The sequence below is a fragment of the Haliotis rufescens genome, unplaced genomic scaffold, assembly GCF_023055435.1.
Source record: "Haliotis rufescens isolate VD_foot unplaced genomic scaffold, xgHalRufe1.0.p SCAF_121, whole genome shotgun sequence".
NCBI lineage: Eukaryota > Metazoa > Mollusca > Gastropoda > Lepetellida > Haliotidae > Haliotis > Haliotis rufescens.
Genome location: NW_025963804.1, coordinates 38,337 through 154,955, shown reverse-complemented (window position 1 = coordinate 154,955; position 116,619 = coordinate 38,337). Strand labels below are relative to the sequence as shown.

Sequence of the window (116,619 nt, the reverse complement as noted above, 5' to 3'; positions counted from 1 at the left end):
CACAGGACAGATTTCTACGGCTACGTCACTTGCGTGAAAGACACCATGACCACCGCTACAACTACGGCAATACTTGCACAGAGCGATCTTAGCACTCAGATGATCGTAACGCCCATACTTTAACATAGGCTTACAATAGTCGCAGCGCTAAGGTCGTTTTGTGCAAGTGGGCCCACGACTGCGTATGATATCAGCCCAGATAGTGACGAACCGTTTAAGCGCTGTAGGTATTCGTGCTAGACGACCAGTTCGAGGTGTCATTTTGACGAGCCTGCATCGTCAAGGTCACAGAGTATGGCCACAGCTGTGATTGTGACAAGTTTGGTTTACTGACGAGTCACGTTTTATGCTTCGCCGTGTGGATGGTAGAAGTCGTGTTTACAGGCGTGGCAAGCAACGTTATGCACGAAACGGCTTACAGGGAGTGGACTATTTAGTGGTGGTAGTGTGATGTAGTAGGGGAACCCCGTCCTTGGTTACACAGGTTTCTCAGCGTCGCCGTCCTTACATTCATAGCCGCGTCCACAGCCTCATCAATAGTCCGCCTGCAACGAGAGGGTCGGCAAATACGTGTATGGCGTACCTCTTCCCCGTTTCAACACCACCGTCAGTGGCTCCACCTGCGCTCTGGAAAACGCCTAAGTCAAAGTGGTGGACTTAAACCATGGTACAAATTGGAACAACCTTAGCACCATACCTGCGCGTATGGTTATATAAAATGGTTCAACCACGCCATCAGACCTTTGTGGAAGGACCATGTGACGTCATGCTGCTTGCTACGACCTAGGCTACGACTATCTCGCGGGAAAAAAACATGCTTCGAGGCGGTAGGAGTCACTTTCAGTGGGTGTGAGGGGCAACCTTCATGGATACGCTATCTAACAGCGAGAGCCTGACTGATCTCACCGTCTCCTCCTCCCATCGTCCTGTGTTTATGTTGACGCCTCCATCGGGAGCAACCCACGTCGTTGTGACGTCACCTACACAAGGCAACTCCATCAGCATGGCCGTGTACGACAACCTGGAATCAATCACACGCCCTATTAACCATGGCAACAGGCGAGTTGAGATACCATGATGTATAACATTTTATAATGTATTTTTTTGGTACACTTCAACATCTTCCGGGGATTCTTATATCATAATAAAATTATATTCTTATTTTGAAATATCTGTCTTTTGTTAACGCTTAAACGTCAAAGAGTGTGATTGTGGTGTGTGTTCAGTTAATTCTATCAAACTGGATGGGGGGCTATCCTTATAAAATTCAGGTGTATGTCGATAATAAACGGTATTAGGGTTTAAGTTCGGGGTAGGTAATGAGTTTCTGTGCATGTGTTTGCGCGAGAGGTGGACGATATTTATTAGGGCCCCGTCTGTTTTTTTAACGCGACTTATGTGTATTAGTTAGAAGCAGCATGTGTGTACATCATACCATTACTTCACCGAGTAGGAGTCCTGTGGTCGTAAGTTTTAGTTGGGGTTTGGTTTGCCAACGTCATATCCCCGTGATCGAGTGTTTACTTATTTGTCAACATCTGAGACATGCATCACTTTGGTTTTCATCTCACATGAAACTGAGACACCATAAAATAACTTAAATATTGTTTCAAGCTGCGTTATACAAAACACATTTTTGTAAATTAACAAAAAAACTAGCGTACAGAATATTATGGAAATAATCGCTAGAATGTCAAAGGGAAACTAATTATCTTATAATAAATACTGTTCAAGGGAATACATCTGGGCTCTTAAGGAAACGTAATATAACGTATCAAGGTACATACCTTCGAAAATAAAAATAAGTTAGCAAAATTGTTTATACTAATGTAAAATATTGTACATTTCAATAACAGACTTGGTGTTAATTAGCTTCTCGTCATCAAAGTAAAATCTGTCTATGATTATTAAATGAATTTTCAATAGTCTTCCAGTCTGGTAATTTTAATGAAGGGACTTTTTTTAAGATCATCAATTGAAATATCTCTGTAAGTCACCCAGGAAAAAGGCAATAAAACGTATAAACAAATCATTTATTTCATCCATCTGATAACCCAAATCATATTCGTTCATACGGCCCAGATATAGCGTTTGCTATCAACGGACAATAAAGGTCAAGGTCAAAAGTCGTGCTAGACACTGCGACCCCCGCCCTACGCCCTTGCACACAAGTATCCTGCCTGACACTTCTGACAGAGATGTTTAAGATGTGGCTTCTGTGCATCAACATGGCGATCTCGGCCACTCCGGGATGTTCGTAAGTCTCCATCGTCGTCGGAGTCGTATGCATCATCCTCGTCGTCGTAGGAGTCACATTGGCACTGTTGTTCCCCACATTTGGAACAGATGAGGTAGTCTGTCTGGTATGGGAAAATGAAGGCGTCACATGCTTACATCCTTGACGATAAACAACCTGCAACAATGGAGAATGTCGGGATATATTTCATAACTTTAATATCATTTAAAAATAATCTACATCACTTGAAAGTGAGTGAGTTTGGTTTGACGCTGTGAACGGTATTTCAGTGATATCACGGGGTTACAGAGATTTTGTCTTGAGATTCAATATTTTTTTTCAGTTACAGCTGCAAAACCAAATATTTTTGTTATTAAAACTGTGAGTTGGAATATGTTTTAAAGAACAACAGCTTCCAACAATGTCATTTTTAACAAATGTTATATTTGGGATAACACTTTCTCAGTGAAGTACAAATTCGAGCTCTTTTTATTTAAGTCACATCCGGGAGTCGAACCCAGGGTGTGTGGGTGTATATAACATTTGTTCCATTTGACCACTTTCTGAAAGGCACTGTGTATTCATAGTGCCATCTTTGTGGCAGACATGTTCTTTTTTTCATCAGTCTGAAGTATAATTATTGTTTTCAAGAATTTTCTAGGACATGCTTAATACTAAATAACATTTCGAATTTAGACACGTCTATTGTTCAAAATTTACACATGTTTAGTCATTGTGTACATATCATTGTCTATTATCCTAATAATCTAAACACATTCCGAACTTAAACATGCATGTTACAATAAAGGTCATAACATTGAGCTTTAAGGAAAACAAGGATAACATATATATATATATATATATATATATATATGTGTGTGTGTGTGTGTGTGTGTGTGTGTGTGTGTGTGTGTGTGTAATATATATTTAAATTAGATGTGCAAATCAGATGAGGGCACTTTCGCACCGCATATACTACCAGAATTTTTAATACAATATTAATGTACAAATAGACCAAGCTTAGGTGACGGTGACTATGAAATTTGACATTTGTGAGGGCTACAGTCTCAGTGGCACAGGTGGTTGATTGAAGGATCAGAAGTCAAGATCCTCGAGGGTGGAGGTTGGTATTCCTCCGATACACTTTTTACTGTTACACTATTGCATCCCCTTTAACCGCTAAAAACCCATAGAAAGGGACCCTTTTTAAATAACCAAACAATGACTTTCAAGGGGGGTATAAGGGTCTTTCCCACATTCAGACCCCAAACACCTAATCCTAATCCTAATCATGTCAAAAGTATGGGTCAAGGAACGTGTTTAGGGTTGTCTTTAAGATGTAAACACTTTTACAGTGTTGACCAACGTCATGTGATGTATTTATGCAATGATTATTAATGCGACCAAACATGTCTTACTGCCGCATTTAGTTCGCATAACATGACACCGAAGACCTGTTATTCTGTTCTAAACAGAAATTGGGTATCCACTTTATTTTGCCAACACACACGGATACAATTTGAAAATTTTTAAAGTTAGCGACTGTTGCCAGATTTTGTCAGAGAATAGTTCCTGTCTGCTTGCATGTATCCATGATGGGGTTGGGACAGTCTTTGAATTCGTTGTGAAAGTTGTCATACGTATTCATGTGAATGAAAATTTGGCCATGTACCTTTCAGCGCTTCCATGTTTCTTACTTACAACAGAACAAAGTGTAACGTTTGTAAATTATAGACATTTTCAGAAGTTTTTTCTCTTATATTTGAACATGAGAGAGATTTAAGTAAAGCCATCTCAAGACAACTTGGCCATCAGTTTTTCCACCTGTTCTGGAACCCACAATCCTAGGTTTCTGGTGTGCCCATTGGCAACGAATTGCGGCGTCTAGACGACTGGGCCACCTGTTCTGGAACCCACAATCCTGGGTCACGTTCTCGTGTGCCCAGTGGCAACGAATTGCTGCGTCTTAGATGACTGGGCCACCTGTTCTGGAACCCACAATCCTAGATTTCGGGGGCGAAACCGCATTATCAGTGGTTCATATTGGGAAAGGGAGGTCACTCTAATTTCAAACGGGAGCTATCTCCGTTGTTTTCGTGTTTGCGAGAAATGGCGTCAGTCACGATGTACGTTGTTGGTCCAGCTTTTAAATGCCCAGCTTATCCCTAAGGTAAAACGTATTCTTAATTAAATGTTTGAATGCGTTAAATATCGAAACAATTGGGCCCACATTTGTATATCGCCTAGCTTCGTTAGGTTGTTTAATTAGTGACGATAATCGATTCCTAAATGTGGGCAGACGTTCTTCCGTCATAGTGATTGCAACAGGAGGGACAACATTTATAAATCGCTAAGCTTCATTAGCATGGCTTACATATAACCATTTTCTAAAATGTGGCCCACATTGTTCCCGTTTGATAGTGATCGAAACAGGTGGGCCTACATTTGTAAATCGCTGGGCTTCATTGGGTTGACTAAATCATTTAGGTTATTGGGCTCACATTTGTCATTACTTTGAATGGGTATATATTATTCTCATTTTGTAATATTGATGGGAAATGTCTTTATAAATTATTTAGTGTGACGTTAATTCCACGAAAGGCACACAAAGTCTTTGAAGTTTGAATAACGTCATCACAGCTGACTACTTGTAAAAACAGTTACAAAGCAAGAATCTTAATTAGATCTGCTTCAATTTAAATTTACAGAGGCAACATCACTCATTCTACTTTTTCCAGTATACGTTTTGGTGGCGATATAAGCCTGAAAATATGTCTACTCTTGACTTCATCTTGGACATGATACAAGCCTCAAACCTTTCCGAGAACTTGTTCCATAAAAGGAATAACTCATGAATATTAATGACCCCACGACCTAGTTTGGCGTGGTTCGTAGAAGTGAGTTCTGCTGTATCGTCATCACATTTGTACATTCTAATCCAATTATAAGTCATAATACTTGTTTTCAATAGACAAAATAGCAGTTCGTAATGCGGGTTTGTTTACGTAGTTCATATTCTCAACAACAAGTGCGTTTAGTTTCGATTAGGCAAACGGAGTTCTCTCCCTTCTCGAACCACAGATAATGCGGTTTCTCCGCTTCGGGCGTGCCCAGTGGCAGCGAATTGCGGCGTTTTAGGGGACGGGGACACCTGTCATATAAGCCTAGGTGTGACAGTAAATGTATTCCTACCCAGCCTGATTCTTGGCAGGTAGTTGTTGCACATCAACATTGGTATGCCGTGTTGGAGACAGATTCTAGTCAAGTTATTATGATAAATCTATTTTACTCTACACAGAGCGGGCCAGGGCAGTACTATAATGTCCTATTCCGGGATTTATTCTCCTATGTAGATTATTACAATAATTATTTTATAATTAAAAACACGAGAATGTACCTTTAATGGTGCATAGTGCGAATGCAGCCAGCTAATAACGAAGGTCACTGTGACACGCCCACCTCTCTATTAATAAGTGTCATTATCAAAAAGAGTGTGTTAACAAATAGCTTTAAATCTGCAAATCCCGTCAATAATAAGTTGTCAATAAATACATACACATGTCGGTAGATACATAGATCAACACGTACCTTCAAAGTCCCCTCTATACAGTATACATGAGAACTCTCCCAGCCTCGTCTGCACTTTTTACAATGAAACCACCCGTACACCCGTTCCAATTTCGGGCGTCGTCGCCCCCCTCGCCGTTTCGGCATCGCTAGCTTACTCTGTCACTGCACCCTCGTGATACCATGCAAACAAACTGTTGTTTCTGTTTTGCGTGTAGGTTTTCTGGGAAAGAGCTCAACTTTCCCGGAAGCGAGATAACAGATAATGATTCGTTGTCATTTGACTAGTGTAACCGTTTTATGTGCTGTCATGTGACCACATGTTGCTGCTCGTGCTGTTTCGAGCTTTGTCTTGTACAATGAGGAGCATTTTGACGTGTTATGTTTTGGTTGAATGCACAAGTCAAGATAAATTACTTGTAGCCTTCGTTTATTTGAATGAAGTGACTTAAAAGCTTGTGCCGTTAAAATGTATGATTGCCTCTTCTCTGTTGTTTTACACAGCAGTCTGCAATATTTACTTTACAACACTGCGGCCTGTAGTTATTCGAGTCTGGAACAGTCAAACTGGTGGTTGATATTAAGAGCAACGCCCCACTTCTTTGGAGTACGCTGATATTCAAAGAGCCATGGCTACTGGTGGCCAATTTTACCACGGAAAACAAGATAAATAAAGTTTTTTCCCATCAGTTTATTTTCAAAATGTACAAGACGTTTACATCAGTAAGCTGAAAACGATTTAAAACTCGTCACCAATAATTGCCTCAGCCATTAGGCAGGGAAAAACAACTCTTCCGTTAAAATCTTCACCATCTTGATATTCTTTGGATTTCAACTAAACAACTATACGACACAGGGTAAAAATTAATCAAAATTTGGGACAATTAATTTGGGAATGAGTGGGTGATGGTAACGAAAAAAGGTTAAGGGTCTATCCTAGAAGGCAGGGCGGGACAACTTAGGAATGGCCAGGAGTCCGAACTTGACCACACAGAAGGAAGCGAGCTACAAAAACATGTTTTATATCACTGGAAAGCTCCCGAGGAGACGAATCCAAATAATGTCTGTCCCAGTGTGTTCACATGTTCATAAGCTCAAAAATTGGCTCAGAAAATGCATTACTGCAGAAATTTCTGGCAGAATTTTTTTCTGCAGCAATATCCAGCATCAATCTTTGGAGAGTTTCAATTGAATTCAGCAACTGAAGATATTTATCTTATTTACCAAATTTATCATTACTTTATCATTACTTTATATAACTTTATCATTTATAAAAATTGGAACAATATGTTGGCCTCATACGTTTGTATACTAGACAGTACAAATCCTTGAACCCTGAGCTTACCTTTTTATAATCTTAATTATTATGAGAATTTCAGTGACCATCTTCAATAGGTTAACTTCAGACACAGAAAGAAAATATAGAACACAACCAATTTTTCGATACAACTGCATATATTGTTTCATAAATTTCATTGTGCACAATTCATCTTTTATATATACAATTCTAAATACACAGCTTTACTAAGATACAAAAACATACAAAGTACAAAACTCCTCCAATGCAATCCGCAGCAATATCTCAGCCACATAGCTTAGACAAAACATGTAGATTTCAGCGATACTTGCTGCTCCTTCTTTATTGTTCGGATACTGACGCTTGTCTTCGGTGCTTTGTCAGAGTGATCTGAAAGTAATGAAAATAATTTTTTGTAAAGAATATGAGAACATAATTAAAATGACAGGCAAATCACTGTGCATCTATACAAGTATAAAAGTAACCTCATGGAAGTTGGGATGTCAGTAATGCTGACTAACCCTAATATAACACATCACAATACATATTTCAAAAGAAATGCAATATTTATTGAAATTACCTTCGATTGTTTTTGCAGTCTATCATTGTTCTTCTCTATTGCCTCTTGAACTTTAGTTGGGAGGGTTGTTGCTTCCCTTGGGGCAGGCATGAAGGGCTTGAAGTCTGATAGCTTGATGGTGGGTGTCCGGATGTCCCCCATCTTTCTAAGGTAGGACATCCACCACAAGCTATCCTCTGCAGACAACCTGGTAGAAGACACCCATTTGGCCAAGTCTTTCTCCATGGCCTTACAGGTGTCGTCTACCTTTTGCCTGTCCAGTCTGACTGGTGTCAGTGTAGATGGGTCAACATTGACATCCAATGTTAACATCCTATACTGTTCACTTTTCACTGGCCAATCTTTGTAATACATGCAGACCTCGGATCCATACATCCGAAACACAAACACATGTGTCTCCTTGTGGCCTTTTGGGGAATCCGAGTCCATAAACAATTGCCTAACGTCCCAAACCCCTTCCAGTGCAGTCGTTGTTGGTCTTGGATCATTTGTACTGGCAAGGACTTGAAGGAGGGCATCGCGTGTTCTTGCAGGCTTCTGTCTTAGCTCTCTTGCAAATACACTAAACAGTTGGTCCACATCTTCATGCGTGTGTCCCACCATGAGAAAAGAAAGTTTCACCTGAAAATAGAATTTAAAATAGTATTATCACTATGAAAACAAATCAAAACTTGTTTATTTACAGAATACAGACTTGAGAATATTGAATATGTTGAGTATATTGAGAGAAAAATCAATCTTGTGCATTTTTCAAGTTTCAACATTGCAGATTCGTTTCCACTTGATGAGCAATTGGACATGAAATACCTTTGCTTCAAAACAATTCTAATGTGGTTTAAAACAATTTACATAAATTGTAAAAATATTAACCACATGTGATTTCAGCATTTACTTTGAATTGTCTAGTATAGCCTCTAGGAATAAATACATCCTTTTTTCAAAGGCTTTTACATTTATATATTTTGAATGTCCATTAATGTAGTCATTCATATATAAGACTTAGAAATTAATTGATATAAGTTCACATAAATGATCTGCTGCAGAGTTGCCATGTACCTAATGGTAAAACACAAAGAAATGGTACTGGTCCTTCCTGATTTTACTAGTCACCGATTAGAAAATGAATGTAAATTTGAAACCCTGTATGTCAGTGGCTCATTTCCAATCATTGGTCTGATCTTTGATTACTGCCAATTTGCACGTTTGTATAAATAGTGAGTTGCAGTCTTTCCTATGACAGAACATTCAATTTTGCATATTATAGGGTCAGTTTTATGTATAAAATCTCGAAAAAAAATTGGGTGTAAATGTGTTACCTGTGACACTGTCACATTTGTCACATTGAAAAATCCACTGTTGAAAATCAATAGCATTTGTATATGAAAAAAAATATATCTAAAAAGCACATACCTTTTTGAAGATTTTTAACTTGACCAACAATGCCAAAAAATACAAGACCGTCTTGTTTTTATTGTCTTTTGGAGAATTGTCCGCTTGCAAGTATAAAGTTTCTGGCAGTTGTCCATGGTTCATCTGAAATTAATATTTATCTAAATAAATACTATTTTTATATTACCTGTAAAGTAAATAAACAAAACTAGGAATTATTATCAGAGGCATACAAGAACCATTACATTGTAAAATATTATAACCACAATTGTCTAAATGACACGAGAGATATTGAAAATATTTATTAGTATTACCTGTGCAATCCTATGGAGGACATCTAATAGCACTGTGCAGGTGACATTTGCATCACCTGGAATACAGGAATTCCAGATGACAGCATGGGTTTCCTGGTTTCCATGATCTACGACACCTGTCACATGGTGCTTGACATGCGCTAAGCTGACATCAGTCTGAAATGTCACAAACATTGACTGTTAATTAATACCTGTAAGAACAGACTTAGTATGTGCAGGAACCATATCAACATTTATTTTACACTTAATTTTAATTTCATTCATGATATTTAGTTTCAGAAATGTGAATTTCAATGTGGTTAAAGGAGCCTTAGGTTAAATAAGTTCTTTTTACATGTACCTTTGATTGATCCGGAAAGACAGGAAGGTTTGTTTTGTTCTGGTCCATGTTGTCAATATTGAGGGAGACATATTTTGATGGTGACCTCTTTGCTTTGTCCCGTGTTTGTAGTACTTTTCTCGAAGTAATCTGTGAACATAAATTAATTGTAATAAAAACATGTGAATTATTGATATAAATGTATTTTGACATTGAAATAAACAGTACCTAGTCAGGTAGTGGTGATACCTAACATTGAAGCTATTAACAATCACAATGTAGTTAGTGGTCCCTTCATGTAGGAAGAGTTGCCCACATTTAGTCATGTGTTTATTCTTTGGAATCTTCTCATGATCCCAAATCAGATTCCTAATCCCCATTACATATAACCTCTACACATCTATTACAGAAAGAAAGCAAACCTTTGCAAAGCTAAGTGTCCCTGTTTTGATTCTTTTAAGGACTCAACCTCTTCCTTTGCCAAGTTTCGTCTTTGTAGGGCATCTCTGTATAAGATGCACAGTGAGCACTGTGTAAAGTCCTTGGACTGGAATGACAAGAACACAAATTACACTCATACAGTTTTATATCATACATTCATAGTTTTTAACAATTTGTACACAAGACATTTGACAGATACAATATCTTTCAAACAGTCATAATAATGTACTTTAATGTTCTGGAAAACTCCAGATGCAGCTTTGCTCACGGTATCATGAAGCAAAATGTTGACACTATTCCAAATTGGTACTTGGTATGCCTCTGACAGTAAAACCATACCTTCAGTATTTTCACTGAGTGGAAGAATTCCCTCCAGAGCTCCTTGAAACGGCTATATCCTATAGTTGGCTTGCCTATACTGCTAAAATCTTCAACATATATCTCAAAGATCTGCCCCTTTGTAAGGCATGATGGCAGCTGAATCTCAGTCTTGTGTGGCATGTGGTCACCATGTCTGCAAACAAACTTTTGTATTTATCTACTGCAAAGTTGATCTCATGAATATAGAAACTCAGCACCCATAGCAATCCAATTTTCAAGAAAATGTATACCATGTTTGAGATGGTATGGAAATGTACACTCACAAAAACACATAAGTGTGCCATCAAGAAGAATTCTTTTAAAGTAGGTGGAAATGGTCAGGTAGCCAAGGGGTTAAAAAGCTTTTGCTCATAACACCAATGATGGGTACAATGTATGAAGCTCAATGCTGATGTCCCTGCCGCAATATTGGTGTAATGTTGCTAAAAGTGGCGTAAAACTAGGTGTTTGCCCAAACAAAAAGCAAAAGGCCAAAAAGGGAGATGAAAATTATATCATTGAATATCAGTGAATGGATCACTGAAAAAAATGACACCAGGCATCCACAAAAAGGGTAGTGCTATCTACTAATACATTCTCTTATTGGTTTACATGTTTGAATGAAACATTTATCCCTGACACATGTATAGCATTCAATGATGAGAATTACATCATGTGTGTTATCTCAAACCACTACAGCCCCACTACAGCATTGTTTTATTTGGGCTAATTTTTATGTCCTTTGATGATGGTAATGATTGATCATGATCGTATCCTATCCTGGAATACTGTATCGTTACATCCCCAACAGCTGGGATCCATTCCACCCAAAAACACCAAAAATGTATAACAGCAGCCGCATTGTGACAAAAAAACATGTTTGTTTGTTTGCACTCAGCAATATTCCAGCTACGTGATGGTGGTCTGTAAATAATCAAGTCTGGACCAGACATTCCAATGATCAACATCATGAGCATCATCCACATTGGAATATGATGACAAGTCGATCCCAAGCAAATACACATATTACAGCATCATAAACATGAACTTAAAGGGCAAGTTCACACGGAAATGAACCTATTTTTCTTGTACTTTTTCCACATTAAAAGTGTTAACATAGAAGTGTCATAGACAAAAATATAAAAACATCATATTTAATTAACATATTTTTTGCATTAAAACGATTTATATTTTTCACATTAACCAAGTGTTATATTTCCATAACAAAAACACCATGGCTTATGCCCCTTGCAATATGACGTCATTGGTGCCAATTGATAAACATTATGACGTCATCATGCTTTGTTAGAGCCGCTTCACGTGGTGTAGGTACAGTTTTGTGATTCTAGCGTCTCAGATGCCAGCCATAATTGTGTTATGCTGACTCATCACAGCGCCGGAGTGTGTCGTAGACCATGTTGTTTTACCGCAAACTGGTACTTGATATCTTTTGCGTTGAGAATAGACAGGGACCCAGTTGAATTGGCACCAATTACGTCATAATCTAAGGGGGATAACTCAGGCCTGTTTAGCTCGAAAAACGAAGGCCTCATAACGGCATATCATTTTCACACTATTGTGAGCTTCCTACGTTCACTGTGAAAAAAATGAGTGTCTATTTTCAAACACAGATACTAATTAATTCTAAAATTGCTTTTTGTTTAGAAAAAGAAAGAAAGTGATTTTTGCGTGTACACTTCCCCTTTAAGGGTATACTTAGTAGTGTCGTGTACAATAGCAACATGAATGAGTCGCATAACCTAGATTTGTCTACATTGTTTCAAAGCTTTTTGAAAGAAAATTGGAAACCAACCTTTTGAAATACTGATCCAGCCACACTTTTGCCTCCAGGTACTTCTTGGAATCATAGTGCTGTTCTGATCTTCGATCTCCCTTGTGTGGAAGAGAGTCCTTCACAGCTCTCCCATGATGGAAAAATCTAAACAGAAATTTAAAAAAAACCCATTGTACTTGACACAATCCCCACATAGACAAATCACAAGAAAAAGATCACTTCAAAATCTTCAAGAAAATGTAGTAACTGATTTCATCTTTACACTTGACACTTGTCTACTGAATGTCACTCATTATGGTTTTTCAAGAACAGGAATGTCTAACTTACCTGGATTTGCTGATCTTAAATACGGCACACCAACACACACTGCAAACTTCATGCCCCTCGAGGGTAAAGCAAACATCTGACAGTCTTTCTTCCTGATATCTGAAGACTGCTCTCAAATGGCTGTTGATGAAGTGGCTTTGTTTCGTTTGGGTCTTCCTCCAAAATGACCTCCTGAGTTGAGTTATGTCTTCAAGAGACAGTGTCTTCATGCAGTCTTTGACACAGCACTTGGTCATCCAAGTTTCTTTTATAACTTGTGACGTTGTTGCCTTCTCCTCTCGTTGTCCACATCTCTTAGACCTCTCCCCTGCAATACATCATTTTAAACCATAACTATTTCTGAAGCAGCATTACCGCTGGACTCACCACCATAGCATATATACACATATACAATAAACCACAATAACAGAATAACCAAAGGAGAGGATAAATTGTGCACTCACTTGGACCAAGTCTCAAGGGCCGTCTGTCAGAATAAGGTTCCTCCTTTGAAAATGGTGCCACTGAAATACAACAATAAATAAAATGTATAGCATAACTAACTTGTAACCTATAAACTATAGACTTGTTTAAACAATGAAGATCAAAGCGTACTTCTTCTATCATGACGTCCTTTCGAAAATGAGCTCGCAACTTGATGACGTCATATATATGACAACTATATTTTTGAGAGGGGAGTATCTAGTGATTTGTTCTCCATAAATGTAGCTGGACAGCGCAGAAATACGCAATACATGATATTGTATGTGGAATCATATACCAATAAATTTCATTGATTACTATCTTCATGATAGCACTAAAAGTGATACCTTGGATTGCAGCATCCACTTCTGACAGGCCAACAAAATCTTGCAGCTTTACTGGTCCTGGAAATGTCAAATAAATATTTGAAAAATACATAAATCGCAACCTTAATGTAATTGGATAGTCATACAAATATAACAATTGCCAATTTCCATTCTCAGAAATCCCCAATGCCTCCAAAATTAGACAAGCCTACCAGACGAACATTGAATTTATTCAACAGGCCTGTACCAAGCATTTAGCTAGACACATTGAAAAAAGGTAAAATCAATTTCTCCATTGATGTTTAATAAACGTACCTGGGGAAATCAATTCTGTCACGCTTATCAAGTCTTCAAATTTGACCAGTCTTCTCTTCACAGTTGTTTGGTCACCTTTGCAAAGACAAAATAAACATTTATCTCACAATGTAAACTACTCACTTACAACCATTGTATCAATAGACAAAATCACATTGAAACACTACAGTCCAAATGAGATTAAAGAGTGGGTGAGTGATGATGTTTTTACACCACTTTAGCAATATTCCTGCTATATCATGACAGGGAACACCAGAAATAGTTTGGTTAAAAGTAAACAATTCAGATTAATAGAAAAGGTAGATTTTATGAAAGATTGGTATAGAAAAGGTATGTGTTATGTAGATGACTTACAAGAAGACAAACTTGTGTTACAAAATATAATGTACAAAGAAATGTCTTGACATACATGGCATGATCCCATTACATCCTTTACTAATAATACTGGACAAACTACAATAACGTAACCTATATATGTGCATTGTGGATACTAAGCTCCAATGGTTTCTAAATAAGAATCTACATAACTCCCTACCAGTAGGATATGTAGACAGTAATATATGTTTTGGTTTGGTTTGTTGTTTAGTGCCCCACTCAGCAATATTTCACCTATATGACAGCGGTCTGTAAATAATCGAGTCTGGACCATATATTCCAGAGATTGATATCATGAGCATCAATGCAAGTCAGTGAGTCTGACCACCCGATCCCGTTAGTCGCCTCTTAAGACAAGCAAAGTCGCCTTTTATGGCAAGCATGGGTTTTGTGAAACTGACACTTGTTTTGGGATTGCAGAAAAATAAGAATGATATCTCAAAATGAACAGCATTTATGAGTGGGAATAAGACAGATTCTATAATTTTTTGTCTTCATGGCATACATTATTTTCATAACATGGCAGTCGTTGTTTTCTGTTTGACATGAAATGCAACAAATAAAAAGGGCTTCACACACTGTGCCCATGTGGGGAATCGAAACCGGGTCTTTGGCGAGATGTGTGAACGCTTTCACCACTTGGCTACCAAACTACTCAGGGTTTAAGAAGAAAGCAATGAGGGTTTCTACACAACAACCATATTGGCTTTAATGCAGTAATACATGGACAAACTAAACATGCAACCACATGCATGCACATAAAAAAAACAATTATACGGACAGAAATGCCTGTGAGTTTTGCCAAAATTCATCTATTCAATCAATTAGGCTTATTAATGAGCAGTTTCCAAAAACACTGTTGCTGGGATGCAGCAGTGAACTTATTGTTTAGTCGCCTCTTACCACAAGTATAGACACAACACAACATGTTTTTAATGTGGAGCACGGTTATCTGTTCACATTTTCTTTTCCAAATTCAATTTAGTGCAGTTTACAGGTTACGAAGTGAAACATTGAAACACAGTATTTTGATCTCCTGATTAAATACTGGATAAATTTGGTTGCATATATATAGGTATTAATAGACAGAGTTAGACAGAGTGACAGTAAGATGAGAATGACATGTATTTAAAGTCTAAAGACACTAGTGTAGTCAAAACATTAATACTGAAAATGTCAAGTCAATGAAAACTTGATTTTTTAAATTTTGATGAATAATGCAATACAAAAAACCATTCATAAACAAACATCTTAATTCACAAAACTGTGATGCAATAAGATCAGTGTCATGTATTTTCAAAATGATAATCTATCATTAAGTATTGTGACAATGTCTTTCCCACTTAACATAAACTGTATGTTTTGGGCCATATTGTCAGTGCCACAGATGTAGTGTTCGGAACTGGTTGAAATTCACAACAAGAATGATGAATAAGTCATACAATATTTGTCAAGATTAATCAAGTTCTCTCAGATACATGTAGCCATAGATCCTATAGATTACATGATTGCATCAATGTTACCGTCGAGCTCGCATGTTGCTGTATAAAAAAAAATGAAACCTTTAAGATATTAAAACAGTATTATCTCATGTAATTATTCCAAGCTGACGTAATTATTCCAACTTTTATTTCCAAGTGTATATTTTTAAATGATATTGAACAATTGACATAGGAATCACAAGTGTGTGTTGTTTTTGATTGAATGGGCAATTAAAATAATAATGTAAAAAGTATCCAGTTGGCTATTAAATTACATTCATTTTCCCCAAACCAATGTCAACAGTTATTGCTTTTCTATGACATAAGTAGAAATAAGTATTAATGTGTATTTTTATATAAAACATGAATTACCAATGTAAGCACAATATATTATATTGAAGTAAACAAGTTATGTAAAGTATGTTTTGAAACTTGTGGCTATTTCACTTACTTAATATTTGTCACCTCTAAGTACATATCAAAATGGATATAAAACTGAACTAAAACACAACAGCAAAATGTGAACCTTTATAAAAACAGACAGACAAGTGTGGATTTGAATGTCTCATCGTTGCTCATAGTGCTTAATCCTATCTGTATTACAACTACAATTTTTGCAACGCAATTCTGTTATCGATGTGCTTTGTAATGACATTCACGATTTTATGAATGAATGATTCTGTCAAAGTACCTTAATCCTTATCCACATTCTGACTGGTGATGAATGATTCTTGTCAATGTTTTTGATAATCTTGTTACCTCAGGGAGCAGTAACATCTTATTACTTTCACAAGATTATTCCTGTTTCACAAAATTTTGTTTGAAAAGGTATGTACCAAGGATGATAATTTGTGAGATTTGAGAATAGATGCATTGAATATGAATAAATCCTAAATTATGTTTTAGACACTTTGTCCCCAAAACAGTTACCAGGTACTTATGATCTGACACTCCCAACCTGTCGTAATCACAACATTCAACTTTTGGCTTGTGCATAGAATCTATATTAATAATTGCTGTTTCCAACTGGATACATATACCAACAATGCCTGGTAGTGTATGTATATGGTTGGTATCGATACGTTATTCAAGGTCTTATCCATAATACTCCTTGCCAAACCCTTACTTTTATCAATATTGTTTTCATGCTAAATTCGGTTCCATTTTGAAGATCACCTTTATATGTATCCAGTTGGAAACAGCAATTATTAATATAGATTTTGCAATATTCCTGGGCTTTCAGAATTTCACGAAGAAAATTCAACAATGCAGTTTACCGGGCGCAGCCCGAGCTCTACCATCCGCTCAATTACCGCGCTATAGCGCCACCGCTGTCTCGTTATACCGTTACCGTGTCTCACGCTCTGGTGACTCTCGCTTCACGAACCAACACCCGTTTTCGGACTTAGGGAAACTTACACATCTTTACAATCAAACACCCGTTTTCGGTCTTAGGGAAACTTACACATCTTTACGATCAAACACCCGTTCTAGGTCTTAGGGAAACTTACACAACTTTACGATCCAACACCCGTTTTTCGGTCTTAGGGAAACTTACACGTCTTTATGATCCAAAACCCCTTTTCGGTCATTAAGGTCAGCTGGCTTTGGGCAAGGGTTAGCCATAAATTCTTACCTTTTCAAGCGTTGATCCAGTTAATCCCATTGGTCGGTCATGTTGACATAAACAATTGCGGGTGTGGTTTCAAGAAAAGATGAATGGGAGAGCGGGCAGTGACGTCACACGCATGCGCAATATCTCGTAAACTTGCCTAGTAGTCTATAGCCCTACGCCTACTGTTAGCACCACAGAGTACACCGAGCCACCCACCAACTCGAACCCTAGCAATTAACACCAAAATAATGCCACGCGAAGCCATATATATAAAGGCTACACAATCTGCGTACGTTCGCAGAGCCCTGACTCTTCCGAACTTCCTTTCCTAGCTCATGTTGAAATTTTGATAAAAAAAACATGCACCGTGCTTAGATTCCGAAACGAAATTTAAATTGGCAACACAGTCGGTGGTGGTAAAAAAACCCAGCGCAACGCAAGACCTCACCCCTACATTCGCCTTACCAGTTTATTTTCGCGTTCGTAGCTCAACCTAATAGTGCCGATGCAATAAATGAACTATATTTAACGACATTGCACATAAACATTACTTACCAATTTCAGTGTTTTTCCTTTTGGGCAGATTTCTTGAAGAAAGATGTCTGCCTTGACTGTTGATGACGTTGGTAAGATCTGTAAAAGTGTTTGGTGTACAAAAATAGAATAAAATGCTTCTTACCCATGTCAACGTTGTTGAAGCAGAGCTGGTGAACCCTCCTGAAGGCATCCAGAGCTTCTCACTGCGACCAGAACTTGGGTTTTCGATGTGATTTACCGACTTGTTAAATAGTTATCGTTTACTCGTCTGACAGAACGTTCTCGAAGATTTAACGATATCAAACGATACCTGATTAGGGTTAAATCTATATATACCATTTTTATGGTCGGTCGGGCGTAATTGGTATACCAAATCAAACACAAGGGTGTATATCACATCACGCCCCCTTGAGTGTTCACCCCTCACTGGGTGGTCACGTAATAAGGTGTGGCACCAGCATCTCGGGTTACAATTTGATATTAATTCAAGTACTCCACTAATAATGTACATAGGTAGTTAACTTAATTACATTCAGTTTGGTCCGACAAGGAGCGAGTTTACTCTTTTTTAGACACAGACTTTGTAACAGGCTTTTCCCCTGGAAACACATATATAGTAAATAAATATTTTGCCGTTTCAAGGTGATTTTGTATAACTGTTAAAAAACTATCCATAGTGTAAGTCAGCTGGCTCGAGGAATTTTCATATAGTATTATCATTAAACAACATACCCTATGCAACAGTTATGTTGCTACCCAGACAAAACTATTTTTATATTCTATGTTAAATGTAAACGATCGGTTTTTATTATAAATACAAAACCACCTTTTAAGCGGTAATACCTATCACGCATTAAATAACATATATGAACAACCATGTGATTATAAAGTCTCACGTTGGTTCCTCCGTGCAACTTCATGCCTGACTTACATTCATATTGTTTCATTCACCACACTTACGCTTCTCCAAATTTAGAAAGAAGCTGTGTACACAGTGTTCTTGCGAGTTACAATTACGCGTTCGGTTTGGCGGCAACTTAAAAGAGTGGACATATGGTTGCTCCTTCAGGTAGCTATAATTACCCTCTCTATAATGCAATATCGTATTATCCATTTGTAATGAATGATAGTAACACGTAATCGGATTGGATTCAGTTAAATCTACATTTCTCAAGGTATCTAACATCGAGATTTGAAATACCTTTCATGTAAAAACCTTTCTTTGTCATGTGACTTGTATATATTCGTGTATATGTACCTTCGCATTCTTGCACAATGGCACAAGCAACGTGGTCTCTTTCTGTAAAAAATAGCACTCTTTATTTCAGCCACAGCAAAGATCCCGAACCACGTGCAGTCAGCAAAGTTACAGCGTCTGGTTACCGTCTTGCAGTTACGATACAGGTAAGACGTCAAAATATTTATTGTTTTATTTCTGGAAACGCCGTCCCTAGAACGTGGAAATAAACCATTTTGGTAACAAGGTTATTTTATATAACAACAACCAAATAACAAACTGTACTCCAAACAGTGATTGTGTGGCTTTGCTGCCATGCGAAACGCGTTTTGTAAGAATCTAATTTTAGTGTATTTAGTTCTACAACTTTTGATAAAAAAATACGCGAACAAACTAATCCGAAAAGGAGATATCTCCATCCCCTGTGGTGTTATTGCGACTTGTATACTTTCTACATGTACATTAGGCAACTTATTGTAGCTGTATGGCGACACTTGTAGGGTAGCTATGTGACCATGAATTTGCCTGTGGTGATCAGTGAAAACACGAAAAATTACAAAATAATACATGCAGTATTTTGATAATTTACATGCGAGTTTTCTATTATTTTTAACGTTAGAAATATTTAGATAAAAATAACTTTTTGGACCCAATGTTTATGAATATAACAAATTGTTGTATTAATGTTTTCCCACGGACGTATATACTATATACGTCTTTGGTTTTCCTAAAAAAAACATATATGTCATCTTCTCTTATTGCCCCATCAAAGCTGGTGCTGGGACAATTTAGAATACCCAAACGACGCATATTGTACGTGACGTGCCGCCAGACTTCCTGCCAACTTGGCAATTAAATTTCCTCGGGTATTGTCACTTCATACGGTGATACATTGTCTCGCGCTTACTTACTTACTTACTTACTTACTTTGGAGATTTAACGTGCGCTTTCCGACTGATGCGTATTTCGCACACGGGCCCGGCCAGGCCATTTAATGTGTTTCCGAAAGGGGCGAAGGTGGTCTGTGCAACCCAAGAGGGGGGTTTTAGGGGTTGCTTATATAGAATTTGGGAATTTTGAGATTTGGAATAGATGCCGATGGGATTGGGGAGGAGAACTAAGGGAGCTGGGTATGGTGGATGTTTGTTTGTTTATGTGATTTTGATTTGGTAGGTTATTGTGTTTTTAGATGCGTTTTATTAGTTCCGTTTTTATTAAGAATACGCCTAAGGCCTTGAAGTTTTCTAGTTTATTTTGTGGGTTTAGTATTGCTTCTAGAGTTAGAGCCTTGTTTAGATTGAGGGTGGTTTGTAATGCGGTTCGATGTGTTAGGTAGTGTGTGCAGTGGATGAGTGCGTGTTCTGGGGTTTCTGGTTGTTTGCAGTGTGGGCAGTTACCTGTAGTGTGTTTTTAAAAAAAATTTAGGTGGTTATTTAGGTTGGTGTGTCCTGTTTGGAGTTTAGTGATTACTCTGTCGATTTTTTTCGATGGATGGAGAATTTTGGGTTTGGTTAGTGGTTTGCTGAGCACTTTTTTGATTTGGCTATTTGAGTTTAGATATAGGTTATGCCATTTTTTTGTGAGTTTTTGCTTGATTACACTTTTAATTTCTGATTTTGAGATGGGTAAGTTTAAGCTTATTTCTGGGATTTTGAGGGATAGTTTAGCTGCTTTATCGGCGTTTTCGTTACCGTATATTCCTACGTGGGCGGGTATCCACAAGAAGGTTATTTGTTTGCCTGCCTTAGTTAGGTCGTTGGAGCTTTTAAGTATTTGATTTATTAATTTAGGTCGGTTTTTGGTATTTTTGTTTTGGAGGGCTTGCAGTCCACTTAGGGAGTCGTAAGTATTAGGATATTTTTGTGTTTTTTTATTCTTGATTATGGAGGACTGAGGCCATGCCCATTAGTTCTGCCGTGAATATTGATTGGTTGTTTGGGAGTCGGAAGGATCGTGTGGTTTTAGTTGGTTGTGTGGTATGGACTCCGAAACCTGTGTGTTTGGAGGTCGGATCTGAGGATCCGTCCGTGTAAATGTGACACCAATTTGGCCAATTTTCGTGTATGTATGCTAGTGTGGTAGTTTTAGCTATGTTTGGGTCGGTTTGTTTATTTATTTGGCTAGCTAGTGTTGTGTCTATTTTGGGTATTTTAAGTTTAGGGGTGAAGATATTTGATTGTTTGCAGTTTTGTTTAAGTTTTTTAATTTGGTGTTCATTTAGGTAGTTTGTTATTCTTTGGGATATTGGGGTAAGTAAGGGGTGTTTACGAGCTAGAGCTTGGTTTTTGGGGCTGATGTTTTGGTTTATTAAGTTTTGGATGAGAGGGTTTGATTGGGACGCGGCCCAGAAATTTAAGCTTAGCTGTTCCCTGCGTAGACTTAGTGGCATTTCTCCTGTTAAGGCCTGAAGTGAGGTGTAGGAGGTGCCATGTTGGGTGCGTGTAATTAGTTTGAGAGCCTGATATTGTATTGAGTCAAGTTTTTTAGATAGAGAGTTGTTTAGGGTGTTGTATATGGCGCAGCCGTAGTCTAGTTTTGATCTAATTAGTGATATGGAGAGAGAGAGGAGGGTATCTTTGGATGCTCCCCAGTTAGAGCCAGTTAGGCATCTTAGGGTGTTTAGGTCTTTACTGCATTTAGTTGTTAGGTTTTGGATGTGAGCATCCCAGGTGAGATGTTCATCGAAAATAAGTCCTAAGAATTTGGTTTGTTTTTGAAATTTGATTGTTTGATTGTTTAGCTGGAGGATTGGGGAGGCGGGTTTCATGTTTTTATGTTTGAATACTATTCCTGTTGTTTTTTCTGAGTTAAGGGAGAAGCCCCATTTGTCAGCCCATTGTTGTATTTTATTAAGAGATTTTTGGAGTAGATTTTGGACCATGTTCATGCTTTTAGTGCGGATCCAGATGGCTCCATCATCCGCGAATTTTGATGTGTTTACCTTAGGGGCTAGGCCCTCGAATAGATCGTTTATCATTATATTGAAGAGGGTGGGGCTGAGGATACTGCCCTGTGGAGTACCATTTTCTAGGGGACATTGGTCCGATAGAGTTTGGTCTATACCCACGGTTATTTTACGATTGTTTAGGAAGTCCTGGATGTAGTTTATTATCTGACCTTTGAGTCCTATTGTTTTAAGTTTTTGTATTAGCCCATCGTGCCATACCATGTCGAAAGCTTTAGAGAAGTCTAAGAAGATGCCTGTGGTATATTGTTTATTTAGTTGTCCTGTCTTAATATCTTGTTCTAGTCGGGCGAGGTTATCTAGGGTTGAGCGGCCAGGAGTGAAACCGCTTTGATCTGGGTTTATGATGTTATTTTGGGTTAAGTAATGTTGTAATCTATTTTTAGCCATTGATTCCATTACTTTACATAAGTTTGAAGTTAGGGATATTGGCCTATATGAGTTAGCTTGATTAGCTGGTTTATTAGGTTTAGGGATTGGTATGACTAGGGCCTGTTTCCATTGTCTCGCGCACGTGGTCGGTGGGTATTGTCTATCAGCGCCACGATCACGTGATCGTTTTGTTAATTACTCTGTGTTACGGTCTCGCCGATCCTAAACTTTCAAAGCCTTCAATAAAATTTATGAGATCATTATCTTATCTTTATTCCGACTTGAATCCACCTATATTCCAGACGCCCCCTCACACACACACACACTCCCAATGCAAATTCACTGAGGCTTGACCGTTACCAATTAACAGCTGTCAGTTAAACAGTTCACATCTAAGTAGTATGTTATCGAATATATTGAAAACCGGCAAGGGGGGTAAGGAGGGTGCTGGTTGTTCACGGGGTCACTCGACAATCAGAATGTATACGGGTATTTCAATAATTGTATGAATGATTTATTTAGTCCTCGGGCAGCCCCAGTGTTTCATATCATTTTTCCACCAAACTAAAAAAGAATAACCCCCAAATGGATATGTCAAGCGAACTAATTTTCTTTTCGTCTGTCGATTCATATTTTGGAAATTCAAGGAGAACCACTCCAGCTTATGCAGCACACACATTTGGGAAGGTTGCTTCATTAATAATAATACTTCTTACCATGGTTTCACAGTCGTTCGGAAGTTTTTAAAGATCTGACACCAAATTATGCTGTCCGAAAATTTATCTATTTTTTTTAGTGGAGACAGGCCTGTCGGAAATTCGAACTTGAACAGCAACGCCCAAACCACATTATCCCGCAGTGACCAGCTGCTGATGACATAGACTATGCTAGCTTTACCAGACTGGCCCCTCTGGGTAGTAGGTCTGGTCTCTCCTTTGTCCTTGGACCCCCCTTCCGATCATAAGGGTTGAGTACCCCTTGCCAATGATTTACGTGTTTACCATCCTTTTAGCTTAGAGCACCAATTTACGACACGTGGGGCTAGTTTGAGTTCGGTTATGGTTTAGAAGTCTCTTGATATAAACATATTTATTTCCATAAAGTTGAGGGATTGGCAAACAAGCAAATTTTGCTTATCTGAATGCCTCTCCCAAACATGATACATAAGTCTCTTTTAACGAATTAATCCAATGTAATTTTCGCAGTATACTCATCCTTATATAATTTTCAGCTTCATGACAGTGTGGACATTGAGTGCCCCCTACACAAATATGCAGTCACTGACAACTTATGGAGTGACCTGTACAAAACAGAAGATGCAGACGACTTCCTGGAGACACTTGACATGCTGATGAGTGTATATAATGTTGAATATGAAGGTAGAGAGAAAATACTTAATGTATATTAAACAAAACTATAAGTTACTACATTGCAATTTCTTTTTATATTGGCCTATAGAATCTATCTCATGTGTATTTGTTCAGGAGCTGTTTCGGCTGCCAAACCAGGGGACATACCCTGCATATCACTGGCAGAGACCTCCCCAGCAGGTGAACAACCCCTTAATTTTAAGGCTGCCGTAATGGTATCATATTTTTTTTACGTGTTTCCATTATGAATATTCCTCTCCAGGAAATAGGGAGGATGCATTGTTAATCCACTCCACTGACCACTGACTCACTGGTACCAAATTAAGCATGGGGGTCCTTGTCATATCCAAATTTTACAAGTTAAGGATTGGAAGGTTCTTAGATTCAAGGATTCATACATGAAAACCTCGACACCCCAACCTCCCCTTAATTTCAAATACTGTAAAGCCGTTGAAGATACATCTTTTACAAAATATGTGTGCACCTATCAATTCAATGGACCATCATTTCTGTCTTATTTCCTGCACTTTTGATACATTACATGTAATGTTTCGTTTTATTTTTTCTCTAGGCATTTCACAACCTTCACCCAACAGCTGGTAAAAGTGAGACAGCCCTTCTTTGCAGTGCAGATACTAAATGGAGGAAACAGTGCCAGGCAGCAGTGAAACCAACAGAGACATCACGTGTAAGATATCATACTCTATTTTCCATGTGGCCACACATGAGGTTATGTACCAGAACAATATTCCATGATGTCATGTCATGTATTACAATTCTATCAGTGTGATGCACAGTTTTAAACACATGTACTCATGGAAAACGATTGCGCTATTGGACATGCTAATTAAAAAACCAAAATGTTATTCAGCACCTGAAGCTAGTGTAGCAGTTGGCTTACATATTATTTTTCACATTTTCCCTTGTATTCTTTAAGTCATGTAATGCAGGCTAAGATTGGTTAGTTGGTTTGTTGTTTAACACCGCACTCAGCAATATTCCAGCTATTTGACAGCGGTCTGTAAATAATCGAGTATGGACCAGACAATCCAGTGATTAATATCAAGAGCATCGATCCACGGGATTGGGATCGTTGACATGCATCAACCTAGTCAGCGAGCCTGACCAACAGATCCTGTTAGTCGCCCCTTACGAAAATAGTCTCCTTTTACGGCAAGGATGGGTTGCTGAAGACCTATTCTACCCTGGATCTTCATGCATGTTAAGATGTATGCATTTGTTGATTTTTACTGAATATGTGTTGAATCTTCTATTTGATGCCTTTTTCCAGCACCGTTTTGGTGGTTGTTTCAAAGTTCAGCTAGCAGTAGCTACGATGTCAGACAGATGTTATCGTCTCATCCTTGATATTATGGAATTATTCAGCCTTGGTAAACTTAAGGAACAAAAGAACACAAAGGTCAACACCTGTCTTTTCTTGGAGACTGCTTCATTTAAAGATGAGGCAACCCTTTATAGGAAGCTAATAGAATTTAGAAATGGTGAAATCTCCAAAGAAGAGTTCAACAATCAACTTAAACAGATTAAACAAGAAAACAAGGTAAGGAGTACTAAGGACAGAATCAGATCTTTGTCATTTAAACACTCTCACTCACTCAAGGAACTTCAACATGTGAATAATTTATATAGTTGTTGTTTTTAATTGTCATTAGTATGAAAATGAAAATGTATATTATATTTGAAGGGAACTGGAAACAATCAGGAGGCAGCTGCTGAAGTATTAGTGCTGCAAGAACAACTGAAAGAGAAGGACATTTTGATTCAGGAGCTGAGGAAACAACCAAGTTCTAAGACAGGAACTGGATAAAATGGTATGTTTAGTTACACTGGTGGTTAGTTACACTTGATCAATGTACTTTCATTCTTAGTCTGTTTGGAGTCCGGGTTAGAATAAATTTTTTTTTATTGGTCCCTAGATATCTGTGCTGGTCGATTTGGGTGACTACTTAGTTTGTGTGGTCAGACTCTGTGACTTAAGTGATTGTGTGTCGTCGTACCCCAATCATGCCAGTATGGTCATAAGATCAATCACTAGATTGTCGAGACTCACTTATGTACAGGCATGATTATTGCTGAATGCGGTGTTAATGAAACAATACAAAAAATAGAGAGAAAAAACGTTAATTCTGGAGATCCTCCCTCTTAATTTCAGGAAATGGAGAAATCACAGCAGCCTCGAAGATGTCAGGATCAGGAGAAATCACAGGAAATACGAAGATTGCCTGAGCTGGATGTGAGTATCATTCTTATTTTAGACTCTACATTGTTTACAAATGTAAAATAAGAAGACTTTGTCTTCTACAGTATTTATAGGCAGGGCTACTCACATTAAATTCAGGGGTCAGCATTAATTTGGTGATGCATTACTTAAGATACAGATTTAGTGACATAATTATCATGAAAAGTTATATTTAACAATATAATTATATGTTCTTATATCAATATGTATATGTATGATTGGCTGGTGGTTATCATAAGGTTATGTTTAACATGCATCTATGGGAATAGTTTCACACATTATTTATTATAACCACAGACATTGTTTATTTTATATCTTCCTGATGAATTACTTTTGAATGAATTTTGAATGAATTTTTTCACAATATATAACATCTCAATCAATTGTTTTAGTGGTGTTTGTGCATTATGTATTATGTCAAGTTCAGTCACTTGTGTCAGTTTGTATTTGTTGTTTAATGCCACACTTGGCAATATTCAAGCCGGCCTGTCAGGTGATTGTTATTATGAGCAACAATCCTTGCCATCAGGGTATGTTGACACGTCAACATAGGTTGCTGTGGACCAATTCAAACATGAAATTCTCCAGTTAAGTAGCACAAGAGCCCTATCTTCTACAAAATAAGAGATACATGTATATGATAAGGACCTCTGTATATATTGTATTGTCTTGTTTACAGGTTTATGCATTCAGTGATGATGACCTGGACCTACAAGGGACCCTAGTTCGGGTGAGTTACAACAATTCATACTCAATGAAAATGAACCATGTCACCTAATTATAAGAGCTAATACTTTTACTTTATGTTTGGGGCTTATCAGGGACAATTACCTAATTATTTCATCTTGGTCATGAGGCCTTTAGGAGTAACATGATGACAACAGCAACATGACATGTACAGGCTCCTAATATTGGACGGGCAATGAAGCCCTGGGCTAATTATAGGTGCTGATTCCTTGTTTGGATTGGATGTTTATTGGCAGAAGAAAATCAGAAGTGGATAGTGAATTTTATTTATCCTCAGAAAAAATGCCATTAGTTTGACGTTGATATTATGTTGCAGGGGTTACTCCATGAGGAATCAGCACAGGAACATCATGAGGTTAGTAAAGCAGAAACAGAAACCCAGATAGCACACCTGTACCAAATGAAAGTTTGCATACTATTGTTACCGGGGACACTGGTGGCCGAGTCGTCTATGGCACCACAATTCGGTGTGCAGAGCTGTGTCCTTTGGGCATGCCAGAAACCTATGATTGTGGGTTCGAATACCTGTTCCCAGGTTTGTCAGCACCATACCCGTGCTCTAGGGTTTCACCAAAGTGGTAAAGGTCTGAGATCTGCATCACTTCGGGCTTTCCTCCTACATTAAGCTGACACGCCACGATATAACTGTAATACTGTTAAGAGCGGCGCTAAACCCAACTCACTCACTCACTACTTTATGATCGTATACTTAATCTTGCCATAGAGTTTAAATGCCATAAAATTTTATAAAGCTATATTGACCCAATATTCAGCAGTTCTCTTCCTGCATGTATCTGCATATACTTAATGTGAAGTGAAGTGTGTTAATTGAAATTAATTCAACTGACCAGTGAATAACATGTTATGGAACCATACACCTATATAACATTTTATTTTTATTAGAATCTACCCATCATGGAATGCCAGGATCTTCCAGTAAGTATTTTGTCAGATCTGATACTACTATAACCTCATTTTACAGTGCCTATTAAATATCATGAGTGCACATGGTTTGTTTATTCTTAATTATAATAAAATATTACTACATGTGTGTAACTGAAAGTTATTATGATCCACATGATCAAATAAACTATTTTGAGCAGCTATAATTAGAGAAGTATGCAATTTATGTAACTTTATGTATCGACTGATGTATCTTTTCGAAAAACTACTATTTTCAGGTGATATGTTACAAAGGAAGAGCACCTCAAAAGAGTTGAAAGGTAATTATAAAAACTATTTTATTATTCATTTCATGAACAACATATATTAAATGAATTACTATATTAGCTTGAAAAGAATGTTATTGCTATTATTAGTTTGATGTATCAGGTGGTCAGGCTCAGTGGCGGCGTGTCTGGTCCAAACTTCAATATTAATACAGGCCGCTTGATATAGCTGGCGCGCGCACACACACACACACACACACACACACACAGTGTTTTGGAGTTTTAAATGTTCTGCAATGTTCTGTGGAGACTTCATTCATTCAAGTTACTGCCAATTCAACCATAAGTCAGGCAGGGAAACGTTTGCACACACAAATCAGTTCTGAATTATTTCTACTATCTCAAATGTTTTTGGTGACAGTTTATCTTTTGTAAGAGTAGTGTTTAAATGACAATGATATCCTTCAAATGCATAAGGTATTTAATACTTTCTTTATCAGATTCCACATTCAAGTTCAAGGCTTAGAAGCATGAGGAAAACAGGATCTGACAAGGTAAGTTATGAAAACTTTCCATATATGGATTGGATATATATGAACGGCTTAGTTCCGAAATAATGCTTTTTTCAAACATTCCTTTTACACTTAACCATTTTAATAAATGGTTTCACACAAATAAATGCTCTCACTGCAATGTTCCTCAATCAATCTGTCTGTTATAAAACTTCTGTTTGACATCTCCTCTGAACTACCGGTAAGTGCCAGGTCATTGAAAAGGAATATCAATATCAAATACATGATCAATCACCTGATCGTTTCTTTTGGTGTGGTCTACATTTAAGTACCCAAGTTCTATAAAAAGGACACATTTTATTATCTTTTAATGACCTTTTAATGCTTCTAATTAATGTGAACTATTCTTATTTGCAGGCATCTAGAATTGTTCAAACTGAGAAAATGGTAAGTTAATATATAAAAATAAACTGATTTATATAGTTCATTGACTAAACCCTAATGTGTGAAAAATGGTAGATAGTCCCTGATGTAAACCAATAGTTTGATTCTCTTTCAGGTTGAGACATACTTGCAAAGGAGGCGGCACAATAAAAAGGTGAGCAGATTGTAGAAATAATGGGCAGTAACTGACAAGCTTATATGCTAGTGTAAACATGTATGTGGATTTCCTTGGGCCATGGACACTGTTGCTGTGCATGTCTATAACTGATATTGATGACTCGCCCTGATTATGAACCTTGGCAACATTACTGTCCACATGGGTTCGATTCAGATGAAAGCTAATGAAGCTGATTCACTGTCTTATCAATATGATAATCACCACATTTCCTATAGCAAGATCAGTATTGTGAAAAACTGGAAAATATATTTTGAAAACTTAAAAATAGAATATACAGAAATGACTGTGAGTTGAAAACATCCTCTTTGTCCACTTAGTACCATGCTTTAATATAAACACACATAACACTGATTTTGTCCACAGATGTCCCCCTGCAAATTCAATGTTGGCATGATTGTGGAGGCATTGGAGGAGGATGGCTTTTGGTATGTAATTACTGTTTGCACTGTTGAAGGAAATTTCATATATTGAATTGTTTTCATCACGTTTCACACAAGCATATTTTTATGATTATATATAAGATACTGATGGATCATGATCTTCCTTATGTAACAATATTTATTATTTCATATCAATTAATTGTTTTAACTCTCCTGATTGAAAATCAATTTTCTCCATCCCCCGCCCGTTTCATACTAGGCATTTCATCTGAAACTTATAGCTCATTTTGAAACAGAAATTTTGCTTGAAGGATCACACTTTTTGTATCTCTTGAAATTGCTCACAGAATTGCATTGCGACAGTTGTGAAAATGACATTTATGTTCATTACTGAACCATTTCTGCAGTTTATGCTGAATAACATAATATCTTTTCTGTCTGCTCATTCCCATCTGTTACCCAGCTACAACCTATGCCAAGTAACTCCAGTTTTCATCTCTTTTGAAATCTCGGGGTTTTAAGCCGACATTTTATTACGACGACATGCAGATTAACACATGTTGGTAGCATCTGAGTAGTACAATACTTATATTTTGATGTTCTCTTTGAAGCCCAGTTCATGGTTACGGTTATTGACAAGAAGTGTCAAGTACTTGTTATTGTATTTTTGAAATTTGGGAGACATGTGATAGAAGTTAAATGTTTTCGGACAGGAAGTGCATAATGGTTGATTTGATTGACTTTTCTTTTTAAAGAACTTGTATACACTTTGTATGCTAGTAGTGTTGTGTTTTCCGTCTGCTAATAATAGTTTTGGGAAAATGTCAGTGGAGCAAAAGAGACAAAACAGTGAAAATAGATATATATCTTTCATTTTCTGCTGAAATCATGATTTATTTTTTATCTTTAATATAATACAGGTATAAAGCTAAAGTATTATCGGTCCAAAAGGAGAAAATGAAAATACATTGGACTGGCTACAACTACGACGAGTGGCAATCAGCAAGCAAGATTAGGTTAGAGGTAAGCAGAATACAAAGATACAGCATCAACACAATCAGTTATAATAGTTTTCACACAGAATACAACATGGTTAATGATTTTCTTACTTACTGTCAATAAAAACCATTTCTCATAGCATTTTATCAGAAATCTCATTTATCTTCAGAACTGATCACAATTTACATATTTATATTGTCTAAAACTTTTCACTGTGACTTTTTAAGCATTCAAGAATTGATATACGTGTTAAAGAATTAATATACAGGTTACAAGACTTAATATACATGTTGTATATCTGATATAGTTAAAGAAAGGTGACGAAGTAGAGGCCCCATGGCTGGTGCACAGAGCAGATAGGTACCCTGGTCATGTGGAGCGCATTGATGGAGGTAATTCTAAGAGTATTTATATAGCTCATAACCCTTGAACTTAACGTATGCTATGTGACCTTGAACTTTCAATATGCTATGATTCAAATTTAGTAAGTCTTACATTGTCGATCCCTGGCCTCATCATACCAATAGACGTTAAAAGAGTATTTGTTGTTACCCTGTCTGGTGCTGGCATTAAGGGGCTAAAACAAGGACTGGTCGGCTTGGAGTCAGTGTACTGTGTCTAAACTGTGCTAAACTGTGGCATGGTATCTCAGTGAGCTAGCACTATAAATCGGCATCAGTCCGGACTGGTACAAGCACGCATGCACACACGCGCACACACGCACATCGCTATATAAGTGCAATTATCTTGGATGTGACATTCAACCCAATTTCAACTCACCTCACTTATCTTACTTTGTTCATGTGTCTAAAGCTTGTGGAATGTGTTAATTACTGAAATGAAAAGCATTTTAATGGGTTTTTTCATATCTTTTCAGAATATGTGCACATAGCGTTCAATGACCAGACAAATTAAAGAATTTTCAAGTATGTTGAGAAGAAAACGTAAATAAAGCACACTATTTACATTCATAATACATTTTATTCCGTAGGCTCTATTGTAAAGTTAAACTCAAGCTGCGTATAGGCTGCCATTATCCATTATATTAGACAATATGGATCCACTCATCTATACATCTATTTTCTTTTGTGACAGGACCCATCCCGAAAAAATCACCTCACCCAAGAAAATGTGACTCATTCATGAGAATGAAAAGTGCAAAGTCTCCCAAGGAATTGAATTGCATGTGAATAAATAATTTTTTGAAAGATCTCACAAAATTAGTTTTATTTTTTTGCCTGTAATCATGTGAACTAAAAATGTTTGTTTTGAGGAAAAAGGTCATTTGAAGCAACTCCAGGTTAAACTATCCACTGATTGAACCTTATTTCTCCTGAAATAAAATAATTTGGCTAAATATTACTGCAGAAAAAAATTCTGCCAGAAATTTCTGTAGAAAAAAAAAATACTGCCAGAAATTTCTGCAGAAAAAAAAAATTCTGCCAGAAATTTCTGCAGTAATGCATTTTCTGAGCCAATTTTTGAGCTTATGAACATGTGAACACACTGGGACACACATTGTTTGGATTCGTCTTGAGAGCTTTCCAGTGATATAAAACATGTTTTTGTAGCTCGCTTCCTTCTGTGTGGTCAAGTTCGGACTCATGGCCATTCCTAAGTTGTCCCGCCCTGCCTCCTAGTAAACAGATATACTTTCATTGTCACCTTCCTGTGTGAGAGAAATACTACTAGCCATACAACAATAACACATTTATGCACACAAATATGTTTAAACCTCGTGAAGATTCGAACCTGCAACCTTATTTGTACCACCTGTGCTACGGACTGTTGTCGTCAATTGTCCTAGTCACCATAACCGAGTGTGGTTACACATTACATTTGTTTGTTAATAGACCTGGTGGTATACATGTATTCTAGTAAAGGTACTGAGGGAAGTTTATCCGTCAATTATTCTTTCTCCATCCTTCTGGAGAGAAAATGTAAGTGACACCGGATCCCAATTCCGGTGTGAAAAGTGTCGGACACTCTTATTACAGGAAACCCTAAGTCCAACGTGGTGGTCGACCCTGTAGCCGCCTTTGACGTGACCTCCGCCTTGGTAAGGTTTCTGACCGCCATGGAAGCGGAGTTTATCAAAGTCGGCCTCCGACCTCTTAGTGAAGTAGGGTAGAGTCATCTCGTCACACACTGTACATTTTTTTCCCAGTCGTACCTAGAAAGCCAAATTTGTTGGAATGGTAAACCGATATAAAGGCCATCGTTGACAGTATGTTGCTTTTAAACTATACTTGACACTCACTCACTCAATCAAATTTCATAGTCATTGCATATGTGGCCGTCTTAAATCTGTATCTACATTGTACTCGTATCCCCTCCACGCGGAACACAGAATCTTCCCAGCAGTTGGCACAAATATGGCACCTGAACTTCCCAAGAACCTTTTCCAACCTCGGTTGTCTCGTCTCCTTCGAGATGCAGAACACTCACGGACACCGGACACAGAATACGCTACACCTTTATAGTACTTCCTCCGAGCCACGTAACGGTTAATAAATAGACCGGATCCAAGCTTGGCACCTTCCCGAGGCAAGAGAGTTAACTGACTTGTCCAGTTTCCACCCTTGCCGAACTAAGCTGGAACTACTGGGCTAGATCGTAGCGCCACCGGTGGCTATTACCAGTTATGTCCCTTCTAAGCCTACCAATCAGGTTCCACCTCTCGTATCAATTGCGTTTGCTTCACCACAAAATGGTGGCGCCCAGTCAGGACGATCTGATCGATAATCAAGATCTATATTTTGATAAAACGGGTCTTTCATCGCGAAATGCATCAAATCACGTGAGCACCTTGATTAAAAATGTTAGAATGTAAACTTAAGTAACCGTGTATTGATGTTTTATGGACGTTTCATTATTATATGCTTTATACATTTATGTTAACCGGAAATGATGATCAGATTTAACTGCCCCTGATGTTTGAATATATGTGTCTGTTGACATTCATGCATCGTCGAAGTCGGACATGTGTACGGCTCTGTGAATAAATCTGTCATCCAACGAGAGTAGTTGAAGCCTCTATCAAACAAAAGGTTAGAAGTATGGCAAAATTCAACAAAAAACATGAACAGATTTGGAAAATATCTGCTGACAACGAGTTGGCGGTGCACATGCTTTGCAAATCTTGCAATCGATCGAAATCTGCACGACAGTTTACGAACCGGATTTCGATTTCGGTGTGCGATTTTGATTGGACTGTGCATAGACTCGTTAGTCCGGCCAAAATGTAACTCCATAATACCAGCCTATGTCGACAAGGGTGGAAACTGGACTTTTATAGTAAGTTAACTCTCTTGCCTCGGGAAGATGCAAGCTTGGTGAATACATATTTGAGGGTAGTGCCTGTGTGCTGAAGAGGTCAATGTATATGTTTGCTGTAGCTTAACTACGGTAAACAAAAGTCAATCTGATGTACTGTGTCTGTCTTGAATGGTAACTGAGATAATATTATTATTTATATACATGATCTGTGGTTGGAGGGCATTGTGCCTGTCGCAGTCACACAGTTTTCATACCACATACCATTCAAATCAAACAATAGTTCGAACTTTTGTCATGTATAGCAGCAGAAAAACTTGAATCCGTCTTGGTTAATGATCAAACTTTAGTCCCACTCATTTCGAAGTTCCAGGATGCAGGTAGCAAAGGTACTGTAAGTCCCCATGGTACCCAGTTTGGTGATCTACCTTCAGTGGGTGGCGATCTATAGCCCGTTTTCATCATATTAATGTTATGTATAGTACTATATTTTTTTATGATCCATTTCTGTGATATTTTACTGCCCTTCGTTGGTAGGTTGTTTTACGGTATTTATTATGTTTAACCTTTGATTGTCATGATATGGCTGAAATGTTGCCGATGTGAATTTTTAACTCACACACACACTCAAGTTCCAGGACGGGCTTTAGTAAATTTTCAGAAGACCAGATGTGTGTGAGTGTGAGTTTAAGTTTAAGTGTAAGTGTGAGTGTAAGTGTGAGTGTGATATGAGTGTAAGTGTGGGTGTAAGTGTGAGTGTGATATGAGTGTAAGTGGGAGTATGATATGAGTGTAAGTGTGAGTGTGAGTTTAAGTGTAAATGTGAGTGTTGGTGTAAGTGTGATATGGGTGTGAGTGTAAGTGTGAGCGTGATATGAGTGTAAGTGTGAGTGTGATATAAGTGTGAGTGTGATATGCGTGTAAGTGTGAGTTTAAGTGTAAGTATAAGTGTGAGTGCGATATGAGTGTAAGTGTGAGTGTGATATGTGTGTAAGTGTGAGTTTAAGTGTAAGTGTGAGTGTGATATGAGTGTGAGTGTGATATGAGTGTAAGTGTGAGTGTGATATGAGTGTAAGTGTGAGTGAGTTTAAGTGTAAATGTGAGTGTTAGTGTAAGTGTGAGTTTAAGTGTAAATGTGAGTGTAAGTGTAAGTACAAGTGTGAGTGTGAGTGTACGTATGTGTAAAGTACAACCAACTCAAAATAAGAGAACCACAATGGCATTGGGTTCTTTAAAACACCATAATGTACACACATATACACAGCTGTCGGTGTAAGAATTCTCGCGTGATCCTGAAAAGCATGGCATGTTATCTTCACAAGCGTACCGAGCACACCGCCGTGTGAGGTGGAGATCCGGTTGTTGTCGGTTTACTGGACTAGCGGGGTCCAACGTTTGGTGAAGCCAGGTCCCATAACAAGGTGTTGCATGACACAATCTTGGGAGGGAATGCTGTGTTGATGTTATCTTGCATTGTTGTCTATGTAACGAGCGCAGTTTCCAGTTCATCTCTGTCATACACATATACACATATATACTAGCCACATAAAGAAACTGTGCACGGAGAAAATATATTCTGGATTGAAATACAACACAGCAAGAACAAAATGATGCAGACGCTGTAGCAGCTCAATGATCGGACCATAAGAAAATGTCAGAAGATCACAATGGAGTAGGGGGTCAAACGACAAAGTCACAAAGTCAATAACGGGTATGACCACCCTGTGCGTGAATCACAGCAGTGCATCGGCGACGCATGGAGTCCACCAAATGGGCATGGAAGGCCTGGGGACTGGCCTGCCATATCCTCCTCAAATCCTGTGCCAAGTCACGGACGTTATCTGGAGGATGTGGAAGACGACGCAGACGGCGCTCCATTTCATCCAACACATGCTCTATTGGGGAGTGATCTGGAGAATGGCAGTAACATGACATTGTTATGGTGAAGGAAATCCATTGCGACCCTAGCCGTGTGAGGACGAGCTTTGTCCTGTTGAAATGTCAATCCCTCGCCATGACGTTGCAGGAAAGGAATGACCACAGGCCTCAGAATCTGATCTCTGTAGCCAACACCGGTGAGATTGCCCTGAACAACCACCAAAGGCGTTCAGTGCCGTGCTGTTATCCCACCCCAAATTATCACAGAGCCACCTCCAAAACGATTCCTCTCCACAATACAGTTGCGTGCATAACGTTCTCCCAAACGCCGGTGGACACGTTGGCGCCCGTCACTGTGGGAAATGTTGAACCTCGATTCATCTGTAAAGACAACATTTCTCCACCATATTCGAGGTTGGCGAACATGATTTCGACACCATCTTAGACGGTTGACGCGATGACTGTGTGTCAGGATGGGACGTATGGCAGGGCGTCGTGGTCGAATCCCGTACTGACGTAAACGATTCCTGACAGTGTTGGGATGGATACGGCGCAGTCCAGGAATTGTCTGGGACGTCGTTACTGCCGTTTGGAACCTGTGTCGGAGATGTGTAACTCGAATCCATCTGTCCTGTCTTGACGTCGTTACTCGGGGACATCCTGAACGTGGGTGGTCGGCAACGTCATTTGTGTTCTGATAACGCCTCACCAATGCCGATATCGTGTTACGATGGCATTGGAAATGTGTTGCCTCCTGTTGTTGCCTCATTCCCGCTCGGATCATTCCAATGGCTTTATGACGCTGTGCAGCTGTCAATCTTGGCATGATTTGCTTGTGATATGCTTGTGTCTGCGCCTGAGCAGTTTTGAATTTCTGAATGACCACAGATCATGCTTTCCAAAGTGACATCGAATTTTTGAGTTGTACAGCTGCACAGGATGCACGTGCAGTAACACATTGCACGTCCATAGGCCCCCATCAATGACGTCATATCACATGGCAAGTGCATGAGCGTTTGAATGTCTCCAATAATTGCTGTGTTCGAACCTATATTTCATATGTGGACGGTGTGCCCTTATATCTATATTTTCTCCGTGCACAGTTTCTTTATGTGGCTAGTATATATCGTGGCACATACATCGTGCCGCGGCGGCGTAGATCGTTGCTCACAATATCAATCACTGGGTTGTCTGGTCTAGGCTCGATTATGTACTGGCCGCCGTCTCATCTGGAATATTGGTGAGTGCGGCGATAAACAAGCAAAACAAAAACTAAAATTTAATGTTCAAATAGTCGTACAATATGTACAAGAGTTGTGTATGAGTTGTGTAACTTCATACGTATCATGATACGCCGAGACCCGTGAAGATCCGGGTTAGAATTGGTCTTCTGCAACCCATGCTTGCCGTAAGAGGCGACCAAGCTTGTCGTCAGAGGCGACATACGGGATCGGGTGGTCAGGCTCTCTGACTTGCTTGACACATGCGATTATTCACAGGCCACCGTAATATAGCTTCAATCTTGCTGAGTGCGGCGTTAAACAACAAACATACATGCTACGCCGTAAATGAGACTGGGCTTGTGATTTTCAAGTCGTTAAATCAAGACCTATCATCATGTTTTAATGTGTCCTTTCTTGTGGCTGGAATGATAGCAGTCAATAGCATAGCTACATAGTGTTATAGTTTCCTGTTCAACTGCTTTGTGAAATCATTATTTCTGTGGAGGTGTAAAATGATGGTTCATTACTTAACATTAGAATCATTTACCATGTGGCTTGTTATATGATGAGAAAATCATTAAGTGACCGGAGCTGTATAAACGAGGAGCTATATATGGATGAATGATGAATGATAGTTGATGTACAGATGACACGTGTATATGTGGTGAACATTCTGTTGGACTCTTTTTTTTCTTGGAGTAAGTATATTCCTGGGGTTATGCGGATTATATGGCCTATCGTAGAATAGAACAATTTACTGATCAGTAACTTGAGATTACTGTCCAACTTTCAAAGAAATACTGATTTAGGTAGTGAATTATACTAATTTAATAGATCTCCTTCTCATACTTTACTAACTGTATTAGTATATTTACTAATCTTGTAGTACGTTTTACTACACTTCAATAAAGGCTCCTTTCCTGGTCATTTTGCGATCCGTGTTGACAGGTACAATATAAAAAGTAAACAACAAATGACATAAACAATACAGGTAAAAAATAGCATATAAATGATTTTCAGTGGAATTTTAAGTTTATTTACACAATACTACAAAACGTAATTGACAGGCAAATATCATAAATAAATTTTGTTTTACACTGGCAAACTAAACAAACCTCACTTCTTCTGCTGCTATAAATACCAGTCATGAAACACGTTACAAAGTCAATATATACCTAACACTGACACATAATTATCTCCTTGTTGTCAAGAAATGAAGAACGTGACACTAACCAAGGCGGAAGTGAGGAATGTCACGTGGTCTTGACGCCGAAACTAAAATATAACACCCCTTCTCTCCACCGCTGCCGCATGCATTTTATCCCAGTGTGATAGAGCGACAGGTGAAGGGAGATATATGGAGAAAAGGGCCTTAAGGGTCCGACCATTTCACATTTTGGGGTGCGGCGGCCGGGATTTTGTATCGAGAATAGATATTTTTCAGCTACAGCTACAAAACCAGATATTTTTCGCCTGAACTTTTTCAAATCAATGTAATTTTTGTGGCAAGCTATGGTTTATTCATTTTTTATTTTTTAATATTTTTATTTATTACAGCCTGGAATTGGTCTGAACTGGGCACATACTACGGGGAAAAACTTGAAACAGTTTTGTTTTAAATTTACGATAAATCTATTTTTAAAACTTAAAGAGTAAGGTCCGTACACATCACCACATCCGGTGTTAATCGTAATTGTTATCTTTGTTTCTCTTGGCCCCTCGTCTCCGTGGTTGATGACATTCGTCGCCATCGTTGCGTCTTTCGAGCTTCTTGTTGTGTTTCGGTTGTTGACGATCTTCATAGATGTCGTCGTAGTGGTGTTCATTGTCGCTTCCAGAGCTGTAGGAATGATGGTCTGGTCTGTAAGAGGGATTGTAGCAGAGACCCACGCTCCTGCTCCTGCTCACCTGATCACGGATATCCTGCACCAGACGCTCAGTTGTGTGAAGAAAATTCATCTCTCCGCATAGCTTACACTTTGCAGGAGATAATACCTGTATATGAAGAACAGTATAGCTTGCACGACAAATGGACTGGAAACGACATGCATGGTTGCTCTGTCCTACTGTACATGTACTACAATGTAGCTTTAGAATATTGGACAAGACCAGACAAGGTTATATACTCTGCTAAAAAAGAAACGCAAAACTAGTAAATCATTCATATCGGAGTGTTGCCGGCATCCATACAAAACTAATAACAAAAATGAATTGGTCATTTCTGCATGCATTGGGATTTATTTGTTGAAAAGAGAGATCATGGAACATTCGCAAAAACACGTTGATTTTACTTTCCGTTTTGTGGTCAAATATAACCAAGAAATACGTAAACAAAAATATGTTAACTGCAACTTAATAGCCTACCAGTTGACACAACTTATCTTTGTAGGTGGTGACCGTTTGCATATATTGCCAGAGACAATTTACCCATAATTCCTCTCTGATATTGCTTGCAATTATAGAAACATAGATGCTAATGCTAATTGTACGATGTGTAGTCAGATGGCAGTGTAACTGAATACTACAGAGTATCCAGCAAGGTTATGTTTTAAGTCAGGAAAGAGTAGTTAAAAGGCGTAATGTTAAATTCAATAATTGATTTTCCTTACATATTAAACAGTGCACGTACACAATTTCGTGCTGAAATTTGGCCGTGCTAAACATGCGAGCTTTTTCGCGGACAGTTCACATCAGCGAAACACACACCATCTGCATCTGTCAACCGCTTTTTTAAATTAAATAATGCAATGACGACGGCGATAACTTTAGTTAAAATCATTAGAACATGTACAGACTTAGAAAAGGTCAAAGATTGAGAAATGCATATACATTGAAAATAGATTATTGGAATGTCATACAATCTTGTGAATGATAAATCGTTATCTTCCAAATATAATGAATAAACAAGCAACGAAATATTACACTTCAATTGAAATATATTTACACTTGCAGGCTATTACAATGATATACAGTGATATATATTATCCATGGCGTACACAAATCATCTTACTATCTGAAAGTGATACTGTACTTACCTCGTGCGTCCCTTCGTAACGACGTACTTCATCATCGCCCCAGCGGAATTTACATCTCTGACACTCAAACAGCCCGTACACTCTTTCGAGTCTCTGTGGTTTGGTTCGAGGTCCCTTCCTGTTTGGCATGGTGCTGACCTTCCAGTGTCTTGAGAGACGTACTTCGAACAGCCTGTTTAGTACCACAGTCAACTCCTGGTAACGTTGAGTGACGGTGTTCGAGGAGACTAAACCACCACTGCCTACTCTGACAGTTGAAATGATTGGCCTATGTGTTTCACGCAACTGACTTTGTACCACCTTGTAAAGCTGACATGACTACGTAGATAAAGGGCCAACTATAGTCATGATACATTCTACATTAGATAATGAGCATATATGCGTAGCGCAGTCGACATATAATCTTCCGCGTCATATAACATGACTATTCATAATACCACAATCGCTAGTTCCAAGAATCTTTTAATAAACGTGAATATATCTACACCGGGTAAACGTATTCTTAGCACCGACTTTCCAATGCAGGCAATGTTGTTCTGAGGTGACAGATATTTATTATTCAACATATCTTACCTACAGGTAACCATTAAGTCTTACAAAGGAAACTCTATTCTCCTTATCTTCTTCGTAACCATGTCTTTGTCGGGGCGGGTAGCCTAGTGGTTAAAGCGTTCGCTCGTCACGCCGAAGACCCGGGTTCGAATCCCGACGTGGGTACAATGTGTGAAGCCAATTTCTGGTGTCCCCCGCCGTGATATTGCTGGAACATTGCTAAAAGCGGCGTAAAACCATACTCACTCACTCGCTTTGTATAGATTAGAAGACACCTAGTATGTTGTACATGGCGGCTAGTAATGCATAAAAGGTTTAACGAATCTTCATTGAGGACTTTATGGAAAGTTGTGAGGGACATTCTCACGTTCCCGTCCCTTTGGGAAAACGCAAACTATAATTATGCAAAACGTACGTGAGTTAGCCTTTTTTGCATATTAAGCGTTGTTCCAAATGTCAAGGTCGCGAGAACGTGACAATGATCCTTGCAGCATTCCACAGAACTGAGAGTTACGACGATGAAGTGCGTCTCACTCCATTTGCTGGGGCGGTCGGGTAGCCTAGTAGTTAAAGCGTTTGCTCGTCACTTCGAAGACCCGGATTCGATTCCCGACATGGCTACAATGTGTGAAGCCCATTTCTGGTGTCCCCAGCAGTGATATTGCTGGCGTTCCCCGTGGGTGTCGGTAGAGGTCGGGAGTCTGGTGGTTGGGGGCACTGGAGCCATGAACCGGTGTTCCTTTTGCCCAACACACCACTTCGACCCTTACTTCACCTAGACGGGTGGTAGAATTGGCCCGATTCTATCAATCGGTTGGTTACGCCATGCCCTGTGTATGGAAAACATTCATGCTGAAATTATTTTGAATATTGGATATGCATATTCTAAATGGTAATTATATTGTATAAATTTGACTGTAATCCCATGCCAGAAGGCGGTGGCTCATGGGCCAATCTGCTGATGTCGCCCTCTGAGTTCTGTATGTCTCCAATTTCTTGTCATGGGCCGAACCAGTCTTGCATTGTATTTGGTAGACAAATATAGCTCTTCATGTCGTATTTACTGGAGTAGTCCTCCCCTGTATCCCTGGTGTTTGCATGTTGGATATTCTGGTGCACTACTGCATCGGAGTTTTGTTTGGCACTCCATGTTGGATGGGGATCAGGGGTGCAGAACAAATTTCTTTCATAATGGCTCACACTGGTTCGAAAAGAATACATTTAAACACAAGTTCATCTAATGAGGCTTGATTCCTGGGCTCGATTCCTTGTAATCGAAGCTTCAGTTCACCTACCCATTAAGTTAAATCCCTTTGCTATATCCAAAGCAATACAAGGGCACTTGGAGAAGTTAAAAATGTCACCGGACCCCGTACTGGATCTCTTCTGGTTGTATGTGCTCGGAAACAACAAACGCTCAATCTCTTACCAATCAATATATTTGCCAATATTGACCTTGTTGTTTCTATACACAGAACACACTCTTCTCGTGGCATTGTTAGTGACTGGACTCATTCCTAGGCGGATATGTTCAGAAGAGGAAATTCTATCTGACCTTAAGAATCAAGTTGTTCAATCAGTAAAAATCAAACATTTTACTCGCAAAGATGAAAAATCAAACATTGTTCTAACAAAACTTATCTATTCACTTTTGCCCGTGCTTCAGTTCCACAATCAACTAAAGCTGGTTATGTTAACATCGGGGTGGATGTGTTTGTCCCCAATCCACTCCGGTGCTATAGACGCCAAACGTATGGACATGGTTCAAAAACCTGTATTCGCCCCGTGGTTTGTCAGCGTTGTGGTGTCAACCATGAGGGCATGGATTGTCATGAAGACCTCAAATGTTCCAACTGTGATGGCTAACACATGGCATCTTCTAAATCCTGCCCTACTTGGCAACAGAAACCAAAATTAATAAACTTAATTGCGGAAAAAAACCATTTCATTTGCAGATGCTAAACAACTTGTCAAGCCACAACTCCTTCAGTTATGAATTACTCTGTTGCAGTCATCCGTCCTGTTCAAACTTCATCTGTTCGGTGTCAGACCGATTTGACATGGGTCAGATCTTATCAACCTGTCCAAACTTCGTCTGTCCTTCGACCGACTATTTCTGAGAATCATTCAGAAGCATCACCTCTGACCTCGCATCACCGAAAATTAACAAAAACAGAAAGGAAAAAGTTGAACAGAAATCAATCGTTGGAATCGTTGGTAACACAATGGCTGATGCTGATTAATAAAGTATATTTATTTCTGCCATGTTTTTTTAAATCGTAGAATACGTATGTGTTGTATTAATTGTTGTTTGTCTATGTTGTCAATCATCGCCAACAACTCAAGGTATGATGTTAATCCTTCTTGGGTCCATGCAGGTAGCAAAAGTACAAGTCCCCATGGTCCCTAGTGTGGTGATTCGTTTTTATCTTTTAGCCCGTTTTTTATCTCGTATTGGTGAATCCTAATTCATTTTTACATGGTCTCAAAACAGTTTTACGTAAATCTGTGATAATCTCGTTATTAAACTGTCCTTCGACGAGAGAATTTTAATATTGTTTAAACATATATCATTAATGTCAAATTTTGTCTCGTCACGTCATGGCTTAAATATTGCCGATGTAACGTTAAAATTTAACTCACTCACTCACTAAAAGCGGCGTAAAACCATACTCACTCACTCATTCGAAGGCATGACTTTGTACAGAACCGTGTCCGATATTTCTCCCTATATACTACACCCTCCAGTGGTCAGAATGTGCTCGGATAGCAGAGATTGTGGAGCTTCAAGAAACCAAATGACATTAAATTAACTGGCTCAGTGCTGTTCTTCATGCAGAGAGGGCTGGGGATGGTGTATCTTGAGTGAGTGAGTGAGTGCGAGAAAGAAGATTTTGCCGAATCCTCACATTTTTTACATATTTAACGTGTTTCCAAAAGTCAGGATCGCGAGATTGTCCCGTACAATGTACTTCGTAGAACTGAGAGTTACGACAATGCAGTTCTCATTCCCCATAACTGTATGAGAACAATGAACTCTTTTAAGTGCTTGATATGTTTCGGTATTGTAGATATTAACGTTAACCCAATAATACAAATGAAAGTTTATTCGCAAAATATATCCAACATGTATTTATATAACGCGGTCTACAAATGTTATAGAACCGAGTTCACTGAAACCAGTTGTCAATACTGTGAGCATCTGTATAAACTAGTCGGTAATGGTTCATCAAGCAACAGTCATATTGATAGTTGGATATCTCCGTTTATGGTAATCTGTCTCATAGTTAACCCCTTCCCTGATTTGACAAGGGTCAGATCTGATCAAGCTGTCCAAACTTCGTCTGTCCTTCGACCGACTATTTCTGAGAATCATTCAGAAGCATCACCTCTGACCTCGCATCACCGAAAATTAACAAAAACAGAAAGAAAAAAGTGGAACAGAAATCAAATGCCCAAGGCTGATGAACCGTCACTAAAGCAACGTCGAATTAAATTGTCTTTACATTACACTAATGATTCCAATCCAGCTTTCGATTGTGTTTAATCCTCTCTGTAACGATCTCTATAATACAAAATCATCTCTTACTCAGCTCCTTGGTATAAGAATAAAGCATCATATTTCTGCTGCTAAAATAACACTTGAAAATATAGCCACAACCCAGATTTTGTCTTCTCCACCATGGATACAAATCAACGTATTTATCAACAAGAGTATAATCAATTAAGAAACAAATGTGATACTTTCACATCTATATTTACAGATGGATCCAAGGACGGTGACACAGTTGCCAGCGCCACCATCATCGAATCCAGGACTACATCTCCAGACTTCCGGATAACTGTTCCATTTTACGGCCGAATCAAAAGCAATATTAACAGCGCTAGAGTTCTTTAGTAAACAATCTAAATATAAGCAATTTATCATATTTTCAAATTCTCTTTCTTGTCTTCAGGCAATTAAACACATCCACTTGTAATTATTGAATTATTAAATGTTCTTTCTACGAGCCAATACAACATCGTTTTTGTTGGTAACCCAGCCATGTTGGAATCGTTGGTAACACAATGGCTGATGCTGATTAATAAAGTATATTTATTTCTGCCATGTTTTTTTAAATCGTAGAATACGTATGTGTTGTATTAATTGTTGTTTGTCTATGTTGTCAATCATCGCCAACAACTCAAGGTATGATGTAAATCCTTCTTGGGTCCATGCAGGTAGCAAAGTACAAGTCCCCATGGTCCCTAGTGTGGTGATTCGTTTTTATCTTTTAGCCCGTTTTTTATCTCGTATTGGTGAATCCTAATTCATTTTTACATGCTCTCAAAACAGTTTTACGTAAATCTGTGATAATCTGGTAATTGAACTCTCCTTCGACGAGAGAATTTTAATATTGTTTAAACATATATCATTAATGTCAAATTTTGTCTCGTCACGTTATGGCTTAAATATTGCCGATGTAACGTTAAAATTTAACTCACTCACTCACTAAAAGCGGCGTAAAACCATACTCACTCACTCATTCGAAGGCATGACTTTGTACAGAACCGTGCCCGATATTTCTCCCTCTATACTAAACCATCCAGTGGTCAGAATGTGCTCGGATAGCAGAGATTGTGGAGCTTCAAGTAACAAAATGACATTCCATTAACAGGCTCAGTGCTGTTCTTCATGCAGAGAGGGCTGGGGATGGTGTATCTTGAGTGAGTGAGTGAGTGAGTGAGTTGGATTTAACGCCGCTTTTAACATTATTCCAGTTATATCGCGGCGTGTCAGCTTAATGTGGGAAGAAGGCCGGAGTGATGAAGGTCTCAGACGTTTACCACTTCGGTGAAACCCACGAGCACGGGTATGGTGCTGACAAACCTAGAAACAAAATCGGGGCGAACCGGGATTCGAACCCACAATCATCGGTTTCTGGCGTGCCCAAGGGACGCAACTCTGCACAGCGAATCGCGGCGTCTTATACGACTGGGCCACTCGTCCCCACATCCCCACCCCAGCCCCACCCGGTGTATCTTGAAGACAGATAACGGAGATCATATTACTAAGCAGAAACCACTGTGTACAAAGTAAATATCAGATATATAAGTAACGCTACAAATGAAGGTATATTTGTCAAACATATCCTACATGTATTTACATAAGGAGGGCTACAAAGTATGAAAGGGCCGATAATAGTCGTCAACACTGAGCATCTGTGTACACTGGCCGGTAGTGACCCTTAGTATCCGTGATTTTTTCACCAGAGTATTTAACGCCAAACGAGCTTTTCTCCAAAATCAAGCCGCGGTATAAGTAAATTGCTGTTCAAAGCGGCATCAACCCACTCACTCACTAACACAAGCCCATGCTCTACCATCGCAGTAGACATGGGCACTCTCCCAGGATGAACCACAATTATCACACTCGAAGTATCCATAGCGTCGGTTAGACATTTTGGACAGCAGATCCAGACAATACTAGACAACAGTAGACGGTGACGGAGGCGAGAACAGGAACTGAGTCTGGCTGACCTGACCTGACATCTGGAACATCATTTACTGTACACGCAACATTTGAAGACAAACCAAATCGAAAAAGTGAAACTGGAATAGCCATTTCTACGAATGTGATTGTCAGGTTATACAATGAGCTACTGCGTAAATCCATTATTAGTTTGGGAATAAATATTCAGACAGCCTTGACCTACCTATGTTCATGTTTAAGTAACACATTATGTATCACGGCTGACATGCGTCGGAAAGCATTTGTATGGAATACTGTAAGGGACATTCGTGACCTATAGAAACACGCTAAATATAATTATACAAAATGTGCGAGAAAGAAGATTTGGCCGAATCCTCACATTTTTTACATATTTAACGTGTTTCCAAAAGTCAGGATCGCGAGATTGTCCCTTACAATGTATTTCATAGAACTGAGAGTTACGACAATGGAGTTCTCATTCCCCATAACTGTATAGAACAATGAACTCTTTTAAGTGCTTGATATGTTTCGGTATTGTAGATATTAACGTTAACCCAATAATACAAATGAAAGTTTATTCGCAAAATATATCCAACATGTATTTATATAACGCGGTCTACAAGAGTTATAGAACCGAGTTCACTGAAACCAGTTGTCAATACTGTTAGCATCTGTATAAACCGGTTGGTAATGGTTCATCAAGCAACAGTCATATTGATAGTTGGACATCTCCGTTTATGGTTCTCTGTCTCATAGTTAACCCCTCCCCCTTCGCATCCCCATTGGGTTCTTAAATTTTATACAATCTTTAGAAAAGTCAGGCATATACATAGTTGACAACCGGAGGCTAATGGGAGTGTGTATATACTGTGAACAAATATAGGGGAACAATTGAAAGTCGGAGAGTGCCTGACGATGAGGAGACACTATTTGGCAATGTGTTAAACGCATCAGTGTCTGAATTACCCTCAGTGACAAACTGCTGCATGTCTTTTTAATTGGAAACAGAAGTAAATGATATTCTTCGATATTGTGCTGTGTTCCGTTAATTTTGTCCATCAGTATGTGTAACATGTACAATATACAATAGGTACAAACCATGGATCATAATCAGGAAGAATCTGATATTCAAACCAACAATCAGAGAATCCTGGAACGACTTTGGGTCGCCTCACATCACCTGGCCAGATACACATGTAGTTTATAACGAATATAGGTGATGTACAACTGAATAAAAAATATCGTCGTTTGATACTTCATATAGAGAAATAGTTTATGAAAATATGGAAACTAATATAGGATCCTACCTTTTGTGTGACGAGCGAACGCAATAACCACTAGGTTACCCAAACAATATTTAAGGAACGTAACACAGAGAGCAATCATGGCAATGAAATGTTTTATTTATATAAACTGCATGGATAGATATGACATCAGTATGCAGGTACGTGGTATTTTTAGAACTAAGGTCCATTTACGCCCACCTGAACAACAGCAACCATGGTTATCTCCCTTTACAAGACACCCTGGCAAACTGCCCATGTCTGAGTGTCGTATTCAAGGAATGATATTGATCTGTTACATGCCAAATATGGAGTTTGTTTACACCCATATACAGATTATGTGTGACTAACAGATGGAGAACGAAACTAGAAGTAGGATTTCCCTTGATGCCTTTCAGTGGAGTGATTTTGAATAGTATGGATGTATATGGCCTCTTGTTTACAATAATACACACATACTAAAACGACTTCCATGAACGTCACGGTGCGGTTCTCAAACAAATGACGCAACTTTTAAAAATAAATCTGTTGAACAGAGCTCAATTGTCTGGTAACCTGCCAAAGTAAATATCATTTTGTGTTTGCCCTGCAGTTTTATTATATAATTCAATCATTTCATTGGGTAAATTCGTTACAAAAACCAAGTGTCGTACGGATTAAAAGCAAATTAGACAAAGGTAATTGTTATATTTACAGTGCATTTACAAACATCTAAAGAAACCCATAAAAACTCACAAGCTGGAGGATAGTGTTTAGGTTTTGTCAGACATTTCAATTATCAAAGAATTTTCGTCATCATCATCATTATTACCATCTATCTATGGAGAGATAGGCAATCCTTAATGTCTGGTGCTGTAGGCAGTCAACTTTCAGTGCAATGCTGCACCCTCAGTATATGCACGGTCTCCCAGACCTGCACTTGTGACACAGGTCAGACCTGTGAGGTTTGATTACATCAATATTCCTTTTCTTGCGGTCTTCAGTGGTGCATGTGCACGCTGCACTACTGCACACGGAACAGTTCATCTTCTTTACCCCATATGGGAGGCAGCCTATTTTACACGACTTGCAGTCCTGTTCGTACACAGCCTGTAGAGATAACACATACAGATATACTGCATGTTCACATGCACTTTCCTTCACTGTCACAAACAGTTTATCACACACCCTTAGTTATTTTCATATATCCGAAATTCCGTGTATCATTTAGAAATATCAACACATGGCATCTCATTTTGATAAATGTCTAAGATACAATCGCAACTACTATTAACTGATTTTGTTGAAACGATATGTTAATTTACCCAGACTTTAAACCCATGAGCAGTGCAGGGAGTCGAACGACCGGACACATTAAGTACTGGGCTACCCCAGCAGTGACTAACTCCAACCGCTAGATTAAAAAAAGCCCCTGTCCTGTATGGGGTTAAATAAAAACAAGTCTATATAGGAACCATATTTCTGAATTTCATATCTGAAAAGGGATCTATAGGGTGCTGGATCTGAGAAGGGTCTGGACGGGTTGGGTGAATATTTTATCAGTAAATATATATTCAGGGGTCTGAAAGAGAGACTCTATAACCACCAACCACCTACCTTGAAACCGTGGCAGTAAACATGGGAACTCTCCCAGTGGGCGTTACACTTAGGGCAGCGGAAGTAGCCATAGCGTCGGTCAGACATCATGGACAGCAGACAACAGCAGCACGATGGCGGATATGTAGAAAAGAGCTGACACGTTGTTGGCTCCTCACAGTAATATATACGTGTATGTGACAGTTTCTCGGAAAACATTTACATTTCTTATTAGTTTATATGATACATAAATGGGGGAGTGAGATGTTTAACTGTATACAGTAGACTGTAGACTTTGAACTGTATACATTACAGTATACATATATCATGAGACGACTAACGTGATCGGGTGGTCAGGCTCACTGACTTGGTTGATGTATGTCATCGCATCCCAATTGCGTGGAAAGATGCTCATGAAATCAATCACTGGATTGTCACGTCCAGACTCGATTATTTACAGACCGCCGTCATATAGCTGGAATATTGCCGAGTGGGGCGTTAAACAACAAACAAACAAACAAAACGAAAAGGCTTCATGTGGTGAAATACTGAAATAATACTGGTCAAGATTTTTACCACGGAGCACGGATTTGGCTCTGATAAACCCACGATCATCGTTGCCTCTCATGCCTAAGGGACGCAACTCTGAATCATTGAGACACCTATTAATCCCTAATAAATATAGAATAAATTTATATGCCTGTTTACATTTTTCAGAAAACAGCGATGGGATTATGACGTCATTAAGAAAGGCAGCAAACAGTATGTTTTAAATGGGAAGATTACACCATATATTATGTAACACATACAGCTTATCTTGGCAATGACCAAATCAGATTATGTGACTGGTAAACGTAACGGTATACTGTAGAAAGACGAGTTACCACGCCCACCTTATCACGAGACATTCTTCTCGAATTTCAGCAGAGTCATATACAACAGTACAGGGCATGGCTATAAGAGACGGGTGTTTTGTTGCACAACATCAAGACAGACAGTTGGCATACGCCAGACACCGGGATAGAATAACACCTGACACTCTGCTTACGTGGTATGTGGATGCGCGATAACATATATCGATGTCAACAGTTGGTCATCTGTGACAGGGGGCACGGGTGGCCCAGTCGTCTGAGGCGCCGCGAACCGTGTCCCGGGGGTGCTAGGTGACCAGGGAAGAGATATAACCCTCCCTAGCTGGTGTGGCGCTGTATATCACACGCGCGACTATTCACTGGGAACTTAAAGGAAGTCTCCGTGTCTTTGTGGAGATACGACACTCGAGTGAACCACATTAGCGATGTAAGATGGACGAGTGGAGCCAGGGCGGTCATTACAGTTTAATTGTGAAAGGTGACAAGACAGTCAGCTGATGGTCACCGGTGTGAAACTGTTTTATCTGTTGACCTGTGAAGTTATTTCACCGTCGCATATGCATGTACAATTGAATGAATGAATATTAAGCAGGTTTGGTGTATTCTGTTTGTGTAATCCTTTGCTAACATTTATCAACAATGAGTCAAATAAAGGATGACCCACCCGACTTATATCAACATCGGGCCAATACAGGATGATCCACCCTACTTTTATCAACACCGGGTCACATTAAGGATGATCCACCCGACTTTTATCAATGCCGGGTCACATTAGGGATGACCCACCCGACTTTTATCAACACCGGGCCAAACAATACTGAGTCACATACTGGGTGACATTTTTACAGTTATGCATACACTGTATAAATGTTCATGGAAAGGGCATTGTAAGTTGGCGACTTTTGCCCAATCCTCTTGACCTTTTAATGTTAGTGAAATATGTTTAAGATCATACTAAGTGATCTAACCGATCTTTTTTAGTACTGAGTCGACCCGTGAAGATCCGGGGCAGAATAGATCTTCAGCAATCCATGCTTGCTGTAAAAGGCGACTATGCTTGTCTTAAGAAGCGACTAACGGGATCGGGTGGTCAGGCTCGCTGACTTGGTTGATGCATGTCATCGTATCCCAATTGCGTGGATCGATGCTTATGGTGTCAATCACTGGATTGTCTGGTCCAGACTCGATTATTTACAGACCGCCGTCATATAGCTGGAATATTGCTGAGTGCAGCGTTAAACAAATAAACAAACTAATACTGGGTCACATAATCATTCATCAACCCGGCCTCACCAATATATTACCATACTGTTGATCCACCGGACCTGTATCAATACTGGGTCAAAATCAGGGTGATCCACCCTCTGTCCGCTTCAATCTCCCTCTCAAGGACGTGAGACGACTGATCTGTAAGCCTATCATTGATTCCCTACAATAGCTGATTACAGGCCGAGGTGTCAGTCAAGCCCTATTTGTTACAATCACAATCAATAATCATTCAAACACTCTACAAGATCAATAGATTGGGCCACAGAACACACTCTTCTCGTGGCATTGTTAGTGACTGGACTCGTTCCTAGGCGGATATGTTCAGAAGAGGAAATTGTATCTGACCTTAAGAATCAAGTTGTTCAATAAGTAAACATCAAACGTTTTACTCGCAAAGATGAAAAATCAAACATTGTTCTAACAAAACTTATCTATTCACTTTTGCCCGTGCTTCAGTTCCACAATCAACTAAAGCTGGTTATGTTAACATCGGGGTGGATGTGTATATCCCCAATCCACTCCGGTGCTATAGACGCCAAAAGTATGGACATGGTTCAAAAACCTGTACTCGCCCCGTGGTTTGTCAGCGTTGTGGTGCCAACCATGAGGGCATGGATTGTCATGAAGACGTCAAATGTTCCAACTGTGGTGGCTAACACATGGCATCTTCTAAATCATGCCCTACTTGGCAAACAGAAACCAAAATTATGAAAATAAAGTGCGGAAAGAAACATTTTATTTGCAGATGCTAAACAGCTTGTCAAGCCACAACTCCTTCAGTTATGAATTACTCTGTTGCACTCATCCGTCCTGTTCAAACTTCATCTGTCCGGTGTCAGACTGATTTGACAAGGGTCAGATCTGATCAACCTGTCCAAACTTCGTCTGTCCTTCGACCGACTATTTCTGAGAATCATTCAGAAGCATCACCTCTGACCTCGCATCACCGAAAATTAACAAAAACAGAAAGAAAAAAGTGGAACAGAAATCAAATGCCCAAGGCTGATGAACCGTCACTAAAGCAACGTCGAATTAAATTGTCTTTACATTACACTAATGACTCCAATCCAGCTTTCGATTGTGTTTAATCCTCTCTGTAACGATCTCTATCATACAAAATCATCTCTTACTCAGCTCCTTGGTATAAGAATAAAATTATCATATTTCTGCTGCTAAAATAACACTTGAAAATATAGCCACAACCCAAATTTTGTCTTCTCCACCATGGATACAAATCAACGTATTTATCAACAAGAGTATAATCAATTAAGAAACAAATGTGATACTTTCACATCTATATTTACAGATGGATCCAAGGACTGTGACACAGTTGCCAGCGCCACCATCATCGAATCCAGGACTACATCTCCAGACTTCCGGATAACTGTTCCATTTTACGGCCGAATCAAAAGCAATATTAACAGCGCTAGAGTTCATTAGTAAACAATCTAAATATAAACAATTTATCATATTTTCAAATTCTCTTTCTTGTCTTCAGGCAATTAAACACATCCACTTGTAATTATTGAATTATTAAATGTTCTTTCTACGAGCCAATACAACATCGTTTTTGTTGGTAATCCAGCCATGTTGGAATCGTTGGTAACACAATGGCTGATGCTGATTAATAAAGTATATTTATTTCTGCCATGTTTTTTTAAATCGTAGAATACGTATGTGTTGTATTAATTGTTGTTTGTCTATGTTGTCAATCATCGCCAACAACTCAAGGTATGATGTAAATCCTTCTTGGGTCCATGCAGGTAGCAAAGTACAAGTCCCCATGGTCCCTAGTGTGGTGATTCGTTTTTATCTTTTAGCCCGTTTTTTATCTCGTATTGGTGAATCCTAATTCATTTTTACATGCTCTCAAAACAGTTTTACGTAAATCTGTGATAATCTAGTTATTAAACTGTCCTTCGACGAGAGAATTTTAATATTGTTTAAACATATATCATTAATGTCAAATTTTGTCTCGTCACGTTATGGCTTAAATATTGCCGATGTAACGTTAAAATTTAACTCACTCACTCACTAAAAGCGGCGTAAAACCATACTCACTCACTCATTGGAAGGCATGACTTTGTACAGAACCGTGTCCGATATTTCTCTCTCTATACTAAACCCTCCAGTGGTCAGAATGTGCTCGGATAGCAGAGATTGTGGAGCTTCAAGTAACAAAATGACATTCCATTAACAGGCTCAGTGCTGGTCTTCATGCAGAGAGACTGGGGATGGTGTATCTTGAGTGAGACAGTGAGTGAGTTGGATTTAACGCCGCTTTTAACATTATTCCAGTTATATCGCGGCGTGTCAGCTTAATGTGGGAAGAAGGCCGGAGTGATGAAGGTCTCAGACGTTTACCACTTCGGTGAAACCCACGAGCACGGGTATGGTGCTGACAAACCTAGAAACAAAATCGGGGCGAACCGGGATTCGAACCCTCAATCATCGGTTTCTGGCGTGCCCAAGGGACGCAACTCTGCACAGCGAATCGCGGCGTCTTAGACGACTGGGCCACCCGTCCCCACATCCCCACCCCAGCCCCACCCGGTGTATCTTGAAGACAGATAACGGAGATCATACTACTCAGCAGAAACCACTGTGTACAAAGTAAATATCAGATATATAAGTAACGCTACAAATGAAGGTATATTTGTCAAACATATCCTACATGTATTTACATAAGGAGGGCTACAAAGTATGAAAGGGCCGATATTAGTCGTCAACACTGAGCATCTGTGTACACTGGCCGGTAGTGACCCTTAGTATCCGTGATTTTTTCACCAGAGTATTTAACGCCAAACGAGCTTTTCTCCAAAATCAAGCCGCGGTATAAGTAAAATGCTGTTCAAAGCGGCATCAACCCACTCACTCACTAACACAAGCCCTTGCTCAAACAAGATCCACACAATACTGGAATAATGGTGATGACGATGTCGTGTTCGTTAAAAGCAAAGAAATAGCCATTGTGTATTTTAAGATTTAATCATGGAATGATATTACACAGAAACAAGGTCTTGTTGGGTAATGAAGCGTAGGTAGAAAAGGTATATTTTGTAGAGGTCCTGGAAACAGACATTATTTGGAATGTATTCAATACACTAGAAGCGTGAATTTCAGTATCATAACTTATAGCATGTCGTTCTTTTATTTGAAACAGCAGTAAATGATATTCTCCGATATTGTGCTTTGTCCCCTCATTTTTTGTAAATCAGTACCTGTAACATGTAAATAACACCAAGTACTGTGCCGTACTATCAAGCATACTACAGAAGTTCACTTCATAGATCACATATATGGAGGTCTGTCTACCGACAGGGGTAGCCTAACTGGCACTTGTGACAGAGGTCAGATCGGTGTGCTTTGCTGGGGTCGATGTTCCTCTCTCTTTCGCCAAATTCAGTACATATGCAATCCCTTTCGTTGCATACGGAGCAGATGAGCTTCTCTACACGGATGGGCAGACAGGGGTGTCACATGTCCTGCAGTCCTGCTCGTACACCGGCTGCAGTGGACAAATAAGATATACAGTAAACGACGTTTATAACGAACACGCTTATAACGAACTGACGGATATAATGAACTTATTTTTTTGGTCACGGCCATTTGTTGTATATATGCTTATTACGAACTACGGTTATAACGAACTAAAAAAAGTAGCCCCTTTGAGTTCGTTATAACCGTAGTTTATTTTATAGCGAGTTAGATGTGTAGATATATTACATGCCATATATAGAATTTGTTTACACCAGTACACAGATTATGTGATGGTAAATGGAAAAACGAAAGTAGAAGTAGGATGTTCCCTTGCTGTCTTTCAAAGGCGTAACAGTGAATTGTGTTGAAATGCATCGCCTCTTGTTCACAATAAAACGCACATACAAAACGACTTCCTAGAACCTCAGTGTACTATTATCGAACACATGACTCATGCATTTGAGCAACAATTTAAACGGAAACGCCCCTGGCTCGTTGCCAAAGGAAACACCTGTAATTGCTGTGCAGTTTTATATTGGTATATGCTGGAATCATTCCAAGTTTGTGGGTCAAATCATGTTGAATTTGATTTTGTGAGTTAATTTGTTACTTGATAAATATAGAAATTGAAAAAAAAGAACTTTCAAAATCGACATACATAATTCAGAAACTTATCATATACGCGAGCATACGCTCTTTTTGTCAGATTTTGTCACAAATTAGGGTAAATATAATTGTTTATACAAGACAACATGCACGTTTAATCGCACACCAGATAACTTTTTTGTTGAGGGCGCCTAAGCTTTTCTATATGGAGCAAGTTCAAATAATTTCTTTTAGTAAGTTCGTCACAAAAATCCTGTGGCATGTGCTGAATAAGCAAAATACAGAATAACGTTTGCAGCTGGTAGATTCACTGTATTGAGGTGGCTATAAAAAGTCTAGGTTGCTAAAAGAGAATCAGTATCGTTAATCGTCGCTTTAAAGAGCGGCGCACAGTTCTATAAATGAGAGAGTGAGTTTGGTTTTACGCTGCTTTTAGCAATATTCCAGACATGGGCTTCACACATTGTACCTATGTCGGGAAACGGACCCGGGTCTTCGGCGTGACGCGAGCGAACGCTTTAACCACTCAATATCAAGACAGCCTTTACCTTCCTCGTAACTATGTACTTATATATAGTTTATGTTTATGTTCATGTTTAAGTGGGGCGGTCTGGTAACCTAGTGGTTTAAGCGTTTGCTCGTCACGTCGAAGATCCGGGTTCGATGCCAGACATGGGTACAATGTGTGAAGCCCATTTCTGGTGTCCCACGCCGTGATATTGCTGGAATATTGCTAAAAGCGGCGTAAAATCATACTCACTCACTCACTCATGTTTAAGTAACACATTATGTAACACACGGCTGACAGGCGTCGGAAAGCATTTGTATGGAATATTGTAAGGGACATTCATGACCCACAGAAACACGCTAAATATAATTATACAAAATATGCGAGAAAGAAGATTTGGCCAAATCCTCACAATTTTTACATATTTAACGTGTTTCCAAAAGTCAGGATCGCGAGATTGTCCCTTACAATGTATTTCATAGAACTGAGAGTTACGACAATGGAGTTCTCATTCCCCATAACTGTATAGAACAATGAACTCTTTTTAAGTGCTTGATATGTTTCGGTATTGTAGATATTAACGTTAACCCAATAATACAAATGAAAGTTTATTCGCAAAATATATCCAACATGTATTATATAACGTGGTCTACAAATGTTATAGAACCGAGTTCACTGAAACCAGTTGTCAATACTGTGAGCGTCTGTATAAACCGGTCGGTAACGGTTCATCAACAGTCATATTGAGAGTTGGGGGGAAAACTTGAAACAGTTTTGTTTTAAATTTACGATAAATCTATTTTTAAACCTTAAAGAGTAAGGTCCGTACACATCACCACATCCGGTGTTAATCGTAATTGTAAGCTTTGTTTCTCTTGGCCCCTCGTTTCCGTGGTTGATGACATTCGTCGCCATCGTTGCGTCTTTCGAGCTTCTTGTTGTGTTTCGGTTGTTGACGATCTTCATAGATGTCGTCGTAGTGGTGTTCATTGTCGCTTCCAAAGCTGTAGGAATGATGGTCTGGTCTGCAAGAGGGATTGTACCAGAAACCTCCCCTCCATCTCTGATGACATTCGTCGCCATCGTTGCGTGTATCGAGCTTCTTGTTGTGTTTCGGTTGTTGACGATCTTCATAGATGTCGTCGTAGTGGTGTTCATTGTCGCTTCCAGAGCTGTAGGAATCATGGTCTGGTCTGCAAGAGGGATTGTACCAGAAACCTCCCCTCCATCTCTGATGACATTCGTCGCCATCGTTGCGTGTATCGAGCTTCTTGTTGTGTTTCGGTTGTTGACGATCTTCATAGATGTCGTCGAAGTGGTGTTCATTGTCGCGCCAAGACCTGTAGGAATGATGGTCTGGTCTGCAAGAGGGATTGTACCAGAAACCTTCGCTCCATATCTGACGCTCCTGCACCAGACGCTCAGTTGTGTGAGGAAAGTTCATCTCTCCGCAAATCTTACACTTTGTAGGAGATAATACCTGTATATGAAGAACAGTATAGCTTGCACGACAAATGGACTGGAAGCGACATACATGGTTGCTCTGTCCTACTGTACATGTACTACAATGTAGCTTTAGAATATTGGACAAGACCAGACAAGGTTATATACTCTGCTAAAAAAGAAACGCAAAACTAGAAAATCTTTCATATCGGAGTGTTACCAGCATCCATAAAAAATTAATAACAAAATTGTATTGGTCATTTCTGCATGCATTGGGATTTATTTGTTGAAAAGAGAGATCATGGAAAATTCGCAAAAACACGTTGATTTTACTTTCCGTTTTGTGGTCAAATATAACCAAGAAATATGTAAACAAAATTATGTTAACTGCAACTAAATAGCCTACCAGTTGACACAACTTATCTTTGTAGGTGGTGACCGTTTGCATATATTGCCAGAGACAATTTACCCATAATTCGTTTCTGATATTGCTTGCAACTATAGATGCTAATGCTAATTGTACGATGTGTAGTCAGATGGCAGTGTAACTGAATACTACAGAGTATCCAGCAAGGTTATGTTTTAAGTCAGGAAAGAGTAGTTAAAAGGCGTAATGTCAACTTCAATTATTGATTTTCCTTACATATAAAACAGTGGACGTACACAATTTCGTGCTGAAATTTGGCCATGCTAAACATGCGAGCTTTTTCGCGGACAGTTCACATCAGCGAAACACACACCATCTGCATCTGTCAACCGCTTTTTTAAATCAAATAATGCAATGACGACGGCGATAACTTTAGTTAAAATCATTAGAACACGTACAGACTTAGAAAAGGTCAAAGAATAAGAAATGCATATACATTGATAATAGATTATTGGAATTTCATACAATCTTGTGAATGATAAATCGTTATCTTCCAAATATAATGAATAAACACGCAACGAAATATTACACTTCAATTGAAATATATTTACACTTGCAGGCTATTACAATGATGTACATGGATATATATTATCCATGGCGTACACAAATCATATTACTATTTGAAAGTGATACTGTCCTTACCTCGTGCGTCCTTTCGTAACGACGTACTTCATCATCGCCCCAGCGGTGTTTACATCTCTGACACTCGAACAGCCCGTACACTCTTTCGAGTCTCTGTGGTTTGGTTCGACGTCCCTTCCTGTTTGGCATGGTGCTGACCTTCCAGTGTCTTGAGAGACGTACTTCGAACAGCCTGTTTAGTACCACAGTCAACTCCTGGTAACGTTGAGTGACGGTGTTCGAGGAGACTAAACCACAACTGCCTACTCTTGACAGTTGAAATGATTTGCCCATGCGTGTCTCGCAACTGACATTATACCACCTTGTAAAGCTGACATGACTACGTAGATAAAGGGCTAACTATAGTCATGATACATTCTACATTAGATAATGAGCATATATGCGTAGCGCAGTCGACATATAATCTTCCGGGTCATATAACATGACTGTGCATAATACCACAATCGCTAGTTCCAAGAACCTTTTAATAAACGTTAATATATCTACACCGGGTAAACCTATTCTTAGCACCGACTTTCCAATGCAGGCAATGTTGTTCTGAGGTGACAGATTTATTATTCAACATATCTTACCTACAGGTAACCATTAAGTCTTACAAAGGAAACTCTATTCTCCTTATCTTCTTCGTAACCATGTCTTTGTATAGGGGGCGGTCGGGTAGCCTAGTGGTTAAAGCGTTCGCTCGTCACGCCGAAGACCCGGGTTCGAATCCCGACGTGAGTACAATGTGTGAAGCCAATTTCTGGTGTCCCCCGCCGTGATATTGCTGGAACATTGCTAAAAGCGGCGTAAAACCATACTCACTCACTCGCTTTGTATAGATTAGAAGACACCTAGTATGTTGTACATGGCGGCTAGTAATGCATAAAAGGTTTCATTGAGGACTTTATGGAAAGTTGTGAGGGACATTCTCACGTTCTCGTCCCTTTGGGAAAACGCAAACTATAATTATGCAAAACGTACGTGAGTTAGCCTTTTTGGCATATTAAGTGTTGTTCCAAATGTCAAGGTCGCGAGAACGTGACAATGATCCTTGCAGCATTCCACAGAACTGAGAGTTACGACGATGAAGTGAGTCTCACTCCATTTGCTGGGGCTGTCGGTTAGCCTAGTAGTTAAAGCGTTTGCTCGTCACTTCGAAGACCCGGATTCGATTCCCGACATGGCTACAATGTGTGAAGCCCATTTCTGGTGTCCCCAGCAGTGATATTGCTGGCGTTCCCCGTGGGTGTCGGTAGAGGTCGGGAGTCTGGTGGTTGAGGGCACTGGAGCCATGAACCGGTGTTCCTTTTGCCCAACACACCACTTCGACCCTTACTTCACCTAGACGGGTGGTAGAATTGGCCCGATTCTACGTATAGAAAACATTCATGCTGAAATTATTGAATATTGGGTATGCATATTCTAAATGGTAATTATATTGTATAAATTTGCCTGGAATCCCATGCCAGAAGGCGGTGGCTCATGGGCTAATCTGCTGATGTCGCCCTCTGAGTTCTGTATGTCTCCAATTTCTTGTCATGGGCCGAACCAGTCTTGCATTGTATTTGGTAGACAAATATAGCTCTTCATGTCGTATTTACTGGAGTAGTCCTCCCCTGTACCCCTGGTGTTTGGATGTTGGATATTCTGGTGCACTTCTGCATCGGAGTTTTGTTTGGCACTCCATGTTGGATGGGGATAAGGGGTGCAGAACACATTTCTTTCATCATGGCTCACACTCACACTGGTTCGAAAAGAATACATTTAAACACAAGTTCATCTAATGAGGCTTGATTCCTGGGCTCGATTCCTTGTAATCGAAGCTTCAGATCACCTACCCATTAAGTTAAATCCCTTTGCTATCTCCAAAGCAATACAAGGGCACTTGGAGAAGTTAAAATGTCACCGGACCCCGTACTGGATCTCTTCTGGTTGTATGTGCTCGGAAACAACAAACGCTCAATCTCTTACTAATCAATCTATTTGCCAATATGGACCTTGTTGTTTCTGAACACAGAACACACTCTTCTCGTGGCATTGTTAGTAACTGGACTCGTTCCTTGGCGGATATGTTCAGAAGAGGAAATTGTATCTGACCTTAAGAATCAAGTTGTTCAATCAGTAAAAATCAAACGTTTTACTCGCAAAGATGAAAAATCAAACATTGTTCTAACAAAAGTTAACTTATCTATTCACTTTTGCCCGTGCTTCAGTTCCACAAAAAACTAAAGATGGTTATGTTAACATCGGGGTGGATGTGTATGTCCCCAATCCACTCCGGTGCTATAGACGCCAACAGTATGGACATGGTTAAAAAACCTGTACTCGCCCCGTGGTTTGTCAGCGTTGTGGTGCCAACCATGAGGGCATGGATTGTCATGAAGACGTCAAATGTTCCAACTGTGATGGCTAACACATGGCATCTTCTAAATCCTGCCCTACTTGGCAAACAGAAACCAAATTTATTAAACTAAAGTGCGGAAAAAACCCATTTCATTCGCAGATGCTAAACAACTTGTCAAGCCACAACTCCTTCGGTTATGAATTACTCTGTTGCACTCATCCGTCCTGTTCAAACTTCATCTGTTCGGTGTCAGACCGATTTGACATGGGTCAGATCTGATCAACCTGAGTGTCCAAACTTCGTCTGTCCTTCGACCGACTTTTTCTGAGAATCATTCAGAAGCATCACCTCTGACCTCGCATCACCGAAAATTAACAAAAACAGAAAGGAAAAAGTTGAACAGAAATCAAATGCCCAATCCGATTCAAAGTCTGTACGTAGAGGCTGATGTACCGTCACTAAAGCAACGTCGCATTAAATTGTCTTTACATAACACTAATGACTCCAATCCAGCTTTCGATTGTGTTTAATCCTCTCTATAACGATCTCTATAATACAAAATCGTCTCTTACTCCGCCCCTTGGTATAAGTATAAAACATCATATATCTGCTGCTAAAATAACACTTGAAAATATAGCCACAACCCAGATTTTGTCTTCTCCACCATGGCCGTTAGTAAAGCCAGAGGTGGATCCAATATTAACTAAATTGAAGAAATCTTAAACAAATCAACGTATTTATCAACAAGAGTATAATCAATTAAGAAACAAATGTGATACTTTCACATCTATATTTACAGATGGATCCAAGGACGGTGACACAGTTGCCAGCGCCACCATCATTGAATCCAGGACTACATCTTCATGACTTCCGGATAACTGTTCCATTTTACGGCCGAATCAAAAGCAATATCAACAGCGCTAGAGTTCATTAGTAAACAATCTAAATATAAGCAATTAATCGTATTTTCACATTCTCTTTCTTGTCTTCAGGCAATTAAACACATCCACTTGTAATTATTGAATTATTAAATGTTCTTTCTACGAGCCAATACAACATCGTTTTTGTTGGTAACCCAGCCATGTTGGAATCGTTGGTAACACAATGGCTGTTGCTGATTAATAAAGTATATTTATTTCTGCCATGTTTTTTTAAATCGTAGAATACGTATGTGTTGTATTAATTGTTGTTTGTCTATGTTGTCAATCATCGCCAACAACTCAAGGTATGATGTAAATTCTTCTTGGGTCCATGCAGGTAGCAAAAGTACAAGTCCCCATGGTCCCTAGTGTGGTGATTCGTTTTTATCTTTTAGCCCGTTTTTATCCCCTATTGGTGAATCCTAATTCATTTTTACATGCTCTCAAAACAGTTTTACGTAAATCTGTGATACTCAGTTATTAAACTGTCCTTCGACGAGAGAATTTTAATATTGTTTAAACATATATCATTAATGTCAAATTTTGTCTCGTCACGTTATGGCTTAAATATTGCCGATGTAACGTTAAAATTTAACTCACTCACTCACTAAAAGCGGCGTAAAACCATACTCACTCACTCATTCGAAGGCATGACTTTGTACAGAACCGTGTCCGATATTTCTCCCTATATACTAAACCCTCCAGTGGTCAGAATATGCTCGGATAGCAGAGATTGTGGAGCTTCAAGTAACAAAATGACATTCCATTAACAGGCTCAGTGCTGGTCTTCATGCAGAGAGGACTGGGGATGGTGTATCTTGAGTGAGTGAGTGAGTGAGTTGGATTTAACGCCGCTTTTAACATTATTCCAGTTATATCGCGGCGTGTCAGCTTAATGTGGGAAGAAGGCCGGAGTGATGAAGGTCTCAGACGTTTACCACTTCGGTGAAACCCACGAGCACGGGTATGGTGCTGACAAACCTAGAAACAAAATCGGGGCGAACCGGGATTCGAACCCACAATCATCGGTTTCTGGCGTGCCCAAGGGACGGAACTCTGCACAGCGAATCGCGGCGTCTTAGACGACTGGGCCACTCGTCCCCACATCCCCACCCCAGCCCCACCCGGTGTATCTTGAAGACAGATAACGGAGATCATATTACTAAGCAGAAACCACTGTGTACAAAGTAAATATCAGATATATAAGTAACGCTACAAATGAAGGTATATTTGTCAAACATATCCTACATGTATTTACATAAGGAGGGCTACAAAGTATGAAAGGGCCGATATTAGTCGTCAACACTGAGCATCTGTGTACACTGGCCGGTAGTGACCCTTAGTATCCGTGATTTTTTCACCAGAGTATTTAACGCTAAACGAGCTTTTCTCCAAAATCAAGCCGCGATATAAGTAAAATGCTGTTCAAAGCGGCATCAACCCACTCACTCACTAACACAAGCCCTTGCTCAAACAAGATCCACACAATACTGGAACAATGGTGATGACGATGTCGTGTTCGTTAAAAGCAAAGAAATAGCCATTGTGTATTTTAAGATTTAATCATGGAATGATATTACACAGAAACAAGGTCTTGTTGGGTAATGAAGCGTAGGTAGAAAAGGTATATTTTGTAGAGGTCCTGGAAACGGAATATAGATAGTAAACAACCAGCGGCAGATGAGAGTGTGTATATACTGAAAGATAGAATAAGGGAACGGTTGGAAGTGGAAGAATGTCTGTCGATGACAGACATTATGTGGAATGTATTCAATACACTAGAAGCGTGAATTTCAGTATCATAACTTATAGCATGTCGTTCTTTTATTTGAAACAGCAGTAAATGATATTCTCCGATATTGAGTTTTGTCCCCTCATTTTTTGTAAATCAGTACCTGTAACATGTAAATAACACCAAGTACTGTGCCTTACTATCAAGCATACTACAGAAGTTCACTTCATAGATTACATATGTGGAGGTCTGTCTACTGACAGGGGTAGCCTAACTGGCACTTGTGACAGAGGTCAGATCGGTGTGCTTTGCTGGGGTCGATGTTCCTCTCTCTTTCGCCACATTCAGTACATATGCAATCCCTTTCGTTGCATACGGAGCAGATGAGCTTCTCTACACGGATGGGCAGACAGGGGGTGTCACATGTCCTGCAGTCCTGCTCGTACACCGGCTGCAGTGGACAAATAAGATATACAGTAAACGACGTTTATAACGAACACGCTTATAACGAACTGACGGATATAATGAACTTATTTTTTTGGTCACGGCCATTTGTTGTATATATGCTTATTACGAACTACGGTTATAACGAACTAAAATAAGTAGCCCCTTTGAGTTCGTTATAACCGTAGTTTATTTTATAGCGAGTTAGATGTGTAGATATATTACATGCCCTATATAGAATTTGTTTACACCCATACACAGATTATGTGATGGTAAATGGAAAAACGAAAGTAGAAGTAGGATGTTCCCTTGCTGTCTTTCAAAGGCGTAACAGTGAATTGTGTTGAAATGCATTGCCTCTTGTTCACAGTGAGTGAGTGAGTATGGTTTTACGCCGCTTTTAGCAGTATTCCAGCAATATCACGGCGGGGGTCAGCAGAAATGGGCTTCACACATTGTACCCATGTCGGGAATCGAACCCGGGTCTTCGGCGTGACGAGCGAACGCTTTAACCACTAGGCTACCCGACCGCCCCCTCTTGTTCACAATAACATGCACATACAAAACGACTTCCAAGAACCTCAGTGTACTATTATCGAACACATGACTCATGCATTTGAGCAACCATTTAAACGGAAACGCCCCTGGCTCGTTGCCAAAGGAAACACCTGTAATTGCTGTGCAGTTTTATATTGGTATATGCTGAAATCATTCCAAGTTTGTGAGTCAAATCATGTTGAATTTGATTTTGTGAGTTAATTTGTTACTTGATAAATATAGAAATAGAAAAAAAAGAACTTTCAAAATCGACATACATAATTCAGAAACTTATCATATACGCGAGCATACGCTCTTTTTGTCAGATTTTGTCACAAATTAGGGTAAATATAATTGTTTATACAAGACAACATGCACGTTTAATCGCACACCAGATTTTGTTGAGGGCGCCTAAGCTTTTCTATATGGAGCAAGTTCAAATAATTTCTTTTAGTAAGTTCGTCACAAAAATCCTGTGGCATGTGCTGAATAAGCAAAATACAGAATAACGTTTGCAGCTGGTAGATTCACTGTATTGAGGTGGCTATAAAAAGTCTAGTTGCTAAAAGAGAATCAGTATCGTTAATCGTCGCTTTAAAGAGCGACGCACAGTTCTATAAGTGAGAGAGTGAGTTTGGTTTTACGCTTCTTTTAGCAATTTTCCAGACATGGGCTTCACACATTGTACCTATGTCGGGAAACGGACCCGGGTCTTCGGCGTGACGCGAGCGAACGCTTTTACCACTCGGCTACCCGACCGCCCCCAGAGTTCTGTGAAGTATTGCAATAGTACAATGGACAATATGAAGGGAAAAATGGAAAAAATAATGTTACTAACTTCTATATATAAAGGACATGATTAATCCGACGATTGGAACGACATCGTCCCGAAAGGGTTCATTGCATTACTGGGCGGTCGGGTAGCCTAGTGGTTAAGCGTTCGCTCGTCACGCCGAAGACCCGGGTTCGATTCCCGACATGGGTACAATGTGTGAAGCCCATTTCTGGTGTCCTCCGCCGTGATATTACTGGAATATTGCTAAAAGCGGCGTAAAACCATACTCACTCACTCACTCGTTGCATTACTCATACATGTCGATAACAATCAAACACATACAAGTAAAGCGAACAAGGATATGATAAACACCGCTTATCAAGGTGATATTTACACCAGATCAAGCATGTTAAGTCCTGTCGCGTGTACCTTAAAGAGAATCGTACCAATCGGCGCGGGGTGAACATTGTAATTAAATCATAACGTCCAAACAACCGCAATCAACTTACCTCGAAACCATCGCAGTAGACATGGGCACTCTCCCAGGATGAACCACATTCATCACACTCGAAGTATCCATAGCGTCGGTTAGACATTGTGGACAGCAGATACAGACAATACTAGACAACAGTAGACGGTGACGGAGGCGAGAACAGGAACTGAGTCTGGCTACCTGACGTCTGGAACATCATTTACTGTACACGCAACATTTGAAGACAAACCAAATCGCAAAAGTGAAACTGGAATAGCCATTTCTACGAATGTGATTGTCAGGTTATACAATGAGCTACTGCGTAAATCCATTATTAGTTTGGGAATAAATATTCAGACAGCCTTGACCTACCTATGTTCATGTTTAAGTAACACATTATGTATCACGGCTGACATGCGTCGGAAAGCACTTGTATGGAATACTGTAAGGGACATTCATGACCTATAGAAACACTCAATATAATTATACAAAATGTGCGAGAAAGAAGATTTGGCCGAATCCTCACATTTTTTAAATATTTAACGTGTTTCCAAAAGTCAGGATAGCGAGATTGTCCCTTACAATGTATTTCATAGAACTGAGAGTTACGACAATGCAGTTCTCATTTCCCATAACTGTATAGAACAATGACCTCTTTTAAATGCTTGATATGTTTCGGTATTGTAGATATTAACGTTAACCCAATAATACAAATGAAAGTTTATTCGCAAAATATATCCAACATGTATTTATATAACGCGGTCTACAAGAGTTATAGAACCGAGTTCACTGAAACCAGTTGTCAATACTGTGAGCGTCTGTATAAACCAGTCGGTAATGGTTCATCAAGCAACAGTCATATTGATAGTTGGACATCTCCGTTTATGGTTCTCTGTCTCATAGTTAACCCCTTCCCCTTCGCATCACCATTTCTAGTAATCACAGGACAAGGGACCAAAGTTTACTCTGATGATCGGGGCTTCAAGTCACTGCTTCATAATGATGTCAGCAACGGTATTAGTAAAATACTGTTCAAAACGGCGTATAAACCCAACCCACTCACTCACATAAGATTCCAATCAAACATGATCCACGTGACAATGGATCTTGTAAAAGCAAGGACAAAGTCACTGTGTCTTTTTATCACATGATGATTTAATCATGGAATGGTTACATAAATATAACACAACAAGCATATGTGGTACAGGAATATCATCATATATACAATCATTGGGTTAACTTGTTTGATAGGCATTACTTAATCCGACAGCAAATCAGCCATCTCGGACCATATCATCAACTGTCCCAATCACATCATCAACTGGGACAACGTCCAAATCCTCGCCAACAACCTCCATGATTTCACCAAAAGAAAACTAACAGAAGCAGTCCACATTCGCCGCCACAACCCAACAATCAACAGAGATCAAGGCTATTTCATCCCATCCGCCTACTATGAACTCATCAAACAATAATCACCTGTTTATTGGCTTCATGCCCCATTGGCTTCCAGCTATGTGTTTTCTGTCCATCGTGTTGTGATAGCATCATCCTTGTTGTCACACCTACCTATGTTATCCCACTCATGTATGCCCTTTTTGTTACTGTTAATCCTCTACTGTTAATCCTCCACTTGCTATATATATTCTGCACTATGTCCCTCATTCAGTCTTGCTTGACAACGGTATAAGGATCTATACCGAAACGTCGCCTTTTACAGTATTAAAGAAGTTGTTATCCATAAAATTGTGTCTATCTAATCATTGGGTCCTTATTATTATACAATCTTTAGAAAAGTCAGGCATTTACATAGTTGACAGCCAGAGGCTAATGAGAGGGTGTATATACTGTGGACAAATATAGGGGAACAGTTGTAAGTCGGAGAGTGCCTGACGATGAGGAGACACTATTTGGCAATGTGTTAAACGCATCAGTGTCTGAATTACCCTCAGTGACAAACTGTTGCATGTCTTTTTAATTGGAAACAGAAGTAAATGATATTCTTCGATATTGTGCTGTGTTCCGTTAATTTTGTCCATCAGTATGTGTAACATGTACAATATACAATAGGTACAAACCATGGATCATAATCAGGAAGAATCTGATATTCAAACCAACAATCAGAGAATCCTGGAACGACTTTGGGTCGCCTCACATCACCTGGCCAGATACACATGTAGTTTATAACGAATATAGGCGATGTACAACTGAAGAAAAGATATCGTCGTTTGATACTCCATATAGAGAAATAGTTTATGAAAATATGGAAACTAATATAGAATCCTGCCTTTTGTGTGACGAGCGAACGCAATAACTACTAGGTTACCCAAACAATATTTAAGGAACGTAACACAGAGAGCAATCATGGCAATGAAATGTTTTATTTATATAAACCGCATGGATAGATATGACATCAGTATGCAGGTAAGTGGTATATTTAGAACTTAGGTCCATTTACGCCCACCTGAACAACAGGAACCATGGTTATCTCCCTTTACAAGACAACCTGGCAAACTGCCCATGTCTGAGTGTCGTATTCAAGGAATGATATTGATCTGTTATATGCCAAATATGGAGTTTGTTTACACCCATATACAGATTATGTGTGACTAACAGATGGAGAACGAAACTAGAAGTAGGATTTCCCTTGATGCCTTTCAGTGGAGTGATTTTGAATAGTATGGATGTATATGGCCTCTTGTTTACAATAATACACACATACTAAAACGACTTCCATGAACGTCACGGTGCGGTTCTCAAACAAATGACGCAACTTTTAAAAATAAATCTGTTGAACAGAGCTCAATTGTCTGGTAACCTGCCAAAGTAAATATCCTTTTGTGTTTGCCCTGCAGTTTTATTATATAATTCAATCATTTCATTGGGTAAATTCGTTACAAAAACCAAGTGTCGTACGGATTAAAAGCAAATTAGACAAAGGTAATTGTTATATTTACAGTGCACTTACAAACATCTAAAGAAACCCATAAAAACTCACAAGCTGGAGGATAGTGTTTAGGTTTTGTCAGACATTTCAATTATCAAAGAATTTTCGTCATCATCATCATTATTACCATCTATCTATGGAGAGATAGGCAATCCTTAATGTCTGGTGCTGTAGGCAGTCAACTTTCAGTGCAATGCTGCACCCTCAGTATATGCACGGTCTCCCAGACCTGCACTTGTGACACAGGTCAGACCTGTGAGGTTTGTTGAGATCAATATTCCTATTTTTCCGGTCTTCACTGGTGCATGTGCAATCTTTACTACCGCACACGGAACAGATCATCTTCTCTGCCCGATATGGGAGGCAGCCTATTTTACACGACTTGCAGTCCTGTTCGTACACAGCCTGTAGAGATAACACATAAAGATATACTCCATGTACACATGCACTTTCCTTCACTGTCACAAACAGTTTATCACACACCCTTAGTTATTTTCATATATCCGAAATTCCGTGTATCATTTAGAAATATCAACACATGGCATCTTATTTTGATAAATGTCTAAGATACAATCGCAACTACTATTAACTGATTTTGTTGAAACGATATGTTAATTTACCCAGACTTTAAACCCATGAGCAGTGCAGGGAGTCGAACGACCGGACACATTAAGTACTGGGCTACCCCAGCAGTGACTAACTCCAACCGCTAGATTAAAAAAAAGCCCCTGTCCTGTATGGGGTTAAATAAAAACAAGTCTATAAAGGAACCATATTTCTGAATTTCATATCTGAAAAGGGATCTATAGGGTGCTGGATCTGAGAAGGGTCTGGACGGGTTGGGTGAATATTTTATCAGTAAATATATATTCAGGGGTCTGAAAGAGAGACGCTATAACCACCAACAACCTACCTTGAAACCGTGGCAGTAAACATGGGAACTCTCCCAGTGGGCGTTACACTTAGGGCAGCGGAAGTAGCCATAGCGTCGGTCAGACATCATGGACAGCAGACAACAGCAGCACGATGGCGGATATGTAGAAAAGAGCTGACACGTTGTTGGCTCCTCACAGTAATATATACGTGTATGTGACAGTTTCTCGGAAAACATTTACATTTCTTATTAGTTTATATGATACATAAATGGGGGAGTGAGATGTTTAACTGTATACAGTAGACTGTAGACTTTGAACTGTATACATTACAGTATACATATATCATGAGACGACTAACGTGATCGGGTGGTCAGGCTCACTGACTTGGTTGATGTATGTCATCGCATCCCAATTGCGTGGAAAGATGCTCATGAAATCGATCACTGGATTGTCACGTCCAGACTCGATTATTTACAGACCGCCGTCATATAGCTGGAATATTGCCGAGTGGGGCGTTAAACAACAAACAAACAAACAAAACGAAAAGGCTTCATGTAGTGAAATACTGAAATAATACTGGTCAAGATTTTTACCACGGAGCACGGATTTGGCTGTGATAAACCCACGATCATCGTTGCCTCTCATGCCTAAGGGACGCAACTCTGAATCATTGAGACACCTATTAATCCCTAATAAATATAGAATAAATTTATATGCCTGTTTACATTTTTCAGAAAACAGCGATGGGATTATGACGTCATTAAGAAATGCAGCAAACAGTATGTTTTAAATGGGAAGACTACACCATATATTATGTAACACATACAGCTTATCTTGGCAATGACGAAATCAGATTATGTGACTGGTAAACGTAGAAAAACGAGTTACCACGCCCACCTTATCACGAGACATTCTTCTCGAATTTCAGCAGAGTCATATACAACAGTACAGGGCATGGCTATAAGAGACGGGTGTTTTGTTGCACAACATCAAGACAGACAGTTGGCATACGTCAGACACCGGGATAGAATAACACCTGACACTCTGCTTACGTGGTATGTGGATGCGCGATAACATATACCGATGTCAACAGTTGGTCATCTGTGACAGGGGGCACGGGTGGCCCAGTCGTCTGAGGCGCCGCGAACCGTGTCCCGGGGGTGCTAGGTGACCAGGGAAGAGATATAACCCTCCCTAGCTGGTGTGGCGCTGTATATCACACGCGCGACTATTCACTGGGAACTTAAAGGAAGTCTCCATGTCTTTGTGTAGATACGACACTCGAGGGAACCACATTAGCGATGTGAGATGGACGAGCGGAGCCAGGGCGGTCATTACAGTTTAATTGTGAAAGGTGACAAGACAGTCAGCTGATGGTCACCGGTGTGAAACTGGTTTATCTGTTGACCTGTAAATATGCATGTACACTTGAATGAATGAATATAAAGCATGTTTGGTGTATTCTGTTTGTGTAATCCTTTGCTAACATTTATCAACAATGAGTCAAATAAAGGATGACAGTAGTAACCTGCATCGGTAGTGGACCACCAGGATTTCTGGGACCGCTCAGATTTCTGGGACCAAGATGGCGGCACATCCGTTTCCGGTCACGTGACCTGCGCAGTGCATGATGGGTACCTGCGCGCGCATGCAAGATGGCGTCGCATCCGTTTCCGGTGGCGCGCGCGTGCAAGATGGCGTCGCATCCGTGTCCGGTGGCGTACGCATGGAAAGAGGGCGTCGCTTCCGTTTCCGGGGAGGAGGAGGAGGGATAGGGGGAAAACCCGGAGAAGCGCCCGTACGAGGGGAACAAGATCGACAGGGTTGTTGTTCTTGTGTTGTTCTAAAAATAGAAATAGACGTGGGGTGGTGGTGGGGGTGGTGAAGGGAGGGAGGGAGGGAGGGAGGGAGGGAGAGGGGAGAAGGGGTGGGTTCACGGTGTGGTGGGGGGTGGGGGGTGGGAGGGTCGTCAAAGCAAAGGAGGAAAAGCTGTCTTTCGGGAGAGATGGGTGGCCCTGAAAAGGGCCGTTGGAAAACAAACTGGAAACTGGAAACTGGAAACTGGAAACGGCAGGAACACTGGAACACTGGAAAAACTGCAAACGATGGGAAACGGGTAAAAACAGTGGGGCAGCATGACCCATGCGTTAGTCACTTTGTTCAGAGGATCTCACTTCTCCATCCTCTACTTCCATCTCATCCTCGGACGGAAGGTGTCGTCGGCGCTTTGAAACGTGTTTTCGTGAGGGGGACCTGTTCCGTTTTCTTTTCTCTAGACGAGGTGTGATGCCTACCCGGAGTTGTGTGAGACATTCTTTTAGGTCGAGGACATCGGAATGCATGTCTTCGATGAGATGAAGCACTTGTGCCACGGGTGTCACGGGTGTCACGGGGGCCACGGGGGTCACGGTTGCCACGGATGCCACGGGTGTCGACGTGGACGGTGTTGCTAACGTTTTCTTTCGACTGGGTTCTGGGCAATCTGCAGCGAAATGACCCAGGGCTCCACAGTTGTAACAGCGGTCCAGGCGATGGGGAGTCTTCTTTCGACGGGGTTCTGGGCAATCTGCAGCGAAATGACCCAGGGCTTCACAGTTGTAACAGGGGCCCTGGTACTGCTTCTCCTGCTTCTCCTGCTTCTCTTGACTGTTCAGCTTCGGACAGACATAGTGACGGTGACCTTGAGTGTGGCACTCGGTACATGTCACTTCAGGGCAGTACAGGTAACTGTGACTGTCGGTCTGGCACATCCTACAACTGTATCGAGCTGACATGATGGGTTTCATAGAATGCAGTGTGTGTGAGTGGCTTCGCTCTTGTTTTGTTTTTATAGGAGAGACACTGACACCCTGCTTCCTGATTGGTTCCCCAGGCAGCGCCCCCGATTGGTTCGTTCCGGGGCCTGGCCTGCACCTCGGTTTTCCAAAACGGACCGACCCCTGTGTTTCTTTTCCATAGGAAATGGATTTTACCATGGGAGAGAAAGCACAACCCCGGTTCGGCCAATCAGAGCCCCGCCTGGTCCGAGCGCCGCTTCTGATTGGTCGACCACCCAGGCTTCGGATTGGTCCGATTTCGATCCGGTTTTTTATCGGGATGTGCATTTCGATCCTGTTTTGTTTTTTCTTCATCCTACAGACAACATAACACGACTATGAGTTTTTAACAAAAAATTTAATCCCCCTGATCACATGAACCAACACCACAAAACAAAAGTCACAGGATGAGGGGGGACATCCCTGTGATTTTTGTGAACACGAGGGAGGGGTGACCGCGAGGGTAGGAACGTCTGACCACTTTGAAAAAAAAAAAGAAACGTTGTCACTTGGGGTGAACAAGACACTCGACTCTTCGTTTCCGTGCTTCTTGGGACACCAAACGTCTGTATTTTTCGTTCACTTCTCCATCAGGACAAAACACACACAAGTATTCGCAGGGGACTTTGGCATGCTTCAGATGTTCTTTCCAGGGTTGGTCTGTGGCTTCCCATTGGCGGAGTGCCACACCGCAGCAATAACAGGTCACACAGTCCCCTCGTCCTGGATAGAAATAGCCAGCCATGGCCATGTCATAAGGGGTCTTGGTCATCTGTTGAGGCCACGTTTTAAAAGACCTCAGACGTTCTTGAAATGAATCATAGTGGGGATGAGAAGGTTGACACAAGGAAGGAAAAGGTCTCTCCAGAACGTCACCGTGTCGACACCTGTCGTCAATCAAGAGTGTGTCGTCCATCAAGAGTGAACGTTTTCTCGCTTCTTGTTCTCTCGCCTTTTCAGACACCCACTCGGAATCGGTGACGACATCTCGGGAGGATGACATGGCATTCATAGAACGTCTTTGCTCCATGATGACGGTGACTTCACTGAAAGAAGGTCTGAGGGTTCGCCTGCTTTTATGAAACTCTCCACCCTACACCCTTCAACGGAAGGTCATGACTTTAGCTTTTATGAAACTCTCCACCCTACACCCTTCAACGGAAGGTCATGACTTTAGCTTTTATGAAACTCTCCACCCTACACCCTTCAACGGAAGGTCATGACTTTAGCTTTTATGAAACTCTCCACCCTACACCCTTCAACGGAAGGTCATGACTTTAGCTTTTATGAAACTCTCCATCTCCTACACCTCATCACGTGACGTCATCCTGTGTTTGGGTTGACGGACACACGGCATGATCCATGACATGATCCATGACATGACATGACATGGCACACGGGGAGGGGTGTAGGGGGGATCGATGCGTCCTGGAATGACTGACACCAGGCAGCTGATCTTTCAAGCATGGCCTTTCTCTTTTATCTATTTTTAATTTTATTTCTTCACTTTGGTGTGCACTGACATGACAGAGGCACAGACAGACAGACAGACAGACAGACAGACAGACAGACGGACAGACAGACGACGTCAACGACATCTCAACTCAACCTCTACCCTCGGTTCGGCACTCTTTTGGAGTTGAGATCAATCAAGACACAAAGAGTCAGTTCAATCAATCACTGTTTAATCATGAAAAAACCAATCACAACCCGATACAATGGAAATACGAAAAGTCAATGGAGGAGGGAGTGCTTTGCATGTCCCTACAACAACAACAACAACAACAACAACAATAACGCGACAACGTTTTCCTCTTCCATCTTCAAGCTCTTCCATCTTCAAGTCCCTAAGAGGTGGTCCTCCCTCAAACCTGTGAGAGGCCCAACCGTTCAACACGTACAGTCTATGGCCTCCCTGAAACAGACATGACACATCACTTGATCACGGTTGCAGCTGGCGTGTTGACAAAGTTCTTCGAGTGAAGAGGAGGATCACCATAAGATGTGATCCTCAGATGCGATAGGCATGTCATCATGTGTCACTATGCTGTCATAGGTCAACATACTACAAGTACAGTCTATGAGCTCCAGCTCACAGGCATGACACATCACTTGCCCGCTGTTGCAACTGATGTATCTTAACATGTTGTTGTGTCGGCAAACACGACATTCGCGTTGTAGGGGAGTGAGTTGAGCTTCTCCATAAGGATCCAGGTCAACGTTGTCATCATCATCATCGTCGCAAACCATGGGCGTACCTGAGGAGTAGACATGAACCTCTTCCGGGGATGCTGGTGACCAAGAAGCCTCGAGCAGGGGAAGCGTGTCCAGATCCATGGAAGGGAGAGTGGCCATCTTGAGCGCTTCATGATCATCGAGGTCACCCGTCGCCATCGTCACAGGGGCATTCGGTGAATAGGTGGGCTCCCGAGGGGTTTATTCCCACCACTGTTCTAGCACGGACTGGGCTGAACTGACATCAGGGGTCCTGTCAATCATAAGGACAGAGTCCATTTAGGATAGGCATAGGTCATGCATATGAATCACATCAAGAATGACTGAGACAAAGAAGAGCAGGGTACTTACAGTTGTTCTTGAGGAGAGATCTTCAGAGATAATTTCTTCCGTGATCGTCTTTTTGCAGGCGTTGCAGGTGTGGCAGGTTTCAAAAAGGATGTCCCCCTCGTGTCGATGTCTGTTGTCGCCACAGTCGTGGTTGCTGTGGCTGCTGTGGTGGTGGTGGTGGTGGTGGTGGTGGGGACTGGCGCTGTGGGGGTGGGGGTGGGGTGGGGGGTGTTGCCGTTGCTGTGGGGGTCACCACGGCTGTGGGTTTGCGTGTCTTTTTCTTCTGGATCTTCTTGATCGTCTTCTTGGATGTGCCTTTCTCGGGTTCAGTCAGCTTCCTCATCTTTGAACGTATCTGGTCGCACATCAGGTTGTCGCCCTTCGCACGTAACTTGGCGTACGCGTCGTCGGTCTTCATCTTTAAACACAGCAAGTCGTACACTTCACCCCACAGTTCAGCAGTCATGTTACCGTTCCCATCTCCACTGCTTCCTTGGCCACTCATGTCGCTTCGTGTCTTGTCATTCAACCGTTTCGACATGTTGTTCGACATGATGTTGTCCGGATGTTCTGTTCGTTGTTGTTGTTGTTGTTGTTTCTTTCCAAGTCTTCACGGAGGTACGTCAACACTTGATGGTACTCTCTCCAAACACGCGTTTCTTCCAGATAAAACGCCAACAACCAACACAACGTGAGGAACATCAATCAGAGGGGACGATGTTGTTGCTTGGTCCGTTCAGTGAAAAGTGATGACCGGAGAGCGTCGGTCGTATTAAAAGCCACGGAGGTCCTGCTTTCTGATTGGCCCGTTCCGGGGCCTGACTTTCACCTTGGTTTTCCAAACTGGACTGACCCTTGTGTTTCTTTTCCATAGGGTTAGGCTTGTAGCGTGAGAGAGAAAGCACAACCTCGGTTCGACCAATCAGAGGCCACCCTGGCCCGAGCGCGGCCTCTGATTGGTCGATCATCCAGGCTTCGGATTGGTCCGATTTCGATCCGTTTTTTTCTGTAGGGGTCCATGTCGATTCAGTTTCGATCCGCTGTCATGAAAAATTTTAGTGAAAGTCGTCTCTGTACCCAAAGGGGAGCGTGTCTACAGGTAGCCCTGTGATGTCGTCGTAGACGAGACGTCGCTTGTCGTACACGGTACGATAGTCTTTTCGGGTGGGTCGGGTCACGAGTGCGTTTTCGTGCCGAGGGCCTTTTCGAATGATCTGATGAGGGTAATCCAAACTGATTTTCTCCTCCTCTTTCCCAGGCCGTTGTCCCAGTATCAGTCCTTTCATGGTGTCAAAGTTGAGATGGCGTTGGTTTCGGTAATTCAAAGTGAACCCTCGCACTTTGCAGGTCGTGCGCGTTCCATCGGGTCTGGGGTTCATTAACTCGTAGCCATAGTTTTTGGGGCCTCCCGACACAAACGTCTCGATGGTGTTTCCGTCCAGTTCATCCGTAAACTCACCCAACGAATGACCCAGCTCTGGATTCGCGTCGTGGGGTCGATGAATGTAAATGACACTGTCCGTGTCAAAGTACAACACCCTGCGGTCCACCAGGGCAAGGGTCTCGTACAGCTTGAGACGTGCTTGGGCAGTGACCCAAGCAGCGATGGCGACGTTGAAATGAGAATGAGGGGTTTGGAATTCTTTCTGCTGGGTATAGGTCACTTCCACCATGTGTTCGTTGACAACGACCACATCCTCGATGGTATTGCGTTCATCCCTCCACAAGGCAAAGTACTGTACAGGATCGTTCATATACACGTTCTGACTGTAGTCTACCCGTTGCCCAAACTTGCCCCAGAGCGAATTCAGTTGCATCTTGGCAATCGTGCGACGTCCTGGATTTTTTTCGATGCGGTCCTTGTCCAACCCAATGCCTTCTTTGTCGTAGATCTCCTGGATGTACGCGTCGTGATCCGTACATCCTTCGGGGTATCCGCTGGCTTCGAGCTTCTCCTTGAAATGTCGATCGATGTAAGTGTCAAAGAGTCCCACTTGCTGGGTGTCGGGGTCATGCTGTGCAAAGGTGTCAAAATGCCAAACGTCGTAGATCTGAAGCACCCGGTAGTCATACTTCTTCACGGCTTCCTGGAGTTCTACGGTGGCCTACGTCCCCACCCATGACCTCTCTTCGTCCGTGTGCTCGCAGGGGGAGTCTGACCGGGTATCGGCACACGTGCGGCACAAAGGACAGAGCAGTTTGCCACCCGATCTGTAAGGCAGTAGCGGATGGTAAAGTCGTTTCGGGGGTAAGACACGGCATTGGATCAGGCCTTTCAGTTCAAACAACGTGTCCACAGGGGGTTGATGGAGAAGGGTCGGGTGTCCCGTGGGAAACACTCCGGTCTTACAAATGTAGGGATAAAGGGAACAAATATCGATGTACTTGATGGTTTCACCTTCTTGGGCTTCGTAGCATAATCGCGTCGCATTGGTGCATCCTCCATAGAAGGCATCGCGAGGGTTGAGCAGCCCGGGGACGTGGATACAGGGGGGTCCCTGCAAGAAAGCACGCAGTGCGGAGTCCTCCCGTTGCATTTTCGTAAACTCGTGCTCCCACAGGGTGACGATCCGTTTCACCTCAGGGTGTTGACTCAAGAGACTCAAGCGGTAGTGGGTGTCGGTGTAACGGGCTCCCAACGACGAGCCCAGGACGGGATGCGGTTCTCCACGTCGGGTCTTGTGACAGGCCTGGCACCCATGCCAGAAACAGCCCAGGAATTCGTAGACGGTGCCTGTCGCTGGATCGTAGCCATCCACGGTGTACCGATGTTGACCCCCTCCACACGTGAACTCTTTTTCACCGCCATTCCTGGCGTGCTGGAGGTGCAGATGGGGGTCCGTTTCCATCAGATAGTGGAGCCAGTGCATACAGGCCTGGGAATTGTTTCTCTTGGGTTGGTAGCCTTGAGGTGGGAGAATGGCGATGGTATTGGGTTTCAGGTCGTGTTTTCGGAAGGATTTGATGGTGAACGCTGCAGCTGTCATCACTTCCACAAAGGGATCCATGCCCACCGAGTGGATGGCGTTCTGTCGGAAGTCGGCGCATCCCCGTCTCAAAATGTCCACATCGCTTTGGCAGTAGGTTAAAAGTTCTCCTTGTAAGTCGAACAAGGCTCCTTCTTGCACTTTTTGGGTATGCCACTGGAGGAAGGCTGTGCGTTCCGCGGGAGACATGCCATCGGGATCGTACGTGACGGCTGGTGGATAGGGACCTCTGTAGGTCTGGTTGACTCTCGTATTGAAAAAGTGTGGAAAGTACCCTTTCTTCATTTCTTTCAGCCCAAAGCTCTTGGGAAAGGCTTTCAGGGGGTAAGGGATGAAATTTAAGCTGTCTTCGAAACATAACCGTCCCAGGGTCATTTGCAAAATTTGTTGGCCATGCCGAATCTTGGTGGGGAGTGTCACCAGGAGGGGGGACAGACCCTTCAGGACTAAGTGTAAATCATAGGATCGTGCATTATGGGCCATCACATAAATGCGATCCTCCTTCGGGACTGTATGACAGGAGGTGTTCTTGTTCTTTGGCTTCTTTGTTTTCTCCACTTCCATGGCCTCTTCCCCCTCTTCCCCCTCTTCCATCTCCTTCCCCTCTTCCCCCAACTCCTCCCCCTCCTGCTGGGGTGATGCCTGTCATTTGGAAGCGTGCTTTCTTGAGGGGGTGTCATCCCGTTTTCTTTTTTTCCCCAGGTGAGCTGTCGTCCCCTTGCGTGTGCTGTCCTCCTCTTCCTCTGGGTGGGGCTTCTTCTTGGGTATTTCAGACAACGTGGTCAACCAAACACACACATCATGTCGCGTGGTGGGGCCTCGAAACACGATCTCAAGGCTGGGACCATACCCTTCTTCTCTCCATGGACAGTGTTCGCACAAGTTCTTGCTCACTTCACTGATGCATCGTCCACATCCTAGTTGCACCACGCACAAATTTGGAATGTGTTCCCCCGTGTCTTGCATGCATTCAAAATCGTAGAAGGCGTATTGAACATGGTCTCGTAGGGGATGTTGTTCCTCTTCACCCTCCTCCTCCTTCTCCGCTTCCTCCCCCTCCTCCTCCTCGTTTTCTTCACCGAGAGGCGTCATGTAACAGCGATGATCTGGGGTCATGGGTTCTCGGCACACCAAGCAGGGATGTTCTTCATCGAAGCACGCGTGGTGAGCCATGGGGGTCTCCAAGACGCGGACCAACTGAAAACAGTTCGGGCACCTGTGAATCGATTGACAGGCGCTGGGTTTTCCCTCTGACGGTGACTGGAGATGTCGGGTGTAACACGTTGGATTGGGGAACCAACCTTGACATGTCAAGCAAGGGATCCCGTGCTCTTCCTGGGGTCCACAATAACTAGAGTAGAAGCAGCGGTAACAGCGGTATTCCTTGGTGCAGGGATGGTTTTCGGGATGGTCGTAACGTTTGTCACAGCATTCGCAGTAATGGTTAGAGCCATAAAAAGCGGGCATGGAAGTGATGACATCGTAGTGCTGATCATGATGGTATAGATGCAGCACGGTGGCGTGGGGTGGAGTCTCATCACACTTGTACAACAGTCTCTGACCCACCTCTTGACTGTAGACTTTCAGTTGATAATGCAGACGGGTCAAGGTTCGTCCCACGCGTGCGAGGTCGTCCAGACCCCGACAGGGTCCTTCGGGCAGGCCAAGGCTTCGAAACAAGGCCCGTGCCCGTATGCCTTGAACGTCGACGCGATCCGTTCTCGTCAGTCTCTTTCGCTGGGCGGTCCATGCTGGGGTCAGAGGGTGAGGCTTGTGGGCATAATGCTGTGCCACCACCAGGGCCCGTGCCAAACAGGATTGATCTTCGTTCTTGATCCGTACGATGCACTTTTTGCGTGTTAAAAAAGCTTCGAGTCCAATCACGTTTTTCAGCCGGGGAGCACCACTGCCCGATCCTACCCTGTTGGGATCTGCGACGTGTACTAAGGTCACATCCATGGTGGCATCGATGTTCAGGTCTTTGTTGGACTGTTGGACTTTTTCCACGGCTTGCAAAATAGTTAGCCCATGGAGATCTTCAAAACGTCGAAAGGGTATCCGTATGGGTGTGTTCAAAGCGGGATGATCGATACCTAGACCAATACGATCTCCCTTCTGACCTGATATCTGTTCATAAAAGTCATCGATCACCCTGTCAAATAAAGCTGGCAGTTCCATGGGGACGCGTTCCGGTGGTACGGTGTCCAAGTAGTCTGGGTTGAAAGTCAAACGATAGGTATGATTAGCAGTTCTTAACCGTCTGGAGCGGGTGATATCTTTCCTCTCCAAACGATAGGGCGTACTTTGGTTGCTCGTCATTATAGCGATGTGTATCTGATGAACGTCTGTACTCTAAGAGGTGCTGAACGTCTGAGGGATGGACAACCCTTCCCCAAAACAGGATCGAAATCGGACCAATCCGAAGCCTGGATGGCCGACCAATCAGAAGACAGCAACGACCAATCAGAAGACAGCACCCGAACCGAGTTGTGCTTTCTCTCCCATGGTAAAATCCATTTCCTATGGAAAAGAAACACAAGGGTCGGGTCGTTTTAGAAAACCGAGGTGCGGACCAGGCCCCGGAACGAACCAATCGGTGCGCTGCGTTTTGGACCAACCAGGAAGCAGTGAGTTTCGATCCGGTTCTTCCCCTATAAAACAAGCGTGGATTCGAGTGGGTCAGTGTATGTTACATAAAATCATCTAGAATGGCTGAAACAAAGAAGAGTGGTACGACGACGACGACGACGACACGTGGCGAAGATGCGGTGATGGATAGTGCAGAACCTCGTGAATGCTGGAGTAAGAGTCATGCCGAGGAGGCGGTGTCACTGCTCAGTCAAACACCATCGCACTATTATCTACGCTTTGAAAGAAGGCTCGCTTCGTTTGAGACGTGGCCCACGCAAATGTATCAGACTGCTGAAGAGATGGCCCATGCGGGCTTTGTCTACACTCAGGGTGCCGATGGGGTGTGCTGTTTCCAATGTGGGGTGCGGCTGAGACAATGGGCACCCCACGACGATCCTTGGGCGGCACATCACAAGTGGTCCCCAGACTGCGATTACCTCAAGCTAACCGGGCTGGTGAAACACCAGAAGAAGCTACAACTGCACTATCTCTGCGAAGAGAAACAGAGGTACACGAATGACGTAGCACGGCCGGCTGCCTAGGAGGACGTTTCCCGTGTCCTGCGTTCCCGTTCAAGTTCCCGTTCAAGTTCCCGTTCAAATGTTTTTCTTTTCTTGGTTGGAACCCCAAGTGGACAGCAGCAGAAAAGTTTTTCTTCCCCCAAAACGGCCCTTTTCAGGGCCACCCATCTCACCCAAAAGACAACTTTCTTCCTTTGCTTTGCTAAACCCTCTGCCCCTCCAAAACAAAGAACCCACATCCTCCCCCTAGACCTCTTGGAGGCACACGTCTAAAAATACAATACATAGATATAAATAAATATAAATAGAGTTAGATCCATAGATCCATAGAGACACGTAGTACACCACGTCAAACATCACGTGTGCATGAACACACGCGTCACAGTACGCCTGTCGACCTACACGAGTGTCAACACCTCGGTATCCTTAAATAATAATAATAATAATTTGAAAACACGCACAGGGTACGACGTTTGCATGACAACACACAAAGTACAACCATGACGTTCACATCGCGACACGAAGTCCATGACGTGTGCAAACGTCACGTAGGTGTATCGATCTTTCTCTATTCATCTCACTACGACACGACTCGATACACACACACAGGACACCACGTTTTGACTGACCACACGTTATTCTATGCATCAACGTCAACGTCTGTTTGAAGACATACACACACACACACGCACACATGACATTCCGATTGGCATGGGGGTGTCACCACGTACATCGCGTAGGCATTCCCACGTTCATGTCTACCTATGAAGGTCCACCTTCCTTTACCATTCAGACGACCGTCTACCTCAAAAAATACCAAGGCTACCAAAGAAGAAAAAAAAACGGATCGAAATCGGACCAATCCGAAGCCTGGGTGGTCGACCAATCAGAAGCGGCGCTCGGACCAGGCGGGGCTCTGATTGGTCGAACCGGGGTTGTGCTTTCTCTCCCATGGTAAAATCCATTTCCTATGGAAAAGAAACACAGGGGTCGGTCCGTTTTGGAAAACCGAGGTGCGGGCCGGGCCCCGGAACGAGCCAATCGGAGCTGCGGCCTGGCGAACCAACCGGGAGGCAGGGTGTCAGTGTCTCTCCTATAAAACAAGCGTGGATTCGAGTGGGTCAGTGTCACTTGTAAAAATTGATTGAAAAGAAAGCATCATGATGAGTAGCAGCAACAACAACAACAACAACACCGGCAACAACTACCCCCTGAAAGAAAACTGGGATTTAGAGATCACCACAGTGGCACAACCTTTGCCTGGGTGGAAAGAAACATCACCACCAGCCCCACTACCCCCATGGTCTCCAGCGTGGCAATGTGGCCGATGTCAAGGGGGCCTGCCCGTCTATGCCCTTGGTACAAGGGTACGGGATGGGACTTTCGAATGTGTGTACTGTAAGACCATCCTCAAGGACACCTACGTGAGGCGGTTAACACACACCAGTAGGTGTCCTGTGAGGAGACAGATGAAAGTCCACCCGTGCCTTTGTACCATGGGATGCACAACCATGTAAACATCAAAACGGCCCTTTTCAGGGCCACCCATCTCTCCCGAAAGACAGCTTTTCCTCCTTTGCTTTGACGACCCTCCCACCCCCCCACCCTACACGACACCGTGAACCCACCCCTTCTCCCCTCCCTCCCTCCCTCCCTCCCTCCCTCCCTTCACCACCCCCACCACCACCCCACGTCTATTTCTATTTTTAGAACAACACAAGAACAACAACCCTGTCGATCTTGTTCCCCTCGTACGGGCGCTTCTCCGGGTTTTCCCCCTATCCCTCCTCCTCCTCCCCGGAAACGGAAGCGACGCCCTCTTTCCATGCGTACGCCACCGGACACGGATGCGACGCCATCTTGCATGCGCGCGCCACCGGAAACGGATGCGACGCCATCTTGCATGCGCGCGCAGGTACCCATCATGCACTGCGCAGGTCACGTGACCGGAAACGGATGTGCCGCCATCTTGGTCCCAGAAATCTGAGCGGTCCCAGAAATCCTGGTGGTCCACTACCGATGCAGGTTACTACTGATGACCCACCCGACTTATATCAACATCGGGCCAATACAGGATGATCCACCCTACTTTTATCAACACCGGGTCACATTAAGGATGATCCACCCGAATTTTATCAATGCCGGGTCACATTAGGGATGATCAACTCGTCTTTTATCAATACCGGACCAAACAATACTGAGTCACATACTGGGTGACATTTGTACAGTTATGCATACACTGTATAAATGTTCATGGAAAGGGCATTGTAAGTTGGCGACTTTTGCCCAATGTTAATGTTAGTGAAATATGTTTAAGTTCATACGAAGTGATCTAACCGATCTTTTTTAGTACTGAGTCGACCCGTGAAGATCCGGGGCAGAATAGATCTTCAGCAATCCATGCTTGCTGTAAAAGGCGACTATGCTTGTCTTAAGAGGCAACTAACGGGATCGGGTGGTCAGGCTCGCTGACATGGTTGATGCATGTCATCGTATCCCAATTGCGTGGATCGATGCTTATGGTGTCAATCACTGGATTGTCTGGTCCAGACTCGATTATTTACAGACCGCCGTCATATAGCTGGAATATTGCTGAGTGCAGCGTTAAACAAATAAACAAACTAATACTGGGTCACATAATCATTCATCAACCCGGCCTCACCAATATATTACCATACTGTTGATCCACCGGACCTGTATCAATACTGGGTCAAAATCAGGGTGATCCACCCTCTGTCCGCTTCAATCTCCCTCTCATGGACGTGAGACGACTGATCTGTAAGCCTATCATTGATTCCCTACAATAGCTGATTACAGGCCGAGGTGTCAGTCAAGCCCTATTTGTTACAATCACAATCAATAATCATTCAAACACTCTACAAGATCGATAGATTGGGCCACAGAACACACTCTTCTCGTGGCATTGTTAGTGACTGGACTCGTTCCTTGGCGGATATGTTCAGAAGAGGAAATTGTATCTGACCTTAAGAATCAAGTTGTTTAATAAGTAAACATCAAACGTTTTACTCGCAAAGATGAAAAATCAAACATTGTTCTAACAAAACTTATCTATTCACTTTTGCCCGTGCTTCAGTTCCACAATCAACTAAACATGGTTATGTTAACATCGGGGTGGATGTGTATGTCCCCAATCCACTCCGGTGCTATAGACGCCAACAGTATGGACATGGTTAAAAAACCTGTACTCGCCCCGTGGTTTGTCAGCGTTGTGATGCCAACCGTGAGGGCATGGATTGTCATGAAGACCTCAAATGTTCCAACTGTGATGGCTAACACATGGCATCTTCTAAATCCTGCCCTACTTGGCAAACCGAAACCAAATTTATGAAAATAAAGTGCGGAAAGAAACATTTTATTTGCAGATGCTAAACAACTTGTCAAGCCACAACTCCTTCAGTTATGAATTACTCTGTTGCACTCATCCGTCCTGTTCAAACTTCATCTGTCCGGTGTCAGACTGATTTGACAAGGGTCAGATCTGATCAAGCTGTCCAAACTTCGTCTGTCCTTCGACCGACTATTTCTGAGAATCATTCAGAAGCATCACCTCTGACCTCGCATCACCGAAAATTAACAAAAACAGAAAGAAAAAAGTTGAACAGAAATCAAATGCCCAAGGCTGATGAACCGTCACTAAAGCAACGTCGAATTAAATTGTCTTTACATTACACTAATGACTCCAATCCAGCTTTCGATTGTGTTTAATCCTCTCTGTAACGATCTCTATAATACAAAATCATCTCTTACTCAGCTCCTTGGTATAAGAATAAAGCATCATATTTCTGCTGCTAAAATAACACTTGAAAATATAGCCACAACCCAGATTTTGTCTTCTCCACCATGGATACACATCAACGTATTTATCAACAAGAGTATAATCAATTAAGAAACAAATGTGATACTTTCACATCTATATTTACAGATGGATCCAAGGACGGTGACACAGTTGCCAGCGCCACCATCATTGAATCCAGGACTACATCTCCAGACTTCCGGATAACTGTTCCATTTTACGGCCGAATCAAAAGCAATATTAACAGCGCTAGAGTTCTTTAGTAAACAATCTAAATATAAGCAATTTATCATATTTTCAAATTCTCTTTCTTGTCTTCAGGCAATTAAACACATCCACTTGTAATTATTGAATTATTAAATGTTCTTTCTACGAGCCAATACAACATCGTTTTTGTTGGTAACCCAGCCATGTTGGAATCGTTGGTAACACAATGGCTGATGCTGATTAATAAAGTATATTTATTTCTGCCATGTTTTTTTAAATCGTAGAATACGTATGTGTTGTATTAATTGTTGTTTGTCTATGTTGTCAATCATCGCCAACAACTCAAGGTATGATGTAAATTCTTCTTGGGTCCATGCAGGTAGCAAAAGTACAAGTCCCCATGGTCCCTAGTGTGGTGATTCGTTTTTATCTTTTAGCCCGTTTTTTATCTCGTATTGGTGAATCCTAATTCATTTTTACATGCTCTCAAAACAGTTTTACGTAAATCTGTGATAATCTGGTTATTGAACTCTCCTTCGACGAGAGAATTTTAATATTGTTTAAACATATATCATTAATGTCAAATTTTGTCTCGTCACGTTATGGCTTAAATATTGCCGATGTAACGTTAAAATTTAACTCACTCACTCACTAAAAGCGGCGTAAAACCATACTCACTCACTCATTCGAAGGCATGACTTTGTACAGAACCGTGCCCGATATTTCTCCCTCTATACTAAACCATCCAGTGGTCAGAATGTGCTCGGATAGCAGAGATTGTGGAGCTTCAAGTAACAAAATGACATTCCATTAACAGGCTCAGTGCTGTTCTTCATGCAGAGAGGGCTGGGGATGGTGTATCTTGAGTGAGTGAGTGAGTGAGTTGGATTTAACGCCGCTTTTAACATTATTCCAGTTATATCGCGGCGTGTCAGCTTAATGTGGGAAGAAGGCCGGAGTGATGAAGGTCTCAGACGTTTACCACTTCGGTGAAACCCACGAGCACGGGTATGGTGCTGACAAACCTAGAAACAAAATCGGGGCGAACCGGGATTCGAACCCACAATCATCGGTTTCTGGCGTGCCCAAGGGACGCAACTCTGCACAGCGAATCGCGGCGTCTTATACGACTGGGCCACTCGTCCCCACATCCCCACCCCAGCCCCACCCGGTGTATCTTGAAGACAGATAACGGAGATCATATTACTCAGCAGAAACCACTGTGTACAAAGTAAATATCAGATATATAAGTAACGCTACAAATGAAGGTATATTTGTCAAACATATCCTACATGTATTTACATAAGGAGGGCTACAAAGTATGAAAGGGCCGATATTAGTCGTCAACACTGAGCATCTGTGTACACTGGCCGGTAGTGACCCTTAGTATCCGTGATTTTTTCACCAGAGTATTTAACGCCAAACGAGCTTTTCTCCAAAATCAAGCCGCGGTATAAGTAAATTGCTGTTCAAAGCGGCATCAACCCACTCACTCACTAACACAAGCCCATGCTCTACCATCGCAGTAGACATGGGCACTCTCCCAGGATGAACCACATTCATCACACTCGAAGTATCCATAGCGTCGGTTAGACATTTTGGACAGCAGATCCAGACAATACTAGACAACAGTAGACGGTGACGGAGGCGAGAACAGGAACTGAGTCTGGCTACCTGACATCTGGAACATCATTTACTGTACACGCAACATTTGAAGACAAACCAAATCGAAAAAGTGAAACTGGAATAGCCATTTCTACGAATGTGATTGTCAGGTTATACAATGAGCTACTGCGTAAATCCATTATTAGTTTGGGAATAAATATTCAGACAGCCTTGACCTACCTATGTTCATGTTTAAGTAACACATTATGTATCACGGCTGACATGCGTCGGAAAGCATTTGTATGGAATACTGTAAGGGACATTCGTGACCTATAGAAACACGCTAAATATAATTATACAAAATGTGCGAGAAAGAAGATTTGGCCGAATCCTCACATTTTTTACATATTTAACGTGTTTCCAAAAGTCAGGATCGCGAGATTGTCCCTTACAATGTATTTCATAGAACTGAGAGTTACGACAATGGAGTTCTCATTCCCCATAACTGTATAGAACAATGAACTCTTTTAAGTGCTTGATATGTTTCGGTATTGTAGATATTAACGTTAACCCAATAATACAAATGAAAGTTTATTCGCAAAATATATCCAACATGTATTTATATAACGCGGTCTACAAGAGTTATAGAACCGAGTTCACTGAAACCAGTTGTCAATACTGTTAGCATCTGTATAAACCGGTTCGTAATGGTTCATCAAGCAACAGTCATATTGATAGTTGGACATCTCCGTTTATGGTTCTCTGTCTCATAGTTAACCCCTCCCCCTTCGCATCCCCATTGGGTTCTTAATTATTATACAATCTTTAGAAAAGTCAGGCATATACATAGTTGACAACCGGAGGCTAATGGGAGTGTGTATATACTGTGAACAAATATAGGGGAACAATTGTAAGTCGGAGAGTGCCTGACGATGACGAGACACTATTTGGCAATGTGTTAAACGCATCAGTGTCTGAATTACCCTCAGTGACAAACTGTTGCATGTCTTTTTAATTGGAAACAGAAGTAAATGATATTCTTCGATATTGTGCTGTGTTCCGTTAATTTTGTCCATCAGTATGTGTAACATGTACAATATACAATAGGTACAAACCATGGATCATAATCAGGAAGAATCTGATATTCAAACCAACAATCAGAGAATCCTGGAACGACTTTGGGTCGCCTCACATCACCTGGCCAGATACACATGTAGTTTATAACGAATATAGGTGATGTACAACTGAATAAAAAATATGGTCGTTTGATACTCCATATAGAGAAATAGTTTATTAAAATATGGAAACTAATATAGAATCCTGCCTTTTGTGTGACGAGCGAACGTAATAACCACTAGGTTACCCAAACAATATTTAAGGAACGTAACACAGAGAGCAATCATGGCAATGAAATGTTTTATTTATATAAACTGCATGGATAGATATGACATCAGTATGCAGGTACGTGGTATTTTTAGAACTAAGGTCCATTTACGCCCACCTGAACAACAGCAACCATGGTTATCTCCCTTTACAAGACACCCTGGCAAACTGCCCATGTCTGAGTGTCGTATTCAAGGAATGATATTGATCTGTTACATGCCAAATATGGAGTTTGTTTACACCCATATACAGATTATGTGTGACTAACAGATGGAGAACGAAACTAGAAGTAGGATTTCCCTTGATGTCTTTCAGTGGAGTGATTTTGAATAGTATGGATGTATATGGCCTCTTGTTTACAATAATACACACATACTAAAACGACTTCCATGAACGTCACGGTGCGGTTCTCAAACAAATGACGCAACTTTTAAAAATAAATCTGTTGAACAGAGCTCAATTGTCTGGTAACCTGCCAAAGTAAATATCATTTTGTGTTTGCCCTGCAGTTTTATAATATAATTCAATCATTTCATTGGGTAAATTCGTTACAAAAACCAAGTGTCGTACGGATTAAAAGCAAATTAGACAAAGGTAATTGTTATATTTACTGTGCACTTACAAACATCTAAAGAAACCCATAAAAACTCACAAGCTGGAGGATAGTGTTTAGGTTTTGTCAGACATTTCAATTACCAAAGAATTTTCGTCATCATCATCATCATTATTACCATCTATCTATGGAGAGATAGGCAATCCTTAATGTCTGGTGCTGTAGGCAGTCAACTTTCAGTGCAATGCTGCAACCTCAGTATCTGCACGGTCGCCCAGACCTGCACTTGTGACACAGGTCAGACCTGTGAGGTTTGTTGAGATCAATATTCCTATTTTTCCGGTCTTCACTGGTGCATGTGCAATCTTTACTACCGCACACGGAACAGATCATCTTCTCTACCCGATATGGGAGGCAGCCTATTTTACACGACTTGCAGTCCTGTTTGTACACAGCCTGTAGAGATAACACATAAAGATATACTGCATGTACACATGCACTTTCCTTCACTGTCACAAACAGTTTATCACACACCCTTAGTTATTTTCATATATCCGAAATTCCGTGTATCATTTAGAAATATCAACACATGGCATTGATCTCATTTTGATAAATCTCTAAGATACAATCGCAACTACTATTAACTGATTTTGTTGAAACGATATATTAATTTACCCAGACTTTAAACCCATGAGCAGTGCAGGGAGTCGAACGACCGGACGCATTAAGTACTGGGCTACCCCAGAAGTGACCAACTCCAACCGCTAGATTAAAAAATAGCCCCTGTCCTGTATGAGGTTAAATAAAAACAAGTCTATAAAGGAACCATATTTCTGAATTTCATATCTGAAAAGGGATCTATAGGGTGCTGGATCTGAGAAGGGTCTGGACGGGTTGGGTGAATGTTTTTATCAGTAAATATATATTGAGGGGTCTGAAAGAGAGACGCTATAACCACCAACAACCTACCTTGAAACCGTGGCAGTAAACATGGGAACTCTCCCAGTGGGCGTTACACTTAGAACAGCGGAAGTAGCCATAGCGTCGGTCAGACATCGTGGACAGCAGGACAACAGCAGCACGATGGCAGATATGTAGAAAAGAGCTGACACGTTGTTGGCTCCTCACAGTGATATATACGTGTATGTGACAACTGTTATCACTGAATACGTGGTTTGGAGCTGTGATTGGGAATGTCACTCAGTTTCTCGGAAAACAAAGCGAAAGTAACTGAGTCGCTGGAAACCTGGCGTAAACGCCTATCCTTATTTGGCTATTTGAGCGGAAGCTAGCATCAGATGCACAACAAATGTTTGCGCGTAAATCAGTAACTACTGCACGAGTAGATCTTCAGTTTCTTGATGCAGTGTAGAAGCAGGTAATGACAACCGAATATATGCAATACATTCATTTAATCTACATTTCTTATTAGTATATATGGTACATAAATGGGGGAGCGAGATGTTTAACTACTTTGTACAGTTACATTACAGTATACATATATCATGAGACGACTAACGTGATCGGGTGGTCAGGCTCACTGACTTGGATGATGTATGTCATCGCATCCCAATTGCGTGGAAAGATGCTCATGATATCAATCACTGAATTGTCACGTCCAGACTCGATTATTAACAGACCGCCGTCATATAGCTAGAAATATTGCCGAGTGGGCGTTAAACAACAAACAAACAAACAAAACGAAAAAGCTTCATGTAGTGAAATACTGAAATAATACTGGTCAAGATTTTTACCACTGAGCACGGATTTGGCTATGCTAAACCCACGATCATCGTTGCCTGACATGGCTAAGGGACGCAACTCTGAATCATTGAGACACCTATTAATCCCTAATAAATATAGAATAAATTTATATGCCTGTTTACATTTTTCCCATATCTCGTCTATGCCGACGTCAAAAACAGCGATGGGATTATGACGTCATTAAGAAAGGCAGCAAACAGCATGTTTTAAATGGGAAGATTACACCATATATTATGTAACACATACAGCTTATCTTGGCAATGACCACATCAGATTGGGTGACTGGTAAACGTAGAAAAACGAGTTACCACGCCCACCTTATCTCGAGACATTCTTCTCGAATTTCAGCAGAGTCACATACAACAGTACAGGACATGGCTATAAGAGACAGATGGTTTGTTGTACAACAACAGGGCTATCTACAGACAGTTGACATACGTCAGACACCGGGATAGAATAACACCTGACACTCTGCTTACGTGGTATGTGGATGCGCGATAAGATATATCGATGTCAACAGTTGGTCATCTGTGACAGGGGGCACGGGTGGCCCAGTCGTCTAAGGCGCCGCGATTTGCAGTGCAGAGTGCGTCCTTTAGGCACGCCAGAAACCTAAGATTGTGGGTTCGAATGTTATTAGGTTTGTCAGCACCATACCCATGCTCGTGGGTTTGACCGAAGTGGTAAACGTCGGAGTCCTGTATCACTTCGGGCTTTTTCTTCCACATCAAGCTGACACGCCGCGATGTAACTAGAATACTGTTAAAAGCGGCGTTAAACCCAACTCACTGTGAAGATGTGAAGATGATCTGATCGATAATCAAAATCTATATTGTGAAGTGCATCAAATGACGTGAGCACCTTGATTAAAAACATAAAAAGATTTGGAAAATATCTGTTGACAACGAGCTGGCGGTACACATGCTTTGCAAATCCTGCAATCGACTGAAATCTGCACGACAGTTTACTGACCGGATTTCGATTCCGTTGCACGATTTTGATTGGACTATGTATAGACTCGTTAGGCCAGCCAAAATGTAACTCCATAATACCAGCCTAGTTCAGCAAGGTAGGAAACTTGACTTTCATAGTCAGTTAACTCTCTTGCCTCGGGAAGATGGCCTAGTTCAGCAAGGTAGGAAACTGGACTTTCATAGTCAGTTAACTCTCTTGTCTCGGGAAGATGGCCTAGTTCAGCAAGGTAGGAAACTGGACTTTCATTGTCAGTTAACTCCCTTGCCTCGGGAAGTTGTGACACTAGTGACATTTCATGTTCAGATCACAGTTGATTTACACTCCTCATCAAAAGTGTATGCGACTAAGCAGATCTCTGGAAATTCCTAACATATCATCAAGCTGAACTACCGGGATAAAACCCATGCCTCACTCATCTGTGCAGATTAAATACAGCTATTACTATGCAAAATGTTTGTTTCTCTTTGTTTAAAGACGTTAAAGGATGGCACCCACCCTGCATGGAGCTCGGCATTAATGGCAGAGCATCCGAACGAGTAGACATCATGCAGAACATCGCTATATAAGTGCAATGATCTGTAGCGTGTGCCTCACTTTTCTCGGAGAAAGGTACTTGAATAGACTGGATACCCGCTACCTGATGTGTGAGTGAGTGAGTGAGTGTGTGGGTGGGTGGGTGGGTGAGTGAGTGAGTGAGTGAGTGAGTGAGTGAGTGAGTGAGACATGTTTTAGCAGTGTTACGACAGGGGACACCAATGTATATACAATAGGATTGACACATTGTACCTACCGGTTCTCGGTGTCATACTGACATGATACTTTAGGATACTGGAGCAATACTGTACTATACATATTGTCTGCTCGTGTTACTGGTTCATTTTGAAATTTTATACTCCACACTTCTTAAACAAACAAAAAACAATAAATTGCTGTATACTATAAGTCGTTTAGATTCGGTACCACGGTCAGATTTCAGAAATGTGTTTTCTAAGACACGTCGATGGACTCGGCAATCCGTTAAAAAGGAGCTTGAGCTTCACATCAGTCCATCTGAATCTACTTGCAAAAAGGTAAATATATACCAGTTTGGTTGGGGATTATCAACAAGTCTTATCTTAAAAAATCTGATAAAAATGGTTATAATCCCAACATCCCAGCTTATCCATACAAAACCAAACCCAAATTGAAATGTGATATGTTTGATATGTGTAGCCCATGTGACTGCCAGCATCATCAAGAGATTTTAACATTACATAACATTGATGAGGCAGCCTATTTCTATCCAGAGCGATAAAGCTACACCAATACTTAACGGCCCGTGATATGTATGTAAGTTGAAGCTCTACCACTTACACCCAGTACCACATTATTGCATGTAGTTTCACTGTCTTTCAGGAAATATTTGCACATTTTTATCTGAACAGTTTCAGCAGTTTTACAAAATATTATTCCCCAAGTTTCTGACTGATAGTATATTATGATGTCACCATTGGACCAAAGATCATGAAAAGATCAATACAAAAATATTGCCATATAGTATTGCCATATAGTATGCCAAAAATATTGCTTCTGATGCAAGGCAGGGCTGCTCTTTAGTCCAGACTAGTCTGGGTGTAAATACTTTACCTTAATTTCTATAAAATGACACCACCTCAAGCTTCTGGCCATGAAGATACCAATTCTCATAGAGACGCATATGACCGCTTACAAGAAACACCATAACCTTTGTGTTTTTCACATTTACATTCCTACCAGTTAATTCACAAAAAGACATTTCGTAACTGTAAGGTAGTATCAGCAACTGCAGAAACATCATTCATATATATGCCTTGTCCACCGTATTCTTCCATCACACTAATAATTTGATTGATGATGGCTTGCTATCTTTGTAGATGACAATGAACGGTTTTAGACCATACCTGATCGTGGAACTTCCCAGATCTTCAGTGTTCGTTAAAGTGAAGAAAAAGCCGCTGTGTACTTTAAGATTTAATCATGGAATGATTTCAAGAATATCACACAGAAACAAGGTCTTGTTGGATAATCAACGTAGGTAGGAAAGATATATTTTGTAAAGGTCCTGGAAACGGAATACAGTTAACAACCAGCGGCTGATGAGAGTGTGTATATACTGTGGACAAATATAAGGGAACCGTAGAAGAATGCCTAAAGATACCATTTGGCAATGAATTCAACACACCATAAGGGGGAATATTCCCCTGTAACATAATTTGCAGCATGCCGTTGTTTTATTGTAAACAGCAGTGTTCCCTTATTTTTGTTCATTACAATGTGTAACGTGTAAATAATACAAAAGTACAAAAGTACAAAAAGTACAAAAAGCTGAAATATCAATCATACTACAGGAGTTCATTTCACAGTTATTACTGGTCCCCTGTCTCTCGACGTCCTGAGGCCGTTCAGAAGCTAACAGGGGTCGCCTGACTGGCACTTGTGACAGAGGTCAGATCGGTGTGGTTTGTTGGGGTCGATGTTCCTCTTTTTTCGGTCTTCTTTTGTACATGTGCAATTATGTTTTTTGCATACGGAGCAGATGAGTTTCTCTACACGGTAGGGCAGACAGGAGGTGTCACATGACTTGCAGTCCTGCTCGTACAGCGGCTGGAGTGGACAAATAAGAGTGAGTGAGTTGGATTTAGCGCTGTTATTAAACACTACATGTACACTCTTCAAAAAAAGAAACGCACAGGTAGTACGTTGTTCATTGAACCTGAATACACAAAACATCCGGGATATAAACTGGATATATGTTATTGGAAAATGTTGGTGACCTGATATTCGACAAACGGTGCGTAAAAACGCAGCCATTGTCGATTTGCAATGTCTAAAACGGCATTGTTTTCACACTTGTTCCAAAATGTCATGGCAGAAACAGTAAATCAAAATGCACGTGCAAGTCATGGCATTCGTAATTCTAGGTAGTGGCTATAAAAAGGCAAGAATAAGCCAATAATTTGTCATTCAATTGTCAACATTTTTCAAGTTCGATTATGCGGAGACTCAGCGCTGCCGATCGGAACATCGCCATAGGACGTATCCAAAGAGGAAATCGCATTTTTCCGTTGCATGCCACTTCAATGCCTATGTACAACGACAACAAGTGACTATCGAGCTCCAAAATGTCACCTTTATATCTATGATATTAAATTAAATATAGCAACTTTATCAGGGACAATAAATTTACTAACAATCTACCTGTGCGTTTCTCTTTTTTAAGAGCCTACATTGTCCGCCATTTAAAAAATCCTTTTCCATGTGGGAGAAGCTCAAATTGGCGGCGGTGGCTGTTATCACTTTACGGGTAGGGTGCTGATCAACCAAGGAACACAATCAGACACACACAACCGTACACCCCACCCCACCCCAAGCGTGTTAACAAACAGTATTGTATTGTCTCTTGTTCACAATAACACGCAGATACTAACCGACTTCCATGAACTTCACGGTTCGGTGCTCTAAGTCATGACGCAAACGTTTGAACGTATTCATTATTACTGCTTCATGGAAAGGGTTTTGTTGCTTATATTTATACGCTGACGCAGGATTCTATGAAGTTTTGCAATAGTCAATGGAAATTATGAAAGGAAAGGGAAAAATGTATGCATAAAAAATGTAATTGCTGTGACTAACGTCTCCAGATAAAGGACATTGTTAATCCGGATGATTAGAACGGGTCAAAGGGGTTTCATTGCATTACTACTAAAAACTGACATACAAACACATACAAAAGAGTGTATAAGGATATGATAAAAGCTGTTTATCGAATGTTGTTTATTTACCCGAACAAGTAAGTTTAAAGCATTTTTGACATTTTTAATTCATTACAACACTCCTGCGGCGTGTGCCGTAAAGAAATCCAACATAGCGGCGTGAACATTGTAATTAAATCATAACTAGGCGCCCAAACAACCAGCAGCCTACCGTGAAACCGTAGCAGTAGACATGGGAACTCTCCCAGTGACTGTTGCAGTCAGGACACCGGAAATAGCCGTAGCGACGCTGCTTGGACATGGTGGACTCAGCAACGATGATTTAACAGCACCATCAGTGACGGAGGCTAGAGAGTGGAGATTCAACAAGGTTCCAGGTAAATGAGGTTAAAAACAAACATCAAGTCATTCATCCATGACCAGCGCGACGTGGAGTCATATTCATCAACAACAATACCGTTGAGTGAAGCGGGCTGTTAAATGTCCCAATTCGTGCTCTCCACGTCGAGATATCCACACCCATGATGTTAAACCACACGCTTTGATTACACTGCATACTCAGCACATGAACTGACAGGGCTGCTCAGACCAGCAAAAAATAAAGATATAATATTAAATCAGGCGAGTTAAATTGCTATAATCTCTATTTTGTGTATATATTATATAACCAATAAACAAGTCAAGGAGTTATCTCCCTTGGATGTCAGTACTGTGTTGCATGTTTATTGCAGTATATGCTCTAGTATGAGCGTTAAGCGCACAGTCTCTCTGGTGTTTTAATGGATGACTGATATGAAATACCTACTTGTGATAAGCCAATGCTATGTATATGTACGTAGTGTTGATGATAATGTTGTACCTATTATTTATTATGTAATTATGTGTTTCGGGGTGTTTTAAGTCTTTGATCTCCTAATACAAGGCATTGCAATAAAGACCTCAACCCCGTAGCAATGATCTTATATGTGAACTAAGGAAAGCGAACGATTGCCTCTCTGTTTATGGCATCTACATACCCTGTTATTTATTGACCGATGACACAACTCTCTCTCTACAACCCCACGGGGCCTTACAGTCTTCACTTGATTCAGTTCGTTTATATGCCAACAAGTGGAGACTCACCTATAATGCCTCAACGTGTAAATCATTTGTATTCTGCAAAACACGCCATAATAAAGTAATCTACAAGTTTGGCGATGCAACAATTGACACCTCCGAATAATCATAAACAGTAATTTATCTTGTAAAGAAAGAATCATGACGTGTTGCTCAAAAGCAAAAAATGTGTTAATTCACTACGATCACTCGGCCTTAACGATTCCGACCTCCATCCAGTTGCATGTGTCAATATATGGAAAAGAGCGATTTTATCTACAAGTTTTTATGAATGTAAATTGTCACCAGCCTTATACGGTAAAGAACTTAAAATGGTTGAATGTACACAACGCTACTGTGCTCGCCATATACAAGGATTTGGTTAAAGACATCCAACCGATTCGCATATTTCTAACTTTGGAATGTAGCCAATGAATGGCTACATTGATAAATGTAGACTACAATTATTAAGAAGGATCTGCAATAACGATGGTAACTCAATAACAAAAGATCTATTTTGTGCTCACATTGCTACCAACGCTATTGTCAATATTAGCCTCCAGTAAGCATATGCAGCATCCTTCTACATACTGCTAAACATTATCATTTAGACAACTATATTAAAGACTATACTGATAGTGGTTCATTCCCAACTAAATCGGCTTGGCGATCTCTTGTAATCAGACGTCTATCAGAGAATGAACAGTACATATGTAGAGAGAGACTAGCACAGAGACCAGATCTTTCACGGTATCATACAATTCATAAATGATTACAAATGCATGTTCTTTATAATGTAATGCATCTATATCAACATTTAAGACAACCCCTGTAACTTTGTATTAAAATCGGATCAAGAGCAAAAGTGTCGAAAGAATGCAACCATTGTAATAGACATTGCTATGACTATGATTGCCATATTATTTTGCAATGTGATACATTTTATAACTGACAGAAATCATTTCTTCTCATACCTGATTGATAAACTTGATGTTGATGTATATGTGAAAATAGATATGCTTGACGATGATGATATGCTTTCATTCTTTCATTCAGATGTTCATGGCTTGACTGACGAAATTGATTACGATACTTAGCAAAGCATGCTGTCTTTCTGACCCTTTTTGGGAATTTGAAGAAATGCTAGTACCTTATGTATATCCACTAGATACCTTACTGCTCTCAAAATGTACATTGTAAATTGTTTATTCATAGCACTGTATAACATGATTCTGATGTATATTGTCAAGTAATTTCATTCATGTATTGTAAATAATGTATTTGCCTATGTAAAATCTTCGGATTCAACTCTGGAGGAAATTCATTCATTCATTCATTCATTCATTCATTCATTCTCTTGATTTGAAAGTATCGTAAAGTGCCCGTTATCATAATTTTACTGGATTATCCACTTCTACACCTTAGCTCCCTATACATGGAATCTTTTTAATCTATATAATCGAGCAAAATATTTGCACCGACTTAATCTAATCTAAGCTGCTAACTTAAATAAATAATAATCGGTTAGATATCGCCAGATACACATGTAGTTTATAACGAATATAGGTGATGTACAACTGAATAAAAAATATCGTCGTTTGATACTCCATATAGAGAAATAGTTTATGAAAATATGGAAACTAATATAGGATCCTACCTTTTGTGTGACGAGCGAACGCAATAACTACTAGGTTACCCTAACAATATTTAAGGAACGTAACACAGAGAGCAATCATGGCAATGAAATGTTTTATTTATATAAACCGCATGGATAGATATGACATCAGTATGCAGGTACGTGGTATTTTTAGAACTTAGGTCCATTTACGCCCACCTGAACAACAGCAACCATGGTTATCTCCCTTTACAAGACACCCTGGCAAACTGCCCATGTCTAAGTGTCGTATTCAAGGAATGATATTGATCTGTTATATGCCAAATATGGAGTTTGTTTACACCCATATACAGATTATGTGTGACTAACAGATGGAGAACGAAACTAGAAGTAGGATGTCCCTTGATGTCTTTCAGTGGAGTGATTTTGAATAGTATGGATGTATATGGCCTCTTGTTTACAATAATACACACATACTAAAACGACTTCCATGAACGTCACGGTGCGGTTCTCAAACAAATGACGCAACTTTTAAAAATAAATCCGTTGAACAGAGCTCAATTGTCTGGTAACCTGCCAAAGTAAATATCCTTTTGTGTTTGCCCTGCAGTTTTATTATATAATTCAATCATTTCATTGGGTAAATTCGTTACAAAAACCAAGTGTCGTACGGATTAAAAGCAAATTAGACAAAGGTAATTGTTATATTTACTGTGCACTTACAAACATCTAAAGAAACCCATAAAAACTCACAAGCTGGAGGATAGTGTTTAGGTTTTGTCAGACATTTCAATTACCAAAGAATTTTCGTCATCATCATCATTATTACCATCTATCTATGGAGAGATAGGCAATCCTTAATGTCTGGTGCTGTAGGCAGTCAACTTTCAGTGCAATGCTGCAACCTCAGTATCTGCACGGTCGCCCAGACCTGCACTTGTGACACAGGTCAGACCTGTGAGGTTTGTTGAGATCAATATTCCTATTTTTCCGGTCTTCACTGGTGCATGTGCAATCTTTACTACCGCACACGGAACAGATCATCTTCTCTACCCGATATGGGAGGCAGCCTATTTTACACGACTTGCAGTCCTGTTTGTACACAGCCTGTAGAGATAACACATACAGATATACTGCATGTTCACATGCACTTTCCTTCACTGTCACAAACAGTTTATCACACACCCTTAGTTATTTTCATATATCCGAAATTCCGTGTATCATTTAGAAATATCAACACATGGCATTGATCTCATTTTGATAAATCTCTAAGATACAATCGCAACTACTATTAACTGATTTTGTTGAAACGATATATTAATTTACCCAGACTTTAAACCCATGAGCAGTGCAGGGAGTCGAACGACTGGACGCATTAAGTACTGGGCTACCCCAGAAGTGACTATCTCCAACCGCTAGATTAAAAAATAGCCCCTGTCCTGTATGAGGTTAAATAAAAACAAGTCTATAAAGGAACCATATTTCTGAATTTCATATCTGAAAAGGGATCTATAGGGTGCTGGATCTGAGAAGGGTCTGGACGGGTTGGGTGAATGTTTTTATCAGTAAATATATATTGAGGGGTCTGAAAGAGAGACGCTATAACCACCAACAACCTACCTTGAAACCGTGGCAGTAAACATGGGAACTCTCCCAGTGGGCGTTACACTTAGAACAGCGGAAGTAGCCATAGCGTCGGTCAGACATCGTGGACAGCAGGACAACAGCAGCACGATGGCAGATATGTAGAAAAGAGCTGACACGTTGTTGGCTCCTCACAGTGATATATACGTGTATGTGACAACTGTTATCACTGAATACGTGGTTTGGAGCTGTGATTGGGAATGTCACTCAGTTTCTCGGAAAACAAAGCGAAAGTAACTGAGTCGCTGGAAACCTGGCGTAAACGCCTATCCTTATTTGGCTATTTGAGCGGAAGCTAGCATCAGATGCACAACAAATGTTTGCGCGTAAATCAGTAACTACTGCACGAGTAGATCTTCTGTTTCTTGATGCAGTGTAGATGCAGGTAATGACAACCGAATATATGCAATACATTCATTTAATCTACATTTCTTATTAGTATATGTGATACATAAATGGGGGAGCGAGATGTTTAACTACTTTGTACTGTTACATTACAGTATACATATATCATGAGACGACTAACGTGATCGGGTGGTCAGGCTCACTGACTTGGTTGATGTATGTCATCGCATCCCAATTGCGTGGAAAGATGCTCATGATATCAATCACTGGATTGTCACGTCCAGACTCGATTATTTACAGACCGCCGTCATATAGCTGGAATATTGCCGATTGAGGCGTTAAACAACAAACAAACAAACAGTGAAATACTGAAATGATACTGGTCAAGATTTTTACCACTGAGCACGGATTTGGCTCTGCTAAACCCACGATCATCGTTGCCTGACATGGCTAAGGGACGGAACTCTGAATCATTGAGACACCTATTAATCCCTAATAAACATAGAATAAATTTATATGCCTGTTTACATTTTTCCCATATCTCGTCTATGCCGACGTCAAAAACAGCGATGGGATTATGACGTCATTAAAGGGGAAGTGTACACGCAAAAATCACTTTCTTTCTTTTTCTAAACAAAACGCAATTTTAGAATTAGTTAGTATCTGTGTTTGAAAATATACACTCATTTTTTTTCACAGTGAAAGTAGGAAGCTCACAATAGTGTTAAAATGATATGCCGTTATGAGGCCTTCGTTTTACGAGCGAAATAGGCCTGAGTTATCCCCCTTAGATTATGACGTAATTGGTGCTAATTCAACTGGGTCCCTGTCTATTCTCAACGCAAAAGATATCAAGGACCAGTTTGGGGTAAAACAACATGGTCTACGACACACTCCGGCGCAGTGGTGACTCAGTATAACACAATTCTGGCTGGCATCTGAGACGCTAAAATCACAAAACTGTACCTACATCACGTGAAGCGGCTCTAACAAAGCATGATGACGTCATAATGTTTATCAATTGGCACCAATGACGTCATATTGCAAGGGGCATAAGCCTTGGTGTTTTTGTTATGGAAATAGAACACTTGGTAAATGTGAAAAATATAAATCGTTTTAATGCAAAAAATATGTTAATTAAATATGATGTTTTTATATTTTTGTCTATGACACTTCTATTTTAACACTTTTAATGTGGAAAAAGTACAAGAAAAATTGGTTCATTTCCGTGTGAACTTGCCCTTTAACTACTTTGTACTGTTACATTACAGTATACATATATCATGAGACGACTAACGTGATCGGGTGGTCAGGCTCACTGACTTGGATGATGTATGTCATCGCATCCCAATTGCGTGGAAAGAGGCTCATGATATCAATCACTGAATTGTCACGTCCAGACTCGATTATTAACAGACCGCCGTCATATAGCTGGAATATTGCCGAGTGGGCGTTAAACAACAAACAAACAAACAAAACGAAAAAGCTTCATGTAGTGAAATACTGAAATGATACTGGTCAGGATTTTTACCACTGAGCACGGATTTGGCTCTGATAAACCCACGATCATCGTTGCCTGACATGGCTAAGGGACGCAACTCTGAATCATTGAGACACCTATTAATCCCTAATAAATATAGAATAAATTTATATGCCTGTTTACATTTTTCCCATATCTCGTCTATGCCGACGTCAAAAACAGCGATGGGATTATGACGTCATTAAGAAAGGCAGCAAACAGCATGTTTTAAATGGGAAGATTACACCATATATTATGTAACACATACAGCTTATCTTGGCAATGACCACATCAGATTATGTGACTGGTAAACGTAGAAAAACGAGTTACCACGCCCACCTTATCTCGAGACATTCTTCTCGAATTTCAGTAGCGTCACATACAACAGTACAGGACATGGCTATAAGAGACAGATGGTTTGTTGTACAACAACAGGGCTATCTACAGACAGTTTGCATACATCAGACACCGGAATAGAATAACACCTGACACTCTGCTTACGTGGTATGTGGATGCGCGATAAGATATATCGATGTCAACAGTTGGTCATCTGTGACAGGGGGCACGGGTGGCCCAGTCGTCTGAGGCGCCGCGATTGCAGAGTGCGTCCTTTAGGCACGCCAGAAACCTAAGATTGTGGGTTCGAATCCCGGTTCGCTCCGATCATGTTATTAGGTTTGTCAGCACCATACCCATGCTCGTGGGTTTGACCGAAGTGGTAAACGTCTGAGTCCTGTATCACTTCTGGCGTTTTCTTCCACATCAAGCTGACACGCCGCGATGTAACTGGAATACTGTTAAAAGCGGCGTTAAACCCAACTCACTGTGAAGATGTGAAGATGATCTGATCGATAATCAAAATCTATATTGTGAAGTGCATCAAATGACGTGAGCACTTTGATTAAAAACATAAAAAGATTTGGAAAATATCTGTTGACAACGAGCTGGCGGTACACATGCTTTGCAAATCCTGCAATCGACTGAAATCTGCACGACAGTTTACTGACCGGATTTCGATTCCGTTGCACGATTTTGATTGGACTATGTATAGACTCGTTAGGCCAGCCAAAATGTAACTCCATAATACCAGCCTAGTTCAGCAAGGTAGGAAACTGGACTTTCATAGTCAGTTAACTCTCTTGCCTCGGGAAGATGGCCTAGTTCAGCAAGGTAGGAAACTGGACTTTCATAGTCAGTTAACTCTCTTGTCTCGGGAAGATGGCCTAGTTCAGCAAGGTAGGAAACTGGACTTTCATTGTCAGTTAACTCCCTTGCCTCGGGAAGTTGTGACACTAGTGACATTTCATGTTCAGATCACAGTTGATTTACACTCCTCATCAAAAGTGTATGCGACTAAACAGATCTCTGGAAATTCCTAACATATCATCAAGCTGAACTACCGGGATAAAACCCATGCCTCACTCATCTGTGCAGATTAAATACAGCTATTACTATGCAAAATGTTTGTTTCTCTTTGTTTAAAGACGTTAAAGGATGGCACCCACCCTGCATGGAGCTCGGCATTAATGGCAGAGCATCCGAACGAGTAGACATCATGCAGAACATCGCTATATAAGTGCAATGATCTGTAGCGTGTGCCTCACTTTTCTCGGAGAAAGGTACTTGAATAGACTGGATACCCGCTACCTGATGTGTGAGTGAGTGAGTGAGTGTGTGGGTGGGTGGGTGGGTGAGTGAGTGAGTGAGTGAGTGAGTGAGTGGGTGGGTGGGTGGGTGGGTGGGTGAGTGAGTGAGTGAGTGAGTGAGACATGTTTTAGCAGTGTTACGACAGGGGACACCAATGTATATACAATAGGATTGACACATTGTACCTACCGGTTCTCGGTGTCATACTGACATGATACTTTAGGATACTGGAGCAATACTGTACTATACATATTGTCTGCTCGTGTTACTGGTTCATTTTGAAATTTTATACTCCACACTTCTTAAACAAACAAAAAACAATAAATTGCTGTATACTATAAGTCGTTTAGATTCGGTACCACGGTCAGATTTCAGAAATGTGTTTTCTAAGACACGTCGATGGACTCGGCAATCCGTTAAAAAGGAGCTTGAGCTTCACATCAGTCCATCTGAATCTACTTGCAAAAAGGTAAATATATACCAGTTTGGTTGGGGATTATCAACAAGTCTTATCTTAAAAAATCTGATAAAAATGGTTATAATCCCAACATCCCAGCTTATCCATACAAAACCAAACCCAAATTGAAATGTGATATGTTTGATATGTGTAGCCCATGTGACTGCCAGCATCATCAAGAGATTTTAACATTACATAACATTGATGAGGCAGCCTATTTCTATCCAGAGCGATAAAGCTACACCAATACTTAACGGCCCGTGATATGTATGTAAGTTGAAGCTCTACCACTTACACCCAGTACCACATTATTGCATGTAGTTTCACTGTCTTTCAGGAAATATTTGCACATTTTTATCTGAACAGTTTCAGCAGTTTTACAAAATATTATTCCCCAAGTTTCTGACTGATAGTATATTATGATGTCACCATTGGACCAAAGATCATGAAAAGATCAATACAAAAATATTGCCATATAGTATTGCCATATAGTATGCCAAAAATATTGCTTCTGATGCAAGGCAGGGCTGCTCTTTAGTCCAGACTAGTCTGGGTGTAAATACTTTACCTTAATTTCTATAAAATGACACCACCTCAAGCTTCTGGCCATGAAGATACCAATTCTCATAGAGACGCATATGACCGCTTACAAGAAACACCATAACCTTTGTGTTTTTCACATTTACATTCCTACCAGTTAATTCACAAAAAGACATTTCGTAACTGTAAGGTAGTATCAGCAACTGCAGAAACATCATTCATATATATGCCTTGTCCACCGTATTCTTCCATCACACTAATAATTTGATTGATGATGGCTTGCTATCTTTGTAGATGACAATGAACGGTTTTAGACCATACCTGATCGTGGAACTTCCCAGATCTTCAGTGTTCGTTAAAGTGAAGAAAAAGCCGCTGTGTACTTTAAGATTTAATCATGGAATGATTTCAAGAATATCACACAGAAACAAGGTCTTGTTGGATAATCAACGTAGGTAGGAAAGATATATTTTGTAAAGGTCCTGGAAACGGAATACAGTTAACAACCAGCGGCTGATGAGAGTGTGTATATACTGTGGACAAATATAAGGGAACCGTAGAAGAATGCCTAAAGATACCATTTGGCAATGAATTCAACACACCATAAGGGGGAATATTCCCCTGTAACATAATTTGCAGCATGCCGTTGTTTTATTGTAAACAGCAGTGTTCCCTTATTTTTGTTCATTACAATGTGTAACGTGTAAATAATACAAAAGTACAAAAGTACAAAAAGTACAAAAAGCTGAAATATCAATCATACTACAGGAGTTCATTTCACAGTTATTACTGGTCCCCTGTCTCTCGACGTCCTGAGGCCGTTCAGAAGCTAACAGGGGTCGCCTGACTGGCACTTGTGACAGAGGTCAGATCGGTGTGGTTTGTTGGGGTCGATGTTCCTCTTTTTTCGGTCTTCTTTTGTACATGTGCAATTATGTTTTTTGCATACGGAGCAGATGAGTTTCTCTACACGGTAGGGTAGACAGGAGGTGTCACATGACTTGCAGTCCTGCTCGTACAGCGGCTGGAGTGGACAAATAAGAGGGAGTGAGTTGGATTTAGCGCTGTTATTAAACACTATATGTACACTCTTCAAAAAAAGAAACGCACAGGTAGTACGTTGTTCATTGAACCTGAATACACAAAACATCCGGGATATAAACTGGATATATGTTATTGGAAAATGTTGGTGACCTGATATTCGACAAACGGTGCGTAAAAACGCAGCCATTGTCGATTTGCAATGTCTAAAACGGCATTGTTTTCACACTTGTTCCAAAATGTCATGGCAGAAACAGTAAATCAAAATGCACGTGCAAGTCATGGCATTCGTAATTCTAGGTAGTGGCTATAAAAAGGCAAGAATAAGCCAATAATTTGTCATTCAATTGTCAACATTTTTCAAGTTCGAAAATGCGGAGACTCAGCGCTGCCGATCGGAACATCGCTATAGGACGTATCCAAAGAGGAAATCGCATTTTTCCGTTGCACGCCACTTCAATGCCTATGTACAACGACAACATGTGACTATCGAGCTCCAAATGTCACATTTATATCTATGATATTAGATTAAATATAGCAACTTTATCAGGTACAATAAACTTACTAACAATCTACCTGTGCATTTCTTTTTTTAAAGAGCGTACATTGTCCGCCATTAAAAAAATCCTTTTCAATGTGGGAGAAGATCAAATTGGTGGCGGTGGCTGTTATCACTTTACGGGTAGGGTACTGATCAACCAAGGAACACAATCAGACACACACAACCGTACACCCCACAAACCCTAAAGGCGTACTTTAGGAATATAGAGACACAAACTCTACACTTTACAAGACACCTGGACACACTGCCATGTTTGTGCGTTGTTTTCCAGGAAGCATATCTATCAGTTTACAAGCCATATATAGAGTATGTTTACACCCATATACAGGTTATGTGAGAATAGATGGAAAACGAAAGTAGAAGTAGGATATTCCCCTACTGAATTTCATTGGCGTGTTAACAAACAGTATTGTATTGTCTCTCGTTCACAATAACACGCAGATACTAACCGACTTCCATGAACTTCACGGTTCGGTGCTCTAAGTTATGACGCAAACGTTTGTACGTATTCATTAATACTGCTTCATGGAAAGGGTTTTGTTGCTTATATTTATACGCTGACGCAGGATTCTATGAAGTTTTGCAATAGTCAATGGAAATTATGAAAGGAAAGGGAAAAATGTATGCATAAAAAATGTAATTGCTGTGACTAACGTCTCCAGATAAAGGACATTGATAATCCGGATGATTAGAACGGGTCAAAGGGGTTTCATTGCATTACTACTAAAAACTGACATACAAACACATACAAAAGAGTGTATAAGGATATGATAAAAGCTGTAATCGAATGTTGTTTATTTACCCGAACAAGTAAGTTTAAAGCATTTTTGACATTTTTAATTCATTACAACACTCCTGCGGCGTGTGCCGTAAAGAAATCCAACATAGCGGCGTGAACATTGTAATTAAATCATAACTAGGCGCCCAAACAACCAGCAGCCTACCGTGAAACCGTAGCAGTAGACATGGGAACTCTCCCAGTGACTGTTGCAGTCAGGACACCGGAAATAGCCGTAGCGACGCTGCTTGGACATGGTGGACTCAGCAACGATGATTTAACAGCACCATCAGTGACGGAGGCTAGAGAGTGGAGATTCAACAAGGTTCCAGGTAAATGAGGTTAAAAACAAACATCAAGTCATTCATCCATGACCAGCGCGACGTGAGTCATATTCATCAACAACAATACTGTTAAATGTCCCAATTCGTGCTCTCCACGTCGAAATATCCACACCCATGATGTTAAACCACATGCTTTGATTACACTGCATACTCAGCACACGAACTGACAGGGCTGCTCAGACCAGCAAAAAATAAAGATATAATATTAAATCAGACGAGTTAAATTGCTATAATCTCTATTTTGTGTATATATTATATAACCAATAAACAAGTCAAGGAGTTATCTCCCTTGGATGTCAGTACTGTGTTGCATGTTTATTGCAGTATATGCTCTAGTATGAGCGTTAAGCGCACAGTCTCTCTGGTGTTTTAATGGATGACTGATATGAAATACCTACTTGTGATAAGCCAATGCTATGTATATGTACGTAGCGTTGATGATAATGTTGTACCTATTATTTATTATGTAATTATGTGTTTCGGGGTGTTTTAAGTCTTTGATCTCCTAATACAAGGCATCGCAATAAAGACCTCAACCCCGTAGCAATGATCTTATATGTGAACTAAGGAAAGCGAACGATTGCCTCTCTGTTTATGGCATCTACATACCCTGTTATTTATTGACCGATGACACAACTCTCTCTCTACAACCCCACGGGGCCTTACAGTCTTCACTTGATTCAGTTCGTTTATATGCCAACAAGTGGAGACTCACCTATAATGCCTCAACGTGTAAATCATTTGTATTCTGCAAAACACGCCATAATAAAGTAATCTACAAGTTTGGCGATGCAACAATTGACACCTCCGAATAATCATAAACAGTAATTTATCTTGTAAAGAAAGAATCATGACGTGTTGCTCAAAAGCAAAAAATGTGTTAATTCACTACGATCACTCGGCCTTAACGATTCCGACCTCCACCCAGTTGCATGTGTCAATATATGGAAAAGAGCGATTTTATCTACAAGTTTTTATGAATGTAAATTGTCACCAGCCTTATACGGTAAAGAACTTAAAATGGTTGAATGTACACAACGCTACTGTGCTCGCCATATACAAGGATTTGGTTAAAGACATCCAACCGATTCGCATATTTCTAACTTTGGAATGTAGCCAATGAATGGCTACATTGATAAATGTAGACTACAATTATTAAGAAGGATCTGCAATAACGATGGTAACTCAATAACAAAAGATCTATTTTGTGCTCACATTGCTACCAACGCTATTGTCAATATTAGCCTCCAGTAAGCATATGCAGCATCCTTCTACATACTGCTAAACATTATCATTTAGACAACTATATTAAAGACTATACTGATAGTGGTTCATTCCCAACTAAATCGGCTTGGCGATCTCTTGTAATCAGACGTCTATCAGAGAATGAACAGTACATATGTAGAGAGAGACTAGCACAGAGACCAGATCTTTCACGGTATCATACAATTCATAAATGATTACAAATGCATGTTCTTTATAATGTAATGCATCTATATCAACATTTAAGACAACCCCTGTAACTTTGTATTAAAATCGGATCAAGAGCAAAAGTGTCGAAAGAATGCAACCATTGTAATAGACATTGCTATGACTATGATTGCCATATTATTTTGCAATGTGATACATTTTATTACTGACAGAAATCATTTCTTCTCATACCTGATTGATAAACTTGATGTTGATGTATATGTGAAAATAGATATGCTTGACGATGATGATATGCTTTCATTCTTTCATTCAGATGTTCATGGCTTGACTGACGAAATTGATTACGATACTTAGCAAAGCATGCTGTCTTTCTGACCCTTTTTGGGAATTTGAAGAAATGCTAGTACCTTATGTATATCCACTAGATACCTTACTGCTCTCAAAATGTACATTGTAAATTGTTTATTCATAGCACTGTATAACATGATTCTGATGTATATTGTCAAGTAATTTCATTCATGTATTGTAAATAATGTATTTGCCTATGTAAAATCTTCGGATTCAACTCTGGAGGAAATTCATTCATTAATTAATTCATTCATTCATTCATTCATTCATACTCTTGATTTGAAAGTATCGTAAAGTACCTGTTATCATAATTTTACTGGATTATCCACTTCTACACCTTAGCTCCCTATACATGGAATCTTTTTAATCTATATAATCGAGCAAAATATTTGCACCGACTTAATCTAATCTAAGCTGCCAACTTAAATAAATAATAATCGGTTAGATATCGCCCGACTGCACACGGAACAGATCATCCTCTCTGCCCGATATGGGAGGCAGCCTATTTTACACGACTTGCAGTGCTGTTCATACACAGCCTGTAGAGATAACACATACAGATATACTGCATGTACACATGCACTTTCCTTCACTGTCACAAACAGTTTATCACACACCCTTAGTTATTTTCATATATCCGAAATTCCGTGTATCATTTAGAAATATCAACACATGGCATTGATCTCATTTTGATAAATTTCTAAGATACAATCGCAACTACTATTAACTGATTTTGTTGAAACGATATGACTTTAATCTCATTTTGATGAATTCCAATCGCTACATGCTGTAACGTACGAGGTAGGAACATGTTTCTGTTGGTGGTCGCAAGTACAATGAAATGAAATACAGGAAGTAGATTAGTGAGTAGTCAAATAACCAGTGCCATGGAACAGTTACATATCCTATAGAATACCGTAAACAAACACAAATCCCTGTGTAACGGTTCAGGGGGTGGGTATTGGGGTACAGCTCTGGTAGCGAATTGTGGATCACTCCCAATACCACCAACCACACAGTTTTAATTATTTAATTTTGTAAGAATAATTTCACAATTAAGAATTGCACAATAAGATTTATTAATCTACAAGAATATAATTATTCTTTTCAGTATTTCATTCAGTTAGGAAGATGTACAATAAATATAAAATACTTGAATGTCAACTCACATATCTCGGCTCGAACCGGCTTTCACTCTCGTATCAGAAAATCTACAACCGATCAAACTGTCAACAAAGTGACGTCATACCGGAAGTAGTCTCTCGCACGAGGATACGGTCGGTGGAACGTGGGAAATTGCACTCCACCAGTGACAGAAGTTATTTTACTTCGAGTCACGGCTGTGTAGTAATATACAATGCATTTAGATGGACTAGATGCACTTTTGTAGCCATACAAGGCTGATTTAAGCCATTATGCTACAAGAAGTAGTTTCGTTGAACAGACTCACGAATATAGGTGACGTCACACGAACTATCACGTTGCCAAATCGATACAGGTGATTTAGAACGTGTTCACATTTTGTTTTTGCACATTAAACAAACAGTCAGTAAGACCAGTGGTGATATACGTTAATTCATGTAGCAATAACGTATATCTTTACGGTATGCTGTATCACATACAACATATACAATATGATTCATCTCACTGTCTACTGACCGAAATGTACAAAAGGCTTGTACATTACAATATTCCCCGTTTTAAAATGTAACTCGACCGCGAGTTACCCCCTGGATGCCAGAGGGACATATATGTCCCTCCTCTACAACCCTCACTTTGAAGTCAAATAAAATTCAAAATACATCACCCACACAACTACACTTTACAGTTTTAAATAAGGTGGGAAATTCCCTGTTCTGTGATATCATCCACTGGTGTTTTAGGCCAAGCAAAAGTACTGAACATGACCTCTGAAAATTAGGTACATCGTAAATGTCGCCATTTTTTACACATTACTAAATCACCACTCACGGCGTTATTTACAGCATGTTTTGAAATCTAAATTTCGGGTATTTATTCGGAGAAATGAATTTCAAAAATAGCATATTAGTGATCACGGGTATCTGTCTTTTATGAAATCACCAATGATCATTCCAAAACGTCTCCGATAACCCTAGAATCGTTTAGAATGTTTTGGAAAAAACGAAAACACGAACGCCGAAGTGAACTTTCCGCCATATTGGATAGTGTTTACAAAATCACGTTTCAGGTACACCGGTTATGAGACGCCTGTAACATCACGTATATTTCAAACTTATCTGCGATACCTACATCCTTGAATTCCTCATACATTTTAGAATCAAATGACCAGTGATCTTTGTCACCAATACAAAGTGGCTAGATGAAATCAAGCAAAATAAGTAAGGAGTGAAAACGAACGCTGTGCTCGAAAAACTGCACATGGTTGAAATGTAAACAAAGCAAAATTCAGATTTTACACAGTGTAGCATTTTCTCCTATTTTGAGCTACCCATTCGTCTATTCGTTCAAGATATTGGCTCAACATTTTCAGAATATGCATGGGAAGAGAATCGTAGGAAGAATTAGGGAACTTCAAATAGATACATTGCAATGATTTGATATTTTCAACAGAAGTTGTCAAAATTACCGTTCTGGTTGACGCCATGACTGACGCAAAATGACAACGGTATTTAACGGAATTTCTGACTATTTCCGATTGTTTCAATGAAAATTATGACAACAAATAACAGTACATAGATTTTTAGAATGTTTCTGATTACTTACATGTCACATTTATGTTTCTACGATCCCTGAATCAACGAAAGTTCCCTCGTACAATCCTGCGTACTGTTGACAGTGAATACGCTATTTTGTAAAAGTGGGTCACAGGTAGTGATGTCATACGTCAACATTGTTGTACATATTTGGTAATTTCTTAGAGGTGAAGGTCCTTGAATGAGAGTGCACACGATCACTGTATCATGCTATTTACAGTTTCAGTTATGGTGTATATTTTGCATGTCTTTTATACATTTTTTCACACAATTCATTTCACTTTGGATATTTGTCAATGTTCAAAATGAATCATACGTACATATAGGCCACAACATGTATGAACGAACCTTTGATAATCTCCTGTTTGTTTGAACATTGTTTACATAACAATGTGATAGGTTTATAGTGTCCACTACGATATTTCTTTCCTTTGGACAAGTGTTACAAGATGAAGTGTAAATGTAACTGCAGCATGTACGTATTTCTTTGGATGTGTAATAAGTCAATATTATAAGTTCATATAACCAATGTCCATGAATAGCCGTTTCATTTTATTTTATAACTAAAACTGAATATATTACTTTAACAAAATGGATAATATTTTTCGGTAAAATATATGCACACATTTCTGAAATGTCTTGGTCTTGGATTAGTCTTTTATGTCGTTGGATACAGAGAACAGTGATATCTAACGATTCGCCAGGTGCGCGTTAGTCACAAACAATTTACGAATTATTCCTCTCGTTTTGCATTACATAATCAATGGTTTCATTCTTTTTTCAATATTGTGATCACAAGATAGTAAACAGTTTACTTTATTTCTCCAGGAATTGTAAAATGTATAAAAATATAACCCATGCCAGGTACCCAGTTGGTTCAAACGTATACGCTTATCCTGATATTTCTTTACCAATAGAGCTTTCTTCGCATCTTTTATTGTGTAAGAAAAACTAATATAATCATGAACAAATATATGTCCAATATTGAATATAATTTTGGTTGTTTTGAAACATTCTTTTGGGTATTTCATTACGTAAATTGATGCCAAACAGGTGCGTGTCTTGTCTAATTAAGACACACGATAAACTAGCTAATTGTTTACATATTCAAGACATTATTTAATTGGTGAAAGCAGTCATTTTATGTTGTGTCGAAAAAGCATCAAATTCCGTTCCACACATCGAGATTTTCCATACCATGAACGATAATTAGGGGAGATATATATTAATCAAAATACCAGTGTTGTCTTTTTCCGACGTTATCAAAGACATAAAACCAGCCATGACGTCAAAAGGAATGGTGTTATTTTTAGGGTATTTCATAACATTTGATGATAAGGCTAGTGCTCCATTAATAATGATGCAACATTAGTCAAATTACACTTACACATTCAGGAGAATGTTGGAATCTAAGGACTAAGTTAGAGGTTAGATATGGCCATCCATTTCTCTATTACCTTTTTTTTATGAAGCACGATTTCATGATTTCTTATGGGTCTTTTTTACAACTAAACGTATACAGTTTCTTTATCGATATTTGTGTTGGAATAGTTTAGTTCCTCGTGAACAAAACACCACGAAATATATTATCCTTACCCACGGCTAATTCTCATCAAGTGACCTGAGTTACAATAAACTAGAGCTAAGCATAGCGGAGTTATGACCCTTTTCTTTGTACGTGTGTAACCTCTCTGTCACCTTTTGACGTCATAGAGAAAAATCAGTTTTCGTCATTTACGGCATGCTATTTTTGGAATTGAATGTATGTCGTTATACATACGCATATAACTCCATTTGATATGTAGTTATGTCGTTCAGATATTAGGCAGTATTTTGTTCGCTCACAGTTTCCGTAAAGCTTCTTAATAAAAAAAATTGTCGCACAGTACTTTTATCGGTGTACGATAAAAAGCAGAGAAATTTACTGTTTTTCAACGCAGAAAAAATTCTCGGACAACACTTAGGAGTGTCTTTCTTAAAAACCGGTTTGATATTTACAGTTAAATTTTCACTATCAAATAAGAAATTTAATATTCTCCACCTCTGCGTAATTTTATAGCCAGAGGTAGATCCAGTGCCGCGTGAGCGCAATTCTCGCACAACCTTCACTTTTCCGATCTTAAAAAAATGTGCGTCAGAAAAAAAACTCGGCATCCAGAGGGTTAAACAACAATCTAATCATAGTGGATATGTGTCAATACAATTGATATTACACAACAATATAATATCACGGAATATTCGTCTAATACCTTTCCTATTTGACATAGTGAAACATAAATTTTAGTATATACCTGTTACATACCAGTATACTTACTTATTCACTTACATTTCCACAAGAACATCCATGAATTAAAATACAGAAGAATAAAACATTTTAAGTCCAATATCACAGTCTGAGAGACAATCCCAGAGTTCAACAGATACACTGTCTCACTTCTGCATGTTCAGGATGTACGCATCAGCTTGATGGCGCAGGTTCAGCTGTTCCATGAACCTCTGGTCTTCGGCCATGTGAAGAACTGACAGGGCCTCCCTGCCAGAATTGATGAAGATGTCCAGAGCTGGTCGTGACCGCGGGATGTCAGCTGCAGTAGGCCATGAGGGCGTTGCCTTGGCTAGACGTCGTTGCAGATGCTCGACTTCCTGCCTGAGCATCTGAATATCCAGTTGGGCCCTGTCATAAGCCACCTCCCACTGCGTGGACTGGTCCGCCATCTGGTTGGATCTCGGCTCTGTGGCCGGAACTGCCTCTCCAGTGCTGAACTTATGCTCAGCTTTGGGTATATGATCTCCAGGTTTCACGGTTGCAGGTACCTGGGTAACCTGTGATCGTATCTTCTTCCCAGTTACGTTCTTCGTTGTGCTCTTCTTTGCTGAGTTAGTTTGAAAGACAAGATTGCCTGGGTCGACAAAGCATCTATTCACCATCACCTTTGTCCGAGCTCTTCTGCAGACCTGCATGGGGTTGGCCGGATTCCCTTTACGTCCGGCGTGCACCACCCCATAGTGACGGGTCAGGTCAGCGAACCTGTTGTAAACTGATCGGCACTCCCTTACGGGGCAGAAGAATGTTGTCAGGTGCCGTGTATGGCGCATTAACCAGTGCCTGTCAAAAGCTTGTACATTTACAAACATCTCCTTGTCAGGGCATGCCGGGCATTCCATACCACTCCTGAAAGTGACAACTTCCAGGGATGTTGGCAACTGAGACGGAGCATCTTGATCGAAACTCATATCCTCGTCACCAAGGTCAAGAATATCCTTGTCTGGAACATTGGTAGCCCTGGGAGAATTTATAAGTTTGAATTTATTAAGTTAATTATGAATGTTTACATTTCAATATAATTGGCATAGGTGTAAATCAAAGATATCCGTTTCCTATGTTATTACAACATGTCATATAAGTCTCGTTAATACTAACGGTTGATCCAACATCTACCATTTGATAAAATAAGACATTAATTCTCATGCGTTCTAAATGGTCATTCTCTGGAATATCTACCGAAAAGCGTCCAACACGCCCAAATTTTAAATCCAGATAGCATCCAGGATAAATAATCAATACGAACCAATTAACAGAACATACCATATCTCATCAATGTTTACACCTTGGCATAGGCTATTGTAACTGCATTTGAATTGTTTTATTTTTACACAACTAATTCTCATCTCTGAATGTTTCAGGATGGCTCACTGGGAGGTATTCACTCAATCCTTATACTCCGGAGTCCACCATGTTGGTGGGTCATTACCCTCGTACGGTAACAACCGGTCAACATGAACCACCCTAGAGGATCTATTTGGATCATTTTGAATATGATATGTGATGTCATCAATGTGCTTAGTGACAACCCAACCTTTACACCACTTCGAAATGAATTTGTAACTCAGTTTTGAGCCTTTGTGGGGGTTAAACAACCATACTGGCTGTCCGACTTTAAGTCGTATTTCCTTGCTCCCCAGGTCATATCGTTTCTTACGCACTTCGGAAGAATGTCTGAGATTTCTCCGAGCAGACTCAAAGCATGTTCAAAATGTTGTTTGACCTCGGCGACATAGTCATTTCTCGTCACAGGATTTTCGTTAGGATTTCATGTGACCAGGTGGTAAAGCACCAACCTGTTTGGTGTATAACCTGTCGACTCATGCTTTGAGCTTCGATAAGCAGCCATTACGAAGGGGAGATGTTTGTCCCAGGACCTTGGTCTCCCTTCAGTATAAATGCTAAGCATGGCTGCTAATGTTCGGTTGAACCGCTCGACCTGGCCATTGGCCTGTGGTCGGAGAGAAGTTGTCCTAGTTTTAACAACTCCCAGCAATTTACATAGTTCCTGGAACAGGTTAGCCTCATACTGTCTACCTTGATCACTATGTATAAGAGCTGGGGTACCATAGTGACAGACCCACTCCTCGACAATCTTCTTTGCCACTGTTTTTGCCTCGATATTTGAAATCGCATAGGCCTCAGTCCACTTAGTGAACGAATCAGTGACAACAAGTATGTACTTTTTGCCACTGGCGGTACGGTCCAGTGGGACCATGATGTCGGTGGTGAGTCTCTCCATGGGTGAGCCTGTTGTATACTCTTTCATGGGTGCTTTCTGTTTCCTAGGACTCTTCCTGGCAACACACTTATCACAACTGATGCAGTGCCGACGCACATCAGTTTTCATACCAATCCAGAAGTAAGACTGTTCAAGCTTGGCAAAAGTCTTGGAAACCCCAAGATGGCCTCCCAAAGGTGAGTCATTACACGCTTTGAGGATAATTCGCCGCTTGATGGATGGTACAACTATCTGCCAATGCCAATCCTTTCATCCTGACTCTCCCATCTTCTGTGTAAGACACCCTGCCTTATCGACAGTCGATGAAACTAACCCCACAGCGCTTTGCATGCCTCCGAATATCCTGAAACAGTTTCCCATTCAGGTCGGGTATTTTGATCTCTAGCCTTGTATATTAGGCTGATATCGGGATCTTGAAGCTGCAGGTCGTGAATCTCCTCAGGACTGAAGGAGTTTTCCTCAACTCTACCCAATTGGTTTGAGCTGGAACAGGAGGTATCTTTATCCTGTTTGGCAGTTTGTGATCTGGTGATGGCATAACAACTAGGATTCGACTCTACCAACCCTATGCTGCAAGGTCCACTCTCCCTCTTACATTGAGGACAGGGTGCCTGAGGTCTGCGACTTAGTGCGTCAGCATTCCAATGCACTCGGCCTGGCAGGTGTACCTCGGTCAAATCATAGTTGCCTAGTTCTTGTAGCCAGCGAGCCATCTGGTTGACAGGCCTCTTAATTCTTTTTGCCCAGACCACTGCAGAGCTGTCAGTTCTGATAGTGACAGGCCTACCAAAGACATATGGATGCCAATGGCGACATGCAGTTACTACTGCCAGCAATTCTCGACGGGTGACACAGTAATTATTTTCTGCCGGTGTGAGACTTTTGCTGTAATAGCCAAGAACGACTTCTCTGCCATCTTGATTTTGTGACAGGACTACACCTATACCTTCACTGGATGCATCTGTGTCAACAGTTATCTCACCTTCACGCCTTGGAAACCCGAGAACTGGTGCTGAGGTAAGTGCTTCCTTCAGGCTGATGAAAGCTCGATCAGTCTCCTCAGTCCAAAGAAAATCAACCAATGGACTGGTAAGTTTGGTCAGTGGCCTAGCAATTTTAGAGAAATCTTTTATGAATTTCCGATAGTAGTTAGCCAGACCCAAAAACTGTAGTATCTCCTTTCGAGACTTTGGGGTAGGCCAACATCTTACTGCCTCTATTTTCTCTGGCTGGGTGTGAACACCATCAGCCGAAATAACATGGCCTAAGAAATCGACTCTCTCTTTAAAAAGGTGACATTTTTTAGGCTTTAATTTCAGGCCAGCTGAGGTCAGACGGTTGAAAACTGATTGTAGCCGGAACATTGTTTCTTCGAAAGTAGTTCCGAAGACAATGATGTCATCCAGGAAACACAGACACTCATTCCACTGGAGACCTCTAAGCACCATTTCCATAAGTCTCT

At 40.6% G+C, this 116,619-nt stretch overlaps 13 protein-coding genes, 2 long non-coding RNA genes and 1 pseudogene across 20 annotated transcripts; 3 read left to right on the top strand and 13 right to left on the bottom strand.

The window, feature by feature from the left end:
- Positions 1 to 2,019: 2,019 nt before the first annotated feature.
- LOC124136183 lies at positions 2,020 to 6,111 on the bottom strand. Its single transcript, XM_046502032.2, has 2 exons — positions 5,825 to 6,111; positions 2,020 to 2,413 (listed from the first exon to the last, which is right to left on the bottom strand). Exons 1-2 carry the CDS (start codon positions 5,948 to 5,950, stop codon positions 2,060 to 2,062), a joined length of 480 nt encoding a protein of 159 aa, XP_046357988.2. The 5' UTR covers positions 5,951 to 6,111; the 3' UTR covers positions 2,020 to 2,059.
- Positions 6,112 to 7,420: 1,309 nt separating this feature from the next.
- LOC124136180 lies at positions 7,421 to 17,927 on the bottom strand (annotated as a pseudogene).
- A 928-nt stretch (positions 17,928 to 18,855) lies between these two features.
- LOC124126670 lies at positions 18,856 to 31,616 on the top strand. 3 transcript variants are annotated; one of them, XM_048393911.1, is made up of 18 exons: positions 18,856 to 19,140; positions 23,542 to 23,689; positions 23,795 to 23,860; positions 24,252 to 24,368; positions 24,972 to 25,241; positions 25,386 to 25,512; positions 25,854 to 25,934; positions 26,620 to 26,670; positions 27,004 to 27,042; positions 27,591 to 27,623; positions 28,357 to 28,410; positions 28,786 to 28,815; positions 28,928 to 28,966; positions 29,354 to 29,415; positions 30,291 to 30,393; positions 30,677 to 30,761; positions 31,247 to 31,295; positions 31,465 to 31,616. In XM_048393911.1, exons 6-17 carry the CDS (start codon positions 25,510 to 25,512, stop codon positions 31,282 to 31,284), a joined length of 618 nt encoding a protein of 205 aa, XP_048249868.1. In that variant the 5' UTR covers positions 18,856 to 19,140; positions 23,542 to 23,689; positions 23,795 to 23,860; positions 24,252 to 24,368; positions 24,972 to 25,241; positions 25,386 to 25,509; the 3' UTR covers positions 31,285 to 31,295; positions 31,465 to 31,616. The 3 variants fall into 3 exon arrangements, 2 of the variants coding, with proteins under 2 accessions (XP_048249868.1, XP_048249867.1); XR_007220249.1 differs by lacking the exons at positions 30,291 to 30,393; positions 31,465 to 31,616 and having other exon boundaries at positions 31,247 to 31,258; XM_048393910.1 differs by lacking the exons at positions 25,854 to 25,934; positions 26,620 to 26,670; positions 27,004 to 27,042; ... (7 more) ...; positions 31,247 to 31,295; positions 31,465 to 31,616 and having other exon boundaries at positions 23,542 to 23,860; positions 25,386 to 25,842.
- A 1,495-nt stretch (positions 31,617 to 33,111) lies between these two features.
- Positions 33,112 to 44,343, top strand: LOC124136179. Its single transcript, XR_006861315.2, has 2 exons — positions 33,112 to 33,169; positions 44,098 to 44,343. It is a non-coding gene; the product is annotated as an uncharacterized LOC124136179 (long non-coding RNA).
- LOC124136178 lies at positions 38,262 to 40,368 on the bottom strand. Its single transcript, XM_046502028.2, has 2 exons — positions 39,782 to 40,368; positions 38,262 to 38,741 (listed from the first exon to the last, which is right to left on the bottom strand). The coding sequence occupies exons 1-2, from the start codon at positions 39,908 to 39,910 to the stop codon at positions 38,430 to 38,432; spliced, it is 441 nt and encodes a 146-aa protein (XP_046357984.2). The 5' UTR covers positions 39,911 to 40,368; the 3' UTR covers positions 38,262 to 38,429.
- A 3,453-nt stretch (positions 44,344 to 47,796) lies between the features above and the next one.
- Positions 47,797 to 48,894, bottom strand: LOC125378512 (zygote arrest protein 1-like). The gene is made up of 2 exons (XM_048393906.1): positions 48,686 to 48,894; positions 47,797 to 48,178 (listed from the first exon to the last, which is right to left on the bottom strand). The coding sequence occupies exons 1-2, from the start codon at positions 48,881 to 48,883 to the stop codon at positions 47,978 to 47,980; spliced, it is 399 nt and encodes a 132-aa protein (XP_048249863.1). The 5' UTR covers positions 48,884 to 48,894; the 3' UTR covers positions 47,797 to 47,977.
- A 5,131-nt stretch (positions 48,895 to 54,025) lies between these two features.
- On the bottom strand, positions 54,026 to 58,345 carry LOC125378509. Of its 3 annotated transcripts, none has more exons than XM_048393902.1 (3): positions 57,912 to 58,345; positions 56,208 to 56,879; positions 54,026 to 54,313 (listed from the first exon to the last, which is right to left on the bottom strand). In XM_048393902.1, the coding sequence occupies exons 1-2, from the start codon at positions 58,182 to 58,184 to the stop codon at positions 56,247 to 56,249; spliced, it is 906 nt and encodes a 301-aa protein (XP_048249859.1). In that variant the 5' UTR covers positions 58,185 to 58,345; the 3' UTR covers positions 54,026 to 54,313; positions 56,208 to 56,246. The 3 variants fall into 3 exon arrangements, with proteins under 3 accessions (XP_048249859.1, XP_048249860.1, XP_048249858.1); XM_048393903.1 differs by having other exon boundaries at positions 56,229 to 56,879; XM_048393901.1 differs by lacking the exon at positions 54,026 to 54,313 and having other exon boundaries at positions 55,995 to 56,879; positions 57,912 to 58,343.
- A 4,358-nt stretch (positions 58,346 to 62,703) lies between these two features.
- On the bottom strand, positions 62,704 to 67,487 carry LOC124136177 (zygote arrest protein 1-like). 2 transcript variants are annotated; one of them, XM_048393909.1, is made up of 3 exons: positions 67,405 to 67,487; positions 65,155 to 65,325; positions 62,704 to 63,340 (listed from the first exon to the last, which is right to left on the bottom strand). In XM_048393909.1, the coding sequence occupies exons 2-3, from the start codon at positions 65,239 to 65,241 to the stop codon at positions 63,143 to 63,145; spliced, it is 285 nt and encodes a 94-aa protein (XP_048249866.1). In that variant the 5' UTR covers positions 65,242 to 65,325; positions 67,405 to 67,487; the 3' UTR covers positions 62,704 to 63,142. The 2 variants fall into 2 exon arrangements, with proteins under 2 accessions (XP_048249866.1, XP_048249865.1); XM_048393908.1 differs by lacking the exon at positions 67,405 to 67,487 and having other exon boundaries at positions 65,155 to 65,449.
- Positions 67,480 to 69,185, bottom strand: LOC125378511 (zygote arrest protein 1-like). Its single transcript, XM_048393905.1, has 2 exons — positions 68,978 to 69,185; positions 67,480 to 68,469 (listed from the first exon to the last, which is right to left on the bottom strand). The coding sequence occupies exons 1-2, from the start codon at positions 69,173 to 69,175 to the stop codon at positions 68,269 to 68,271; spliced, it is 399 nt and encodes a 132-aa protein (XP_048249862.1). The 5' UTR covers positions 69,176 to 69,185; the 3' UTR covers positions 67,480 to 68,268.
- Positions 69,186 to 71,008: 1,823 nt separating this feature from the next.
- Positions 71,009 to 71,738, bottom strand: LOC125378510. The gene has a single exon (XM_048393904.1). The coding sequence runs from the start codon at positions 71,723 to 71,725 to the stop codon at positions 71,087 to 71,089; it is 639 nt and encodes a 212-aa protein (XP_048249861.1). The 5' UTR covers positions 71,726 to 71,738; the 3' UTR covers positions 71,009 to 71,086.
- Positions 71,739 to 75,375: 3,637 nt separating this feature from the next.
- LOC125378516 lies at positions 75,376 to 77,901 on the bottom strand. Its single transcript, XM_048393922.1, has 2 exons — positions 76,438 to 77,901; positions 75,376 to 76,335 (listed from the first exon to the last, which is right to left on the bottom strand). Exons 1-2 carry the CDS (start codon positions 77,899 to 77,901, stop codon positions 75,376 to 75,378), a joined length of 2,424 nt encoding a protein of 807 aa, XP_048249879.1.
- Positions 77,902 to 80,015: 2,114 nt separating this feature from the next.
- LOC125378515 (baculoviral IAP repeat-containing protein 5.1-like) lies at positions 80,016 to 80,480 on the top strand. The gene has a single exon (XM_048393921.1). It carries the CDS (start codon positions 80,016 to 80,018, stop codon positions 80,478 to 80,480), a length of 465 nt encoding a protein of 154 aa, XP_048249878.1.
- Positions 80,481 to 87,482: 7,002 nt separating this feature from the next.
- Positions 87,483 to 89,287, bottom strand: LOC124136250 (zygote arrest protein 1-like). The gene is made up of 2 exons (XM_048393907.1): positions 88,991 to 89,287; positions 87,483 to 88,477 (listed from the first exon to the last, which is right to left on the bottom strand). Exons 1-2 carry the CDS (start codon positions 89,075 to 89,077, stop codon positions 88,277 to 88,279), a joined length of 288 nt encoding a protein of 95 aa, XP_048249864.1. The 5' UTR covers positions 89,078 to 89,287; the 3' UTR covers positions 87,483 to 88,276.
- Positions 89,288 to 92,736: 3,449 nt separating this feature from the next.
- Positions 92,737 to 94,873, bottom strand: LOC124136174 (zygote arrest protein 1-like). The gene is made up of 2 exons (XM_046502024.2): positions 94,703 to 94,873; positions 92,737 to 93,382 (listed from the first exon to the last, which is right to left on the bottom strand). The coding sequence occupies exons 1-2, from the start codon at positions 94,790 to 94,792 to the stop codon at positions 93,188 to 93,190; spliced, it is 285 nt and encodes a 94-aa protein (XP_046357980.1). The 5' UTR covers positions 94,793 to 94,873; the 3' UTR covers positions 92,737 to 93,187.
- Positions 94,874 to 97,318: 2,445 nt separating this feature from the next.
- On the bottom strand, positions 97,319 to 99,448 carry LOC124136173 (zygote arrest protein 1-like). Its single transcript, XM_046502023.2, has 2 exons — positions 98,822 to 99,448; positions 97,319 to 98,308 (listed from the first exon to the last, which is right to left on the bottom strand). The coding sequence occupies exons 1-2, from the start codon at positions 98,906 to 98,908 to the stop codon at positions 98,108 to 98,110; spliced, it is 288 nt and encodes a 95-aa protein (XP_046357979.1). The 5' UTR covers positions 98,909 to 99,448; the 3' UTR covers positions 97,319 to 98,107.
- Positions 99,449 to 103,731: 4,283 nt separating this feature from the next.
- Positions 103,732 to 109,127, bottom strand: LOC124136172. Its single transcript, XR_007220248.1, has 3 exons — positions 109,027 to 109,127; positions 105,901 to 106,036; positions 103,732 to 104,377 (listed from the first exon to the last, which is right to left on the bottom strand). It is a non-coding gene; the product is annotated as an uncharacterized LOC124136172 (long non-coding RNA).
- Between the last annotated feature and the right edge of the window lie 7,492 nt (positions 109,128 to 116,619).

Coding starts and splice junctions, on each gene's coding strand:
- LOC125378515 (XM_048393921.1), top strand. CDS start 80,016: ATGGCTGAAACAAAGAAGAGTGGTACGACGACGACGACGACGACACGT.
- LOC124136177 (XM_048393909.1), bottom strand. CDS start 65,241: ATGTCTAACCGACGCTATGGATACTTCGAGTGTGATGAATGTGGTTCA. Junction 63,341..65,154: donor TCTACTGCGATGGTTTCGAG/GTAAGTTGATTG, acceptor TGTCCACTGCAG/CCGGTGTACGAGCAGGACTG.
- LOC124126670 (XM_048393910.1), top strand. CDS start 23,675: ATGTTGAATATGAAGGTAGAGAGAAAATACTTAATGTATATTAAACAA. Junction 23,861..24,251: donor GGCAGAGACCTCCCCAGCAG/GTGAACAACCCC, acceptor TTTTTTCTCTAG/GCATTTCACAACCTTCACCC. Junction 24,369..24,971: donor AACCAACAGAGACATCACGT/GTAAGATATCAT, acceptor GCCTTTTTCCAG/CACCGTTTTGGTGGTTGTTT.
- LOC125378510 (XM_048393904.1), bottom strand. CDS start 71,725: ATGAAACCCATCATGTCAGCTCGATACAGTTGTAGGATGTGCCAGACC.
- LOC125378511 (XM_048393905.1), bottom strand. CDS start 69,175: ATGTTTTCCGAGAAACTGTCACATACACGTATATATTACTGTGAGGAG. Junction 68,470..68,977: donor TTTACTGCCACGGTTTCAAG/GTAGGTTGTTGG, acceptor TTATCTCTACAG/GCTGTGTACGAACAGGACTG.
- LOC124136183 (XM_046502032.2), bottom strand. CDS start 5,950: ATGCCGAAACGGCGAGGGGGGCGACGACGCCCGAAATTGGAACGGGTG. Junction 2,414..5,824: donor GTATAGAGGGGACTTTGAAG/GTACGTGTTGAT, acceptor CCATTGTTGCAG/GTTGTTTATCGTCAAGGATG.
- LOC125378512 (XM_048393906.1), bottom strand. CDS start 48,883: ATGTTTTCCGAGAAACTGTCACATACACGTATATATTACTGTGAGGAG. Junction 48,179..48,685: donor TTTACTGCCACGGTTTCAAG/GTAGGTGGTTGG, acceptor TTATCTCTACAG/GCTGTGTACGAACAGGACTG.
- LOC125378509 (XM_048393902.1), bottom strand. CDS start 58,184: ATGGGCAAATCATTTCAACTGTCAAGAGTAGGCAGTTGTGGTTTAGTC. Junction 56,880..57,911: donor GTTACGAAAGGACGCACGAG/GTAAGGACAGTA, acceptor CTTCATATACAG/GTATTATCTCCTACAAAGTG.
- LOC125378516 (XM_048393922.1), bottom strand. CDS start 77,901: ATGGAAGAGGGGGAAGAGGGGGAAGAGGCCATGGAAGTGGAGAAAACA. Junction 76,336..76,437: donor CGGACGAAGAGAGGTCATGG/GTGGGGACGTAG, acceptor ACCTTTGCACAG/CATGACCCCGACACCCAGCA.
- LOC124136250 (XM_048393907.1), bottom strand. CDS start 89,077: ATGTCTGACCGACGCTATGGCTACTTCCGCTGTTCTAAGTGTAACGCC. Junction 88,478..88,990: donor TTTACTGCCACGGTTTCAAG/GTAGGTTGTTGG, acceptor TTATCTCTACAG/GCTGTGTACAAACAGGACTG.
- LOC124136174 (XM_046502024.2), bottom strand. CDS start 94,792: ATGTCCAAGCAGCGTCGCTACGGCTATTTCCGGTGTCCTGACTGCAAC. Junction 93,383..94,702: donor TCTACTGCTACGGTTTCACG/GTAGGCTGCTGG, acceptor TGTCCACTCCAG/CCGCTGTACGAGCAGGACTG.
- LOC124136173 (XM_046502023.2), bottom strand. CDS start 98,908: ATGTCTGACCGACGCTATGGCTACTTCCGCTGTTCTAAGTGTAACGCC. Junction 98,309..98,821: donor TTTACTGCCACGGTTTCAAG/GTAGGTTGTTGG, acceptor TTATCTCTACAG/GCTGTGTACAAACAGGACTG.
- LOC124136178 (XM_046502028.2), bottom strand. CDS start 39,910: ATGCCAAACAGGAAGGGACCTCGAACCAAACCACAGAGACTCGAAAGA. Junction 38,742..39,781: donor GTTACGAAGGGACGCACGAG/GTAAGTACAGTA, acceptor CTTCATATACAG/GTATTATCTCCTGCAAAGTG.